At 50.7% G+C, this 126,035-nt stretch overlaps 4 protein-coding genes across 4 annotated transcripts; 3 read left to right on the top strand and 1 right to left on the bottom strand.

The window, feature by feature from the left end:
- Window positions 1-5,686: 5,686 nt before the first annotated feature.
- On the top strand, window positions 5,687-17,666 carry ADGRG3 (adhesion G protein-coupled receptor G3). The gene is made up of 11 exons (XM_063112906.1): window positions 5,687-5,772; window positions 7,688-7,826; window positions 9,382-9,528; window positions 10,360-10,494; window positions 11,005-11,044; window positions 11,173-11,273; window positions 11,427-11,539; window positions 13,970-14,250; window positions 14,449-14,542; window positions 15,783-16,057; window positions 17,554-17,666. The coding sequence occupies exons 3-11, from the start codon at window positions 9,397-9,399 to the stop codon at window positions 17,664-17,666; spliced, it is 1,284 nt and encodes a 427-aa protein (XP_062968976.1). The 5' UTR covers window positions 5,687-5,772; window positions 7,688-7,826; window positions 9,382-9,396.
- Window positions 17,667-26,404: 8,738 nt separating this feature from the next.
- Window positions 26,405-59,670, top strand: DRC7 (dynein regulatory complex subunit 7). Its single transcript, XM_063113119.1, has 17 exons — window positions 26,405-26,610; window positions 26,996-27,170; window positions 28,205-28,330; window positions 29,051-29,245; window positions 31,035-31,193; window positions 32,086-32,304; window positions 50,206-50,334; window positions 52,787-52,859; window positions 53,834-53,962; window positions 54,190-54,318; window positions 55,373-55,593; window positions 56,388-56,603; window positions 57,139-57,249; window positions 57,335-57,445; window positions 58,409-58,603; window positions 59,335-59,474; window positions 59,577-59,670. Exons 1-17 carry the CDS (start codon window positions 26,405-26,407, stop codon window positions 59,668-59,670), a joined length of 2,628 nt encoding a protein of 875 aa, XP_062969189.1.
- Window positions 59,671-63,180: 3,510 nt separating this feature from the next.
- KATNB1 (katanin regulatory subunit B1) lies at window positions 63,181-84,536 on the top strand. The gene is made up of 20 exons (XM_063111446.1): window positions 63,181-63,259; window positions 64,378-64,682; window positions 68,823-68,953; window positions 72,082-72,199; window positions 77,883-77,983; window positions 78,332-78,373; window positions 78,975-79,058; window positions 79,272-79,387; window positions 79,864-79,935; window positions 80,110-80,260; window positions 80,370-80,560; window positions 80,696-80,826; window positions 81,246-81,296; window positions 82,318-82,385; window positions 82,525-82,644; window positions 82,746-82,895; window positions 83,225-83,301; window positions 83,378-83,452; window positions 83,662-83,778; window positions 84,105-84,536. Exons 2-20 carry the CDS (start codon window positions 64,643-64,645, stop codon window positions 84,235-84,237), a joined length of 1,968 nt encoding a protein of 655 aa, XP_062967516.1. The 5' UTR covers window positions 63,181-63,259; window positions 64,378-64,642; the 3' UTR covers window positions 84,238-84,536.
- Window positions 84,537-85,756: 1,220 nt separating this feature from the next.
- KIFC3 (kinesin family member C3) lies at window positions 85,757-122,259 on the bottom strand. Its single transcript, XM_063110432.1, has 22 exons — window positions 122,178-122,259; window positions 117,834-118,044; window positions 115,113-115,255; window positions 111,069-111,207; window positions 107,806-108,008; window positions 98,076-98,141; window positions 97,380-97,532; window positions 97,029-97,268; window positions 96,320-96,493; window positions 95,622-95,769; window positions 95,409-95,539; window positions 94,057-94,168; window positions 92,662-92,843; window positions 91,639-91,743; window positions 89,453-89,583; window positions 88,802-88,925; window positions 88,429-88,558; window positions 88,113-88,342; window positions 87,653-87,787; window positions 87,069-87,177; window positions 86,606-86,634; window positions 85,757-86,359 (listed from the first exon to the last, which is right to left on the bottom strand). Exons 2-21 carry the CDS (start codon window positions 118,003-118,005, stop codon window positions 86,630-86,632), a joined length of 2,832 nt encoding a protein of 943 aa, XP_062966502.1. The 5' UTR covers window positions 118,006-118,044; window positions 122,178-122,259; the 3' UTR covers window positions 85,757-86,359; window positions 86,606-86,629.
- Between the last annotated feature and the right edge of the window lie 3,776 nt (window positions 122,260-126,035).

The raw sequence follows: 126,035 nt of genomic DNA, 5'->3' as shown, positions 1-126,035 counted from the left end.
GGCACGGCTTGCACACGGCTTCCTTGGGACCCCAGGGTTGGAGCCTGAGTGGTCAGCCCTACCCCTCCCATCAGGCTGAAGCCCATGTGTGTTTGCTGCCCCCATTTCCTGCCAGGGTCAGTGGTGACCAGCCGGGGATGATAATGATTTCATGGTACTGGTGATTATAAAGTGATAGCGATAGCAATGGTCACACCCACCACCTGAGCAATTCCACATGTATCCTCCCATGGGTTCTTCACAGGCCTCGTGAGCAGCTCAGAGAGGCAGACAACTCATACCAGGTCACCCAGCCAGAAAGTGGCTGGGATGGGCATCAGTCCAGGCCTGACCAACACCCAGAGCCCACACTCCTGTCCCCCACCATCCTGCCTCACTGTCCCTCCTGTTATCTAGCCTGATGGGGGAGACTCAGGTCCTGCAGGGCCAATTCATCCTCTCCTCCCAGGACCCCAGCAGAGGTGGGCTTGAGTCCCACCTTGTTCAAACCATGGGCACCACCACATCCTCGTCCTCATCCCTACAGTCAGGCTTTGTTCCCAGCATATTACAGGTCTCATCAATCCCTGACACAGCCCTAGGAGGCAGCCCCATTGCTGTCTCCACTTTACACAAGAGGAAACAGGCTCAGAGTGGCCCCCAGCTTGCAAGAGGAGGGGTCTGAGTAGATGTGCCTGACTCTAAAGCCTGTGTTCATCACTGATTCCCTTGGGGTCTTCTCCATTGTGGAGGCCTCTATGGCTGCTGGACCCCAGCCCCATGCACCCACCTCAGCAGGGCCCTGGGAGCACTCCTGGGTGGGTTCAGCAGCTCCCTCTGCAGGTGGGCTCAGGAGTGGGGTGAGGCTCGGAGCACTGCCCAGTTCCCCACATTCACCTTTCACAATCCAACTGATGGAGCCATTGAGCAGGAAGCATGAGAAAGAGGCCACAGGAAGCAGTGGGGCGGCAAGGGTGGGGGCAGGCCAGCTCGGCAGAGCCTGGGATCAGACGGCCAGACAGCTGCAGGGCTCCAGCTGGCGTGGGCAAGGCTGACCGAGGATGGTGACACCCTGGGTCCTGGGGACCCTGTTCGTCCTGCTCCTGGGCTCAGGTGAGCACTTGGCTCCTCACCCCCTCCTGCCAAGCCTGGGAGACCCTGCTGTGCAGAGGAGACAGGGATGGGGGCGCGGTGGAGCCATGGACAGGGACAGGGACGGGAGGGCGTGAGGAGTCAGGTATCTGGAACATGTCCTCCAAGGACCCCAGCCTGACCACCTTAGCACTTCCTTTAGCCTTGCCCCTCTGGGTCAGTCCTGTTGTCCTGACAAACCTTGCTCAGCACTGGGTCTCGGATAGCCTTAGTCTCCCCACTATGCCCTGGAGATGGGGTAAGATGGAGAGTGCTCTCTGGCCATGGCTCCCTGGACAAGCTATTTTCCAGCCGGCCTCTGAGCTCCTCGGGAAGGGGGTCAGAACCCTGAGGAAGCTGAGGCCAGACAGGGCTTGCATCCTGTTCATCTGGCCCTCCCCTGTACACACCACCCTACACTGCTCCCTGTCCCTGTCCTGACAATGGCCCCATGGTCCTCAGTGACCTGAGCTGGGACCCACACTCCTCCCATGCCTTCACATCCGGGTCTCACATGCAAACATGTGGTGGTTCTCCAGAGGCAGTTGAAGGACCCAGGCCTTGCCCTTGCTGTCCTCTCTCCCAGGAAAGCTGCCCTCACCCCTTGCCCACCTGGCTACTCTATTGACGTTCCCTGGCTGCTCCCTCAGGCAGAGGAGTGTGCTCGCTTCTGAGAGCTCCCATCTCAGCGCCCTGCGTGTCTATCTCCCTGTGTGTCTGTTCAGCATGTGGCCGTGTGACTTTGGCCACATGGATCAGCCTCTTTGAGCTTCAACGAATCCTCTTCTCTTCAAATGCTGGGAGATTGAGTGAAGTGCAAAGTTCAGTCCCAGGCACAATGACGGGTGGAAAAGGTCGGTGTTGTCTTCCTAGTGGCCTGGGGAGGCCCTGGTCCAGAGCAGGCTGTCAGGCAGCACTGCATGGAGTAATTAATTAACTTAGTAACTGGTGGTGGCTGTTATCAGGTCTCAGTGGCATCATAAGGACTCTGGTCCCTTCCTGAAAGCTGCAATTTTCTGGTTGGGTCTTCCAGGCTCCTCCAAGGGCCATCCATGGCATTTACCCTATGCTGATGTGGGTACTCTGGGCTGGGCAATGCATCATCCATGTGAGTTGATGTGAGGAGCTTTGGGAGATGTATCTGGAAGTTAGACTCCTCCCTCTGCAGATATTATGGGTTAGTCACGCATTTGCCCATCCACACATTCATTCCTTCATTCAAGAAGCATGGATGGTGTCCTCTGCTCTGTGCCAGGCCCTGTGCTCCCTGGTTCCATGTGGTCCCTGCCCTCAAGGGGCTCATGGTTTAGCAGGGTGACAGGGTATTCAAAGGAGTCCCAGGACTGTGGGGGCCTCGATGTGGGCACTGGGCTAGCGACAGGCAGATGCAGACTCTTATGGGCAGTGGAGGTGCTTCAATAAAGAGACACTTTGCAAAGGTGTGGGCAGGGTGAGGGGAACAAGAGGGTGGTTGCTGGCAAGACTGACACCTGAGGGCAGCTCTCAGCAGCACGTATTCCTGAAGGGGAAGGGAGGGAGCGGTCACCAGGTCTCTTGGAGAACAGCCTGTGTCTGCAGAAGGGTGGAGCAGTCCACTGGCGGTGGATAAGGAGGGAGGAGCTGAAGGGGCAATGGGGGGCAGGGTGGGGGACAAATATCCACCCTACCCTTCTCCTGCCCTCTGACCTCCAGCTAATCCCCCATTTGCTGAACCCAAATTGAGGCTAGCCTCTGGGGCAGAGCAGGGTGGACAACTGCAGGGCCAGTCTGGTGCAATGGGGGGAGGGGGCACCGTCTCACACACAGGCCGAATTCAGCTTCTCCTTGTTTAGGCTAAATGCTTCCAACATCTTCAAAAAATAATTATGAGGGCCGGCCCATGGCTCACTTGGAAGAGTGTGGTGCTGATAACACCAAGGCCACGGGTTCGGATCCCATATAGGGATGGCCGGTTGGCTCACTTGGGCAAAGTCAAGGGTTAAGATCCCCTTACCAGTCACCTTAAAAAAAAAAAATTATGAAAAAGATATTTAACAATCTTCTCTGTGCTGGGGGCTTGCTGAGGGCTTCACCTACATGACTGCACTGAAATTCACAGCACCTTGGAGGGAGGCTCTGTTATTACCCACCAGTGTGCCACCTGCACCCACGCCTAGCACCCACTCGCAACCCCTCAGGCAGACTGTGGGCCTGGGACAACAGAAAAGGGCACCTCCCCTCGAGATGACAATCCCCTCCTCTCCTCTCTCTCCTCTCTTTTCCCTCTTTCTCTCTCTCTCTTCCTCTTCCTCTCCTCCTCCCCTTTATTTAAAGCACAAACATGGATCATATTATATACATACTCATCTATCACTTGACCTTTGCCATGAATTGATGTATCATCAATATCTTTACAAACTAACAGAAATTTAAAGTTCCTTTACAAACTAAGTAAAACAGCATTGCGTTTAGCCTGTTAGCTCAGTTGGTGAGAGCCCGCTGTTACAACACCAAGGTCTAAGGGTTCAGATCCCAGTACAGGCAAGTCTCCAAAAAACAAAACAAAAAAGCCCATTGTCACAAAAGATCCAATTATTATAAAATCCACTCTAAAATGTTATTTTTTTTACCCTATGTCTACTCTAACTTTGTTCTGCCATTATCTTTATCGTGACTTTTATTTTTTGTCTTAATGATTAAAAATGAACTGGTTTGTTTTAAATGGTAAAAATAATACTGTGCATGACTTTTTTAAAAAAATCAAACACCAGAGAAGAGTATGAAAAACGGAAAGCAAATGTCCCCCTGCCCTCTTCACCCCCCAGCACTACCCATCTCAGAGGTAGCTCCCAGATCGTGGTGTACCAATCTGAAAAGTAAAGATACACAGTAAGTCAAGACCCCTTTCCCACCCCCAAATGGAGAAAGGGTACAAAAAGCAGTTCACAGAAAAAGATGTGTAAGCAGCCAGCAAATACACAGATGCTCAAACTCCTGCTTAAATTAAAATGAGATTCGACTTGACTTCTGAGACTGGTGAAAATGTGAATGTTTAGTAAAATCTAGGATTAGAAGCAAGTGGGTAGTCACTCTTGCCCATTTTTTGGTGGGGATGCCTTTTTTTTTTTTTTTGGAGGGAAATTCAATAATACCTAGCAATCTAGCAATTTATAAAAGCACATACATTTTTGACCCAGAAATTGCAGTGATAGGAATATTTTCTATGAATTTTCAACACATGCTAACAAAAATGAAAACTCAAGAATTCTTACGGCAGCATTGTTCATGATAGGAAAAAAAACCAGAAAACCAAAAACTTAAATGTCCTCCAAGAGGGAACTAGTCGAAAGTGTCGCAACACCCATATAATGGGATAGTATGCAACTACGTAAAGAATGAGGTGGATCAGCTCTATAAAGAATGACATGGAAAGCTCTTCAAGATATATAACTAAGCGATCCCATTCATGTAAATTTTAAAATGATCTACATATAAATACTTGCACATGTCTAGAAAATTTCTGGAAGCCTGTGTAATAAACTGGGAAATGCGGTGAACTCTGGAGGGTGGCCTGGAACCTGCAGGAGGAGGGACTTTTACTTTTCATTCTATGTCCTTGTGTATGGTTTAAATTTCTAAACTCTATACAAGTATTACTTTTGTTGAGAGACAGATAAATATGTAAACATAGGCACACATCCAACATGAATACGTAAATATATAGTCAGTCTTAGAATGAAATTCTCATCTTCTGAAATAAATGATAATGACTTTTTCAACACCTACAATGAGCTATGTCATTCACATATATTTTCCCTAATCCTCCCCGAAAACTTTCGAGGAAGGTCTTATTAGCCCCATAACTTGCCTGAGGACACACAGCTGGTAAGCGACCCAAAGCTTCCACTCCATGCTCTATATTAGGTGAAAGGAAACTGAACTAGAAGTCACAAAAGCTCATCTCTGGCTCTGGAGCACCCTGCAACAAGCTGGTGACCTTGCTCAAGTCATCCTGCCCCAGGGGCCTTAGTTGGCTCTATGCTCTTCTTACCCCAGGAGGTACATGCGAGGATTGTAATGTGTATGAAGGAGAATGAGGCAAACCAAGGCAGATACATCCAAGGGTTATAGCATGAGGCCACAGTTGCAAGGGCTTTGGAAGATCTGGTATAAAACAGCGGTGAAAAGCCACGCAGACTCCCTAGAGGAGGAGGTAAAGGAGTAATAGCATTAACTTATAAAACCTTTTATTGAGCACTAACATATGAAACCTTTCGTCTACAGAGTCATGTGCCAAACCCTTTGTACACGCTTTTCCCAAAGCATCCTACCAGCCCTGTGAGATGGAGAGTAGATCTCATTTCATCTTGGAAACCAAGACCCAGGGAGGGTATGAGTCCAGATCAAGTGCGCAGCTTGTGCAGATGGACGGAGCTGGGATTGCAGCCCACCACACTCTGGAGCTTGAGCTCCTTCCCTGCACCGCCCTTCCCTATCCAGCCCATTCACACTCTGCGTCGCTCCCTTAGGTGATGAAATGACCACTGAAGGGCCAAGAAATGTCTGTCAGGAACACATCGATGCAAACCAGTATGACAGCTTCAACTTGAACGACAAGGCTAAGTGCTTCACAAAGTGTAGACAAGGGGGAAGTTTCTCCTGCAATGTGGGAGGCTTGCAGAGGTGAGGGGGCTCTCTGGGCTGGGGTGGTAAACTGGGACTCCTGAGAGGGTGCTATTAGGAAGGAATGGGTCCATCTGCCCCCTTGGTCCTCCAAATGCTGCTCCTATCTCACCCTTCCACCTTGTTGTTTGACACCCACATTCCTCTAAACCCAGACACCCCCCGACAGTCAGGGGCCCTAATGCTCTAGGGGATGCAGAGATAAATCAGTCCCTGTCCCTTCCCTTGGGAGTTGTGGAGGGACAGACACAGACCCAAATGATGATGACTCCAGAGTGTGATTATATAGAAGTGCGGACAAGGCACCAGGTTAGCTCAGAGATGGGAAGTCTGCCAGTGCTTCACAGAGGCAACCCATGAAAGGGTTTTGAAGGGTACATAGGAGTTTTCCAGTTGAACCCGGGAAATGGTGGGGGATATATATAGGCAGAAGAGCTTCAGAGTACTGGGGGAGAACTGCAATGCTTTCAATTGTGAGAGACTAAAGTGCTGGGAGATGGAGGAGACAGTGGGAGATGGGATGGGTGAGGGATAGGACTGGAAATATTAGCAGAGACTAAGGTGTGAAGGGTCGTGTAAGCTATACCAATGGGGGGGCAGGACAATGAAATATTTTAAGCACAGGAAGAGTGTAGTCAACTTTGCATTTGAGAAAGATTCCTCAGGCTTCAGGGAAGGCTACAGCGGTGGTGATACAGGAAGAGATGTGACAAGGTGACAACTGCAATAGTCTGGGCAAGAGTGAGGGCTGAACCACCACCACCAATTGGCACTGTGCACCTGGAGAATAGAGAGGGATGAGGGAGATCGATGATGTCGAGTCAAAAAGACCAAGAGACTGTTTAGATGGAGGGGGGCGGGAGGAGGGGTTTAGAGTACAACATCTTCAAGAGCCATCTCCAAAAACATCTCTGCCTCTCTCCCCTCCTCTCACTTGTAATCAAAGTTGCTGGTTGACAACTTTGGATCAGTAACTCTTCTGGGATACTAAGAAAAGCACCTGGCTTATAGTTGGTACTTGATAAATATTCGTTGAAAGAATGAATGAAAGCCCTGTGTTCTCAGGCTTGGCGTTAGGACAGCAATCTGATGGAATTACGGTATTTCAGTGAAATAATGAATGTGCTCGCATCCCAACCTGCAGCTGTCCCAGTAGCTTCTTAGCACCCAAAAGCTGTTCAGGAGCTCCTCTTTGTGCTGTCTAGGCATATACCCCAAAGAATTTTAAACACGTCTTCAAACAAAAGCTTTTACACTAATATTCCTAGCAGAACTATTTACAATAGTCAAAAGTGCAAAAGACCCAAATATCCATCAGTGGATGAATGCATAACTGAACTGTGGTCTATCCACACAATGGAATGGTATTCATCCACAAAAAGGAATGAAATACTGACACTTGCTACAGCAGACGAGCCTGGAAAACATAATGTTAAGTGAAAGAAGCTGGACACAAAAGCACAAGTATCGTATGATCCCGTTTGTGTGAAATATCCAAAATAGGCAAATACACAGACCTAGAAAGCAGATTAGTGATTGCCAGGGGCTGGGAAAAGAGGCAAGGGAATGATTTTTTAAAGGGTATGTGGTTTCCTTTCAGGATGATAAAAATGTTCTGAAGCTAGATAGTGGTGATGGTTGCACAGCATCATGAATGTCACTGAATTGCACACGTTAAAATGGTTAAAATGGTAAATTTTATGTTATATGTATTTTACCACACACAAAAAAAGACAAGCATAAAACACTCAGAGGAACTTCTAGCCGGAATCCCTCAGGATCAGCTTGGATTGCCCCCAAGACTCCCTTCTTCCTCTCTCAGTGATCCCACGGTCTTTACTTTGATATTCTGGGTCAGCTCTGTCATCCCCAGAGCCTCAAGATCCTCCCCTCCCCTCATCCTCGGCCCTTGCAGATTCTGGCTAAACTACGAAAACTACCTGGTGGAGAACAGTTTGACAGAGAGAGTGAATACGTGTTTTGTGAAGGCTTTGGTCCAGAACATCAGTACAGACACCTCGGAAGACCTGCACTTCTCTCTGGAACCCTCTCAGGTGAAGAGCTCCCCTGTCACTATGGGCTGGTTCTGACCCTATTTTCCTCAGGCATATATTTCACAGTTCTGAAACATATATGCCTAGTGCCCATCAAAGCTTATCCCTTCTTTGTCCCATTTGGTAGTGCTCTGCCAACTTGTGAGTGGGTGCTGGTGAGTTAATTGGATAAGGGGTCCTGGCAACAGATTGCCCAGATGCTGGGATGAGACGTCTGGAAGATCACTGAATTGAGAGTCAGGAGACCTGGGTTCTTGTCCTGGACTTTCCACCACTTCACTAGATGTCTTCCTGGAAATCCCTTTCCCTCTCTGGGCCTTGCGGTCCTCATCTGAAAGATGAATTCTAAGACTCCTTCAAGCCTAAAATTCCCATGAGCTCTCCCGTCAGTGAATACATTTGAAGCCAGGTAAAGGGAACACTGGCAGCAAAGGGGCTAAACAGGCAGACTCCCTGGTGGACATTGGTCTAGGTTCAAATCCCAGCTCTGCCCCTACCAGCCATTGTGGTTGTGGGCAAGGTATTCTGAGCCTGAGTTTCCCCATCTGTAAAATACTGAAGGTGCTGCACACTCTCAAGATTATCAGGAAGAGCAGATGCAATGCCCAGGGAATGGTTGGTACAGTGAGGGCCAGTCTCCAGCCTCCCTCAGGGAATGGAGCTGATGGTGGAAGTTCAGTAAGGCTGGTTCTCATCAAGGTGCTTCTAGGTTTGTCTGGGAGACAGATAGCACTTTCTCAATCCTTTCTAATGTCACCCAGAGGTGAGCCCTCTGCGTGGGATACACACTGGCCCAGAAATCCCCCACATGTCTTTTTGACAAGGATCTAGGAAGAGGAAGGTCGGGACCTTCAGCTCTGACTCCTAGCCTGCCTTGTCCCAGTGCACATGGGAGGCTTCTGAGGTGGGCACCAGCCCCAGCGGAACAGTGAGGTTGGAGAAGGAGCTAAACATGCTTTGTAATTACTGCTGAAGTTTATTTTTATATTAGGATCATTCTTAGTTTTAAAATCTTGGTGGTGGTGGCTGCTGGGGCAGGGAGGATTTCATGTGCAGTATGAATTGGTGCATCCTCCATCTCTGACCTTGTTGTCTCCCTTCCGAACTTCCTTCCTGGTGTCTTTTTTCTTTCCATTTATTGCCGAGTCAGAAGCCAGACACCATCACCACCAAGCCCTATATGAACACAGGCGCTGTTAGGACCTGGGCCCAATGCACACTGTAGCCGGCCCTCCCACACTTGCAAACTGAGCTGGCCCAGGTGTCAGTGTGTCTTCAAAGCCACTTTCAACCCGACAGATGGCCAAGCAGCCACATTCTTAGCTATGCTCTCCCTATTGGGGAAGCTGAGGCTCCATGAGAGCCATAACTTGTCCAGGGGCCCACAGCCTGCAAGGAGCTGAGCATGGACTGTGCCCCATCTGTCCTGCCTCTCAGTACCGACAGTCCTCAGGTTCTGCCCCTCCAACCATCGTGCCTCAGGTTCCCCTCCCAACCTGGGGAGTGGCAGGACAGCTGGCTGGTAAGATGGGAGCTGCTGGGTCTGTGGTTGCAGATTCCAAGGCAGGTGATGAAGGGTGAGGACAAGCCACCTGACAGAGTCCGACTTCCCAAGAGCTTTTTTGGATCCCTGCCAGGCAACAGGTCTGTGGTCCGGTTGGCCATAACTGTTCTGGACATCGGTATGGGGAATCTCTTCAAGGTAAGGAGAGGCCTGCTGGGGACTCAGGGGAGCTCTAAGGTTGAATGCTAGTTCACCAGGGACCCCTGCCCCAGCTTGTCCTCACTGGAGACCGCTGAGTGAGCCAATGCGATGGAGGCAGCGGTGAGCCTCTTGACAGTGTTTCTACTACATCCCATGGTCTTCCCAGACCCTGTCTCTAGTCTGTGGACTGCAGACTCTTGCTGCTCATGCACAATCAGATGTCTGCCATATCACACACCAGTGCCCTTTAGCTTGTACAAGTGTCCCAAGTGTGTTCATGTACCCTTTTGTATCCTTGTGCATGTGCAAACATGCGTGTCCTTTTCTATTCCTATGCGCATGCAATCATGTATGCTCAGGTGTGATCATGTCCACATGAGCAATTGTACCCTTGCCCTTGCAAAAGTGTGTACCAGGTATGTGCACCCAGAGGTGTGTGCCCATTCCTGTGCAGACGTGTACCCCTGAGTGCTGGTGTGGTCCCCCACCCATAGCAATCACTGCCTTCTATTTCTTGGCCCTGTGTCCCTCTAGTTAAGAGGGTACAGGAGTTCTGGAGGCCAGCAGTACAGTCAATCAGATGCATGGCTTTGCGGCCAATTGACCTGGAGTGTAGGGCCTGGCCTGGCCCAGCCCAAGCAGAGGATTACAGGGAGAGCAGGATGAAATTTGCCCATGACACCTTATCCCCCTAAGCCCCCTGGCCCTCTGGTCTCGCCCTCGCCCTCCACACAAGCGCTGTGGGTCCTTGAGGCTCCCAGGAACCCCAGCCAGAGTTGGTTTGGTACAGCCCCTTCTACTGCCTGGCCTCCCTATCTCCTCTCACAGGGTCCCCGCCTCCGCCTGGAGGATGGCAGCAGCGTGCTGAACAATCGCCTCGTGGGCTTGAGTTTGGGCCAAACGCATGTCACCGGGCTGCCTGAGCCTTTAGAGCTCACCTTCTCCCACCAGCATCAGCCCCCTGTGAGTCCCCCACCTGGGTCTGGAGTCACTGCAGGGCAGACAGGCGGGTGGGCACACATGGGCATATAGGCTCTGAGCAGACCTGCATGGGACCTGCACCCCCTACCCTGCCACACCCACTCAGGAGGGGCCATCAATGCCATGCACACAACTGTGCCCAGACCCCCTCCTGCTGACATGCTCACAGAGGTGCACATAAGGACCTGGCAAACCCACCTGCATGCACGCAGCATTCCACACTTGCCCACATAGTGCTCCCCTAAAGGCACACGCAGACACGAAAACCCTCCCATCCACTGCCTCACACCATATCCACCTATGCCCCTTGCACGCTGGGCCTGGGTGCAGTTAACTGTCATGTGTGACTTACAGGCATGAACCTTGCTTTCTACCTAATGCACTAATGCACACATATGCTGAGACCCTCGGGGACATGCAGTCCTTGTCCCCTTCCCTGCCCTCTCCCAATCTTCCAACTTCTTCTCCCTGACTCCCATTTTCTGGTTTCAGAACATGACCCTCACCTGCGTATTCTGGGATGTGACGAAAGGTAGGGCCTGGAGAACCTTCTCTGGGGTAAGCTAGGTGGGGAGGGGAGAGCTCCTTTAGGGGGCTGGGCCTCTCCCCTGCAGTCCCCTCCTCTATTCCCTCCCTCTGTTCCCTTTGCCTCCTCTCTAGGACCAACAGGCGACTGGGCTTCTGAGGGCTGTTCCACTGAGCTCAGAGCCAACGGGACTGTCTGCCGTTGTGACCACCTGACCTTCTTTGCCCTGCTGCTGGTAATAGCCCACTCCACCCTGATCCTAGCAGTCCTGGAGTTTTCCAGCTCCTGCCCTGGGAAGGGGGCTGCCTGGTGGGGCCAGGGCCTTTGGAGTGCATGGGCCTGGCTTCTAACTGATGTGGCCCTGGTTGGGGGTGGGGGTCACCCACAGAGGCCCACCTTGGACTGGGCCACCGTGCAGGCCCTCACGCGCATCTCTCAGGCGGGCTGCAGTGTCTCCATGATCTTCCTGGCCTTCACCATCATTCTCTACATTGTCCTGAGGTGAGTGACCCCACCTACTCCCCCATCTCCCTCCTGCCCTCAGTGGAGGCAGCAGGGCAGGATAAAGCACCCTGGTCATGCAGCCTTACACTGATATTCTCGCCACACCTTAGTCTCCTCATCTACAACATGAGGCTGAAGGTTGAAATGTGTCAGGGCCATTTCAGCTGCAAATGGCAGAAACTCAACTACTTTAACATAGTAGGGAATGTGCGGTTCATGAAGTTAAAAAACCCAAGGTGCATGGACTTCAGGCAGGGCTAGATCCAGGGGCTCAAGAGAGGTCCCAGGACTTGGTCTGCCTTGGCTCTCAGTGCTTCGCTCTCTGCCTTTTGTTGGTCATGTCAGGCAGCTCCATGCGTGGGGCCCGGGGAGCCCCAGGCTTCTGTCACAGCATCTTAGCTGCTCAGGCAGAAATAAAGGAGGTCTCTTCTTTCTGAATATTCTAAACTAAGTCCCAGAATTGAGGTCTTTTTTAAATAAATATTTTATTTAGAAATAATTATGGACTAACAAGAAGTTGCAAAAATAGCACAGAGAGTCCCGTGGTCCCTTCCCCCAGTTTCCCCCCAGTGGTGACATCCTTTATAACTGTGGTACAGTATCCAAACCAGGCAGTGGACAGTGTTAAAGTACTGTGGACTAGAATACAGACCTTGTTCAGTTTTCACCATTTTTTACATACATTCGTGTGTGTGTGTGTGTGTGTGTGTGTGTGTGTGTGTGTGTGTGTGTGCAAGACTGATATAATTTGCAAAGCCCAGTCTAAAATGAAATATGTTGCCCCTTGATCAAAAATTATTACAAATTTCAAGATGGCTAGAGCAGAGCATTAAACCAAGCATGGGGCCCTCTGAGCACAGGGCCCTGCAGAGGTCACACGCCCATGAGACTGCCCCCATGTGCATGTGTGTATTGGTCTATGAAATTTCATCCCATGTATACACACCACAGTTGAGTTTTCCTGGTCTAGCTTGGATCCTGTGCCCATGCGATGCCCATGCCATGGAGTGGGTCACTGTGGTCCAGGGATGGAACACACTGGCCAGGTCAAGCCATGTGTCTGCTCTTAGATTTGCGCTCCCAAAGGATCAAACACCACCCCTCTCTCCCAAACGTCATGGTTAAGAGTGGGAAAGAGTGTTCTCAGGCTCTCCAGAAGAAGGAGAGTGGGTACAGGACAGCCAGAAATAGCAGAGAGTGCTGTAGCCTCCCTGGTGAGCCTGGTCCCCCAGCCTCCTGGAGGTGCCTCACCCAAGCTTCAAGCTCACCCAGGACTGACATGCAGCAGCCTTTTGGTCTCCTGACTCCAAGTCCAGGGCGCTCCCAATACCTTTCTCCATTTGCCTCTGGGCCTCCATCACCATTTGGCCCTGGGCTGTAGGCCCCCAGCCCTAGCCGCTCCATCACAGACCAACCCATGAGTGTAAGTGGTGCCACCCCATACCCTCCAAGCATTGGTTTAGGACACTGCCCCCATCCCCAACAAGCTGAGCATGACTTGCCAGCTGGCAGCATTGCTGGATCCCATGAGCTGGGCTTGGAGCACCAGGAGAAATTACCACCAGCTACCAAGGTTGGGGCCTGGCATCTCAGGTGAGGTGGACATTATCCCTTACACCCCCTCCGTGCAGCTGAGGGATGGGAGCCCTTCTGGATCTGATTTGCTAAAAATTCAGAGTGGGGTGTCTGTAGAGAGGGAGATGTGCCCTGGGGAGAAGCACTGGGCAGGGAGTCTAGAGCCCAGGGTTGGAGCCCCTGCTCTGCTCCGTGACTTTGTGCGAGTCCCTGTCCCTCTCTGAGCCTCTCTTCCTACTAGATCCTAGGCCTCACGCATCCATCCACCTGTCCATCCACTCACTCAATGAGTCCAAGGCCCCTCCTGCCCACTGTGCTAGGCCCCCAAGTTCACAGCGTGGGGAGAGATGTGATAAAGGGGAGGGTTGAGAGTTACACTTGCTGTAGGGAATCTTCTAAATCAGCCTGGGATAAGGGGCTTTCAGAGACAGCCTCCCAGAAGGAAATGTCCAGGGGAGTTTTGAAGGCAGAGTAAGAGTCAGGCAGGCAAAGAAGGTGGGAGGCGCCGAGGAGCAGGGAAAGGCATTGAGAACAGAAGGAAGCGCATGGGCAAAGTCTGGGAGGGGTGAGAAAGCAGATGCATCAGGCAGTTGCAAGTTACACAGATGGACTAAAGCATCAAGTCAAGGGCAAGGCTGGCAGGCCTAGAACCCCATCAGGGCCCGTGGGCCATGAGAGGGCTCCTGGATGTACCTCTGAGGGTGCTCTCACCCTGGCTGCTGGCAGAGGTGGAAGGTGGACGATCAGGCAGGAGCTGGCGGTAGGGGTGGAGAGCCATGGGCATTTGGGTGGATCCCAGATGGTGGATGGACAGGCCTGGATGCCCTGTGGGTCTCTCATTTCATGCCCCAGGCTCTACTGGCACAGGTTCAAGTCAGAAGATGCCCCCAAGATCCATGTGGCCCTGAGCATTAGCCTGTTCCTCCTGAATTTAACCTTCTTAGTCAATGTGGGGAGTGGCTCGAAGGGGTCCGATGCTGCCTGCCAGACCCGCGGTGCCATCTTCCACTACTTCCTGCTCTGTACTTTTACTTGGATGGGGCTGGAGGCCTTCCATCTCTACCTGCTCGCCATCAAGGTCTTCAACACCTACTTCGGGCACTACTACCTGAAGCTGAGCCTGGTGGGCTGGGGTAGGTGCTGCCTGGATGGGCAAGGGATGGTTGGCCCTAAGGGGCAGAGAGGGAAATCGCCTTGGGCAGAGAGATAAGGGGTTCCCCCTCTCAGATGAGCCCAGGGCCCTAGGGATGGGCAGCTAGGGGTGGGGGGAACTGGAGGAGGACATGTCCCAAGAGCCCTGGTGATGCAGTACCTCTTCCCCGCATGCCCAGGCCTGCCTGCCCTAATAGTCATCGGCACTGGGAGTGCCAACAGCTATGGCCGATACACCATCAGCGACAAGGAGAACCGCACCTCGCTGGAGCTGTGAGTGGCTGCTGTGGGGAGCAGGGGGCATGTCAAGTTGCTGGCTTCACATATCAAGTCTGGAGAAAGGCATGGAGAGGAGGAAATCCCAGGCAGAGAGATCAAGTATGTCAAGGCTGGAAGGATTCTCAGATCTAGATAGCTCATGGCACAGAGGGGTGTAAACTGAGGCCTGGAGAGAAGAAGTAAAGTGAGAGAGGAAGCCCAAGAAGGGAGACAGAGGACTGGAGCAAGAGGCAGGATGCTTTACTCTAGCCTGAGCCAACACTAGCCCATATGGCACCTTTGGGCAAAATGGAAAAAGTTACCCCCTCCCTGTGCCAGGTGCTCAGCCTGGTGAGTGGAGGGTGTGCTAGACTTCAGTCCCCATCTGTCCCCTCAGCCAGGTGCCTTTGTGCAGAGCTGCCCAGCCATTTGCAGCAGCCCTAGGTCAAGTCCAGGCTCTGCTCCTGACTGCTGTGTGGGTCACATTAGACAAGGCCCTCCTCTCCCAGGACCTCAGTCTCCTCACCTGTACAATGGGAGAGCTGATCCGCATGCTCTTTTAGGCCTTTTGCCCCTGCAGTGCGGGGAGCAGATGAGCTGAGCTGAGCCTCCAGACTCCCACCCAGTCAGTGATCTCCCAGGGCGCCCGCCCCTGGGCCTGTGGCTCTGTGCCTTGAGGGGCTGATGGGGCCTTGGACCTGTCCCCAGGGTCTCAAAAGCAGGGGCCACAGCAGCTGGTAGGTAACAAGTACACGTGGTGGGCCGGGTGGGGACTGCAGAGTCACATGCCCATTACTGGCTGCTGATTACTGTCCTTCTGGAGGGCATCCACAGAGCTGTCAGGTGTACATGGGTATTTCAAAACATTCATGAAAAAAGAGAATTAAAAGATAATACAGCTCTTTATATGAACTTTTGAAGTACTCTGGTATGGTTTTACAAGAGAAGCAGAAATCTGGAAGATGATTCCAAACCTCCTAATTTTAAGGGGTGGTCACTAACTCAGATTTTTTACAACAGAATGTGGGGCAAACAAAATACATCTTTGTGGTTAATGTGGTCTTCTTGCCACTGGTTTAAAGAGACCCCAGACTGGAGCCTGGGGACGGCCCCTCACCCAGCAGGCGAGCAGGTGGCTGATGGGTGGAAATGCAGAGAGGCAGCTTCTCGATCAGAAAAGGTTAGCCAGGGAGACTGGCTGGGGCTTGCCGGCCAGGGTTACCTGTCAGTCCGGGTGACCATCCACCTCCTCCAGATGCTGGTTCCATGAGAAAACTGCCCTCTATGTCACCGTCCATGGCTATTTCCTCATCACCTTCCTCGTCAGCGCTGTGGTCCTGGCCCTGGTAGCCTGGAAGATCTTCACTCTGTCGAGTGCCACTGCGGGCAAGGAGCAGAGGCAGCCCTGGAAGGGGGTCCTCACCGTGCTGGGCCTCTCGAGCCTCCTGGGCATGACGTGGGGACTGGCCATCCTCACGCCCCTGGGCCTGTCCACCATCTATGTCTTCGCATTTTTCAACTCCCTTCAAGGTGAGGCTCCTGGGCTGGGGTGGAGACGGGCTGCCTTTTTTGCACTAGGAGGTGATGGGAGGGGAGAGAGAGGATGGTTTGCAAGAGACAGTATTCTACTCAGGCTAGCTCAGATCAAAGGTACTGATTTTAAATATCCAGGGCTCTCTCAAGGATCCAGGTAGAAGGCTGGCTAACGTCATGGGAGCTGGCACCGGGATCAGGAAAAACCACCTAAACCAAAGCAGATGCTTTCTCCATCTTTTTCTCTGGAGCTGTGTAGTCTCTCATCCAGTCTTTGTAGAAACTCCTTCATTCTCTCTCTGCTCGCCCATCACTACCCATGGCCCAAATTGGCCACCAACATGGCCACCTCAACCTTACATGACCTTCCAGATCAGGTGTCCATCTCCGGTCCAGTCAACTGTGCCCGGGAGGGCAGGGTCATGTGATTTGACATCCACATGATATTGAGCGAGTCTTTAAGGATTATGGAGGTAGGAAGGAAGTGATTGCTATGTCTGCCACCCGTCCCCACAGAATCCTTTCTCTGAGACCCCAGCAGAGGGGAAGGAGCCCAGGGTGTGGGTCACAATTTCCTTCCCACACCTGCTCTCATTGCTCCTCATCCCCCCCATTCACACACACCCCTCAAAGAGGCATTGGGGGAAACAGCCAAGAAGGGAGTGACAAGACTCATTCTGTTCAGAGGAGTCACTAGGAACCCAGGTGTCCTAGATGCAGCAGGTGCAAGCCCACAAGACCAGGCTGGCTCCAGTGCCCCATGAGACTGTGGCATCACAGTAGGGTCCAGGCAGACCTGGGTTCAAGTCCCAGCCCCACCCACCACTCCAGCAAACCACTCAGCTACTCTGATCCTCACTCGTCTCTGAACTGAAGACAGTCCCAGTCCTTATGTCACCAGATTTCACAATGAATAACTGTGACAATGCATGTGTGGGACCCAGCAGGTCCTCAATATGTGGAAACTATATTAATAATAATAGAAATTATTACTGTTAGGCCATCGGAGACTGTCCCCAGGTAAAGAATTATGAGTTCACATCTGGAAAATCCCAGGGGATGGAGAGAGATGATCCTTGAAACTGCAGATTGTGTCGTTATTCTTTCAGAGGTGACCTTAATATTTAAGATGCATGCTTCACTCTGCTGAGTCAAGTTTCCACTGAGTCTGAGCTATTCGGTATTTCTGCCTTCCTCCCAAACACAACAGAGCCTTCGGGACACTTTAACTGCCCACTGAACCCTTCCCAATACTTTTCATTGTAGTGTAGTCTTAGTTATACATTTCCTTTAAACACACACAAAGTTTTTTTTCAAAGTCAACTTCTGTACTTACTACTCTTTAGGAGTAGGTTTCATTTTTGCCTGATTTTTTCCTAAGTCCTTGAGCATCTACCATGGAGCTCGTTCTCCTCTTGGCAGCCACCCGTCCTGGCTGCCTGCTCCCCACCAGCCCCGCCCCAGGCTCACCGAGGTCCCCTCCTCACTGACAGGTGTCTTCATCTTCTGCTGGATCGCCATCCTCTACCTCCCAAATCAGGGCACCACGTCCTCCTCTTCTGGCACTGCCCGACTGGACCTGACCCACTCCATGTCGCATGAATAGGAAGCCACAGCCCTGCACACTGAACTAAGCTCTGATGTGCTGTGTGACCTCTGGGCCTCAGTTTCCATCTCTGTTGACTGTGGCTGGGGAGGAAGGAGATGGGGACCACGTTGGACCACGTGGCCTCAAAGGTCCCATCCAGACATGTCTATGGGTCCCAGAGTCCACAAACCCAGGATTGCAGGAGTCTCAAGTTCTTGTAATCCTGAGACCCACCCCCCACCAGCAAAGAGCAATGCTTTCACCCCCACACCCTGCCTTCATCGCCCAGCAGCGTTTCTTTGCTATCACCCGCTGCTGGATACAGCAAGTGCCTGAGCCCAAAGAGGGAGTCTGTTGCTGGCACAGCCGTGTGAAGGAGCCCCCAGCCTCTTCCCCTCCTCCCCCTGCTCGCTGCCCTCCCACAACTTCACCCTCTAGCTGCCTATACCCATGAGGGGCATTCTAAAGGTCACCCTCTCTCCAGGCATTGGGGGTTTGTTTTCGGGTGGGGGGTGATTCCCGCACCCAGCCTGCCCCTGGTCTCTGCCCATCCACCAGGGCCCATCCTCATGGAAGAAACCCCACCATTCAGGGGGCAGCCAGCCCTCCATTGTCCGGGGACACTGGATTTCAGAGAATACCATTTATGGGGTGTTACCTGGAGCAACCCCCCCACTCCCCACTCTGACTGCTGCATGGGTGGCCTGACCTCTGATCTGCTGTCATTATCATGGGGGTGGAAGACAAACAGTTCAGTGCTCTGCACACCTGCTCCTGGTCATTCAGTGTGTGGGCCCGAGGCGAGGGTGGGGAAGGGGGCTCACTGAGCAGAGGAGGGGCATTTCCACCCCCAGAATCTGAGCTCCTGTAGAGCGGGACCTTGACAGGTACTGCCTGTTTCAGCCTAGCCTGAGCACAGAGCCTGGCATAGGTTAAGCCCTGAATAAATATGTGTTGGCAGAATAAATGGATGTATGAGTTTGGCCTGGCAGGACCCTGAACCAAGGGAGTGTCTCAGGCCAGCTCCAGGATGGAGATATCACTTTCAGTAGCTGGGCCTCCATTTTGCAACCATGTGCAGGTTTCCTCAGTAGGAAACAAAAAGAAGCAGAGATACTAGAGACAGAGGTAAAGAGAGAGAGAGAGAGAGAGACTTCACAGACAGGCAGACACAAAGAGAGAGAACAGAGACAGAGGGACAGATATGGAGAGACAGCAGCCCCCTGGCCTGCCCCAACCAGGAGAGCGGTGAGCATTGGCATCAATCCGCTCCCCAGACCCCACCCCACAAGTTCACAACCCTACTCTGGCCTTAACTTACCAACCACCAGGGCAGATCTCACGCTCTCTATCCAACCCCCAACCCTTGCCAGTGTGATTTGTGGACTGACAACACTTTCTCCAGCTGAGACGTTATTACTGTTGTTAAACCCTCTCCCACAGCCCCCAGAGCTGCAGGCTGCCAGCTGCCCCCTCCCTCCTCAACATGCCCCCGCCCCAGCACACGGATGGGAGACAGGAAGGCGAGCCCTGGCTTTACGCAAGTCGCTGTGTTCCTGGAAGGGAAATCCTGGGGTGTGGACATTGCATCAGTTGAGCCACATGGTCAGTTTTGGGGGACGCTTGTGCCTTTTGGGGTTTATCTTCACAGACATCTGTTTCTCACTCTGAAGGTCTTGTCTCCCTTACCCCAAAGCCTCAGAGTTAGTAACCAGGGTAACCGTAGTAACAAGTCCTCCACTGTCTGACAGGCCTGGGTGTAAATCCCCAGCTCTGCTACTTAGGAGCTGTGTGACCCTGGTGACATCGCCTTTCTGAGACACAGTTTCCCCCTCCGTAAAATGAGGATTATAAAGTCCTTGCCTTGTCCTGTGATCATTAAGGGAGGTGACAAAAATAAAGCACCTGGCACTAACCCAGCAGGAGTTAGTTGGCTCCTTGAGCCCCCGTTGGCTTAAATAAAAACTAGCCATGGGTGTTGGGACGAGGAAATGGGGGTTTAGAGAGACCAAGCCACCTGTCCAGCCAACGCCACTCCTTGAGCTGGGCTGAAGGTATGGCTGGGCCTCCCTGGAGGGGAGTTGACTGACTCCTCCTCCCAGAGCATTCCCTGGGTTCAAGAATTATCACCTCGTCTCTGACCCCTGAGTGTCAAAAGAAACCCTGGGCTGTAGCTTACTCAGACATGCTCCATGCAATGTGAGACAAACAAAACCACCAGCCCCTGATGGCTGAGTTTCCTGATGCAGACGGAGAGGGCAGATGGGAGGTGTGGCTGACATTGGGGGTGTGCTCCTTTTCCTGCTGGCCGTCCACCCCAGGGCCAGGCAGGGGCTCAGGGGCTGGGGTCCCTCATTGCCTGAGATCACCCCAAAATAGCTTTGAGTGCCAAGCTGAGCACCCATGCTGAGGCCAACAGGTGCTGTGGCAAAAATACATCCCAAATCTCAGAGCAGATGAATGAGGTTCCTCTGTCATTAAGCGGTAACAGTAGCAATCTAGCAGGTGGGACATCACCATGGTTAGGAGTACAGACTCTGAGGTCAGCCTGCCTGCTTCAAATGTGGCCTTGGCAACTTGACTGGGCAAATTCCATGCCTACTGAGCCTGTAAAGCAGAAATAGCAGTAGCAGCCCCACAGGATAGATGAAGTAAATAATTAAATGAGATACTCTCTGTGAGGGCTGCCCAGTGCCTGCTCCGGTATGAATGTGACTAAGTCAGAGCTTTGCCCTGACCATCACCTATCAGTGGTCATCCGTGTGCTACAGGAAGGGTCCCTCCCACCACGACTCCCTGCTTGTGTCTCTGTTCCACTCAAATGTCTTCATTCCTAGTATTGCTTCATCATAATATAACAAATATACAGGAAACAAAGAGACTTATTTGCTCCATGCTCTCAGATAGACAACAGTAAAAGGTGTGAAATCCTTCACAAATTAATCTATTAATTCACTGCAATTCCAATAAAGATTCCAATTGATTTTGGTTTTTAGATTCTCCAAAAACTTACTATAAATTTATATGGAAGCATATAGACATGTAGCTAAGTCTACCTTAATGAAAGAAGGCATAGAAGGAAGACTTGATCTCCACATATAAAGGCCAAAGTGGTAAACCCAACATGAGATCTGTGCAGGGATAGGAAAGAAGGCCAGTGGAACAGAACAGAGAGCTCAACAGCAGACCCATGTACACGTGGGGACTTGATACATGACAAGGACAGCACCCCCGAGAAGGAACAATGGTGATGTTGGAAAATTGACTCATTATGTGGACAAAACATAAAACAAGATACCTACTAATCCTTCATAAAGACGTGGGCTCCAGGTGGATTAACAGGGCTAAGCAGGAAGGCAAAACTATAAAGTTAAGATATTAAAATATTTTTGTGACCCAGGGGCAAGGAAGGACTCCTCAAACAAAAATTCACAAGCACAAAATATTAGACCCAAAACTGATCTGTTTAATTACATCAAAATTGAGGCCTCCTGTGTCATGAAGGATGACAGAGACAATGTCAACAGATGTGTGACAGAAGGGGGGAAGGTATTTGCAAAAAACAGGGATTAACATCTGAAAGTCCTGCAAACCAAACCAAGGACACTTCCCCAGCAGAGAAAACTGGGCAGAGGTTTTAAACAGTTTCAGAAAACACCTATAACTAACATGTTAACCCATGAAGATACATTTCAAATCATTAGTAATCAGAAAGATGCACATTAAAATGACAATGAAATCTCACTGAATCCCTACTACACTGGCGAACATTAGAAAGCTAGATAGTACCAACTTGCAGAGATGCAGGTGCTAGGATCGCTCATGCGTTGCAGGAGGCAGGGAGAGTCTAGACTGGGTTGGCTGCCTGGAGAAGAACGTGGTGGTGCTGCTGCTCAGCTGGCAACCCTACTCCTGGTTATTGGTCCCAAAGAAATATTCTTAGAGGTCTGGAAGGGACATAGCTGATGGCATGGATAGCATTGTGTATGGTGAAAGGGAGTTGGTGGCAAATCTGGGTGTTCTGGTCCAGCCAAACCCATGGCTGGAGTTGCTCCAAAAGCGGCAGCAGGGGCTTTCCCTCAAGGAACTACCCTAAACTGCCCGAAGATGGGGCTGGTTGAAATTCCAAAGAAAGAAGCACTAAATGCCAGGGCGATCAGTCCACAGCATTTATCAGGGGAACATACACACAGGAGCTGCAGTGTCCTGGTGATGGACGGTGAGAAAGGAGACGTTTTACCCAGGTATGTCTGTAATGAGGGGGTCCGGTTATAGCGGTTATATCCAGGTTTAAGGAATTTGGCTCAGGGCTGGGGCTAGTTTCTACATGTTTAGCAAGATATTTGATCTTTCCGTGTTTTGGGCAACAACCTAAACAACTTTATTAAGTGCTTGGGAATGTTCAAGGCCCTCTTTTGGGTTCAAACCTGCAGAGAAAAACATGCACCTGGCTGGATCACAGACCTGGCTGGTCAAGTTACTCTCTGTTTCTCAGACAAGACAAAGAAAGACAGCGAGGGAAACTGGGGGACCCTACACTGGGTGTCCATCTCTGGGAGAGTGAAGAGGTAATTAGTATGGATCCACACAGCAATGTGGATGGATCTTAAAAACACAGCTCTTAGTGAAAATATAGGAGACAGAAGGAGATATTAACATAACATCATTTACATACATTAAAAATACCAGCATGCAAAACAATATTCCCTTTGGAAAAAAAATATATATACATCAGAATGGTTGCCTATGGGGGTAGGGAATGGGACTGGGTATAGGGAGAAAAGGGAATAAATAAATATGTAAAAGCAATGAGATATGCATGGGGAAAAAAAGAAAAACAAAGCCTGTCTTCCACTCCACCAGCCTAACACATCACCTGTTTTCCTTTATCTTCTTCCCTACCTGCCCTCATCCCATGCAAATTCTGCACAGAGGTAATCACAGGACTCACACCAAGACCAACGTTCACATGCTGTCTCATGCTGGTAGGTTAGCTCAGTTGGTTAGAGTGCGGTGTTGGGAACTCCAAGGTCAAGGGTTAGGATCCCTTCACTGGCCAGCTGCAAAAAACAAAACAGAAAACAAAAACACACATGCTGTCTAATGAACTTTCTCCAGACTAATTTATCCTTCACACTTTATTTTTCATGGCTGCATTATATTCCAAAGTCATTCTTTATTATTGAGAATTGAGGCAATTCCTAGGTTTCCACCAATAAAACCAACAATAAACAGCAGCAATCACGTCAGCACACTGACAGTGCTTCTCTGGAATCACTCCTGGGCCCCCAGCCCCATCCTACACAGCGCCACATTATGACTTTCCTGGGCCCCTTTCTCCAAAAACAAAATAGTAAAAATTATATTTTAAGACTGTACTGGTACAAAGACAAATATAATCCAGGTGGATTCATAATTATATATTCATTATTATTCTACTTATTTTTTTTTTCTGAATTTAAAAGAAATTAAAATTAAACATTTTCATGGGCCACTAACCTAGTGAATAAGATTTCCCTGTCCTGCAAGGTTATAAATCAGAGGACCAAACTGGACTAGAACCCAGAACACAGTCAGGCAGCCTGGCTCTGTCCACCATGGTGGCAGTCACCCCAGGACCCATCTGTCTTGGTAAAGGCCACATTCACTGTGCAGTGCGCAGAGGCAGTGGTGTGCTGGTAAATGTTTAACAACTGGCTTGCTGGGAGAAAAAGCTCTGGTCTGTAGCATTTGCCAATTTCCATGGTGCAAATAACCTCATGGCCAATTTTAAGCTATCACTCTGACATCACTGAACGGAAGTTGGGAAGAGCTGTAAAAGTAGCTCATCATTACATAGCATTTCCATGGTACAGATGCAATAAATACAAATCACCTCAAAAACATAGATGATAATGAAATATAGTAAACTAATTAGGAAGTGATGAGTTTTAAATATTTATTACTTTTGTTTTAATATAATTATTTACTTGTAAACTTATATAATTTAATTTTTAGTAATGGCTGTGTTTGACAACTGGCTCACAGAAATTCCTAAAAACTGAACAATCAGCTCTCGCAAGCTCATGTACCACTGTACCAGCACACCATGGGCAGAGGAACCTGGATGATCACAGAAGACTGCATTTCCCAGAAGCCTCCTCTCCAGGGACCTGCCCTCAGCTTCTGAAAGCTGTTACCACGGAGACGGACTAACAGACAGTGCAGGCTGTCCTCGGAGGGGTGAGAAGGGAGCAGGGACTGGGGGAGGCTGGACCCTGCCTGGCAGTGGGAGGAGGAGGAGGATGGGGTAAAGGGGCTTCTTCTGTCTGGGGGCCTCCAGCACTGATCTTTCTGGGGAAGTTTTTGGGTGTGTGTGTGTTTGTGTCTGTATTGGAGAGGAGGAGGTTGCTGCCGGGCAGAGGGATGCAGGCAAGGACCTGTGGGGTGGTGGCGTGGTCCAGAGAATTTTGAGGCAGGATGCCCTCCCCAAACTGGGCTGAAGCTGAAAAGGCAGGCTGGTGTAGAAAATAAAGTGTTGTGGTTCTCGCCAGCTCTGCCTCTGAAGGCTCCATGACCCTGGGCTCAGGGCCCATCTCAGTGCCTGCCCCAGTGGTAACTATCGCTGCATGCTGACCACTTGGCCTTCTCTCCATCCCATTTCTTTCCTTGCTCACCACTCCCCTACCCCCTACCATCCCTTCCAGGACGTCCCCATCTCATTAGGCCCTGAAATGCATGGGTTTCAGAGCCAGAAATATATGGGTTCAAATCCCACATTGCCACTTACTAGCTGTGACCTTAGTGCACTTAACCTCTCTAGGCCTCAATCTTCTCATCTGCAGAGTGGGTATCATAAGAGTGTCTGCCTCATAGGGGCATTAGAGGATAAATGAGATTATCTTTGTATAACCCTTAGCCCAGGGCCTCACACACAGAAGGTGTTCAGTGAACTGAAAGTGCCGTGTAATGGTTATTACTGCCCTCCCTGGGCTCATCTCTCTCTGGGCCCAAGAGGCAGACAAATGGATCTGGCGACTGAGCCATGCTTCCTGGCTGGCAGACACAGAGGGACATTCACCCTCAGGGAACTGGGGTCCTGAACAGGCCTGCTGGACACAAGGCTCAGCTGTGATTTTGACCCACCCGGGACTCAAACAGGCCGACCTCCAGCAACAGGAGCGTTCAGCCCCTTTGGGAGCACCAATTGTCAAAATTGGAAAGAAAACATCTGTTCCTTCTTTCATATTGCATAAGGGGAAACTGAGGGCCCAGGGAGAGCTGTTGGCAGAGGTCTTCTCCCTAATCTGGCTCGGTTCTGGCAGGTGGACAGTGACTTACTTCCCCAAGAGGCTAAGGTGGTTCAGGAAGGGATGTGGAGCAGAGAGGTGGGGCCTGGTCCCTTTTGCCTTCTTGATCCTGGCTTCTCCCCAGGAGGTGATGACGAATCTGGGGAGACCCTGCTCTTTTCTCCCCATTCCTCACTGCTCCCACCACCACCACTACCACGTCTGTGGGTTAGGTCATTCTCCTCTCTGGACCTTTGCCTTGTTTTCTGTAATGAAAATAGATAATAGAGGTGGGAACTGGAAAGACCTGAGCTGGGAGGTGGGAGACTGGTGTGTGAGCTGGGATGGCACTGGGTGGCGTGTGACAGGGACCCAAGCAGAAGCTATTTCCTCACTCCAGGCCTCTGCTGTGCCACTGGAACTTCAGCTCACTGTCTCTCTGCTCTGCCATCCTCAGCAGGCAGCTTTGGGCCTCATGTGCAGTCACTGCACAGTCTTGCGTCAGCTGCTCCACCTCCTGCTTTGTCCCTGTTCAGGCAGGAAGAGGAGAGAAAGGCAAAGGGCCACCCAGCCACTCTGCTCACATGTCATTGGCCAGAACTGGGTCACATCAGAGGGCCACCTCTAGCTGAAAGAGAGTCTGAGAAGCTGAACATTTCAAGCCAGGCACACCATGGCCCCAACAAAACTGGGGTTCTGCCATATGGAAGGGGGGACTGTATTGTTGGTCAGGTGTCTAGCAGTCCACCTCAGCGAGGCTTTGCCTAGGACACACAGCACATATATGGTGTCTTGGCGTGAATCTCAGAGTGAGAGCTGTCCTCTGGGCTGACACAGGGCTTAGCCAGGAGAGTGCAGGCTGTGTCACCCCTTGACTCCCTCCCCCAGCCCCTAGTCCAGGCGCCTTGGTGGCAGCCCTGTCCTAACACTCTCTCTACCTCAGTTTCCAGTTTGGCAAGATCAGATATCCTTCACCTGCCACCTTCACTTTTTGGGGCCACATTCTTAATCACTTTACTGTTATGAATGACTTTCTTTAAACCAATTCACTTATTGGAGTTAATAAATATATTTAAATAGGAAACTTTATAATACTACAATGATCCGTACAGAGTTAGCATTCTTTGCCATAAGGAAAAGGTAACTGTCAAAATAAAAATACTAAAAGCAAAGCATGTTAGTAAGTTTGGACTCCCTGCTCCTGCCCTGATGATGGTTCCCAACCTGAGTCCTGCTTTGTCTTATTCTACAGGGAGATTTGCACGTGTTACAAAGGTGCTGCGGATGTGCTAGCACCACACAGAGACTTTCTCCTGGATTGAAAGGAAGTTTAATCAAAGGAGGAATCACTGCCTCCTTATGTAATCTAAACTACCCAAACCATCTCCCAGGCCTCCCCGGGACGCCTGGGTGGTCTTGGCGGCTCCTTCCTGGTCTGACAGTCCCCGCAGAGACGCTCCCTCTCTAGGCAGCCAGAGACGTGCCAGAATGGAGGTCCTGAAGGAGAAAGTAGAGGAGGAGGAGGCGGCCGAGCGGGAGGAGGCGGCTGAGCGGGCTGAGCGAGGGGACAGAACTGAGAAAGTTATGAGGCCACCCGAGGTGCGGAGGGAGGAAACCATCCTGACGCAGGAGATGCTCCGAGACCTGGAGAAGAAGCTGTCAGAGATTGAGATCCCCATCTCAGAAGAGCTCCCGTGAGTGTGTCAGGGTGTGGTCTTCCAACTGGGGCTGGGCACGGGAAGAACCAGGCAGAATGGTGATGCCTGGGCTGAGAGGGGGGACAAAGACACGGAGGGAGGTGGTTAAGAGTGAGGGCTCTGCTTTCAGACTGCCTGATCTGAATGTCCCCGCTCTGCTCCTCACTAGCTGTGTGGCGTGGGGAAGTCACTCAACCTCTCTGTGCCTCAGTCCCCTTATCTATTTAAAAGTGCCGATGTTAATCACGGTAGTGGCCTCCTAGGTAGTTGTGAGGATTAAATGAGGACGGGGTAACACCAATGGCAGCTCAGGTGGGTCGAGGGTTCCCTGTGTGCCAGGAAGAGCCTCACTCTGACTAATGCCATCGCTGCTACTGTGCAGGATCTTTACCAACGACACCATTGACATCTCCAAGCTGCCCCTTTCCTACAAAACCAACACACTCAAGGAGGAACACCTGCTGCAGGTGGCAGACAACTTCTCCCGCCACTACAGCCACCTGTGCCCGGACCGTGTGCCCCTCTTCTTGCACCCCCTGAATGAGTGTGAAGTGCCCGTAAGGCTGGGATGTGGAGGGCAGGGCTGGGGGCAAAGAGCAGAGGGCAGAGGGAGGCAGGGCCAAATCCCAGACCTCTCGTGGGTCAGAGCTTCTAGTCCAGGGGCAGCATATACTCAAATGCCAGCAGGCCCCAGTGGGCTCAGTGTGAACCCCCTGGTGTGCTGAGTGGTCTGGAAACTCCACGCCCTTCCTAACAAGGCAGCTGCTGACTGCTACAGGGGGAATACAGGCCTGGGGTTACCAGATCAAGAGAAGAGGAGAATCAGGATTTGTATGGGAATTTCTGATTTTTAAATGCAGGCAGCTAACACAAATGTTAAAAATCACCATGTAGGCCAAATAAAACAGGTCTGTGGGTCCCTATCAGCCTGTGGGCTATTTTGCAAACTTTAAATGAATCCCATGCCATTCCGAGGCCAAGAGAGGCTTAGGGACGTGCCCTGGGTTACAGAGCTAGAGGAAGTAGCCAGGGCTCAGGTCCTGGAGACTGTCCTGGTCCACTTTCTTATTTCTCTGCCCTTTCCTGGACAGAGCCAGCCTCTGGGGCTAGAGACTGCACTGGCTGTCGGCCACTCCCAGCCCAGAACCTCTGTAGGCCCCGGGGAAGGCATTACACCTGGGAGGAGACCAGAAAGCCTGAGAAACAGGAAATCTAATCTTGTTCAGCCCTGACTTGCTGGGTCATCTCAGGCAGATGCCTAGGTCTCTCTGGGCCTTAGCGGGGCCTGGGGGTTGGAAGAAGGAATCCCTCATGGCCCTTGCAGCGCAAATCCAGAATAAGCTTGTGCTGTCCCAGGGCCGGTGATATGATGGGTCCTTGGTAGTCATTGCCACTGCCCCATCGATTGCTGCCATACACCAGACCTGGGCACTGCCTTCCTGGCAGGGGGTTCTGCCACCCAGTGCCTGGCCTCCTGCATTTGCTCAGGGCTCTAGGTCTCCCTGTGGATTTAAGGAAGGACCCACCAGGCATCAGATATCAAAGACCCCTACCACATATGGCCCTGCTGGTGTGATCTCTCCTCTTGCAGAAGTTTGTGAGCACAACCATCCGACCCACACTGATGCCCTACCCTGACCTTTATAACTGGGACAGCTGTGCCCAGTTTGTCTCTGACTTCCTCACCATGGTGCCCCTGCCTGATCCCCTCAAGCCGGTAAGTGCCACTCACGGGCTGTATCCTTAGGCCCAGTAGGTCTAAGACAGGAAACCACGCAGGTCTGGAAAGAGGAGGTTCAGCCAGGCTCAGGCCACAGCCCCTCTGACACCCCTTAAGGGGAAACCAGCCCAGAAAGAGACAGCCATTTTCTCAAAGGCACACAGCAAGCCTGGTCTCCTGGCCCCCACCTCTTTGTGTCCTTTGTCTCTGCCTTCAGAGCCCCCCTTCCATGAGTCCAGGAGGGGTGGGAAGGAGAAAGGGGAGGGTCCAGCTGCCCATGGCCCTCAGCCCCATCTTCGAGCTTCTGACCAGCTCTGTCAGCTTTTCATTGAGAATGGAGAGAGGGAGGAAGAAAGGGACAGGTAAAGGGAAGAGAAGGAAAGAATGGAGGATAGAAGGAGAGGGGAGTGTTGGAGTAAAACAATAAAATTACTAATCAGAGGGCATTAGACCAGAAGCTTCCACAGTCTGTAAGTCCTTCCCTATCAGGAATCCCATTAGCCCCTTAAAATTACAGGCAAATGCAGATTGCATGTGGTCTGGTTTTCATCCCATTCTTAGCAGCCTCCCTAACCTGGCAAGAGTAGGAACACTATTAGGGTCCAGCACGTACATTGGACCCAGTCCCCAGCCCCTGACAGGTGGGCCATGGCTGGTGGGGCAGAGAGGTCAGGACAGTGGGGCACCCTGCAATGCTAACTGACCTGCTGTGGCCAGCCCCGGTACCTGTACTCCTCGACCACGGTGCTCAAGTACCAGAAGGGGAACTGCTTCGACTACAGCACACTGCTCTGCTCCATGCTCATTGGCTCTGGCTACGATGCCTACTGCGTCATCGGCTATGGCTCGCAGGACCTGTGCCACATGGACCTGACGCGGGAGGTGTGCCCACTCACCTTGAAGCCCAAGGAGGTACGGCTGGGCTCATGCTGCCCATGGCATCCCAAAGGATGTGGGTTCCCAGTGCTGTCATGCTGTCCTTAAAGATGTGTGTCCCTGTCCCTTCTCCCCCTGCCCTGGCCACACAGATGCAGGTCCATCACTAACTAAGCAGCCCTTCAGCTGCCCTGGAGTTCGTATTTCAAACTGGTGATTTCTCTGTTCTCGGTGTCTTAATAAGTCCCTCTCGGCTTACTGTTAAGTCAGTTTCAGCTACCATGCTCTCCACTAGGTGAAGTTTACGAACGCCATGTGGCTTGCGTCTTAGGTCAAACTATTCCAAATTTATCCTATACATTTGATAAAAATCCATCTAGCTGTTTTCAAATAAGGAAATAACAGAAAAGTGGATAGATATTTGGTTCTCAGTTCCACAACCCCCCCCCACCCCAGGTAAAAATACTCCTTGTTAATAGCAAAAAGAAAACAAACAAACAAACAAACAAAAAAACCCCTCACCCTCCAGTGGGTGGTGGTTGTGTTTTTGTATGTTTGTTGAGAGCTTCATAATGACCAGAGCCTGCTGTGAACATAAGAAATGTTTTTAAATTTTAATTGTTGGCATCACACAAGCATCTCTTTCCATTTGGAAAATAGCCATGTTACAGACAAAAAATGCTTTTCATGAACTGGATGAATTCCAGGACTCTGTGATCAGGGTCAAGCCCCCATGGGTGTCTGCAGCTCGGGGATGGGGGTCTAGGGGCCTGGGGCATCCAGCATGAAGCATCTGCACCTGTGTTACACCTGAGCAAGCACCTGTGTTACACCTGAGCAAGCACCTGGGGATCCCAGGGTGAGCGCTCTGGTGGAGGGAGGGCAAGAAGGAGGGAAGGCACCAGGAGAGCCCGGCTCTCTCAGACCCACATCCCCAGGAGAAGATGGGGAAAAAGTTCCTTTATGGCTTTGGCTTCAAAGGCCTCTTGAGCTCAGCCAAAATTAATTAATTAAAATTATATCAATAACTCACAGATATAGCTAACTCTCCAGTTTATAAACCACTTTCATATCCATTGACTTAGTTGCTTCTCAGATTAGCCCTGTTGGTAGATATTATCACTCTTAGTTTCCAGATGAGTATGTTGAGATGAAACAGGAAGGTAAAGTAGAATGGCCCAAGTCACATAGCTGGTAAATGGGGTCCCAGGGACTGAAGCCCGGGTCTGTCTGACTCTACACCCTGGAGACTCACTACGTCACCCTCATAAATGTCACCAGCCCACTTCTGCAGCCTCGGACATACTTTTTCTTGGGAATAGTTCTCACCGGCTAGCACACATTTATAAACACACACACACACGTGCACGTGCACACACACAGACTTTCTTCTCTTTCCTGGTGCAGCAAACTCTTTCTCTGAAACCCTCCAGTGACAAGATCTGAAAAGTCCAACTCCCTACTTTCTGGATCAGATCCAGGTCACAGCTAGGATCGGCAGTGGGGAACGAAGAGGAGAGAATCACGTCTCCTGAGCTCCTGCCCCATAGATACCTCACATGGGCATTTTCCTGTCTTTACTTCTCAGAATGGGCCTAGGGAGAAAGTTCCTATTATTCTCAATCCATTTTATAGATGAGCCTGAGATCCAGAGACGTGAGAGGACTTCCCACGGTTACAGAGCTGGAGCTGGGGCTCCCTCTGCATTTAGGACCAGAAAGCTGCAGGCTCAGAGTAGCTGTGACCCCCCTGGTCCACTGGCTGGGTGGGTCTCAGCTTCTAGTGGTTCAGGACCACTGACACTTCTTCTCTTGCTGGGTGGTAGAGTGTCAAGAAGGAGGAGAAGGCGCCACCTAAGAAGTACGCCATCAAACCCCCCAGGGACCTGACCAGCAGGTTTGAGCAGGAGCAGGAGATCAAGAGGCAGGAGAAGATCAAAGCCGAGGAGGAGAAGCGGCTGCGGGAGGAGGAGGAGCGTCTCCTGGTGGGTACGCCATCCTGGGCCCTCAGTCCCCCAGCTCAGCTATGGAGAACGGACTGCTAGGGATAGGAAAACGGGCACAGATAACGGAAGGGATGTGCTTATGGACCCCCAGACCCTCCCACAACCATCCTCTGCCTTCTTGTGGCCATGTGGGAATCTCCCACTGGCAGTCAGCAAGCTTCTGTGGAGAGATTACTAACGTCAGAGAGCTTTCCTGCCTGGAGCAGCCCATTCTATGCTGGCCAACTCCCATCCACCCTCTCCCCCATTCTCCCATTCATCCATCCTGCCATTCGTCCTCCCTCCGTCTTCCCATTCATCCATCCTGCCATTCATCCTCCCTTCTATCCTCCCCTCCATCATTCCATGCATCCTCCCATCCATCCATCCTCCCATCTTTCTTTCTAATATCCACACTCATATTCTCCCTCCTGTCCTCTTTCCTCCCTCCCTTCTCTCTGTTCCTTCCATAGAATATTTACTGAGCTTCTCTAGTCCAGGCCCTGGGGATACAATAATGAACATGACACAGTCACGGTTCTCCCAGTGGGAGGCAGATAAAGAAGCCAGACAGTGTCCAATTACCTTTCTTTGGATGAAATTTCACCCTGAATCATAACATATAAAGTCAGTAAATTCCAGATATGTAGAGCCCCAAAGAGCCCATTGTGTACCACAGATCTAGTCAGACCCTCCAATCCTACTGATTCAAAAACAGGCTCAGTGGTGAGGTGATGAATGCTGAGATGGGAGGTCACGCAGCCAGCCGTCAGTGCTGACTGTACCAGGACTCAGCTCTTCCACGGCTTCCCCAGTCCCAAGGAGATGTCTGGGCTCCCAATGCCCCCATTCCCACCCATGTGGCTTGTGGTCACCCACATTTCCTTTGCAGGAGGCGGAGAAGGCAAAGCCCGATGCCCTGCTCGGCCTGCGAGTGCACTCCTGGGTCCTGGTGCTGTCGGGGAAGCGTGAGGTGCCTGAGAGCTTCTTCATTGACCCACTCACCGCACGCAGCTACAGCACTCAGGACGACCACTTCCTGGGCATTGAGAGCCTCTGGAACCACAAGAACTACTGGGTCAACATGCAGGACTGCTGGAACTGCTGCAAGGTGCCTAGTGGGGGCCTGGGTGGCTATGGTACTCACAGCTGGGGGGAATACTGGGAAGTGATGGTGACCAGACCTTGGGAGAGCTGGCAACAAGCCATGAGGGCTTTGGACTTTCCTCATAGTTGTATCCCCACAGCCAACTCCCTTGCCCACAAATAACCATTCTGATATGTTATTGTCTCTCTTTTGACTTGTGTATCCTTTTAAAATGTGGATTGTTAGTTTGCATGAATGAATTTTTAAAACTTTGTATTGAGGTGTAATGTACTTGCAGAAAAGTGCACCCGTGCTAAGTACATAGCTCAACGAATTTCCATAATCGAACACACCCGTTTCCTGCACCCAGATCAAGAAATAGAACACTGACACACACACACACACGCACACACACACACACACACAAATACAAGAGTGTACAGAGGATGGCACAATCCTAAGTGTACATCTCATTCAATTATCACATACTGAACACACCTACATAACCAGAACCAGCATCCCAGAATCCTCCTCATGTCCCCTCCTGGTTACTAACCCATCCATCTTCCTAGGGTTAAACACTATCCTGACTTCTAACACCCATTAGTTTCATCTGTTTCAGGACTATATATCAATTGAATCATACAATATATACCCTTTTATGCTTGGATTCTTTCAGTCATTGTTATGCTTGTGAGATTCATCCTTGTTTTGTATGTAGCTGTGGTTTGTTCATTTCCTTTGTTTATTAATTTTCCATTATTTGAATACACCAGAACATATTTATCTATTCTACAGCTGCACGTTTAGATTGTTTCCAGTTTGGGACTATTTTGAATAGTGCTACCGTGAACATCTTTATACATATATTTCAGTGAACACACATACTCCTTTCTGTTGGGTAAAAACTTAGGAACTACTGGGTCACAGGATAGGCATAGGTTCAGTTTTGGTAGATAATTCCTGTTTTCCAAAATGATTGCACCAATTTACACTGCCACCAGCAGGGTTTGAGAGTTCCGGGAGCTCTATCCACATCCTGGCCAGTACTGGATATTTTCTGTCTTTTTCATTTTAGCTATTCTAGTGGGTACATAAGGGGATTGCATTATGGTTTCACCTTAAAATGCAATTGCTTTTTACAGACTGTGTTCATATCTAGCAAGTTTTAGCCTTGCTTATTAATTCTTTGGGATTTTCTACATACAGTCATACTGCTGAATGATGACAGTTTTGTTTCCTCCTTTTAATCCTGATACTTTTTGGTTTTTTTCTCTTGCTTTATTTCTCCAGTTAGTACATCATTCAGTATAATGTCAAATCAAGATAGGTGTCCTGGGCATCCTGTCTCATTCCTGATTCACAAGTAAAGCCTTCATATCATAACATTTCACTATTTGTGTGATGCTCATGTTTACTGTAGATTTTTTTGTAGCTGTCCTTTATCCAGCTAAAGAAATTTCTTTTTCTTTTTAGTTTGCCAGCAGTTTTTCTAATCAAATAAAATTTTTTTAATCAAATGCTTTTTTGCATATTTTAAAATAATCATATGACTTTTCCCTCTATTCTATTAAGTGGGTGAATTAGACTGGTTGGGATTTTGTTTCCCTTTTTAAAATTGAGACACAGGGTTGGCCGGTTAGTTCAGTTGGTTAGAGCATAGGGTTGATAACACCATGGTCCAGGATTTGATGCCTCTACAAGCCAGCCAAAACTAAAATAAAATAAAATAAAATAGAGATGCAATTCACATGCCATAAAACCCACCATTTTAAAATGCAGAAGTAAGGCAGAGACCACACACCCTGCGGTGCCGCTGCCACGCTATCCAGTAAGTAGGCCTCACCGCCGCCACCCATCTCCATCCCCAGCCTGGCCCAGTGTGCATGGAGCAGGGAGAGTCCAGCAGGGGAGGCGGAAGCTCTGCAGAGACCACATGCTCTGTGGTGCTGCCGCATGACCCAGCAGCCTGGCCCAGTGCGTGCAGAGCAGGGAGAAGTCCAGCAGGGGAGGCAGAAGCTCCACAGAGACCACACGCCCTGCGGTGCCACCACCGCACGATCCAGCAGGTAGGCCTCACTGCCACCACGCATCTCCATCCCCAGCCCAGCCCAGTGCGCATGGAGCAGGGAGACGTCCAGCAGGGGAGGTGGAAGCTCAGCACAGACCACACACCCTGCGGTGCCGCCGCATGACCCAGCAGCCTGGCCGAGTGCATGCTGACCAGAGCGGTGGCTCCCTGGAGAGGCCCAAGACCCGAGGCAACCACACACACAAGGCACTAGTGGCCAACTGAGCAGACACTGAGGCAGCCATACCAAATTGGCAACCCCAGCAACATCCTAGCCAGACAGTAGTGTCAAACCTGTGGACTGTGAAACCCCCTTCCACAATGACTAAACATCAAAGATACCAGAAATATGAAAAATCAAGAAAGTACACCACCAAAGGGTAATAACTCTCAAGCTCTAGATTCTATAGAACAAGAAGCCCTTGAAACGTCTGACAAGGAATTTCGAGTGATAATTCTGAGGAAACTGAATGAGATACAAGAAAACTCAGCTAGACAACATGATGAAATGAGGAAAAGTATACAGAACCTGAAAGAAGAAATGTACAAGGAAGTCAATGCCCTGAAAAAGAATGTAGCAGAGCTTGCTGAACTGAAGAACTCATTCAATGAAATAAAAGCACAACAGAGAGTTTAACCAGCAGGCTTGCATAAGTAGAAGAGAGAACTTCTGACCTTGAAGATGGGCTGTTTGAAATAACACAGGCAGACAAAAAAAAAAAAAAGAGAAAGAAAAGAAAAGAAAAAAGAATTAAAGGCATTGAAGAATATCTGAGAGAGATATCAGACAACCTTAAGCACTCAAATATCCGGGTCATGGGTATTCCAGAAGGGGAGGAAAAAGGAGATTGCATTGAAAATATATTCAACAAAATAGTGGTAGAAAACTTCCCAGGTATAGGAAAAGTCACAGATCTTCAGATTCAGGAAGCTCAAAGATCCCCAAACATATTCAACCCAAAAAGGTCTTCTCCAAGACATGTTATAGTCAAATTGGCAAAACTCAAAGACAAAGAGAGAATCTTAAAAGCTGCAAGATAGAAGCGTCAAATCACCTATAAGGGAGCCCCAATCAGACTAACATCAGACTTTTCATCACAAACCCTAAAATCCAGAAAGGAATGGGATGATATATTCAAAATACTAAAAGACAGAGATTGACAGCCAAGAATACTCTACCCTGCAAGGTTATCCTTCCGAAATGAAGGGCAAATAGTATATTCCTCAGACAAACAAAAACTGTGGGAGTTCACTACCACACAACCACTCTTGCAAGAAATTCTCAAGGGAGTACTGAGTTTGGTCCCTGAAAAATAACTACCACTGCCATAAAAACCCAAGAAAAATCAAAACCCACTAGTATAATAAAAATGGCATTCATGAAGAGAAAACAAACAAACAAAAAGGCTATCTACAACCCAGGAAACCAACAAATACAGAAAACAAACAATAAATCAGAAAGAAAGGAACAAAAGACACCTAAGACATCCAAACAATATCAATAAAATGCTAGGATTAAATCAACAGTTTTCAATAACAACTCTTAATGTAAAAGGCTTAAATTCCCCAATCAAAAGACACAGACTGGCTGACTGGATTAAAAAGGAGGACCTAACTATATGCTGCCTTCTAGAGACCCACCTCACCCATAAATACTCACATACACTAAGAGTGAAAGGATGGGAAAAGATTTACCATGCAAACAGAAAAGAAAAACGAGCTGGAGTAGCTATTCTTATATCTGATAAAATAGACTTTAAACTAAAAACCATAAAAAGAGATAATGAGGACCAACACATAATGATAAAAGGATTGATCCATCAAGAAGACATAACAGTCATAAATATATATGCAACCAATGTCAGAGCAGCCAGATTTATAAAACAAACTCTATTAGACCTAAAGAAGGAAATAGACACTAATACCATAATAGCAAGGGGAACTGAACACCCCACTGTCAATATTAGACAGATCATCTAGGCAAAGAATCAGTAGAGAAAAACAAGATCTAAACAACACTCTAGACCAATTGGACTTGGCATATATCTACAGAACATTCCATCCAACAACCTCAGAATATTCATTCTACTCATCAGCACATAGATCATTCTCCAGGACAGATCACATATTAGGTCACAAATCAAGTCTCAACAAATTCAAAAAAATTGGAATTATCCCATGTATTTTCTCAGACCACAATGGATTAAAATTAGAAATCAATAACAAGTGAAATTCTGGAAACTTGACAAACACATGGAAATTAAACAGCATTCTACTTAATGACATATGGGTCCAAGATGAAATCAAACAGGAAATCAAAAAATTTATTGAAACTAATGAAAATACCAAAACCTGTGGGATACTGCAAAAGCAGTACTAAGGGGGAAATTTATCACATTAAATACTTACTTCAGAAGAATGGAAAGATGGCAAGTGAACAACCTAACACTTCACCTTAAAGAACTAGAAAAACAAGAACAATCCAAACCCAAAGTTAGCAGATGGAAAGAAATCACTAAGATCAGAGTAGAACTTAATGAAATTGAAACCCAAAAAGCAATACAAAAGATCAACAAATCAAAAAGTTGGTTTTTTGAAAAGATAAATAAAATTGACAAACTATTAGCATGCCTAACTAAACAAAGAAGAGAGAAGATCCAAATAACACAAATTAGAAATGAAAAAGGTGATATTACAACTGATACATCTGAAATACAAGGAACCATTTGAGACTACTATAAACAACTATATGCCAACAAATATGAAAATCTGGAGGAAATGGATAAATTTATGGACACACACAAGCTCCCAAAACTGAGCCAAGAAGACGTAGAAAATCTGAACAGACCAATAACAATAAAGGAGATTGAAGCTGTTATCAGAAGGCTCCCAACAAAGAAAAGCCCAGGACCAGATGGATTCACAGCAGAATTTTACCAAACATTCAAAGAGGAATTGACACCGATTCTTTACATACTATTCCAAAAGATTGAAACAGAGGCAAATCTCTCATACTCATTCTATGAAGCAAACATCATCCTGATACCAAAACCAGGTAAAGATACAACTAAAAAAGAAAACTACAGGCTGATATCCTTATGAATATAGCATCAAAAATCCTCAATAAAATACTAGCTAACAGAATACAGCAACACATATGTAAAATTATTCACCACGATCAAGTGGGATTCATCCCAGGGATGCAAGGTTGGTTCAATATATGCAAATCAATAAATGTGATACACAATATTAATAGAATCAAATACAAGGACCATATGATCATCTCTACAGATGTTGAAAAAGCATTTGATAAAATTCAACATTCATTCATGACAAAGACCCTCTATAAGTTAGGTATAGATGGAAATTATCTCAACATAATTAAAGACATATATGATAAACCCACTGCCATATCATACTGAATGGGGAAAAGATGAAAGCTTTTCCTTTAAGAACAGGAACTAGACAAGGATGCCCACTCTCACCACTCCTATTCAACATAGTGTTGGAAGTACTAGCCAGAGCAATCAGAGAAGAGGAGGAAATAAAGGGCATCCAGATTGGAAAAGATGAAGTCACACTGTCCCTGTTTGCAGATGACATGATCCTATATATCAAACAGCCTAAAGCCTCTACAAAAAAACTCTTGGAGTTGATAAATGATTTCAGCAAAGTAGCAGGATACAAAATCAACACACAAAAATCAGTAGCATTTCTATTCTCCAATAGTGAACATGCAGAAAGAGAAATCAAGAAAGCCTGCCCATTTACAATAGCCACCAAAAAAATAAAATACTTAGGAATTGACTTAACCCAGGATGTGAAAAATCTCTGAAATGAGAAATACAAACCACTGCTGAGAGAAATTAGAGAGGATACAAGAAGATGGAAAGATATCCCATGCTCTTGGATTGGAAGAATCAACATTGTGAAAATGTCCATACTACCCAAAGTGATATACAAATTCAATGCAATCCCCATCAAAATTCCAAAGACATTTTTCTCAGAAATAGAAAGAACTATCCAGACATTTATATGGAATAATAAAAGACCATGCATAGCCAAGCAATGCTGAGCAAAAAAAAAAAAAATAAAGCTGGAGGCATAACACCACCTGACTTTAAACTATACTACAAAGCTATAATAACCAAAACAGTATGGTACTGGCATAAAAACAGACACACTGATCAATGGAATAGAATAGAGAATCCAGAAATCAATCCACACACCTACAGCCATCTGATCTTTGACAAAGGCACCAAGTCTATACACTGGGGAAGAGACTGCCTCTTCAGCAAATGGTGCTGGGAGAACTGGATATCAATATGCAGGAGAATGAAACTAGACCCATACCTTTCACCATATACTAAAGTCAACTCAAAATGGATTAAAGAATTAAATATACACCCTGAAACAATAAAACTTCTTAAAGAAAACATAGGAGAAATACTTCAGGAAATAGGACTGGACACAGACTTCATGAATATGACTCCAAAAGCACTCGCAAAGAAAAATAAACAAATGGGATTATATCAAACTAAAAAGCTTCTGCACAGCAAAAGAAACAATTAACAGAGTTAAAAGACAACCAAAGGAGTGGGAGAAAATAATTGCAAAATACACATCTGACAAAGGATTAATATCCAGAATATACAAGGAACTCAAACAACTTTACAAGAAAAAAACAAGCAACTCAATTAAAACATGGGCAAAAGAGCTAAATAGGCATTTCTCAAAGGAAGATATACGAATGGCCAACAGACATATGAAAAAATGCTCAACATCACTCAGTATTCTGGAAATGCAAATCAAAACCACACTGAGATACCATCTCACCCCAGTTAGGATGGCTAATATCCAAAAGACTCTGAACGATAAATGCTGGCAAGGTTGCGGAGAAAAAGGAACTCTCATACATTGTTGGTGGGACTGCAAAATGGTGCAGCCTCTATGGAAAATGGTATGGAGGTTCCTCAAACAATTGGAGATAGATCTACCATATGACCCAGCTATCCCACTGCTGGGAATATACCCAGAGGAATGGAAATCATCAAGTCGAAAGTATACCTGTTCCCCAATGTTCATCGCAGCACTCTTTACAATAGCCAAGAGTTGGAACCAGCCCAAATGTCCATCATCAGATGAGTGGATACAGAAAATGTGGTATATCTACACAATGGAATACTACTCAGGTATAAAAACGAATGAAATACTGCCATTTGCAACGACATGGATGGACCTAGAGAGAATTATATGAAGTGAAACAAATCAGGCACAGAAAGAGAAATATCACATGTTCTCACTTATTTGTGGGAGCTAAAAATAAATAAATAAAATAAATACACAAAAAAAATGGGGGGGGAGGGAAGAAGACACAACAATTACAATTCCTTGAAATTGATACGACAAGCCAACAGATACGAGGTTGTTGAGAGGGAGGGGGGAGAGGGTGGAGGGAGGGAGGTTTCGGTAATGGGCCACAATAATCAACCACACTGTATATTGACAAAATAAAATAAAATAATGCAGAAGTAAGTGCTTTTCAGTATATTCACAAGATTGTGAAACCATCACCACTAATTCCAGAACATTTTCATCACCCCAGAAAAAAGCCCTGTAGTCATTAGCAGTCACTCTCCATTCTCTCCTCCCCATCCCCTGTCAACTACTAATCACAAAGTCTATAGTATCTTTTTGTCGGGCTCCTCTCACTCACCATAATTATTTTGAGATTCATTTATGTCGTTGTATGTATACATAGCAAATTCCTTTTTATTGCTGAGCAGTGTTCCAATGAATGGATATAACACTATTTGTTTATTCATTCATCTGCTGATGGACATTTGGGCTCTTTTCATCTCTTGTCTATTATAAACAAAACTGCTGTAGACATTCATGTACAGGTATTTTAGAACCACGTGCTTTCTTTTCTCTTGGGTAAAGATCTGGGAGTAAAATGGCTGGATCATATGATAGGCTTAACTTTTTTAAAAAACTGCCAAACTGTTCCCAAAGTGTTTGTACCATTTTACATTCCCACCAGAGTGTATGAGAGTTCCAATTCTTTCATTTTTTTGCCAACACTTGGTAGACAGTCTTTGTAATCCAGTCAATCTAATAGACATGGAGTGGTATCTCATTGTGGTTTTAATTTACATTTTCCTGATGACTAAATGATGTTGAACATCTTGTGTATATTTTTCATCTGTATATCTTCAGTGAAGTGTCTGTTCAAACTTATTGCCCATTTTAAAATCATGTTGTTTGCTTTCTAATGATTGAGTTTTGACTGTTCTTTGTATATTCTGGATTATAAAGATTACAAATTCTTTATAAAAAAATATGATTTGAAGAAATTTTCTCCCAGTCTGTGGCCTGTCTTTTCATTCCTTTAACAGTGTTTTTTGAAGAGCAGTTGGTTCTTTTATGAGTTGTGCTTTTAGTGTTGTATCTAAGAAATCTTTGTATAACCCAAAGTCACAAAAATATTTTTCAAAAAGTTTTAACAGTTTTAGGTTTTACATTTTGATCTATGATCTATTTTGAATTAATTTTTCTGTGTGGTGCAAGGTAAAAATTGAAGATTTCACTTTTTTTTTTTTTTAACCATCCAATTGTTACAGCACCATTTGTTGAAAAGACTATCCTTTAAAAAAAAAAATTTTTTTTTAAAAAGATGACTGGTAAGGGGATCTTAACCCTTGACTTGGCGTTATCAGCACCACGCTCTCCCAAGTGAGCCATGGTCTTCCCCTTCCCCCCTTTTTTTCTTTTAATTGCCTTTGCAACTTTGTCGAAAATCACTTATCCACATATACTCTAGTCTCTTTCTAGATTCTCTATTCTGATCCATCAAATGATGTCTATCTTTATTTCAATACTACACTTTCTTGATTGAAACTTTATAGTAGCACTTGATATCAGGTAGTATGAGTCCTCCAATCTTGTTCTTTGGCTATTCTAGTTCCATGTGAATTTTAGAATCAGTTTGTCCATTACTACAGAAAACTTCTGGGATTTTGATTTGGGTTACATTGAGCCCCTGTAGATCAATTAAGAGAGAACTGTTTTCTTAACAATATCGAGTCTTTCACCCACAAACGTGGTACTCTCTTCAATATTTGTCATCTTTAATCTCTCTCAGTAGCGTTTTGTAAAGGTGTTGCACATCTTTTGTCAGATCTACCTCTAAGTATTTCACTTTTTTCGATGCTATGGTATTTTTAAAAATTTCAACTTCTGGCTGTTACTTGCTAGCATATAGAAATACAGTTAATTTTTACATATTGATCTTGTATCCTGCCACCTTCCTAAACTCACTTATTTGTTCTAATAGCCTTTGTATAGAACATTGAAGAAAAGGAAAAATTTTTATATAATTATTTTTCTGTGAATAAAAAGTTTTACTTGTTTTCCAATCTGGATGCCTTTTTCCCCCTTGCCTTATTACACTGGCTAGAACTTCAAGTATAATGTTAAATAGAAAGTGAAATCCTTGTATTATTCTTGATCTTAAAGAGAATATTTAGTCTTGTACCATGAAGTGTGTTGTTAGCCACAGATTATTTTGTTGTTGTTGATTCCCTTGACCAAGTAGAGGACGTTTTCTTCTATTCCTAATTTGCTGAGAGTTTTTTGAGTAATGGATGTTGGATTTTTGTCAAATGCTTTTTCTGAGTCTATTGAAAATATTGTATGATTTTTCTTTTATAGTCTGTCAATATGGTAAATTACTCTGATTTCAAATGTTAGACCAACCATACATTCCTGGGATAAACCTCACTTTATTATGATGTTTTAATCTTTTATATATTGTTAGTTTTGATTTGATAAAATTTTGTTTAGAATTTTTGCATATTTGTTCAAGAAGGATATTGGTTCATAGTTTTCTTATGATAGTTTTGTTAGGTTTTGACATCAGTAATTCTGGCCTCATGGAATCCTTTCCTTCTTTCTTTCTTTTGGCAGGGGGTAGTATTTCCTTTTCTTCAGTTTTCTGGATGAGTTTCTGGAGAATTGGTATTTTTTTCTTTCTTAAGTGTTTGCTAGAATTGACAAGTGAGGCCATCTGGGCCTAGAATTTTCTTGATGGCAGGGTTTTAAACTACAAGTTCAATTTCTTCAGTAGATATAGGGCTATTGAGGTCATTTCTTCTTGAGCAAGCTTTGGTAGTTTGTGTCTTTCAAGAAATTTGCCTATTTCACTTAAATTTTCAAATTTATTGCCATGACAATGTTCATAAGGCTCCTTATTTTCCTTCAGTATTTTAGAATCTCATTCTTCATATTGGTGATTTTTGTGTTCTCTCTTTCTCCTGATCAGTCTGGCTAGAGGTTTATCAATTTTGGGGGTCTTGTCAGTAAACTAGCTTTTGATTTTGTTGATTTTCACTATTGTTTTTGTTTTCAATTTCACTAATTTCCACTCTGATCTTTATTATTTTCTATCTTATGCTTACTTTGAGTTTCATTCACTCTTAATTTTCTAGTTTCTTAAGGTGGAAGCTGAAGTAATTCATCCGAAATTGTTTTTTTTTTTTTTCTTTTTTCCTAATATCTTTGTTTTCTCCTAAAGTACTGCTTTAGTGGCATCCCACACATTTTACTATGCTGTTTTTTCATTTTCTTTCAATTCAAAATGCTTTCTTAAAAAACAAAAACAAACTGCTTTCTAATCTCCCTTTGAATTTCTCCTTTGATCCATGGGTCATTAAAAAATGTGTTATTTAACTTATAGATATTTAGAAATTTTCCAGAGATCTTTCTATTGCTGATTTCTAATTTAATTTTGTAGTGCTTAAAGAACATATGCTGTATAATTTCTACTAGTTTAGACTTGTTATGGTTTGTTTTATGGCCCAGAATATGGTCTATCTTGGTGAATCTTCTGTGTGCACTAGACTAGAATACATATTCTGCTGTCATGGTGTGGAATGTCCTATAAATGTCAATTAACACAAGTCAATTGATAGTATGATATAGTCTTCTATATCTTTGTTGATTTTCTATCTACTTTTCTTTCAATTATTGATGTTATTGAAATCTTGGATTACAATTTTGAATTTTTCTATTTCTTCTTTCAGTTCTATGAGTATTTACTTCATATATTTTGAAGCTCTGTCATTGGGTGAATAAAATGTTTAAGATTTTTATGTCTTAATGAATTGATCCCTTTATCATGAAACGACTGTCTTTATCCCTTGTAATATTTTTTGTTCTGATATCTATTTTGTTTGATATTAATATAGCAACTTTTGCTTCTTTTTATTTGTGTTAGTATGGGTTATCCCTCTTTATTTTTCTTTTAATCTATTTGTGTCTTTTAATTTTTTTTAAACTATTTTATTGGGTGTGTGTGTGTGTGTGTGTGTGTGTGTGTGTGTGTGTGTGTGTCTTTTTAAAATTTAAATGCATTTCTTGTAGGCAATGTATAGTTGGGTCTTGTTTTTTATCCAATCTGAGAATCTCTGGTCTTATTTGGGGTGTCTAGACCACTTACACTCAGTGGGATTTTTGATAAGTTTAGTTTATGTCTATCATCTTGCTATCTGCTTCCTCAGTTTTGGAGATTTTACCATTATTATAAACAATGCTTTTACTATTTTTTTTTCTTTTTCTTCTGGGACTTCTGTGTAAGACCTTTTTACTACATTTGCTATGTTTCTTATGCCCTTTTCTTTTCTCTTTCTCTTTTCCTGGATATTTTCTCCTGAACTATCTTCTAGGTCACTGACTCTTTCTCAGTTGTGTCTAATTTGCTGCATAATCCATCAATTGAGACCTTTCTTTCTTTTCTTTTTTCTTTCTTTTTTTTTCACAAAAATTCTGGAATTTCCATTTGGTTCATATATATATACACATACACTTACACACAAACACACATACCCACATATATTTCCACTTGGTTCATATATATATATATATATATATATGAACCATATATATATATATGAACCATATATATATATATATGAACTAAATGGAAATTCCATATATATATATTTTATATAAACTATATAATATATATATAGTTTTGAGTTCTATGCCGAAGTCTTAACCTGATTTTTATTTCCTTGAGTACGACGTATAACTATTCAATTCTTCATTTTTGATAACTCCATTATCTGGTTCCTCTGTGGATCTATTTCTATTGTCTGTTGTCTCTAGCTTTGTGGCCATATGGTCTTGTCTCCTCATGTTGCTGGTTAGTGTATGTGTATGTTACTAAACATCACATATGAAAATTTTAGAGATAATTGAAGGCCTAGATGGTGTTATCTTCCTCCAGAGAGGATTGGGTCTGATTCTGGTAGGAAGCTAGGGGTTCTAGCAATCCTGGATCACTTTTTTTTTTTTTTTTTTTAAAGATGACGGGTAAGGGGATCTTAGCCCTTGACTTGGTGTAGTCAGCACCATGCTCTCCCAAGTGAGCTAACCGGCCATCCCTATATAGGGATCCGAACCCGTGGCCTTGGTGTTATCAGCACTGCACTCTCTCGAGTGAGCCACGAGCTGGCCCAATCCTGGGTCACTTTAAACAAAACAGAGATGGAGATGATTCTAAGCTGGGCTTCGGTTCCTGTAAAGTCCTATGGTATTGCTCTTCAGAGTCCCAATACAAAGTCTGGGGGATTTACCAAACTTTTTCCCCTTGAGGACTCTGATTTCCAATATTGCCCCCCCCCCCCACCCAGTACTGTGAATCAGTTAAAATCTCTTCTTAGCCTCTCAACCTTACCCTGGGGGAAAAGCAATCCCAACGCTGGCCTGCTGGCCTCCATCTCAAGGTTTCCTTCCTCTCTAGAAACTTGGCTTTTTTTGTGTGGCTGGCTAGTATGAGGATCCAAACCCTTGACCTTGGTTTTATAACACCTTGCTCTAACCAACTGGGTAACCCGCCAGTACTGAATCTTGGCTTCTTAATTCTTTACTGCCTTTTTACTGCCTTGTAAGTTTCTTAAAGCCTTCAAACAGATTTTTTGGGTGGGGTTGTCAGTGGGGAACAGGTTAAAAAACTGTCGTATTTCATTATTATCCAATACCTTTGAAAAGGTAACTGTAATAAGTCATCACATGAAAAATAGGCTGGGGCAGCCGCCTGCTAGCCCTGGCATGAGAAATGTACATATTTACATGGGGCTCCTAGAAAAGAGAGACCTAGGACCCACTGAGTCGGTGTGGCTGGAGACTGAGGGCAGAGAAGGGGGTGCAAGGAGCTCCATCGCCGGATTCACACAGGCAAGAGACAGCTGTGCTGAAGGCACTCAGTGACATGTACAATTTACAGAGACCCCCTGCAGGGCCTTCCACCCAGGCCTGGGGCTGCTCCCGACCAGGACAGGGGTGGTGGGTGAACCCCAGAGGGAGAAGCGGATACCAGCACGCCAGTGCCCAGGATGAGGCGCCAGGGGGTCAGCCTCTTGGTTAGCAGCAGGGGCCGCTGGGGAGGTCTTGGGATGGCTCCCTGAGGGCTGTTCTGTACGGCCGAACTCTGAGTATTTCGGTGGGGAGTGGACAAGGCTCCCTACTCTGCAGCAGGACACAGCCTGCAGGACCACTCAGAGGGACCCCCACCCACCCAGATACAGATGACCCAAGGGGTGGGGGCATACCTGGTTCTTCCCAGTACTTGTGTGTCTGCCACATGCTAGAAGCACATGACACGCGTAGCCCCGTGCTGCTCCCATGAATGGGGCTCCTGAATACAAGGTCTTCGCGTGGTCTGACACATATCCTCAGATTATTTAAAAAACATTTTTCTCAGCTCTTCTTGTTAAGGGCAGAAAGACTGGCCCAAACTATCTAGTTCACCTTTACCTGAAGTGCAACTCCCTCTTTCTTACCTTTTCTGTTTTGTTTTGTTTTTTTTTTTAAAAAAGATGACCGGTAAGGGGATCTCAACCCTTGGCTTGGTGTTGTCAGCACCACGCTCAGCCAGTGAGCAAACTGGCCATCCCTATATGGGATCCGAACCCGTGGCCTTGGTGTTAACAGCACCGCACTCTACCGAGTGAGCCATGGGCCGGCCTTTTCTTACCTTTTCTGTTTTCCACTCAGCATTATGTTTTTGAGTTCTAATCTATTGCTTCTAACTGCCTACGGTACTGCCTGGTTTATCACACTTACATATTCTTGTCCCCAGTGACAGACATTCCCTCATGGACCTGCGTGAGAATTTCTTTGATGTGTCTACCTGGGATTAGAATTGCTGGGTCCTGGGGTTTTATTATACATGACTTAACTAAAACCTATAATGTGATTCTCTGAAATGGCTGCACTAGTTTAGACTCCCACCAACAGTGGATGTAGATCCTATAGTCCCTCATGCTCCACCATTTGATATCATCCATATTTCTATTTCTAGCGGTTGAATAGGAATAAAGGGATACCTGTATTCCTTCGCATTTCTCAGTTGACCAAAGAGTTTTAGTATCTCTTATGTGCTTTTGAACCTTTTGGGTTTCCTCTTCTAATAAAATGTTTACGTCTATACTTTGCCCATGTTTTTTTCTACTGGAATTGCTGTTTTTCTTTCTTCTTGATTTGCAGGAGCTCCTTATATGAGTATACTCTAGATATTAATCACATGTCACTGACAGACATTGCAAATCTCTTCTTCCATTCTGCCTTTGTCTGTTAATGTTGTCCATGGTCTTCTTTATTGAATGTAAGTCTTTAATTCTGATATAATTAAATTCATTGTATTTTTGTCTTGTCTAGTAGATTCTTCTCTGCCTTTAAGATATCACAAAGATATTCTCTTACATTCTATAATTATTCCTTTCATAATCAGGTTTTCAATCTTGGAATTTATCTTTGTATGAGGTAAAGATCTAGCTTTATTTTCCTCCATATAATGAGTCAGTTTTCCGAGAACCATCTATTAAGCAAACTGTGGTTTCCTCATTAGTTTGTGAAATCACCTTCATTGTCTGTCACATTTCCATTGCACAGAGGGCAGAATGTGAGCTCTCTATTCTGCTCCATTGGTCTATTTGTGAGTCTTGTGCCATCATCAGATAGTTTTTATGATTATGGCTTTATGAGATGCCTTAATTTCTAGTAGAGTTATTCCCTATCTCTTTACTTTTCTTATGGACTGATTTAGCTATTTATGGACCTTTAAATTTTAGTAGAAGATTATCAGGTTCCTTAAAAAGATTCAACTTAAATTTTATTTTGGATCACGTCAAATTTATGTATCAGTGTGGAACCACTCATATCTTAACTCTTCCTACATATTAAGTCATTTCATCCAAATGCATGATTTGTGTATTTTTGGTTAATTCATAGATAGTTTATAGAGATTGTTGTTATTGTGATTGGCATCTTATTTTTCATTATAATTTCTAGTCAGTTATTGCTAATATAGATATATTCATTGATTTTTTTATTGATCTTGTATACAGCAAATTTAACTTTCTTATTCTTATCAATAGCTTGTCCATTGATGTTGATGGCTTTTGTAAGTAGATGGTCGTATCATCTGCAAGTAACAATCATTTTCTCATTTGCCTTCTGAGATTCTGATTTCTTCAGGAGAGGACAGATCCCCTCTGAGCACAGCATCCCCCAAGAAAACGGGAACAAGGTGGTCTGAGGTGGGGCACAGACCTGGTGTTTTCATTTCAACAGGCATGGGCCTATTTGAATGAGTGTTAGAATATGACTTAACTAGCACATAATAATAATGCTTAAGAGGAGGAAATATTTAAATGTGAGGTAGTATAAAGGAAATGTCAAGGATACAGCAGCAATCCAGAGAGTGGTATATAAATAAACATCCAATGCTGTCATTTCACATATGGAAAATGGCGATTTAGAGAGGGGAAATGGCTTGCCCACAGTTCTCCATGGAGCACCTGCTACATGCTGGGGCTGAGGATGCACAGGACAGGCAAGGTCTCCGTCAGGAGTGCACTTTCAGTCTAGTGGAGAAGGAAAATACAAGCTGACTGGACTTGAACTCAGGCCTCCAGGCTCCAAGTCCTCTGTTCTTGTGTTGCTGACCATTTTCTAAAAGGTAGATTCTGTGCGCTTTTGCTCCCTATTCCAAAGTGACCCTGTCCAAGGGACTGCCGTCACCCCCTGTGGGAGACAGGCAGAACTGACCCGCGATCCCTGCACATGTGCTGTGTCTGTGTAGAAGTCAGAAGTTCCAAAACAGAGAATGTTCTGCCTTCTGCAAAGGAAACACCACCACCTCCCACCTCCCTTAGGCACTGATTCGGAAGTCTCTCACCCCTCATCGGCCTCACAGGTTGTGGAAAATAACATTCAGTAGCTGGCTGTTCAATAAATGCTGGCTATAGTTGCTCTCATGTTTACAGATGAGGCCCAGAGAAGTTAAATAACTTCTCCCACTACACACAGATGGGGCAGAGCTGAGACTGCCCTCCCCCACCATGGTGGTCAGTGCCCTCTGAAGGATAATGGCCCTCCAGAGGCTGCTACAGTCCTCCTTCAGCCCCTCTTATAGCCTGGAGGTCTTCATCCCATCCTTTAGTCCTTTACCCCCTCACCCAGCATGCCCTGTACCAATGCCAGGCAAAGGCAATTGTTGATAGAGGTAACAAAAGTCACGAGGTGAAGGTGGAAGTGAGGCCAGAGGGACAGTACTGCATCACCAAGCGAGGGCATGAAGGATGAGATCATGAAAGTGACATGGCTGTCACTTGCACTGCCAAATGAGCATTAGAGCAGCTGCTTTGTTCCTTCTATGAACACTGAAATGGCATCAGGGGGCAGGAAGGATGGTGAAGCACCCACGCAGATACCTCCTGGTGCAAACACACCATGGACACATGGGATGTGGTATTGTCCATTCAGCTATGCTTTTTCTATAGAAATAGAACTTAAAGCAGCAAAGCATAATACCTAACTATGGCCTACTACTTACAAAAGGTGACAGAATTTAGGACAAATTTGAAAGAAATCCAAACTTCTGTACAATTGGGCTCCTCTGCACTAAGCTTTGACTGTCCCCAGGCACTACTGCATCTACAAGCTGTTCCCTCCCTCCCTCTCTTCTGTCATATACCCCCCTTCTCTATCACCCATGCCCCAGCTAGGGAAGTGTCTACTCAGGAGCCCTTCCAGGACTCAGACACAGCGGTGAGCATTAGGATTAGGGCCGGCTCCAGGACAGCCCAGTGTTAAAACCCCTTGCGGGCGGGCAGCTGTTCTTCAGCCTTTGATCTCTTTCTGGAGCACACGTCATGGTGAAGGGGCATGTCATGCCAGGGAGGTGGACTGGAATGTGGGGTGCTCCCCACTTGCTGGGAATTATCTGGCAGAAGAGCCACTTTTACTGAGGAGACCTAGGCCTCAGGTGGGCTGGGTGAAAGAAGGCGGAAGACCCACATCACAGAGGAGAAATTCCTACCCGCCCTTACGTACAACTTCAACGTGTGCCTGCCTAGTTCCCTTCTCCCTGGCATCGGTAAAAAAAACACATGAGGAGGCTGTTTTTCAAAACTGCCATCTCCTAGAAATTACCAGATCCCCCTCCCATAAAATCTCTCTGGTCTGCATTGGCTCTAAACACTGCCTGGGATGAACCCTTAGCCAGTGCAGAATGGCCTCCGCATCTTGGAGAGTTTCCAAGTCGTTCACAGAGGCCAACACGGGACTCCTTCATAGGGAGACAATGGTGGGAAGGGAGTTCCAGGCCTCCTCGGGGCCTCAGTTTCCCTGTTGAAATGAGGCGGGTGCACATGGACTCTCAGAGGCTGTTGCCTGGAGCTGACATCCTGCCCTTCTGAGACTCAAGCCCAGGTCCCTGCTCTTCTCTCAGAGCAGGTGGAATGTGCTGGCTGTGGGGTGCACTCAGTTGATGTCCTCTCCCCCATCAGGACTTGATCTTTGACCTGGGAGACCCTGTGAGGTGGGAGTACATGCTCTTGGGGACTGATAAGCCTCACCTCTCCTTGACTGAGGAAGATGACACTGGGATGAACAATGATGACGATGTAGAAAACCTGGTGAGTCTCAACGGCACGCGGGGTGTGGAGCCGGGCAGTGTGTGAGGAAGACTTTGCACTCTGCCTTGCTTTGGGCAGCCTGGCAAATGTTCCCGCCAACATGTATGTGTCCGGGAGTGGGGAGGTCCAGGTAGACCAATTATGGATTCCTCAAAGCAGAAGAGCCTGGACAATGCCCTCATTTACAAATGGGCAGGCTGGGGCCCAGACAAGTCCAGTGACCTGGCCAGGAACTACCTCCCCTGTGCACACATCCCCTCCCCCCATGAGGGGGAAGGGATGGGACTTGAATTCAGGTCTCCTGCGCCGCACACAGTCTACCCTGTTCAAGAGTTGCCCTCCCCCTTTAGTAAGTATGCTCCTTGGAGTGGAGCCATAAGCCTCTCTCCATAAGGCCCTGGGAGCCTCATGGCTGGCCCCTCCTCAGTTCCATCCCGAGTAGCCACCATGATGCCCCATGCACTGCCAGGCCTTTCTTGTCTATCCCATCTGCTCTTCTGAAGGTCTTTGGTCTGCACTTCCTCCAAGTCATCAGCCTCCCTTCTCTGATCTCCCAGCCAGGGGCCTTCCAGGCAGGTCTGCATGAGGCCCTGTGTGTGGAGGTCAGAGGCCTTACTTACTGGCTCTGTGACCTTGGGCAAACTTACCAACCTTTGTGAGCTTCAGTTTCCTCACCTTCATATAAAATGGGAGAGGGGGTCAGAGTTGTATTCATACTAACAGTAATAGATGTGTGAGTCTGAGAGGGCTGCCATAACAAAGTGCCACAGACTGGGGGGCTTAAACAACAGAAACATTTTCTTACAGTTCTGGTGGCTAGAAGTCTGAGATCAAGGTGTCAGCAGGGTTGGTTTCTTCTGAGACCTCTCTCCTTGGCTTGCAGATGGTTGTCATCTCCTGTGTCCTCACGTGGTCTTCCCTCTTTATGAATCTGTGTCCTAATTTCCCCTTCTTATAAAGACCAGTCATATTGGATTAGCGCCACCCTAAGACCTCATTGTAACTTAATTACCTCTTTAAAGACCCCTTTTCCAAATACAGTCACATTCTGAGGTACTGGGACTTAGGACTTCAACACATGAATTTTGGGGGGACACAACTCAGCCCACAACAATAGGTGGCTCTCACATGGCCCTTACTAAGTACCAGACTCTGCTGTAGGTATTTAACCTGAATTAACTTATTTCAGTCTCCACAACCACTGGTGAGGTGGGTACTAGTATTACCATCCATGATTATCATCATTCCATTTTACAGATGGGAAGACTTACACACAGAGGGTTTAAGTAACTTACCCAAAGTGACACAGCCAGTAAGTGACAGAGATGGAATTCGAACCTAAACAGTCTGGCTCCAAAGTCTGGGTTCTCAATGGCAACTCTGTTCAACCTCCTGGGGCTGCTTTGAAAAGGAAACCAGGCCATTGGTGTGATGTGCTTGGCATGGCACTGCAGACATGCCTGGAAATGGTATCGCCTGTTCCCAGCACCCTCATCTCTGGAGACTGGGAACAGGCACCCCCTGCTAGGCCTGAAGCATAGACCAGCAGGCACCCCGGGAGTCCAGCCCTGGAACAGCATTCCTAGGGCCTTGTCTGGTTGGTTGTCAACCAGCTCCAGTCACAGTCTTGGACCGGGAACCCCTGTTACCACAAAGATTGACAGATGGTGTTTCCAAGAGTCAGAGTGCAGCCGTGGGCCCCCAAGGATAAACAGAGCCTCCAGCCACAGCCCACCCACCTGGCCATCTTGAGATTTTTGACAATGCTCACTGCAGACTGCTCACCCATTTTGTCCCCTGCAAGAAGTCACAATCAGACAAGCAGGTGTTCAAGGGCTGAGCAATGCTTGTTGGAGAAAAATTTTAAAATGAGAAAAGTCTTATCTGAGTTTCTATGGTTACCTAATTTGAGGAACATTTGTCTGGACTGGGCCTTATTTTACAAATGGGGAAACTAAGGATCAGAAAGAAAATAATAATAATAACAATAATAATAATAATAATATCAGCCAGGCAAGGTCCCAAGTACTTTATATACATTATATCATTTAATCCTCCCAAGAAGTCCAGTTTGTAGTTAAGGAAATTGAAGCAGAGAGCAGCTAAAGGATATGCCAGGATCCCTGAGATGGTGTTGGATAGAGGGTGAGGCTTGGGTCTACCTGGTTCCAGAAGTCCTCTTAACGTAGGGCAGGTGGCTGGCTGAGGGAAGGCGGGGTGTGAAGGGCAGGGGAGTTGCTATCCTAAGCCAGGCAGGTGCAAGGAACGACTCCCTGCTGAGCACCAGCTCCTCTTGTTCCCTACCTTGGGTCATGCTCATGACCTCTGGCTCCCCTGGAGAAGCTGATGGACCACCTTGGGTTGGCTCTGGGGGAGTGAGGCAGAGGCTGTGCCAATAACTTCTGCTCCAAGGGCCTGACCAGCACCCCCTGCCACCCTTCTCTCCCAGCAGGACAAAGAGGATGAGGATAAGAGCTTTGACATGCCGCCCTCATGGGTGGAGCAGATCGAGATCTCCCCAGAAGGTATTTGCTATTCGGGTGCTCACTCGCTCTCTCCAGAGCCAGTTCCTGGGCCTCTGGGGAGGTCTGCAGCAACAGCTAGGCAGGGGTCACACAGAGGCTGCCCGGCCCCTCACATCCACCCTTCCCACCCCGCTGCACCCACCTCCCTCCTTCCTTCCTGCTGCACACACTCAGCTCTGTGGCCCAAGGGCCTGACACCAGTCGGCACACAGGAGGGGGCTCGGTGAACATGTGATGGATGACAGAGTGTGGAAGGCACATCAGGACCAAGACCTGGGACACAGCCCTTTCTGTTCCCTCACACTCCCCTGTCCCGGCCGGAGGAGGCCGTGGGCAGCACTCAGATGACACAGAGGGTATCAGGCCCGGGGAAGGACAGGCAGAGAAGGCAGGAGGGTGGAGACCCTCATGCCCCCTGTCAACATCTGCTGGCTGCTGAGGTACCCATCTGGGAACACCCAGACGTAGGGGGAGGGTATAGGCAATTCTAACAGCGTGCAAAGTGCTAGAGAGGGTGCTAATCAGGGAAGGAGCATCCTAGCCCAGCACTGAGGCTAGGGACTGGGGGTGGTTGGGCAGAAAGGGGTTCCAGAAGTGAGGGTCACTTGAGCTAAGCTTTGAAGGATCAGAAGGAATCGGCCCAGCAAGGGCAGGAGGGGATGGGGTTTCTGGCAGAGAAACCTGCCCAGGCAAAGGCCTGGCAGTGACAGATTGTGGGTGGTGGGGGCGCAGATCCTCTGATTGGGCTCAAATCATGTTCTTGGACAGGTCTGTGCTTCTGCTTGGCCTGAGAACTCCTCCAGGGCTGGAGCTGGCCCTGGTGACTACTCTTTGCCTCCTTGGAGCAGGCTCAGGGCCTGGAGGAGTTTAGCAGACAGTGAAATGGGCAGCAGAGAGATGAGTGACCAGGCAGGGTTGACCTTCCCTTCCCGCAGTCTGGGAAGGAGAGATCCCAGCCCACTCTGTGTCCACAGCATTCGAGACCCGCTGCCCAAATGGGAAGAAGGTGATCCAGTACAAGAAGGCAAAGCTGGAAAAGTGGGCCCCGTACCTCAACAGCAATGGCCTCGTGAGCTGCCTCACCACCTATGAGGACTTTGAGTGTAAGGGGGACAGCTCCGGCTGTGGGGGCCAGACTGGGCCAAGGGTGGAGATGGTCTAGCTATGGGGAGCAGAAGAGCTGGGTCCCCCAACATGCTGTGCAACCTTGGACACATCACTTCTACTCTCTGAGTGTGAGCATGGGCATTGCTGGCCTCTGTGCAGGGAACAGAGGGTTGGAGGCTGGGGAAGTGGCCTGGCTGCAGCAAGCATCCATCGACCCCCACAGGCACCAAGATTTCGGAGATAAAAGAGTGGTACCAGAACCGGGAGGACATGCTGGAGCTGAGGCACATAAACAAGAGCACAGGCCTAAATATCGACTACTTCAAGCCAGGCCACCCTCAAGCTCTGCGTGGTGCGTGGACCCCATTACTGGGCCAGCCAGGAGCCTGGGGTGGGGGACTTGCTCACTCCTTAGAACAGCCTCCATAGCGGGTGGCATGTGGTGGGAGGAACCAGCATCTGGGTACTGACAGCGTTCTTGGGTGGCAAGCAACAGAAATCGCTTCTGTCTCCCTAAGCAAATCAGATATGTGGGAGGTCAGGGGAAGCCCAGAAAATCTAAGAAAATGTGACAAACGTTCTTCTGGGAATGTCAAAGCCAGGGCCACGTGCCCATTCTGTGGGTGGGATCAGGTTGGAATCTCATCAAGAGGGCACACAGTGGGGACCTCATTTAAAGGGAGTTAGGATGCCGAGCAATAAAGCCAACTAACGTCCCCCACAAGGGCAATGCAGAGGGCAAAGAGTATGGCCGTGAGCCCATGAGGTTGGGAAGGGAGTAAAGATCCGGTCTTAGGAGAGAATCAACAACCCTAACCAAGAATTCACAAAAGAAAAGCATAGTGCCAACATGCATTTGAAAAAATGATCAACCTCATTTGGTATTTGCAATTTAAAAAAAAAGAAAAGAAACTTAACCAATAAAGGACCATTTTAGAACCTTCGTGTTGGCAAAGATGAAAAAAAAATGGTCCTACTGAGTGTTAACTAAAGCGGGAAGCAACAGACAGTCGCTGCCTACCACTGTTGGTAGGACAGCAAATTGGCATAAGTTTTCTGGAGGGCAGTTGGGCAAAATAAATCAATAACAGCCTTAAAATGTGTACACTTTTTGGTCCAGAAATTCTACTGCTGAGAATTTGTTCTTAGCAAGTAACAGGCAAGAACAAAAAATGCATGATGTAGATGTTCATCACAGTGTTGTTTATAATAACAAAAAGTTGAACACAACCTGAACACTCACCAATAGGGCACTGGTTACATAAATAATGCTCATTCATAATGTGGGTCTGCCTGCTCCCTGGGCCTGGGGCTGGATTATCAAGCCAGTAGCCACAGCTCCTGGCTGGCCCAGTAATGGGGTCCAGCCCTCTCCCCTGGCCCCTGCCTCCCATCTCCCACCCCAGTGCACTCATACAAGTCCATGCAACCTGAGATGGACCGCGTCATGGAGTTTTACGAAACGGCCCGTGTGGATGGCCTGCTAAAGCGGGAGGAGACGCCAAAGACAATGACGGAGTACTATCAAGGACGTTCAGACTTCCTCTCCTACCGCCATGTCACCTTTGGGCCCAGGGTCAAGAACCTGCCTCTGAACAGTGCAGAGTCAAACCCACGGCCCATGGAGGTAAGAGCTCACTGGGCCTGGGAATGAGTTGCCTGCCTCTCTGGCAGCTGATGTCATCTCTGGACAGGGAGACCTCTGGCTCTGGAGTGGCATCAAGGCCTAAGACATTTCTAGGGCACTGACTATGAGCCAAGTCCAGACTGTGTTCTCAACCACCAGGCCAAGGAGATGTGATTTCCTTACTGTTATGATAAACACACACCCATGACTAAATATTTGGAAAATATGGAAAGATGCAAAGAGAAAAGCAAAAATATCTCAGAATGGCATTACTCAGATATTACCTTGGATTCATAGGTTTGGTTTTGAGGGTCTTTTCTAACTTAATTGAGAACCTTTTGTGTCCTGGTGGGGGGTAAAATCCCTGTATCACCCACTTAACATTAAATTGTGCGTTTTTTCCCCTCCATGTCATTTATGAATTATTTGGCAACCTGAGCTTAATTGCTGCATACCGAAGAAGCTCTTTCTAGCAGTAAGGGGTGTCTAGTGATGTAGCCGGCTGCCTGGAGAGGTGGTGAGCTCCCCATCTCTTGAGGTGTGCAAGCAGAGTCTTGTTGAGGGAGCTAGAGAGGGGTCCAGCACCACTCGGGGCTGGCTGGAGTGGCCTGGCCCTGAGCACTCATAAGGGCCACGAAACCCATTATTTGTCTAGGAGGGGCTGCTCCAATGAACCTCCAAACGACCCCAGACTCCGGTGTCCTGATGTCCTTTGCTCCCACACCGGGGTGTGCACAGAAACCCCCTTCCCCCTTCCCCTTTCCTCTCATCCTATGTATGTTCTGGCCTCACAGAAAATCACAGAGCGATTCTCCCGCAACCTCACCAAGCCGGCGGATGAGGACGTGGCAGAGCGTGTGTTTCTGATCGCCGAGGAGCGCATCCAGCTGCGCTACCACTGCCGCGACGACCACATCACAGCCAACAAGCGCGAGTTCCTGCGGCGCACCGAGGTGGACAGCAAGGGCAACAAGATCATCATGACACCCGACATGTGTATCAGCTTCGAGGTGGCCTGAGGGCCGTGGTGGGCGGGCCAGGGCAGGGCAGGGAGAAGGAATTGGGTTCTGCTGTCCCATTCCAGCAACTCGGGAAAACCAGGATGGACACTCGAATCCCAGCTAGGAAATTCTTCTTTGCCCTTGGGAAAATCAAAAGTTCCCGTCTTTGCAGCTCCTCTGAAAATCTTCCTTTTTCCACCAAAAAAAAAAAGAACCCAGTAGGCCAAAACTACTCCTCATGGCCCCCATCCCCACCCCTAGTCATAGTAGCCCCCACATCTCAGGGAACGCTGCTGGTGGGTACCTCTGGGAGTCTGGCCTTCCTAGTCAAATCCTCACTGTCCTGGAACATTCCTCAGCCCCTCTGAATTTTCAGTCCCCCTTCTATTAGTACTTATATCTCTATAAGTGAGGAAGCTGAGGCGCAGTGAGGTTGAGCAACTTGCTTGAAGTCACAGAGCTAGAAAGTGGCAGGAGTAGATTTGAGCCCAGGTGGATGGCCCCACGACCCTGACTCTCCATGTCACTGTGGTGGTTGTCCCAGGTGGAGCCCATGGAGCACACCAAGAAGCTTCTCTACCAGTATGAAGCCATGATGCACCTGAAGAGGGAAGAGAAGCTGTCCAGACATCAGGCCTGGGAGTCGGAGCTGGAGGTAGAGTCCCACGGGGGAGTGGGCAGGTGGGAGGTGGCAGGGCTGGGGGTGTCTTAAGCATGGCCCCCATCACTTCCCAATTCAGGTGCTGGAGATCCTGAAGCTCCGAGAGGAGGAGGAGGAGGCGCACACGCTGACCATCTCCATCTATGACACCAAGCGCAACAAGAAGAGCAAGGAGTACCGGGAGGCCATGGTAAGCCTCGCTCCCTTGCCCAGGCCCTGGCTTTGCCTGGACCCCGTCTCCAGGTGGTGAGGACCATTAGGGGTTCTGCTGGGAAACCCTTCATAGCGAATGAAGTTATTGATACCCGTGGTCACCCTTGCTGCTGAGCTGACCATGTCCATGGTTCACCCCAAAGATCTGCACACAGGATCCAGGCCAGGTCTCCCCGCACCCCCAGGTCTGTGGCCAAGCCAAGGCCGGTAGTGTTTGGGGGAAGATATAAAGTGGTGTGCCCACCTCCACCAAGGGCTCTCTGATGTTGCAGCCTGGGCTGGTAGTGCCAGTGAGCCAACTCTGGCCAAAGGCCCAAGCTCTCAGCACAGGGTGTTCAGATTACACCCTAGGGTTGCAAGGCCCACCTTGGTTTTCAAGGCCAGCTTCTGAATCCCCTTCACCAACCAATTGGAGATTTCTAGAAATAGTTTGGGGTTGGCTAGGCAGGGACAGGGCATCTGATGACTGTTCTCGGATCCTTAGGGGAGGGCATAGGCCCCCATATCTCCAACTTCACTGGTCCCTGTTTACCAATGTAGGACTCAAGGTCCCAGGGTGAAAGAAAAGTGAAGGGCGTTACTGGCAGTTTTGAATTTTATGTCATTACTAACCATTACCATTTACTGAATAAGCATCTACTATGGCTTGTCAGGCATCAGGCTGTGTGCTTCACAAACATGATCTGTTCTGAATCCTCAGAGAAGGAAACTAAGGCTCAGGCAGACACACAGGAATTCATGCAAGAAACAAGAGTTGGCGTTACCAACAAACAAGAGACCAGCACACAGGCCCTTCTAAGGCCTGTCCCAGAGGTGCCAAGTACTGGGACCCAGATTTGAGGCCTAGTTTTGTGCTGTCACATTACCGATGCAGAGCTGGTCAGGTCTCTGAAGCCCCTGCTGATCCAGCTGACTGCTCTCCCCTCCCCAACCTCCCTAGGAGCGCGTGATGCACGAGGAGCACCTGCGGCAGGTGGAGACCCAGCTGGACTACCTGGCCCCCTTCCTGGCGCAGCTCCCACCAGGAGAGAAGCTGACGCGCTGGCAGGCTGCGCGCATCAAAGACGAGTGCCTCAGCGACTTCAAGCAGCGGCTCATTGACAAGGCCAACCTCATCCAGGCCCGCTTCGAGAAGGTGCCGCCAGGGCCCTGGCAGGGAAGGGGGCCCTGGCATCCTCATCCAGAAAATGGTCCCAGGACTATCTGCCCACCACCTCACAGACTTGTGAGGGGCTGATGAAGGGATGAGTATGGCAGTACTTGGGGTTTTCAAACACTGGGTTGTTCTTCCTCACTCTTGTTTATTAGACAGATGGGTGGTTTGGTGGGTGGATGGATGGATAGATGGGCAGGTAAGCAGATGGAGGGATGGGTCGGTGGATGGAGGGATGGGTGGAAGGTTAAGCAGAAGGGTGGAGGGATGGATGGATAGATAGCACATTACAACAACTCCTAGCCCTTGACCCATTTCTGTTGGTCAGGCACACACCATGTAGTTTAGTTCCCATGCATTATCTCTGTCTTCACAAACAGTTCCACAAGGAGGATGGGGAAGGTGGGATACAATGACCCTCATTTTGCAGACAAAAAATTGGAGGCTCTGAAAATATCAGTAACTTGTCCAGAGCAACATGGCTGTCTGTCTCGACCCCTGCCCTGAACTTATGGGCATGACATTCCTTTAAACATGACCTCAGTGGCTCCCACCCAAGACATTTTGTGCCCCCCACCTCTGCTCCTCTGGCTTGTGTGGGTGGGGGCACTGGGGCCAACCCTCATGGGGCTGTCTGGTGACCAGTGGGATTAAAGTCTGGGTGAAGGTCAGCCCTCATCGATCTTCTTGCTCTGTCCTCCCTATGCCCACAGGAGACCCAGGAGCTGCAGAAGAAGCAGCAGTGGTACCAGGAGAACCAGGTGACCTTGACACCTGAGGATGAAGACTTATACCTGAGTTACTGCTCTCAGGCCATGTTCCGCATCCGCATCCTGGAGCAGCGGCTCAGTCGGTGAGGGGGTTGGGGAGCTCAAGAGGACCCACTGGGCGGCTGAACACCAGCTTTGTAATCCCTCACCTGCCACCCTTGCCTCATTCTTTCCTGTGACTTCAGACACAAGGAGCTGGCCCCACTGAAGTACTTGGCTTTGGAGGAAAAGCTCAACAAGGACCCACGCCTGGTGGAGTTCCTGAAAGTTTTTGTTTGACACCCCTCCTGGGGCCTCAGCAGAAGCTGTCAGAGAAGGGAAACTTCCCCCCACAGCCTGCTTCCTACACCCAGCAAATGCCTGTCTACTCAGATGCCTGGCCTCACTACCACGCCACCTACCCTGCAGCCCTGTCTGTTCCTGTTACTTGCAATTTTCCTGTATATAAATACTTTTAATTTGTCATTTGTACCTCATGCTTTACAAGCTCCAGCACCAGCCTTTTTCTCCTTCCCTTCTCTATCTATAGTCTGGGACCAGTCTTCATAGCACCTCTGTAGACAGTCCCACAGCCACCTGCTAACAAGTGGTTAGATCTCTAAATGGCTAGGATGGCCCAGCTCACAAAGTGGGAATGTCAACGTGCACGCTCCACAACTTGGGGGCTTGACATTATTAGAGTGCAAGGGACTGAGTCCCAGCTCCTCTTCTTACCAGATGCCATTTACCCATCTGTGAAATGAGGATGGCATTGTTGTATTAAATGAGTTAAAACTTATAAAGCACAGAAAACTGGGAGTGGCACATACAAATGTTAGCTTAAAAAATGGCCAATAAACACATGAAAGTGTCATCAAATTCCTTAGTCATCAGGGAAATGAAATGCCACCACACACTCACCAGTACAGATAAAATGAATGTGTTGGTGAGGATCAGAAGCAACTAGAACTCTAAAATAGCTTCCCTAGTGGAAGTGTAAATCTATACAACCACTTTGAAAAACTGTTTGGCAGTATCTACTAAAACTAAACTATGATCCAACAATTCTTACTCCTAGGTTCCACTCCATCCATCCACCCAATGAACAAGAATACTCAGCAGAAATGGAGATAGTTATCCACCAAAATGCATGCACTAAAATTTTTATAGCAGCACTACTGATAATAGCAACAAACTGGAAACTACCCAAATGCCCATGAAGAGTGGAATGGATACCTGAATTGTGATCTTGAGATATTTTTGGTTGTCATAACTGGTTAGGAAGAATGCTACTGGCATCTAGTGGGCAGAGGCCAGGAATGCTGCCAAACATCCTACAATGCACAGGACAGCCTCCTACAACAAATAATTATCTAGCCCAAAATGTCAATACTGAGGATGCTATAGAGCAATAAAAATGAATGAACTACAATGACATGGAATGACGTGGTTGAATTTCTCAAGTATGATGTTGTCAAAAGATTCCAGATACATATTGTACGTACGTATTGTATGATGCTATTTATATGAAGAACAAAAACAGGCAAAATTAATTGATAGTATTAGAAGTCAGGATAGTAGTCATTCATGGAGTGTGAGGGTTAGTGAATAGAAGAGAGCAGCAGGGAGGTTCCGGTTGCTGGTAATGTTCTGCTGCTTGACCCAGCTATGTTCAGTTAGTGAAAGTTCATTGACTTTATACTCTTACAGTATGTGCCCTTCGGGATATATGTACTATTCCTCAGTAAGAAGTGTTTTTAAATACTTGTCATGAATCTAATCAAGCCTTTAGAACTAAATTCCATTTGACAAGAAATCTGGGGGAAGAGGAAAAAGGTAAATAACACTAGAAGAAAACAGACACATTCGTCATGTGGGACACATTCGTCTGTGAGGTAAATGGCCTGATCTCTTCAAAAGATCAATGTCATAAAAATAAATAAATAAAAAGTTAAGGGATGAAAATAGAATAAACTTAAAGGAGCCAAGTGTGCTCTTAGGAAAAAAAGAAAGAAAAAGAAAGTGTCCCCTAGTTAGAAAAAAGAGGGATTAACCACTTGGCTCAGTTGGTTACATCACAGGCTTATAACACCAAGGGTTCTGATCCCGGCCAGCCGCAAAGAAAAAAAAAGAGAGAGAGAGAGAAAAAAAAAGCCAAACACAAAAACAGTTGTCACCTAGGTTACTAAAGATATCTTTGGGATGACTGGGGACATTGGAATACGAACTGATGGTAGAGAATTATTAGGTTTTCTTATGGGTGGTGTTACATTGGTTACACAGAATAAGTATATGTTCATTTTTAAATGTACATGTTCGGCATTTATTTTTTAAATGTATATGTTCAGCATTTAATGTCAGGAGTGAAAAGTCCTATCTACAATTTCCAAATGGTTCACAAAAAAATACATAACACAAAACAAATAGGGCAAAATTTAAAGAGTGTTAAAATCTAGGTAGTACCATTATATACTTTCAAGTTTTCTCAATGAAGTTTTTCGTAATAAAAACTTGAGGGGAAGTAGAGGCTGGTCAGTTTTGACCCGATGTCATTCTGTTAATCTAGTCCTTTTTTAAGGATGCCCAACCGCCTCACTAGGTCTGCTTTCCAAAGTACCACTACCACATCCTGCTGCTGGCAGAGGAGGTGCAGAACACTCTCCGGGGTGGGGGATCCCCCAAAGCTCTGGCTTTAAGAAGCAAAGTTGGAATCCTGGGGCCGTTACTTGTGTGTGTGTGTGTGATTTTTTACAAGCACCTTAACCCGGGCCTCGGTTTCCTCATCTGTAAATGGGAACAGGAATTCCCACCCATTGGGGTTGTGATGAGCATTACCTAAGACCAAGCAGCCCGGCCCCGTAGCGAGAGACAAACGGGGAGGTTCGATGGTCCTTGGGCACTGGACCACCCTCTCGAAAGAGAAGGCGTGGCCCGGGGCCGAGTCCCTCCTAAGAGGTCCCCAAGCTGGGGGGTCTCGGGGGGTGGGGGTGGGGCGACTCACGGCGGGTTATGGCCCTTTCCTGAGCCCATCCCGCCCACGGTGTTACAAATAATGCCGGCCTTTCCCGAATTCTCAGTCTGTGGTCCCGTTAAGAGAGCAGCCACTGGCCTAGTCATCCACTCGCAGAGGCCCGGCTGTGGGGGCGGCAGCCCTGGGCTCCACGCCCGACTCGGCTCGGAACGAGGACCTGCTTTCCTCCTAGGCCTCCCGTGGGGGACTCAAGCTGGCGTCCAGGGCAAAGAAGAAGGGCAGTCTTCAGCCCACGGCTGCACACCCGTAGGGACCGGAAGGAGAAGAAACTACGGCAAAATGCCGACTAAGGCCTCGTTCGGCTTCGCCCGACTCCAAGATGGAAGGCCCGCGGCTTCACTCTGCTCCCGAAGTCCCCTTCCCATTGGCTATCTGGGAATTGTATTTTCCAATAATGCGGACGCTAATTGGCAGATCTAGGACGGTTGCTAAAGCGATTGGCGCAGCCGCCATTGGAGGGCGTCTCTCAGATTTTTTCAAACTCCAAGCGAAGAAAAGAGGGGGCAAAGGGAAAGTTTGATGCGGAGGCGGGACCAAGGAAATGGCAGCCCGCATTGGTTCAGTAGAGGCCGAGGGGAGGCTTTTAAACGCTCCTACTTCGTGATTAGTCCAATTCAGGAAAAGAGGGCGAGCACTTAAGAAAAGCGGCAGAAGCGCCTGCTTCCATTGGTCAATACCGAAGGGAGGCGGAGCGCCCACGGCAGCTGATTGGTGCGGGAGGTGAGGTGGGCGGGGCTCTGGGCCGGAGGTTTTGTTGTGAGGGTCGGTTGTCAAGCAGCGGCCAATCAGGGCAAGGGATGGAGGCAAGTGGGGGTCGCTCCTGGAGCAGAGCCTCGGCCTCCGGAGCCGCTGCTGCAGGTAGAGTGGACGAGGTGGAGAGGACGCGGGGGGGACGATGGGCCCTGAATTGGGCCGAGCCAGGCGGGGTCGGCTGGGCTGCGGGAGAGGACTCCGGACGGGGGGAATCTAGAGCCCGTGCCCCGAAAGGCGAGAGGGGTGGGAGGCCAGGCGAGGCCGAGGGACCAGCCCCAGCCTCTGGACGAGCGGTGCGGGCGAGGACTCCGGAGGGGGAAAACCAGGGAGGCCGGAAGCAGAGCTGGGGGTCTGCAAGAGGATGGGTAATAAATAGCGACAGGAGAAGCAGGAGAATGAATGAATGGAGAACATCGATAGCAGAGGGGAGAAGCGAGCGAGCCGGGTCTGGCCAGACAGGGGTCAAGTAAGGAAACTCAGGAGACAGGAGGTGTATGAAGGGGAGACTCGGGGAGGCAGGGAGAAGGAGGAGAGTGAACGGAATACTAGAGAGGCAGAACTTAGGGACCCAGGAGAAAGGGGACGGAGGGGGAGGGTTCATGCGAGAGAGGTGAAGTGGCTGTGGGAAGGAGCAGGAGGCTCCATGAGGTGGCCTTTTAGAGTTGAGTAGTCATACCCACTCACGCCCAGACTGGAGGCCTAGTTCCCAGCTCTGTCCTTGGGAATTGCAGGGGGCAGAAGTGATTCCCTTGCCAGGACTGGGGAGTTGGACCCTCAGGGTCCTTTTTGAGATTCTCCCCAGAGAGGACCTCACTGGCTGTCTCTGGGGTGCCTCTCATAGACCCCCTAGCATAGCCTCTGACTCCACCCCTCATCCCTTACGTCAGGCAAAAGCAGTGATTCCCAGAAATCTATGTGAACTGCAGACACGTGGTCTTCCCCGCCCAGCTGCAGTTGCTGCACTTTAGGCAGTAAGCATCCTGGAGCACAGCCGCCTCCCATTCTCCCAGCCTCTGGGAGGGAGGATCTTCTTTTTCCCTGTGATCTAAGTCATCCTGCCTGAGTTGCCTCCTCTCAGATTCTCAAACCCAATTTGCAGTACAGCTCCTGGCTCTGATGGCTTTGGTGGGTGTTGGTCTTTATCAAGTGGCCTTAGTGATCCAGGGAGCTGCAGCTCTTACCAAGTGTTTCCTAACAAGTCATCACCTCTCTTTGTATTCCAGCCCAGTGTTGAGCTGAGATGGCCCAAGCATGACATTCCATGATCCAGGATCCTGACAGATGTGCACAGGCTGCTACTGTTGCTGGTGTGGATGATTTAAAACCACGAGGCAGACTGGGGCCAGGAGACGAGACATTCCCTCTGCCTGGATGTGTAGGAACTCTCTGCCAACTTGATTGGTGGATCTGGGGGGGATTCACCCCCACCGCATGTGGAAAGCACTGTTCATTTTGTGAGTGGGGCTTCAGGTGCCAGCCAGCTGAAGAATGGCCACCCCTGTGGTCACTAAGACAGCCTGGAAGTTGCGTGAGTGGCTTTTGTTTTTCTTTATTACCCCATTTATTCTGTTAGCTGCTTGTTGCTGGGTGGTCTGAACCCACAGCTTTGTCTCCTGTTCTTGGCACAGAGGGAGACTCCCAGGCCTTGGAGTAAGATAGACCAAGATGTAAATCATGACTCTGTCTGGGTGACATTGGGCAGGTCACTTAACTTCTCTGAGGCTCAGTCTTCTCATCTGTACAATGAGAAAATCACACCTACATTCTATATTGCTATGAGATTTAAGTGAGGTAATGAATATAACAAAGCACTTAGAGCAGGATTTCCAGTTAGGCTGAAAGGCAGAATAGGGTGAGAAATCTTGAGAAGTGTTCTTGGCATTTTCAGATATCTCACAAGTCAGACTTCCCCAGTCAGATGAAAGCATCTTGGGACGGGAGTAGGTGGTGGTGGAGGTGGAGGTGAAGGGGTGTGAGGGGCAGGCAGAGGGATGCTGACAGGGCCGTGGAATGTAACTGAGCATGAATACCACCAATCCCCACCATTACTCTATACTAGTGGTTCTAAACTCTTTGATCTTAAGGCCCTTTTATACTCTGCAAAATTACTGAAGACCCCAAAGTTATTTTGTTTATAGGAGTTATATCTGTCAATATTTGCCACCTTAGAAATTAATAATGACATTTTAAAACATGGAAACATATGACCAAGTATGCCACTGGTGATGATGTCATCACACATCATGTATCTTCTGGAAAACTTCATTGAATGCTTGTGTGCAAATGAGAGTGCAAAAGGCAAATACCATCTTGGTATTATTATAAAACTAGCTTTGTGTTATTATAAAACTTATTATTATTATAAAACCAGTTTTGTCATTTGGACCCCCTGAAAGGATCTTGAGGATCTGAAGGGTCCCCAGATCATATTTTGAGAACCGCTCTACCCACTGGCACCTCAATGGGCCCTACCCCACCTATAACTACTGGTTGGCATAGATTTGGTGTGCTCTACCTGATCACCCTTTGCTGTGAGCTGTCCCTGGGCTGTTTTCAGGACCTGGTGTGAGGCTCTGCCACTTTTTAACCGTGAGACCCTGGGCAAAGCTCTTTGCTGGGCCTCAGTTTCCTCATTTGTAAAGTGAGAGGTTTGGGCCATTTTCAGATTGTTCTCCAAAGTCCTAGAGTTCTGGGAGAACCCTGTTATGGTTCCCTAAGGAGGGTACACTGGACAGAGTGGCTTTGTATTTATTGGGATTATGTATCCATTTCTTCAACAGCTGGTCTTTCCTGAACATAGCCCAGGCACTGGGAGCGAGTAGGCAAGGTCTCTGTACAATGGGAGATCAGAGCCTGGGGAGAGCAATAGGCAGAATAACCACATCTTTCCATCTCTCCTTCTCTACTTCCAAGCTGGTACATGTGCTTTGAATCAAATTAACTGAGTGATGGGGTAGGGAGTGGGGTAGGGAATGCACGATAGCAAGTGCAAAGGCCCCGAGGCAGGAAGCTCAGTGTATTGGAAGGACTCAAAAGGAGGTCATGGGCTGTAGCACAGCAGTGGGGGGAATGTGGTGCCTCATGAGGCTAGTGAGTTCTGCAGGGACAAGTCTCATGTATCCATGAGACCCCAGCCCTTCTGAGAGTTTGGCTTTATCTTAAAGGCAAAGTTCAGGCCATCAAAGTGTTCAAGTAGGAGGTAATTTGATCAGGCATATTGGACATCTGCTGATGATTTTGTGTGCACAGTTGTTTTGATGAGTATAAACTGAAGAGTCCAAGGCCACATGACCTCGGGCTCCTTGTCACTCTAGGGTCTGGTGAGGATCAGAATGCAGTTGGCCAACAATAGGGGTCATTGAAGCCTAGTTCATTGCATTTTCCATTTGGGATTTAAGTCCTCAGCACCTCTGGCCAGAATGCAAAGGGTTCCCCAGCTTTGGCTGAGATGTGAGACCTAGGTTGTGCCACCAGAGCTTGAAAAACTGGTGTGGGCTTATGCCACAGGACAGAAGAGCAGCTGTCAACTGACCTGCCAGTAGATATGGCAAGGCGTTTTGTTTGTGTGCATTAAAATCGGGTACCCAGGCCTGGGCCATTGGTGCTTGCTGTCCTTCAAGCCAGCATAAAGGGGGACCTCTCTGGCCAGTACCCTGTGACTTCTTTACTGGTATCTGTGGTGTGCCCCTCTCCCACCCTGTCCCTCCATGGGCTCTGATCAGTTTCTGGTCAGGCTGCTTAGAGGGGAGCAGTCTCCCCTCCAAATCCTTCTCACCCCACAGCCTGTGGTTCTTCCAATTCAATGCCCTGTCACGCTGGAGCATAAAAGCATCTCTCATTCCCCACAGGCACCTGAGAAATATATTATGAATGAATGGCTGTCTCTAAGGGTGGTCCTGAGGCCCAGTGAGGTGGGAACTTGCCCTGGAAGGGGTGAGAACCAGGGTAGACAGACCGAGGGCTCCAGGTAGGTCACGGGTGGGGGCAGTGCATTCAGGGAGTATCTTCAGAGAAAGGGAGTGGGCTGAAGGCTTGGGAACAGAGTGCTCAGGGAGAACATGGGTTTCCCTCTTTCTAGGTTGGGCAAAGCTCTTGCACAGACAAGTGTCTGTAGCCAGAGCCCCCAGGCTACCACAGTGTCCAGAGGACAGAAGGCTGTATGGTTGAGATGAGGACTAGAGGGGAGCCCAGCTCCCCTGGATCCAAATGGCAGAGTCCCAACACCCTGGCTGATGTTTGGGCCTGCAGGGAACTATTGTCCTTGCTGGTGCTGGGTACTGTCTGTGCCGTTGTGTGTAGCTGAGCCCTGAGCTGGGCTGTCATCTGTGAAGTCATCCCCGGGACCTGGTCCCCCGGAGTATTTTTGGTAGCCCCTCTGAGCCAGGCTGCCTGGCAAGCAGCTTTCCTGGGCTGAATTACCCAACCTCCTTATGGCCTGAAGCCTGCACCAGAGAGACACCCAGGCAGAGTGGAGTCTGGAGCAGGGTGCAGGACAGGCCCTGTGTAAATAGCTGCAGCTCCCTTTTCCTTGGCATCACCCAAGCCAGCCTCCCAGTGGCATCAGGGTGTTGGCCCATTGGGGTTTTCCCTCAGCCTGTGTGGGGAGACCTGTCTTCTCTTCCTTGTTCCTAGGAGGAACTCACTCAGGGATGCAGCTTGGGGGCCTGGGCTGCCTCTCAGTTCCTCGCCCAGGCTTTGTTCCCTCTAGAGCACTGACGAGGCCCCTCTGAGATTTGTGTCTGCTGCCCACTTGGCCTTATCTTTCCCTGTCTGGTCAGGTATCACCTCCCCCAGTCTGCTGCCCCACCCTCATGAAGCCCATCCTCCTGTGCCCACCTGGGACCCCCATGCCTACTCTCTCATGGCCACTGGTGCTTAGGCTGGCTAACAACCATGGGACACTTGCTCCCTACTCAGCAGCTAATGGCATGTTCTCAGTGAGTCCTGAGCAGCCCAGTGAGGCTGGCACTATTACTATGCCCACTTACCTACAAGGAACCCGGCTCTCGGAGAGGATGAGCGACTTGTCTAATGCCACATGGTAGCGGATAACAGAGTCCAGACCAGAACCTGATTCACAATTCTGAATCTGGGCTGAAACCCTGTGCGAGCTCACCTGGGACAGCTTGTCTAGAGTTGACTTAAGTCGTTCCTAAAGTGTGTTCCCCAAAGCAGGGTTTGTACAAGTGGCAGCTGTGAGGCACTTGAGTAGTGCATGGTCACTGTTGTTTATTTTAATAATGTTTTTGTCTTTCTTTTTTTTTTTTATCATAGAAACAGTATCAAGAGCATATCAAACTTGTAATTTCGTGGATGTTATTGCTTAAAACAAAGCTAACTAAAAATAGCAAATCAATTCTAAATATTGCGTATAGTTAGTATTACCAGTTGATGTGCAGAAAAAGGAAAAATCTGATCTGAGGCCTAAGGGTGGGAATGATTGAAGTTGAGAAATAGGAATTTGTCTTGGGCCCATGCCCTGCCCTGTCTGTTGGTCCCATGGCTCACGGGGCGGGGGGAGGTGTCCATGCACCAAAGGGGAGCTGTAGGAGGCAGAGCTGTCCACTGGGCTTTAGGTTCCAGAGCTGGTGGCTAAGCAAGGCCACCTCTCCTCCACGTGGCACTGTCACACGCCCTTGACTGTCTCTCTCTCTCCTTTCCTGTGTAGAGGAGATTGTCGCCCATGCCAGCAATGTGTCCTCACTGGTGCTGGGCAAAGCCTCTGGGCGGCTGCTGGCTACAGGTGGGGATGACTGCCGCGTCAACCTATGGTCCATCAACAAGCCCAACTGCATCATGGTAAGCCTTGGCCAGCCCGCAGATCAGGGGCAAGGGCCTTGGGAGGGGGCCATAGGCAGGGCAGGGTTGGGGGCTGGGGAGCAGGCAGATTTGGGGCTTTATTAAGCCCAGACACCCTATCCTCTGGGGACTCAGGGTGGGCTTGGGTTGGGGGGACACAGAACGTTCTCAGTGCTTCCCCCAGCTCTCATTAAGGCCCAAGACAACCCAGGATGCTGGGCCAGTGGCCAGCCCTCAGGAATGGGGGAGTCACCTGGCTGTGGACAGAGCTCCAAGGAGTCTGCGTGAGAAGGTTAAAATAAGCACCCAGGCTTGTGGTTGAGCCGAAAGGCTTATATCCCTTCCCTGCCCACCTGCCCGCCTGCCCGCTACATGTGGGTGTTTATTTTGATTCATTTCCAACCTCATTCCACAAAAAGGATTTCAGGGGACCTGGTTGGAGCTTGTTAGGAAGCTAGTTCTTTAATAGCGTTTTCCCCCTGGTTACACAACCATATTCAACGCTGGAAACTGCTTTCTAAAACAGGAAAGCATAAAGGAGGAAAAAACACAAAAATTAATTACATATAGTTCTACCCAAAGACCACTACAGTTGGTGTTTTGGTCTGTGTCCTTCTAGATGCTGAGATAGCTATATACACGTGTGCACGCATATGTGTGCATGTGTGTATATGCATGTACATGTGCATACATGCAAAGGGAACAAAGCACGGGCAGGGAACCGAGAGGTGGCTGAGGCCTCCAAGCCAGTCTCTGTAGGATTTTTAAAATAGCAGTGTTGTGAGGATTTTCCTATGTCAACAATATTCTTTAGCAACATAATTTCTAATGGCTTCATGGTATTCCATCATGGGGAAGAGCTGTTATTAGTTTAGCCCTGCCCTGTCATCAACATGGAGGTTGTTTCCAGTTTTTGGCTCTGCTAGACCACACTGTGGTGAACATCCTTCCCTACGTACATCTTTCAGCAGATCTGTGATCGTGGCATTAAATCCAAGGGTGTGTACCTTTTTGAAAGCTTTCAAAACATATTGCCAAATTACCCTCCAGAAATCAATTTACATTTTCTCCAGCAACCTAGGAACATGCCCTTTTCCCCACATCCTTGCCAACACAGCGAGTTCTTTTGACTCCCAGCCAAATGAAGATAAAGAAAAAGAAAATGGTGGGAAGTAATATTTATTAGTAGAAACTTAATCACTTCAGTGTTTTTGTGAGATCCAGAGAGAGAACTGAGATCTACCCAAACCACAATCAGGGTGCCAGTGTTCAGGAAGAACAGAATTGAGATGTTTTGTTTTGTTTTGTTTTACTTTGTTTTTAGGGTTGAAATATTTTCTTCCCCCTGAAATGCCAAAATAACATATACAAGTTGAAAAAGAATCAATAATGACTGACCAGAAATAGGACTTGAGGGGCTGGCCTGTTAGATCAGTTGGTTAGCATGTGGTGCTGATAACACCAAGTTCCAGGATTCTGTCCCTGTACTGGCCAGCCACCAAAAGAAAAAAAAATAGGACATGAAATGACCCCATACTCTTGCCCCCCAAAGAAGCATGGATAACAGTCTGGGGTGTGGGCTTCAGCCTAATCTTTGGACACCAGGTGCAGCCTTCAGGCCCCTCAATTGGCCTAATCCTGTGTCTCTCTCCTCTCGCTCAAGACAGACCAGCCACCCAGGCCTTCAGTGCCTCCAGCCTGCCAAGTTCTTTCTCACCTTGGGGTTTATGCACATGCTACTCCCTCTGCAGGTGGTACACTTTTATTTATTTTTAGTATGTGATGCACTCACATGGTTTTAACATACAGAAGATACAGGGCAATCAGTGAAAACTCTTCCTCCCTCCCCTGACTCCCACATCCTTCCCTGGAGGCGGCCACAGCTCCCAATTCCTTCTGTATCCTTCCAGAATTATTTTATATATATGTGAGCAAATATTCATGTCTATTCCCCTCCCCTCCTTTTTTATACAAACAGTATCATACACTGTCTTCCATCATTTTTCACCTAAAAGTATGGAGATTAGTCTTTATCATATTTAAAGGGTCATTCATTTCTGTGGCTGACTAGTCTCCCATTGCATGTGTGACCACGGATGACTACAGCTTAGCTGACTAGTTTCCTATGATGGTATTGATACTGTTTCCAACCTCTTGTTAAGATTTACGGCTGTGAATAACCTTGGGCATGTGTTGTTACGTATGTATCTGAGTGCGCATATGATAAGTTCTTAGAGGTGGAATTGCTTGTTTGAAGGGAATGTGCATTTCTAATGTGGGTAGATTTTGCCCAGTTGCCCTTGTGGAGTTTGTACCCACTGACACTTCTACCAGTGATGTTTGGGAGTCAGACAAGCTGCTTATAACTATCTGGACTTTGATGGTTCTGCTGAGGAGCAGTCTTCCCCTCCCCTCCCTTCTCCAACCCCCATGGGGAATATTGTCTCAGCAAATACTGATGGAGTTGCCACTGTGCCTTGGGGTGGCCAGCACTGGACGGGGAGTGACAGACACCACGGACTTCAGGTTTCAGCCTCTTCTCCAGAAAGCTGGAGATGCCAGTACCTCCCACCCACAGAGTGGCCAGGGCCTGGTCTCAGCTCTGCCCAGCTCCACCTGCTCAAGAGTTGGTAGAGAATCCCTTGCCCTCCGGCAGAGTCACTCCCAGGCCCTCTGGGTTCCACAGGCCACTGCCTGGGAGCATGGTGGGGTCCTCCTCCAGGGCTTCCCTTGCCAAGGGGCTTGTGCCAGGCAGAGTGGAGATAGGAGCAGAGCCTAGGCGGGGGTGGTTTGGATTAGAGCTAAAGGGATGGTGTCTCCTTATCTTGGTCCTTCCTCTCCTCCAGGGGGCCCAGGGCCATCTCTGCAGGTGACACCCATGTCGGAGCACAGCAGGAGGTGGTTGGAGGGTGACTGGGGTTTGGCCACTTCAGCCCTGGGCACTGAGGCTGAGAGAAGGGTCAGCTCAGAAGTGGGCTGCGGGAGAGCCCTGCGAGGCCCCTGCACAGACACCTCCTCGCCTTAGCCACTTCCCGCTGAAGCCTTTCCCGGGAACCCAGAATTTGTGGCAGCAGCTGGGGGTCTGTCCATCCGTGCAGTGCACTGAAGCTGCTGCCCTCTCTCCACAGAGCCTGACGGGTCACACGTCACCCGTGGAGAGCGTCCGCCTCAACACCCCCGAGGAGCTCATTGTGGCCGGCTCCCAGTCGGGTTCCATCCGCGTCTGGGACCTGGAAGCTGCCAAAAGTAGGCCTTCCCGCTTGCCTTCCCGCACTTGCAGCCCGCGTGCCACTTCAGGCTCTGTGGTCGTGCCGCCTCCGGGAAGCCTGCCCTGACTGGGTTGGATGCTTCACTCCTGGAGCGCTGACTGACGGTGTGGCGCCCAGCCTGCCCCATTAGCCGGCTGCCCCCAAGGGCTGGCACCGACGAGGCGCCTGGGAAATAGCTTACCAAAGAACCGTGTGGATGGGCAGATGCGCGGGTGGGGGCGGGGTGTGGATCCAGAACCTGGAAGGACACCACATCCCACCAGGGGCCCCACAGGACACGGGAATGAGTACGGTAGCTGTGGGGGAAGAGATGTGAAGAGCTGGGGGCGTGTGCCCCGGCTTAGAAGGGACATGGGCCTGGGGTGGCCAGATCTTCTATTTGCTTGTGTTTTGTTTGTTTTATTTCAGTCTTCATCTTGATAGAAGTTCTACATAGTTTAAAACTCAAATACTGGTAGTTCTGCAGTTAATCACAATGAAAAGAGGAAGCCCTTGCCCCACTCCTTCCCGTTGGCCAAAAGCCTCTATTTTCTGCATTTGTACCTCTTGTTCTGCTGAGTACCTCCACTTTTCTAAACAACGTGGTTAGGCTGCCATTTCTTTCTCTTCTGTTTTTAAAAAAGTTATACCTTCGATGTTGCCTTCCTGCTATGGAAGATGAGAATTTAGCTCTCATAGCCACCCCCTACCCCGTCACTTACATTTCTCCTCCCAATCTCCCAACATCACCATTTAAATGGTCAGTGTTTATACCTCAAGGACCACATAAATGTTATTCACTACTGCGTCTATTTCCTTTCTTTTTATAACTTGGTTTCCCTGAGGTTGATCATTGTTCATTTTTTTAAATCTGTATGTTTTCTATGTCATGTTACTAATTCATCCTCAAATTATCTGCCAGAAGAGTTAAACCTCCTCCTGTTTTCCTCAAACCCATCCCATAATCCAGGCATCTCTTCTCAGAGCCTCTGTCTCCCAGCTCCTAGTGGCCTGGGAGCATCCACGCCTGCAGCCCAGCTGTCATCCCAGGCCTCCTTGTCTCCCCAGCAGGGAATTCTCTCTGTCTCGCTGCTGTTCCGGGACCCACATCACCGTCTTTTGTGGTTTTCTTTCTCTTTTCGATGGAGCACATTTTTCCATAGCTTCCTGAGAAAGGGTGCCTGGCTGGGGCAGTTTTAGAGACTTTTTTAAAAAAATAAGTTTGAATATAGAATTCTAGGTTGGAAATAATTTGCTGTTAGAATTTTGAAGATGCAGCTTTCAAAACTCCAAGTTGTCGTTTACGTTCCAGGTTGCCATTGGGAAGCCAGTGCCATTCCCATGAGGATCCTTCACATGGCGACAGCTTCTTCCCCACCCTCTTCAAGCTTGTAGGACATTTATCCCAGTGTTCTGACATTTCATAGTGGCAAGCCTTGGTGTGGGTTTGTTTTCATCTCTGTGCTATTTCCTCACTGGTTTCTTTCAGCCTGGAAATTTGTGCCCTCAGTTCCAGGCCAAGTGGAGAGTGTCACCTTCTCTGAAAGTGGGGCTACCCCTCAGGCTCATCAGGGGTTGCCAGATGGCAGTACAGAACAGTGTTGCCAGCTTGATGGACTTTTCAGGAGAAGCTGGAAATCTGGAAATTGATATGGAATCCACCTATTTTCAAATGTTCACAGCTAATTCAACATTTTTTGCAGAACATCATGCAGGCTAGCACTGTGAGATCCAGATAAAACCCATTTGCTTGCTGCTTTTTAGCAGCCTCTGATCTGGATCTTCTGGCATGCCAGACAGGAGGCCACCTACCTGAAGCCTGGGAGGGAATATAGCAGCATGGATTTTGCCGAGGCTGCTTTTTGCAGAAGAGAGCCCCTCTTGCCTGGCTGACACTTAAAAGTTCTTCTGGGCCTCTCCTCTGGTACATGCTCTACATCTGCTGCAGGACAGTGGCCACTGGCGTGCCCAGTTGTGAGGTTCACTTTGCTCAGTAACAGTGGTCTTTTTGTGCAGGTGGTCCTCAAGAAAGATGGCAGTCCTGGGCCTCTTGAGCAGTGCTTGCCTATGGGTGATGATCTGTTTAAGAACAATGGAGCACTAGGATCTCTTTAATTACCAACAGGGCCACATGCTTAGTGTCTCAGCACATGATCCTGCTGCCTGGCCACACCAGGACCCAGGGCATGCTGTGCTTGGGCATTGCTGGACTCGAGCAGGCCGGGGAGGAGCAAGCCTGGGATGGCCAGGCTCCAACTAAGAAGGCAGAAGGGCTCAGGCAGAAGGCAGTCAGCTCCCTTGGAAGCTCCACCTGGATCTGAATCCTAGTGGACAGCCACCAGTCAGTCACAGTTCTCTGAAAAGCAAGGGAAAAAAGAGAGAAGCCCAGGGAGCCGTACCCCCTGCCCCAGCCTTTCTCAGCCATAATTATTTCACTCATAAGGGGAATGTGAGGAAGTCCTTCAAGTGGCCGAGGAACGAACACTGAAGCACTCTGGATTCCTGGGTGCTGGACTCCCAGGGCTGGCTACTCCACAAGGAGGTTGTTGCACACACACAGCCCAGACCCCACACCCAGAGAACCTGGTTCAGTAGTGGCGGGGGGGGGGGGGGGCAAAATCTGTTTTTCAACAAGCTTCCAGGAGATTCTGAGGCAGAGCCAAGTTGACAGGGCCCCCTTATTTGACAGATGGGCAAACTGAGGCCCAGAAAGGGCACTGAGCTTGGTAAAGATTCCATAACTGCCGGTGGCAGAACTTGGGACTCCTATCCAATGCTGTCTGTTCTGTCGTTTGCTGTCTCGCAGTTGGGGGTTCCCAGATGGAAGAGAAACTTACCCTCAGCAGGTAGGGCTAGGACCCCAGGCTCACCTCCACCCCTGCCCACCAGAGCATGAGTGACAGTGACAGAGAGGCAAGTTGAGGCTCCAGGTACAGAAAGTTCTAAAAGAGCTGCCTGACTATCACATCGGTTGCCTTGAAAGGCTGCCCACCGCTGGAGGATGCAGGTGGAGATTGAGCAGCTGCTTAGTTGGGAGGGCTTAGTGGTTTTCACGTGGGGCAGAGAGACCCCGGAGGCCCCTCCACTCTGCAGTTTGGGCATCAGGAGGCCTTCCAATAGCCCTCCTGGGACAGGAGAGCAAGGGCAGAAGTCAAGCCAGAAGAATGTGGTCCTGCCTGCTTTCCAGGGCGCAGCCAGAGGGCAAGGGTGGCTCAGCCCAGCGGATCCCACAGGAAGGCGCCTGTGCTTCATGAAGCTGGCCCACGCAGGGGCGGGACCCCGCCTTGTCCTCTCGGGTGGAGCAGGATCTTGGAAGCCTTTCTGTGGGAGCAGGCTTGGAGCAGGCGTGGACTGGGGCAGGAGCCAGCATAAGGCTGCCTCCTCCCGGCCCCAGACTGGGCAGCAGGTGTCTTCAGCCTCCTTGGCCAGCAAGGCAACGTTGAGCCCCAGCAGCACACAACAGCTACAGAGAGCCAGGAGGGACAGCTGCTCAGGTGTTGGTGTAGTTTAATTAGATATTCATTCAACAAGCATGGCAGGTGCTTTGTCAGACTCATGAAAAGTGTGAAAGTGGCTTAGTCCCAGCTCCAGGGCCCACTGCAGAGGCGACACTTAGTAGAATGGATGGATGCAGTGGACGGGTGGACAAGGAATGGACTTTGTCCTCAAGGCGGATAACAATAGCAGTTTACTTTGATCCTGCTAGTACTTACCCTGTGCATGGCTCTGTCCTAAGAGCCTTAGCACACATTCAGTCTGTTGGCCCAGGTGAAGCATGCAGTCAAAGATGCTGCTTAAGAGGCAGATGCCTGGGGCCAGCCCGGTGGCTCACTCAGGAGAGTGTGGCGCTGGTAGCACTGAGGTCGCGGGTTCGGATCCTATATGGGGATGGCCGGTGCGCTCACTGGCTGAGCGTGGTGCGGACAACACCGAGCCAAGGGTTGCGATTCCCTTACTGGTCAGAAAAAGAAAAAAAAAAAAAAAAAAAACAGATGCCGGGTCTGCATCCTGGCTCTGCACCCTGCTGTTCAGCCTTAGGCAGCCTGCTTCACCCTCTGCACCTTGGGCCCTCGCCCATATCCTGGCATGGTTGGGGTGCAGGGGGACTCGGTAACCTAATGCACAGAGATCACTCAGCCCATTGTACGCTGGAAGTGCTCAACAGACGTCCTGGGGATAAGGGAGGTGCCCGGCTGGCCATCACAATAGGTAGTGGGTTGTCACTGGGGCCAGAAGAAGAGCAAGGACATGTGCTCTGAGGCCTGAGGAGGAGGAGAGAAAGTCTAGCTTGGGAGATGGGCGGTGGGGGAGGGGATGAAGGCAGGCCTGCAGGAAGAAATCAGAATGGGAATAATTGTAACTGGCATTTATTGAGCACTTACCATGTGTCAGGCCCATACTAAGCACTTATGTCCATTGTCTTACTCAGTTCTGACTGAGTAACCCATCATGAGGCTCAGAGAGGGTGATTGCCCAGGGTCACACAGCAGATGAGGAACAAAGCCAGGACTGATTTGTCTGGCTCCAGAGGCCACATCCTGATAGTGAGGGAGGGAGAAGATCATACAGTAGAGTTCATTTATTTAATTCATCCAGTGCTTTGATCTTGACTCTCTTGTCCCTAAAGCATTATGTCTGGAGTCCTGAATACCTCCTCCAACAGAGACCTCATGACCTCCCAAGGCACCCTATTTCACCTTGGCTCAAACCTAAGGATGGCTGGACTGCCACATCCCTTGGCCGCAGCACTCATGGGCTGATTGATTTCAGACAACAGAATTATATATCGAAAAGCAAGATACATGAGCCGAGTTTGAGTGGTACCAGAGGATACCATGAGACAGTAACACAAGGTTTGCCTCCAGGCTAGAGTGAGCCTGTCCATGGAGCTGCCAGCAAAATGTTAAAGGATGGGAGATGAAGTTCCTAGGGCAGGAGTCAGTAATCAGTCCTCGCCCCTGAGGATTCTCTGACCCTAGCTATGTCCTCCCCGTTTGCTCTGTTCTTACAGCTCCTCAACTTGTCCCCATGGCTGCCCTCAAGCCTGGACAGGAGTCACTGCAAAGGCCCAGTGTGAGCCCCGGGGCCACCTCCAGACCTGCCCTCCACTTGCTTTCCTTGTGGTCTTTGCCCACCACACCCATCTACCTAAATACAGTGCCCCTCATCCTCTGCCCACTAATATCCGCTCAAATACCACCTCCTCCATAAAGCCTTCCTGGATTTCTCTTTCCATCTAAGCAGCTTCTCCCTCAGCTCGAACCTCTCCTCATCTTTCTCTGCACTGTTTAGGGTGGGGTCGGGTACCCTGCAGACTGTCATCCCCATGTTCATGGGGCCTGAACTGAGTGCATGATTACACAGCTCTGCTGCCTCTGGGGCTTCGCTCATGTGAGAACACACTGGGATGAGCCCAGAGGCGTAATCTGTGGGGAGCGTGTGCTATGTTTTCTGAGGACTTGAATAACAACAGAAGTGGCTGTCATCTCTCAAGAGAAAAATAGGAAAATTAGTTGTTAGGGTGGGGGGATTCTGGTTGATTTCCCCCCTACTTTAAAAATCTATGTTCTCTTTCCATGCAGCTGATACTAAAGCACACAGGCAAATGAGCATCCACCGCTTCCTCTGCATGCCTTCACGCTTGACTCTCACGCCATCACCTCTGCTCTCTTCCTTGTTAGTTCTTCGGACACTCATGGGACACAAAGCCAACATCTGCAGCCTGGACTTCCATCCCTACGGCGAGTTTGTAGCCTCCGGTTCCCAGGACACGAACATCAAGGTGAGACGCTGCTCTGCACTGTGCGTCTCCTGCTGGGCCCGCAGTGGGTGCTGGCTGAGGTCCGAGCTGCCTGAGGGAGTGGGCTTCCGGTACGTCTGGGGGTATCTTCCGTCTCTGCGCAGCACCCATACCCTCCTAGGGAACAGGGATGTGTAGGCATTTGCCAGACGTTTCTCCTTAGAATGGCCAACTTTAGAGAGCAGTTCTAGACCTCTGTTGTTGTGGGGGATAATGACCTGGGTAATTTCCCCTCTCTGCTCAGGGCCACACACTGCCCTCTGGCCCAGACTCTGGGACTTGATCATGATATCTCCTGACTCTGCCCCTTCACTTCTCTGTCCCCCACAGCTCTGGGACATCAGGAGGAAAGGCTGTGTCTTCCGGTACAGGGTAAGAATGGCACCCTCTTTTGGTGACTCCACAAGTACCGTACAGGCGTTGAGCATGGTGTGGTGCCCAGACCCTGGCAGAGGGTGGCAGGGACTGCTGTCCAACATGGGAAGAACATGAAACATGGATCTGAAGCAGAGCAAGAGAGCCACAGGTGGGCCACCTGGACCCCTGGCTCTCCATGAATCCCTCAGAGCCCTGTTTATCAAGTTGTGCTCCGAGCTCTGGTTTTGCAGGCAGGTAACTGGTGTCATTAGGTGGAATGGGTTCTATTCATATGAGTTTGGAAGCACTGTTTAACAAAGAATTATTTTTTAGATGTTTTCAGAGCCTTTACATTAAGAGGATGTTTAACTCTTCAAAAGGGGTCATAAAATACATTGTTTCCCAAACAATGTGACTACACAATCTCGATTTCCTGGAGCATCCTGCTGGCCTGGGAGTCCATGGCCACATGTGGAAAGTGTCTCTCTATGACATCTCCCAGATGTGGCTCTCTGGGAAGGCACTGTGTGTCAGAGCAGGGATGGAGTGAGGAGAGGGGAGAGGTCTATTGGGCCCAGACCCCTGGATGAGTTGGTGCTCTGTCCTCCCTCCTCAGGGGCACAGCCAGGCCGTGCGGTGTCTCCGGTTCAGCCCCGATGGGAAGTGGTTAGCATCAGCTGCAGATGACCACATGGTGAAGGTAGCTCCCAGCCTTACCTGGGAGGGGCTGGGGACCACGGTCTGCTGGTCACACTCAGGCTGAGTCCTCACCTTCCTCCTGATGGGCTCACATGTCCCAAGCTTATCTAGAGTGGGAGGTGGTTTCTGAATAAAGAGCTTGGGCTGGATTAGAGGGAGAGTGGGTGGCCACGGTACCCAGCCTGGGCCTGACCTCTCCCTGCCCTGCCCCCAGCTCTGGGATCTGACTGCTGGCAAGATGATGTCTGAGTTCCCTGGTCACACAGGCCCTGTCAACGTGGTGGAGTTTCACCCCAATGAGTACCTCCTGGCCTCTGGCAGCTCTGACAGGTGGGGAGGAGGAGCAGGCATACTGCCCCTCGCCATCTCTGTCCTGTGTGTGTGCCTCTATTCCCAGTCTCTCTCTCTGTCCTGGAATATCATATGCCTAATGATCCTATGTAGACTGAATTGACTTCAGCCAAGCCAGGATTGGACCCTGGTTTCATCTCTCCCCCGGCCCCAGCGTGCTGGGCCTGGGCCTTCCTCCATGTTGGGATCCAAGGCCCCTCGTGGGACCCACAGTGCAGGGAGGCCAATGGCTGTTGGGGCCAGCACTGGGGGTAGGGCCATCAGGCTCAGCCTGAGATCATGTTCACCTTCCCTCCTGCTGAGGCAGGGCTAGCCCCTGCCCCAGACATTGCTCCTAGTGGCCCTGACCCTATGGGGAAAATTTTCTGGATAGTAGCTGACTTCCCAAGACGTGCCTGTGTGGAAGCCAGGACTGGGGGGACTGGCTTCCCAGCACAATGTGGCTGCCTTTACAGGACAATCCGTTTCTGGGACCTGGAGAAATTCCAGGTGGTGAGCTGCATCGAAGGGGAGCCGGGGCCTGTCAGGTATGCAGGCAACTGGGAGGGTAGGCCCAGCCCCTCCTCCCAGGCAGCCAGGTGTGGGTGTGGGTGGACCTTCCCCTTCTTCTGTTCCCTTCCTGTCCTGGGCTCCCTGGGTTTCTTGGGGTGGAGGCCACGCTGGGCACCCCAGGACCTAAGACCAACTCTTGCCTGGCCCAGGAGCGTCCTCTTCAACCCCGATGGCTGCTGCCTGTACAGCGGCTGCCAGGACTCACTGCGTGTCTATGGCTGGGAGCCTGAGCGCTGCTTTGATGTGGTCCTCGTCAACTGGGGCAAGGTGGCTGACCTGGCCATCTGTAATGACCAGCTGGTGAGAGAGCCATGGCATCTACCCACCTCCACCTCAGGCCCCCCACTCCACCCCACCCTGCTGGGATATTGTCCCCCAGGCCCAGCCCCAGCTCTGCTGCTTCCTGCAGATAGGTGTGGCCTTCTCCCAGAGCAACGTCTCCTCTTATGTGGTGGACCTGACGCGGGTCACCAGGACAGGCACAGTGGCCCAAGACCCTGTGCAGGACAGCCGACCTCTGGTGCAGCAGCTTCCCAACCCCAGCGCCCCCCTCCGGCGCATCTACGAGCGGCCCAGCACAACCTGCAGCAAGCCTCAGAGGTGGGGTACTGGGGGGCCCTCAGAGGGAACAGGGTACACAAGACACAGGTCTATCACAGGGGAGGCTTGGGGGGGCCCAGCCCTAGCCCTCACCAGGGACCCCAACTTCCTTCCGGTTGTGCCCTGTGGCCCCAGGGTGAAGCAGAACTCAGAGAGCGAGCGCCGCAGCCCCAGCAGCGAGGATGACCGGGACGAGCGGGAGTCTCAGGCAGAGATCCAGAATGCCGAGGACTACAACGAGATCTTCCAGCCTAAGAATAGCATCAGTGAGCCAGTTCAGCCCAGTGTCCCCTGTGAAGTGGAGGCAGAGGGTCCCCTCTGGGCTCCATGTCCCTTTAGCTGCATTCCTAACCCACACTGGGCCCCAGGCTCTCTGTCCTCATGTCCTCCAGGCCTTGCTGGGCTGTGTTCCTACGGGACTGAGAATAGGAACCTGCGCACTCCCCAGCAGAGGCCTGGCAAGCTGCTCAGCATCCTGGCTCCTGCCCAGGGAAAAGGGAGGGCCCACAGGAGCGGGTGGGTGGGGTGGGGGCAGGGCTGAGGGTTCACGGAGCCGAGAACAGGGCATGGGTCTACAGCCCTGGGCCTGGGAACCACCTTCCATCTGGCAGCCCAGCCAGGGAGGCTCACAGACAAGATCCCTGGGCTGGCCAAGGTGAGGCCTCAGCCCCCTTTGCCTCTGCAGGTCGGACACCTCCCCGAAGAAGTGAGCCCTTCCCAGCACCCCCAGAGGATGGTGAGTCGAGGCTAAGGCTGGCCTCCAGGGACTCTGACTCTCCTAGTCCTCTCTCCCTGTGAGCTACCTCTCCTAGACCATCCCCCCAGGCCTCCCCTCTCCTGGCATGACCTCCAGCCTTTTTCCCTCTGCATCTTTTTCCTCTCCCTGCCTAAAAGCACCTACTGTGTGCAGGACCCCGTGCAAGGCCCTGGTGAGTGAGTGTGAGCAAGGTAGAAGGCTCTCCTCTCAGGGGCCCACACCGTAGTGTGTGCATGGTAGACAGCAGACACACAGCCACACAGATGGGTCTGCCAGAGGGACGCATGCTGGGGAGGACAGAGAGAGAAGCCGTGGGGTTGGGGGTCACTGCAGATGGGGCAGTCAGAGGCTCAGAGGAGGCCTGAGGGCCAGGTGAGGAGAGGGAGGGGGAAAAACCTTGTGGGGAAGGGAGCCGAGAGGAGGGGCTGGGTCTGGGGGCTGGGAGCAGGAGTGGGAGCAGGAGTAGGAGCAGGAGCTGGGGCGAGCCCCAGCAGAGGCCCTAGCTGGGGACTTGGGATTTAAGAAGGAAGAACATGATGTGCTTCATGATGGAGATGGGGCGGGGCTGGGGCACCCTTGTCCAGTTGAGCATCCCTCCCCTCTACCTGGCTTCCCCTCAAGGGACCGTCTTCTGACTCCCCTTTCAAGCCTGCTTCCTACCAGCCTCTCCCTCCTCTACTTCCAGCTGCTACCCCCAGCCCCTCTCCAGTCCTTGTGAAGTGACAGGATTGGCAGACACTGGGCTCCCTGGGTCCCACCCACAAACAGACCTAAGGTGGAGAGGGACAGACCCAGCCCCTGCACTCAGGGCCTCTCTGAGCCCCCCCACCCTGCTGACATCTCCTCCCGCCGGCTCCCAGCTTCCTCCTGGGTTGCCCTGCTGGCTCCTGATCCATCCTCCCAATTACAGATGCCGCTCAGAGTCCCACCCTGAGCCCCCTGCCCTCTTCCCTCCAGTCCCTTCTGGCCTAACCCAGTGACCTTTTCCTTTTGCTTTCAGACACGGCCACAGCAAAAGAGGCAGCAAAGCCCGGCCCAGCCATGGACGTGCAGTTCCCGTTGCCAAATGTGTGTCTGGGTGGAGAGGGCATGGTGTGGGGCTTGGAGGGGGGGCTGGAGTCCTGACCCAGGGTTGGGAGCCTCCTGAGTCCGGAGGCAGAGAGGGAGGCCTCCAGCTGGCCACCTGCTGAGCTTCTGACCCCTTCAGCTCGAGGCCCCACCCCGGCCACCGGCTGTCACTTCCACGCCTGCACTGAAGGCTGAGCCTGCCATCATCCCTGCCACCCGGAATGAGCCTATCGGGCTGAAGGCCTCTGACTTCCTGCCTGTGAGTAGGACCTGGCTGGAGGGAGGAGTGGAAGCCCGTGGGGCGGGGGCAGAGCTTTGCTGCCTGCTCCCGTGCCAGCGTCTGGGCACCTGTGCACGCAGGCTGTGAAGATGCCCCAGCAGGCAGAGCTGGCGGATGAAGACGCCATGTCGCAGATCCGCAAAGGCCATGACACCATGTGCGTGGTGCTCACCAGCCGGCACAAGAACCTGGACACCGTGCGGGCCGTGTGGACCACAGGCGACATCAAGGCAAGCATCTGCCCCTGCCCCAGGCTTGGCCTTGCTCCCCACAGCTTCCGTCTGCCCCCCGATCTTAGGGCTGAGCTCAGAAGGTGCCACAGAGAGTCAGGGGCAAGCTGGGCAGCCCCTGTCCTCGTGCCTTGATCGCCTATTTTCATTCCTTCCATCACCATCATTGTAGGCTGCTTTTTGTTGAGTACGTATCTGTGGGCCTGGCCTGGGCTCATCATTTTAGGTGCCATCTTGTTAACACCCCCCTACAAGCCCCATCATTGCAGCACACTCCCTTCATGGGGGCCCCGCTGTTCCCAACCCCTGACAGTGCTCTGTTTGCACAGACATCGGTGGACTCTGCTGTGGCCATCAATGACCTGTCAGTGGTGGTGGATCTCCTGAACATCGTCAACCAGAAAGCGTAAGTGGCTGCAGTGGGGGAATGGGCAGCGGGGGCAGGGCCAGGCTGACAGCACCACGTCCCGGCCTCTCCCCAGCTCTTTGTGGAAGTTGGACCTGTGCACCACCATCCTGCCACAGATTGAGAAGCTTCTGCAGAGCAAGTATGAGAGGTAGGTGTGGGGAAGTCATGCCTGCCTCACAGCAGGGGGAGGGAGAGGCAAACAACTCCTCCAGGGACCACAGGAAAGACCCCAGGGCCCGGGTGCCTCTGTGAGGTGGCTGTGAAGTGTGTGTCTGTGTACCTTGCTCTCTGTTTATTTTTCTGTCTGTGGCCCTGGCCCCTCCGTCTGTGACTCCATCCATCCGTCTGCCCCTGAAGCTATGTCCAGACAGGCTGCACCTCCCTGAAGCTGATCCTGCAGCGGTTTCTCCCTCTGATCACTGACATCCTGGCGGCCCCGCCCTCCGTGGGTGTGGACATCAGCCGGGAGGAGAGGTGAGGGGCCAGGCAGTATGTGGCAGGGGTGCCACAGCAGGCCAGGAGACAGGCCTGGGGGCTGGGCCCTGCCGAAACAGATTATAGAGAAGGACATTTTGTCTGGGGCAGTGGCTTGGTATAGGTGGGCATAACTGGAGCCTGGGTTCCTTCCTGGCCTGGCTGTGCCTCCATCCCTGGCATGGCTTGGGTGGGTACCATGCTCTGGGCCTCAGCTGTCCTCTGGGAGGAGGGGCTGGAGTGGCCAGGCCAGCAAAGGCCCCAGGGTCAGGTGGGGGTCATGGTGGCCATGCTGGCTGGCCTCAGGCGCTACCCTCTGCCCACAGGCTACACAAGTGCCGGCTCTGCTACAAGCAGCTCAAGAGCATCAGTGGCCTCGTCAAGAGCAAGTCAGGCCTGAGTGGCCGCCACGGCAGTGCCTTCCGCGAGCTGCACCTGCTCATGGCCAGTTTGGACTGAGGAACCCAGTGGGTGGGGGCACCCAGCAGCCTGCGGGACCTGGCCTCGGCCCCCACTCCTGTTTCCCGTATGCCCAAGGGCACATGAGCCTCTGCCAAGCCCCTGCTGCTGCCCCTGTGGCCATCCTGGAGGAGGCGGCACTGGCCCACTGGCCACCTCCATAGCCCTGAACTCAGACAACCTTCTCTCCAGCAACAGCTACACAGCTTTGCCCAACTCTTGCTTCTTGGGGCAGCAAGTGGAGCCCTGGGGCTGCTGCTGTAATTTATAAGGTGAATTTTATTAAATTTGTAACTATTCCCTGGTTTCCTTGTGGGAGCATTATTCTCTGGCCATGAGGCTCTCCCAGGCCCAGGACTGCCTGCCCTGTCCCCTTAGAGGACCACTCCCCCTCCTACCCTGGGAGCTGAGCTCCTTGCCGTGTGACCAGCAGGGGGCAGCAGAGTGACAGACCTTCCAGGAAAGGGCCAGTTCAGACTTAATCTGGGGAAGGCAGGGGAGGCAGCAACCCAACCTCCCCTTCGCCTTCCCCTAGCTGGGAGAAACAGGTGAGGGGTGGCCCATCCCCCCATCTCAGCCACACTCCCAGCTGTCCTGTGGACCCTCCAAGCTGACAATGCCCAGACCCAACAGCTGTACACTGCAGGGTGCAAGGAGCCCAGCCTTGCAGGTTGGCCACCAGACTGCCCCAGCACCCAGCACCCTCTCCCATCCTCCAAGACCCCCCCAGAGACAGGACTGGAAGGGCAGCTACCCCATCTTCTGACAAGAGTTCTGAATAGTTCGCACTGCTGCTGGAGCCCCCAGTACTGACTGGCCAGAACAAGTTCTCCTGACCCCATGGTCACTCCTAAAGGAAGGCCCCACCCTGCTCCCAAGGCAGCAGCTGTCAGGTGCAGCCCAAGTCAGGGAGGGAAGACCCCACTGAGCCCCTGCACAGGTTCCCCCAAGGCTGGGACCAGGTGTAGGCCAGCACAACCCCCATGTTGGGACGGCGAGAAGGGGGCCTATGCTGGTGGTTGGGGTCCTATAGGCACTGGGAGGGGACTAGTGCTCATTTTCAGCTAGTTCACTTAGGAGGGGAGAGGCCAGGGCAGAGGGTCATCAGTGGAACCCGGCAGCAGGACTGGAACCCAAGCCGTGGTTTTGGTGAGCCTCTGATGGGCCTTAGTTCCCATCTATAACATGGAGGTGAGGCCACTGTTGGATGGGTCAGTTACCGTGGGCACAAAGTAGGCACCTCATAAGGGTAACGATGACCACAAAAAGAAAAAGCACTGTCTCCCTGGCTCCCCCAGTTCAGGACGTGTGTTCCTGACTGACTCAGGACAGGTCCTGGAGGGCTGCGGGGTGACCCGCCAGCAGTGTGGAGCCAGCAGAACGTGCTCCTGCCCTTCCCTGGAGGATCACAGCGAGAGGGGCTCACAAGACAAACTCTTTCAGACCACGCTTGTGTAAAAAAGCTTTTATTTTAATAAGTAAAAATGGCTAAGCTTCCAAAAGTTCTTAAATAGGATACAGAGAGAAGAAAACTTGAAGAGGCCAGTGGGCAAGGAGAGCACCTGGTGCCAGGCAGACAGGGGGCAACAGACTCCCCTGCCCGTGGCCTCCTCTGCCAGCCATAAATACAGCCCAGCCAAGGCCAGGAAGGGCCGTGCTCCACGCACACCAGGGAACACTATGTACACGCCCAGCTACGGGGGCCCCTCCTTGGAGGAAAGTGGCAGATAGGGCAGACCCTCAGTGCCCACCAACCACCCTAGTTCTCATGGTTCCTGTGTCTTCCTGGAGGTTCCTCAGCCCGCCCACAGAGGAGGGGGCTGCCCTGCCCTGCACAAACACTCCTGCCCTCCCCACGAGGGCCCAGCTCTTTGATAGCCCAGGCCTGCCCTTCCAGCCCACGCTATCTGCACCCAGAGAGCCACAGCCAGGAGACACTGTTTCCTTCTGAACATGTTTCTCCTCTCTGAGGAGAGACAGGGCAGAAGAGGAGCCTCCACTCTTGCCTCCGCCTCCTGGGGTCCCAGTGCTGCAGCAGGAGCAGGCCAGCAAGTCCTCGGGACCCAGCTCCAGGCCCGGCACGGTGGGCCCGTCCTTCACACAGGCACCGGCCTAGACTTCCCTGCAGGTGGGGGAGGGGGGCTCATCAGCACTGGGATTGTCAGTTTCTCATCCATTCACCCTGGCCAGCAGCCAATGGCAGAAGCTGCCAAGAGTGGGAGGGAGCCCAGAAGAAGCACAGAGACAAGCAGGCAGCAGCAGGACAAACCCAGCGCTGAGCAGCTGAACTCCCCAGCACAGCCCTGCACCCCAAGGTGGGCAGGTGGGTGGCAGGCAGATAGCCCTGGGCCGCTGGCCCCACACTCACCTAGAGACTCTGCAGCCCCAGCCGTCAGGCTGAAATCAAAGTGACAGGCATCTCACTGGTGGGCTGGCCTCAGGCCAGGACCCCACAGGACCCTGCTGCCCCTGCCCCTTTGGACTTAAGGACTAGCCGGTCCCTTCTGTGAGTGGGGCCAAGCAGGTGGCTGGAGCCCAGCCAGCCCACCCTTGGAGAATCATCTGCCCCAGCAAGGAGGTTGGAGGGCTGGGCTCCTCCTTACACTACCCTCTCCAGGGGCCTTAGATTTCCCATCTGTAAAATGGACACAGCACTGTCTGTGCTGAGTACTTCCTAGGGGCACAGGAGGTTGTGAAACAGGTTCTGGAGAAGTTATATATACTTTTTAAAAGGAAGAGAAGAAAAAGCCCATCCAAGTAAGGGCAGCCTGATTGCTCTGATTGTCCCATGGTGAAGACCCCCACCCCAGGCCCACTCCCTACAGGCTCACCTGAGGGCTGCAGCTTCCTCCGGATGGAGCCAGGGCGGCTACTGGTCCCAGAGCTGGGGGCTGAATGGGCACGTGCTGTGGGCTGTGGCGTCTGGCAAGCTGGTTCCCACTGTGAGCAGGGAAGGGAAGGTGGTTGGGGGCTGTGGCTGCCCTGGCTCCCCCACCCATGCTTCCCTCCATTCCCGTTCCCTAGCCGCCTGAAACTCAGTGTCCTCATCTGCAAAATGGGCATGATGATACCCCCGCATCATGGAGTTATTGCAAGAATTAGAGAAAATATGTGTAAAAAAGTTACTGCTGAGCACCTGCTGGGTGCAAGGCCTGCAAACCACACTCAACCAGCTGACCACCTCCTGCCCCAACCACCACCACACACACACACAGGTACAGCAGAGGACAAGAAATAATAATTGGACTAAAGAGTCTACTGGGTTTGGGTTCAAGTTCTGGCTCTGGGTCCCTCAGGTAGCTTCTCCTTCCCCAATACTCCAGGCTGTCCCTGCTCCCAGCCCTCCCTCCTACCCATGACCCAGTAGTCTCTAACCCAGTACCAGTTTAGGACAGGCCTGTGGCCATCCCTGTACCTCTAGATGCTCCTGGCTTGACCAGGACCCAAGCTCTGCCCGGCGTGACCCAGGACCCAGCTCCACAGAGCGCACCCTCTCAGCAAACTTGAGGGAATAGAGCGTCTCACTGGTGTTCTTCTCCACGGGGGACACCTAGGGGACATAAAAGCTCACTTCACACCCGAGCCTCCACAGAACTGGAAGGGGCAGCATGGTCACCAGAGGGAGCTCACAGCCAGGGGACTCTAGGTTTCCTGGAGAATAGAGAAGCCAGAGGGTAATCAAAGTAGCAGAAATGGCACAGTCACAGGTATAGAGGAGGGGCTTGTGAGGTCTACAGGGAGCATGTGGCCAGGTCTGGGTAGGGGATCAGGGGGGCACATGTCACTGACTATGGAGCTGCTGAGACAAGGGTCCCTTGCCAGCAACGCCTGGGGTTCCTGGATCTCCGTGCTACCTCACCACCTAGGACCCTCACCTGTACCACCATGAGGGTCTTGCTGTCACCACTAAGTGAGTCCTGCAGTAGGTAGGTGAGCTTGGAGTTGCGGAAGGGCACATGGCCCTGGCGGGAACGCAGAGCAGCAATGACATCCCCCAAGGCCGACAGTGACTTGTTGATGTGCTGCGCCTCCCGCAGGCGGTTGCCCTCGGCCCCCGACTTGCCCACGCGCTCTGAGCCAGCCAGGTCCACCAGGTTCAGCTTCCCTGCAGGGAGGGCACCAGGCAGATCAAGGCTGCCCCAGCAGGTACCCCAAGGGTCTTCAGGCCAGGCGCCTGTCACCTTCACTCACCCGTGGTGCGGAGGCCCGTGCTGCCATCCACGCCGCGCACCGTCACAATGAGCAGGGCGTGCGAGCGGGAGCTGTGCTCGTTCAGGTTGGTGAACTCCGTCGTGCGGTTGGTGTGGCCGAACTCAAACACCTGGGGGTGAGCGGGTGGGCAAGGTTTAGAGTGAGGTCTTCGGGAATCATCCTGTCCCTCTGAGCACTCTCTGTTTTAGATGAGGAAACTGAGGCCCAGAGAGGCGTGGGGACTTGCCTGAGGTTGCACACTCAGGACATGGCAGGAGCTGCATTCGCACCCGGTCTGACCCGCTCCAGAGCAGCTCTGCTTGGGGTCGGGGGTCCCCCAGCAGCCCCAGCCCCTGCCCCTGTGGCCCCACACCTTGTTGATGTCATCCACACTCCGCACTTGGAACTCGGTCAGCCCCGGCACGTAGAGCTGCCCACTGCCGTCTGGGCACAGCCGGATCTCCAGCTTCTCCTGAGGCTCTTTCCCCAGCAGGTCCCTGGAGGGGCAGATGGGACAGTCACTCCCTCCTCCCACTTCTGGCCTCGCTTGCCCTGCACCCGGCCCCCAGCCTGGAATGTTCCCTCAATCCATCACACCTTTAAGAAGCCTTCTCCGATCTTTGGGCTAAGCTTGTCTCTCCTCCAGCTCCTCTCCTGCACTCAGCTAAAGAGGTGGAGGCCTGAGTGTCCCCCAGAAGTCCTGTGGGTGGTGCTGCGCCTGCCTCTGCCCAATGCACTGGGCCCCCATGGGCCAGCCCCACCGCCCACTCTCACTTACCACAACCTGGTACAGCCCACAGGGAGGGGAAAAGGTTCCAGCGTCTGGGCCTCCCAGGCAGGCTCAGAGAGCCCCTCCTTCCCTTAGGACCACTCAACCCCCTGGGACTACCCAACTCCCCTGGGCTGAGTCAGGACTTATAGTCGGTCCCTAGACTCCCTTGAAATAACCCCACTTCCCATCCCTCAAGGCTCCAGCACTGCCCCTGAGGCCTGAGGCCTGGTCTCCATGCCCCAGGCCTCCCACCTGAGGGCCTCGTTGTAGATCTCTGCTGCGCTGACAGTGATGGTGTACTCCCAGTCGGATGCCTTCTCCTGCACCTCAGAGAACAGCAGCTGCAGGGCCCGCTGGTTGATGCCAGGGTTCTCAGGGGTCCCCTGGGGGTGGAAAGAGAGGCCGCAGTGTGCCAGACCTCTCCCCTCACATGGTGTCTGTCACCCCCAACCCCCATGGCTACTCCTCACAGGCGAGCCACCCTGCCTGGAGCTCCCACCTGCATGCTGGCCATAATGCCTTCCACCAGCTACAAGCAACTTACCTCCCTGGGCCTCAGTTTCCCCACCTTTACAATGGCATCACCTGCCAAGACTGCCCTGAGACTTAAAGAGGCCTAGGAGAAGGGCCTGACATAGGCGCCAGATGCCCACCTGGCCCTGCTGGGCCACCTGAGAGTGGGCACTGGAGATGAATTATTTCCCTGCCACTGCCCAGAGGGGGACTCAATGTCAGGGAGGCCATCAGCAGGGCTCTGTGGGTGGTAGAGGCTAGGCATATGCAGAGCAGGAAAGTGCCCCGGCGCCAGATGGGCTGGCAGGCCTTTCTAGAAGGAAATCTGGAGTCCCCATCTGGACCCTTGTGGAGGACCTCAGAAGTCTGGCCCTGGCTTCCCTCTGATGGCTTCTCCCACCACCCTCCACTCCTGCCACAGGGGCCTGCTTGCTAGGGCTCAAGTGCAGCCGGCATGCTCCTAGCTCTTGGTCTCAGCCCTACAGTTCCCTCTGCCTGGAGTGCGCTCCCCAGACAGCTATGGCTGGCTCTGTCACCTCCCCCGGGGGTCTGCTCCAATGCCGCCTCCTTAGGGAGGCTTCCCCCGGTGGCCCCACGCCCCTGCGTCTCCTTCACTGTCAGTTCCTCATCCCTGGATTTATCTTTCTCCCCGGCACCTGACAGGGCGCATACGGACTAATTTTGTCTTCACTGCTGTCTCCCCCACTGCCAGGTTGGCTCCATGGGGGCAGACTCTTTCAGCCACAGCTGTGCCCAGTGCCTGGCACAGTGCCCAACACACCTCAGGCCACAGCAGACAGGCTTGGAGGACACATGCTCCTGGTGGTCCTGGTGGTCACCTCAACTCTAAGCAACCCCAGGACAGGGCTGAGACCCCAGTCCCTTCATCCTCCCCACCTTGCCTGGCCTGCCCCCCACTAACCAGTCTCGCCAATCCCAGAATTGAGGGAACGGCAGTGTCCAGACTGGGAGAGAAGGCTGGCCGGTTAACGATCAGTTGTTTAGAGAGCCATGTTATAACACTAAGGTCAAGGGTTCAGATCCCCATACTGGGCAGCCGCCAAAATAATAATAGTAATAATAATAAAATTTTAAAAACAGATTGGGGGAGAGAGGGCCACCATGGCAGGCTCCCCAGAAGGTGCCTAATGGCCTGACCAGCAGGGCCTGTCCAGCTCTCTCATTCCCCTTGCCCAGATACCTCGACACCGGCCCTCCTCCCCTACCTGGGGAATCCCCCTCAAGAGCCAGGAAATACTGACAAACCCAGGGCACCCCCATGGACCAGTTTTCCATTTCTCTCTATCTGCAGCTGAGATCCTACCTCAGCTCTGTGCCTCCTTCCCGGCCCATGCCACCTGCTCCTGCTCCCCACCACAGCCCACGGAGGGGGCTGGGCATAGCAGGGGGATGAAGCTCTGCCCTGGCCCTAGGAGCCACAGGTAAGAGCTGGGCTCCCCACGACAGCCTTCCTGTGGCTGGGCTCTCCTGCTGCCTCGGGATCTCCTTGAGGGCTGAGACCCCACTTCATTCATCTGGGTATCCCCCTGGTCAGCATGAGGCAGCCATAAGCAGAGAAAGCTCAGTGAATGCATGTGGGTGAAATGAAAGCCCGATCCTGAGAGACGACAGTGGGGCCTGCCCTGGACTCTGACCCCAGGCTGAGATCCCTCTGATGACAGTGTGCTGCCCCTCCCCCAGTCCTGCTGGGACCATGGAAAGTGCTCTTGGGCAAAGTGCCCCCTCTTCAGGCCTGGTGCCTCGGGACTAATACAGGCAAACACAGCCTCTGCTCCTGGGGTGGTTGTGAGGATCACATGAGGCAAAATATGCACTGCAGAAAACCCTGAGACCAGTGAGGGGAGCCCCAGCAGCAGCAAGGGAATGGTCTTCACCCTCTGAACCCCTGCCCCATGGGCACTCACCTCCATGGTGTATGTCTTGCCAGCACCCGTTTGGCCATAGGCGAAGATGCAGACGTTGAAGCCATCGATGCAGGAGGTGATCAGCGCCTGCACCTCCTGGAACACCTGGGAGGGACATGGGATGGAGGGTGGGGAGCTTCCACAGCCACTGGGACCAGGGCCCCAACCAGTTCCAAATCCAGCCACCTCTCCTGACCACACTCTCCTTCAGCAATAATACAGCACATGTTACTGTGGTCAACTGGCTTGCTGACGGGATTCATGTCTAACAAGGCATTCTCGTTGGACATCCATGGGCAACCTGGCTGCCCAGACTGAAGGGAGGACAGGACAGTGAGTATTGCCTGCCAACTCCAGCATAGGGCCCTAGGAGCCCTCCTGCCCTCAAGGGGTGCTTGGCAAAGGAAGGCAGAGGCCGGCATGTGCCTGGCACCTCCTCTGGCTTGGGCCTGCCTGCCAGTGGACAGAGGATAGGGATAAGGGTGATGCCAGATATGGGAACAAAGGGGCCAGGCAAGACAGCCCTGGAAGGTTGGTCCTGGGCAGAGATGGCTGGCCCTGGGCAGGATGCTGAGACCACATGTTTCTCACACACTGAGGCTCAGCCCTGGGGGCCAGGGTGGTGGGGGTATCTGTAGGAAGACCCATGGGGCTGATACAGTAGGGTGCTCCTGGCTGGAGAGGCCTGCCTGGAGGCCAGCCAGGGCCAAGTAGATGTGCAGGGCTGTGAGGGTAGGTGGGGCCATGTGGGCAAACGAGGGTGGGAGGGTAGGAGGAGCCATGTGGGTGGGCAGGGCCATGTGGGTGGGCAGGGCCACAGCCAAGCTGCTGCTGGGATGGGCTGTGCCTGGATCTCTCCTTCCTAGCTGAGGCTTCCCTCCTAGCAACTCCCACGCTCTCTTGGTCCCATGCTTCTCAATCCTGTCCCTGCACTCTTACACTTCTTTCTGTCTAATGCCATCTCCCTCTCTCCATTCCTCTCCCTTTCCCTGCCGATGCCCTCCCTGATACAGCCACACTCACATCCTGCTGTGAGGCCTGTGGGGAGAAGACCTTGTCCAGCTCGAAGGATACTGGTTTGCCCTTGTGCAGCAGGTGGATGATGGAGTCATCATCGGAATCAAAGGTCACAGCATTGGTTGCCTCAGGTCCTTCCCCATCCTCTTTGGTGACTGGCCGGACCCGAGCGATTACCCGGATGTTCCCTGGATTGATTAGGGATAGAGACATGGGCCCAAGCCACGACAAGACCAAACTGCCTCCACTGGTGTCCTGAGCAGCCCAGAAGTCCCTTGCCTTTTAAGCAGATTCCCCCAGGGCAAGCTGTTATCAGTCATTCACACTATAGTATGAATTCACTTAGTACATTTTCTTCCTGAGCAGACCAGTTGAGGGTGGGAGCTTTGCCTTGGGGATGGGGAGGAAAGGTCAGTTGTGGAGCTCGGGCACTGCATCCAGTCTGGGTGAGACACCAATATGGACTTTCTCTTTATCCCATCTGTACATTGAGAGGCTTGTTCTATCATTGTACAACAGCACTGTGAATGCCAGGACAGGGCTTGGGAATCAGATGGGTAAAAAGGACCAGAGAGCAGGTGGACAACTGGCAGCACATCTAATGAGCACAATGAGGCAGCCACAGGGGTGTTTGGTGGCATGAGCTGATCATGCCACCCCCTTATTTCTAGCCTTTCAGTGGGATCCCAATGCTCCTGGAATGAAGAGAAAACACCCCCTACAGCCAGCATAGCCCCACCTTCCCTCCTGCTTCACCTGTCCACTCCAGCTCACTGTCCAGGTCTCAGCTCTAGCTTTGCCTGCTCTCGGAAGGCTACCACACCCTTGTCTGTCCCATACCTGGGGACTCTCAGGGCCTGCCCAGCCCTGGTAATGGGGCAATGTGAGGGTTCTCTAGGTGATTAGCAGTCACTGTCCCTTCTCCCAGCTAAAGTGAACACTGTGAAGGCAGGGACAGTGTCTGTAAGACCACAGCCATATCCTCAGTGTCTGGAATAGCACCTGGCACAGAGTAGGTGCTCACTAGACTTCTGTACAGTGGATGCTGGTGTCTCAACCTCGACCGGGCCCTAGGTCAGAACAAATGGCATTCCAGCCACCCACCACCCAGTGCTTCAATACCACACCCTTCAGCCACCAAGGGCCTAGGGAGCAACTTGTCATGAGAATTGATGTGGGGGTTTCAGAGCTAGATACATCCAAGTTCAAATCCAAGGTAGAACATTTGCTAGCCACATGATTTTGAGCAAGTTCCCTGACTTCTCTGTGCTTCTGTTTCCATATCTACAAAGAGAGGATTGTAATAGCTCTTTAATGACAGGTCTCAGCACCAAAGATGACTGCCAAGCCAGGTCAAGAACCTCTATACTAGCACCCATCCTCAGCCTGCATGACAGTCACCTTTCAGCCGCACGAGCTCGTTGTGGCACTTCTTGCGCAGCTGCAGCTCCCGGCGGTACTTGCGCAGCAGCTCCTGGTTGCTGCTGTTGACCTCCTCGATGGCCTGGCCGATCTGGTGGGGGATGCGCATGCTGTCAGGGCCCAGCTCCTTCAGCCCGACAGGGTGCTCACCGTCTCCCAACCTGGGCTGGGTACTTGACATAAGCTGTCACATGTCAGATTTTTCAATAACCCCTCTGGACAGTTACCATTTCCATTTTACAGCTGAAGAAACTGAACCCCAGAGAGGCTATGCCAGTAGTTCAAGGTTACCCTGCAAACAGTCAGGACTCAGCCTTCACTCCCCAGCACTAGTGCTCGACAACAACATGATTCGGATGGACTCAGATTTCAGCTCTACCCCTGAGTAGCTGAGTAGGCGCTGAGGTAATTGGCTCAATGTCTTTGAGCCTCAATTTTCTCATCTGCAAAATGGGGATAACACCATCATACTCATGAATCTGTTAGATGGTAGGTAAAGATCTCCAAGTTCTATTTGATAGGGAGTAAAAAAGCAAGAGGCAAAACTACACATACAGAATGTTCCCCTTTCTTGGATAAAAGTGTATATACTCACACATATACACCAGGAGGCTTAATCGTGCTCAGAACACCCTGGGCAGAAATGCTGGGAGACACACCACCTTAGGGGAGTGGGGCAGGGTGGCCAAGAGGCCTTCCTTTTCATGTATGCTTTTCTGCAGGATTTGAATTTTCACCATGTCCATGTATTATTGACATAATTTTTTTAAAGGAGAACTATTTTCTATCCCAAAATATATTAGTCTGTGCAGAACTGTCATACAAATTCAAAGAACCAATGACTATAAAAGGTTCAGCATGTGGGAGGTATTTAAGAGACGCTGGCTATTCTTATACTGTACAAGTACAGCTTTAAAAAATTAAATTAAATCTAACATATATAAGGATATATGTATGGGATATACGTTTGATTTAAAGAATCATGGTAAGGGCCGGCCCGTGGCTCACTTGGGAGAGCATGGTGCTGACAACACCAAGTCAAGGGTTAAGATCCCCTTACCGGTCATCTTTAAAAAAAAAGAATCATAGTAAGACAAATATCCAAATACCTGCACCCAACCAGTCTATTATTAAACAGGGCCTGTGAGGGCAGCAGTGAGGGCAGCAGTGGGGGCAGGGGAGGGTAGCTGTTGTCTGGGGGTCTTGTCTGAGTTTTGGAAGAGAGCCCCTGGGTGGATGCTGTGTCTGCCCAAGGGCTCCAGGGCCTGTCTTCAGCCCCAGCCCCAGCCCCACCCCACAACCTGCACTCCCCCCCCAGCCCACCCACTCACCTCAGCCTTGACGCTCCTGAGGGCCTCCTGCAGTAGGAGGGGGAAGCCACGCACCTGCCGCTTGAGCCCATTGTAGTCGTTGGTGAGGGTCCGCAGCGCTGGCTGCAGCGTTAACAGGTTGGTCCGGACACCTGTGGAGACAAGAGGGGTGTGAGGTGGGTGGGTGTGAGGGGCTGTGGCATGGGGCGGCCAGGGCCTAGCCAGTTGACTCACCTGCCAGGTTCTCGTGCACGGCCTTCATCTCCACCTGGGCTCTGGCAAAGGCCTCCTCAATGGCCCGGTTCTTGTCCTCCTCCAATGACTGCATCTCCTCCAGCATCTGCCCGTGTGCCCGCTCCAGCTCTGACTCATACATGGCAATCTGGTGGCCAGGCCAGGAGAAGGCTCAGGGCCATGGGACATGGGAGGGGGAAGGCAGGTACTAGGAAGGAAGCCCCGCCCCTCACCCCGCACACACGTGAACACACGAACACACACACGGAGTAGAGGTGGAATGGGCTTCGCTTTCTCTCCCCACAGGGCTGTGAGCTCTGTGCAGCTACTACCTCTCTACATTAGCCCCAGCACCAACTCGGTCCTGGTACCTACAGGTATACAAGCCACATGCCCCCCGGGTGAGCATTTGTGGGATCATAACAAGAGGAGCAGCAGTGCCTACTGAGCACTGTGTGCTGGGCCTAGGTGAAGAGCCTCTGTGATCATGTCCCTGAGTGCCCACTGCGAAGTGGGTTCTGTGGCCAGATCATGTCACAGATGAGAAAACAGAGAGACAAAACTTGTCCTTGGTCATATGGCCAGCGGGAGAGAAGTGAGTGGGCCCCAGGTCTGTCGGATCCAAATGCTTAACCGCTGCACTGTCTGAAGGCCTGCCTCTGGCTTCCGCCTGGCGTGCACCCCAATGGCCTGCGTACCTGTGCCCGGAGCTGTGCAGTCAGCTGATGCGAGCTCTGCAGCTGCTGCTCCATCTCCTTCAGCACCTGCCTCTGCATGGCTACCTGCTCCTGCAGGTGCTGGTTCCGGGCCTGGCACTCACTGAGGGCCTGCTTGGTCTTAGACGACTCCACCTCCACTGTCTTGATGATATACTACAAAGTAAGGGAGGGATGGGCACATGGAGGGGCGTGACCTCACCAGGGCCCTAAGACACAGCTGGCCATGGGAGCGGACCCTCAAGAACATCCCACTAAGAGCCTCCAGAAAAAACTAGAGGAGCCTTGAGGTCCTAGCACTCCAGAATGCTGCAGGGCGTCCTGGAATCTTCTCATCTTAATGAGAGCCTACTGTGAGCCTGGCTGTGGCCCAGCATGGGCACAGAACCGACAAGAAGGGAAAAGACAAGGGCAGAATCTAGGGGCTACATCACATCTGTGCCAGGCATGCAGTGGGTGCCTCAGCATTGATCACTGCATCCCTTCTCTGTGCTGGCCCTGGACAGCAGGAAGGGAAAGGGCAAGACCGAGCGTGGAACTGGAATGATATTTCAACCACTAACCCCTATTTATGCACCAAGACAAGCCTCCGTTCCATGCCAGTCTTGCCCTGGGTGCCAGAGGCCAAGGGCCGAGGCACAGGTCAGGCTCGCCCAGGGTGCTGCCCGCAGCCGCCTGGCCTGTCGCTCACCTTGACGGGCGGTGACTGGGCCCGCAGGCTGGCAATGGTCTCGTGACTGTCACGCAGGCGCCGGCTGAGCCGCTCCTCCTCCTGTGCCTTCTCAGCCAGGCAATCTTTGAGCCGCAGCTCCACCTCAGCCAGCCGGTCAGTCTTCTGCTGCACCTCCAGGTTCAGCTCTGACAGCATGCCTTTGTTCTCTACCACCTCCAGCTGCAGCTGTGACAGCCTGTCGCGGAGCTGGGCACTCTCCTGCAGATGGTTGGGAGGCACAAGGATGAGTGGGAGGCAGAAAGACAGGCAGGGGTCACTGTTAGGAACAGGGGTCACTGTTGGGAGCCAAGCCCTCCAGGCCCGGCTCACCTGGCTGTGCTTGCAGCCTGGGCAGGGGGTGGCCGGCTTTGCCTGCAGCTCCTGCAGCTCCTGCAGCTCAGCCTCGCAACGCCGCATCTCCTGCCTCAGTCGCTCATTCTCCACCATCAGCAGGTCCCGGTGCTTCTCCAAGTCAGTGCCCCCCTGCGGAGAGCCAGGGACAAGGGGGCGCATATGGCAAGGGGAGGTGGGGAGTGAAAGGAAGAGGGGCAGGCAGAGATAGTGCAGGGCATGGGAGAGAAGAGGAGAGGTGAGGGGAAAGATGGAGAGAGGGAGGAAAAGAAAAGGAAAGGTGAGCAAGGGAGAGAGAAGAGAAAAGGAGAGAAATGGAGAGCAAGACAGAGGAGAGCAGGACAGCGAGAGGGGTGTAAAGCAGGACCTGCCTTCTCCCCATCCCTCATTCTATTTTCCTGAGTGTGAAAGTAACAAGAAAAAGCCGTTTTTATACACAGAGTTCACACTCCTGTTTTATGTCAGCAATGAATGAACCTCCCCCCAGGAGTCACATGGCCTCTGCGGGTACGAGCGGGTGGTGATGAGTACTCTGGCGCGTTTGTGAGACAGAGCGGTGATCTGCTTGGCCAGGATACAGCCCCTGCTTGGCTGGGACATGAGGGCTCAGGGACATCTGCACAGGGCCAGGCCGGCCCCCCGCCCCCACCAAAGGATGTCACTGTCGAGCCTCACCAGCTCCGATCGAAGTCGGCTCACTTCCTGGGCCTGGCTAATGAGTTTCTCCTTCAGATTTTCCACCTGCCGGCACAAAGCCAGGGACACGATGAGCCTTGGTCCACACCTCCAGCCCATGCCCAGGCCTCTTGCTGGGCACCAGGGAAGCCCACATGGCTTGTCAAGGCCCCCGGACCCTATGGCCTTATGCCTGCCTGTGTTCAAGCATCAGGCCATGCCTGGGCCTCCAGGTGAGAGGAACCCAGACCGGTGCTGACAGCTTTCAGCCCCTCTCCCACTGCAGGACCAGCTGGCCAGGCTCTTCAGGAAGTCTGGAGAACAAGTACAACCAAGGTAACCTCTGGTACCCACTCTGGGCCCACTCTGGAGCTGCTCACCAGGAGACTCAGACAGCCAACCCTCAGGACCCCTCCCTGGAACAGGCCCTTTCCGAGGCCCTGTACCTACCTCTGTATATATAATATTATGTTCTCTTTCTTTAAAAAAGCCCCCAAATTATATAAACTCCAAACCCTACAAACCCAACATCTGTCCTTGCCCAGCTCCCAGAATTTTCCACTTTGAGTGGTTTCTGGCAAGTTGGCCTGTGGACAAGTCTGCCAGTGGCCAGGGAATGGACCGGGCCAGGCCAGGGCTGGACCACAATAGTCAGGCTCTGCTCTGCTGAACGGGGCAGGGAAGAAGTGGGTCATAGGATCCCCCACATCTCTGAGACAAAGGCCAGTGAAGCCAGCATTGTTCGCTTATGGTGGGGGAGGGGTATTCTGAGACACAAGACCCAGCCGAGGGGCCAGGAAGCCCAAGCAGGCTGCCCAAGGCCTCCTGGTAGGCAAGCAGGTGACCCAAAGTCTGGGCCTGAGTAGGTCACCTCTGCTACCACCTCCACCAGCATGGTCCTTCCTGGCAACACACTGGGCCATGAACCAGGCAGGGAGACAAAGCAGTGCCCCTTCTCTGCCCACTACCAATACTTCCTTTCCATTCCTAATGGCCTGATGTAAGGAGGGCTCATTTCTTTTGGTCCTAGAGGAGGGAGTTAGGGATAGTTCACACAGGGCAACCTCTCACTCCTTAGTCATGAAATTGGGAATAACCTCAATACCCTCCATTTGGGGACAGTTAGGTAAATGATGGTGTGTGTGTGTGTGTGTGTGTGTGTGTGTGTGTGTGTGTGACTATTATGTAGCCACTACAATTATGTTTATCAAGAGTTTTAAATGACATGGGGAAAGGCTGATCAGTATAGTAAGTCAAAGAAAAATCTGGAGAAAAAATTGCGTGTACAATATAAAAAAGTGGAGGTCTCTGGGCTGTGGAATTATAGTAGACAAATTCTTTATGTTTTTCAGTAATTTTTAAGCCTTGAAGAATATGTACTCCTCTTGCACCCTCAACAGTGGGTCTACTTCCTTTTGAAAAGGCCAGGGACCCCATCCCACTTCCCTCCCCAAACAGGCTGCTCCCCTCGGCACAGGGCTCAGGGCTTGGTGTGCTCTGACCTTCACTATCTCCAATGCTGCTGGTGGACACTCGACCCCAATATGGTGAGAGGGGATTTCCAGTGTTTGCTGGGGGTTGGGACGCCCACCTGCCACCTGCCTACAGCCCAGGCTCCTGCTTCCTTCTTGCATCACAATGGGATCCTGGGTGCTACCGGGCTCTGTCTGGAATCTCCGAGGGGCTCCCAGAAGGAGGTGGCTGTAATAGGGCAGGCTGGGGGTGTGGGGAAGGGGCAAGTTAAGGAAGGGGCTGTAAAAGACCCATTTGGTCTTTAATGTCAGACATTAAGTCATCTCTGGGCTTGTCACAGACAGCAGGTGGCAGAGCAGGGGGAGACAGTGAGACGCAACAGACGGACACTGCAGGGTGCCCGGGCCAAGGTGGCTGACAGTTGGTCAGGTACAAATTGCTAAACACTCCCTGGCTAGTGGTGATGGGGACCCAGAAGGCCAGCTCTATCTGAGGCCAGGAAAGAACAACTTGCTGCCCAGGAGAGGACCCTTGCCCTCCACCACGAGGGGTCTGCTTCAGGAGGGCTTGGGGGAAGACACCAGTTTTCTCCTGGACTTGAGGGCAGAGGAGGCAGGTTTCTCAAAGTTCCAGAAAACAGGCAAGAAGTCAGAGACAAATGGAGCCACCTGGAGAAACCAGACAGGAGATGGGGCTTGGAGCAGTGAGAGCCGAGAGTGACCATGACCAGAGAGCGGGGCCTTTGGCGAGGGAGACCCGGAAGACCCTTCACACACTCACCACAGCTCTGAGCCAGCAACGGCTGTCTGGGTCTATAAGCCTCAGAGGGAGGGCCACAAGCTCCAGCATGGGACCAGCACACAGTAGGTGCTCAATAAATGATTGAAATAACAGCAGAGGGGCAGCATGCACAATCCTGAGCCAAAGAGACAGGACAAAGGAGAAAGCAGGCTCCAGCCAGGCCCAGAGATGACCCCAGCGTAGCAAGGATGTCAACCCAGAATTGAGGAGGGGACCAGGCTGGCTCATGTCACACTCCTCCCTGCCCACACTCCGCATCCGCCAGAGGAACTGAGTCATGGGCCTGGTGCAGGGGGCCTCAGCCCTGTCCTGCACAAGGGGAGACGAGCTGGGGCCCCTTTGCTGACGTGACACAAACCCTCATTTATACAACGTGGGCGGGAGTGGGCTCAGCAGAGGGTGGGGCTGGCCTGCAAGGTCTGTGTTTTCTCAGCTGTCTGCTCCTGAGAGGCCTCTTATCAAGGCAGACAACCTGCTGGTTACCTCCCGGCTTCCTACCAAGCCTGGTCAACGTGACCATCAGCTGTCTTCTAAGGAAAAGAGGGCTCTCCCAAAGGCAAGGCCAAAGCTGCTGTGTGGGGCAGGCGCAAGGGCCTGGGACTCACAGGGCCTCAAGGAAAGCCCAGCAGCCAGCAGGGTGGCCCCAGGGAGCACCCCCTTTGGAGTCCCCCTCCCCATTCTGCCCTCAGCACATCTTCCTCCCAGGCAGCCTGATCCTGGCTATACGACCACCACCAACCTGGTCTGTCTGGCCCTGTCCACACTGCCCTGCCTCCACTACCAAGTCTTCACATCCAGGTCCTTGTGCAACTGAGGGGCAGTAATAGCCACTGAGAACACGGATTCTCAAGCCAGACATCACCTTGCCCAGTGGGCAACCTTGGACAAGTCTCTCAACTTCTCTGTGCTTCTTGATTTCCACATCTGTATAATGAGGCTACTTCATCAAAGTTGTCTTGGAGATTAAATGAGATGATACATGTGAACTGCTTAGAACAGGACCTAGCACATGACTGGAATGAAAGGTCTGGGAAGGCAGGGACGTTTGTCTGTTTTGGTCAGCGCTGTACTCCCAGTGCTTAGAACAGTGCTTGGCACATAGTAGGTGCTCGGTAAATACACATAGGAAGAATGTTGAATGCGAGAGGGCCTGGGCAGAGCAGGTTCTGTGGGGGAGGTGGGTAAGCAGAATGTGAGGTGGGGGGTGGGGCTGGGGTGCACTGTAGGACACTCACTTCCACCAAAGGCGGGGGCTGCCACTCAACCCCAGGCAGTGGGTGCCATGTGGGAACGTTGGTCCAGATGTGCCACATCTTCCAATATTTTGACAAAAAGGAAGTCCAGATTTTTACGTGAACTTCACTAAAATTTATTTATTTATTTATTTATTTATTTATTTATTTATTTAATTTTTAAAAAAATTTTTATTATTATTTTTTTTTTTTTTGGTCTTTTTCGTGACCGGCACTCAACCAGTGAGTGCACGGTCCATTCCTATATAGGATCCGAACCCGCGGCGGAAGAGTCGCCGCGCTCCCAGCGCCGCACTCTCCCTAGTGCGCCACGGGCTCGGCCCATTATTTATTTAATTTTTTAAAGATGACCAGTAAGGGATCGTAACCCTTGACTTGGTGTTGTCAGCACCACGCTCAGCCAGTGAGCGAACCGGCCATCCGTATATGGGATCCGAACCCGGGGCCTTGGTGTTATCAGCACCGCACTCTCCCGAGTGAGCCACGGGCCGGCCCAACTTCACTAAAATTTAAATGTTGGCAACTAATTTGATTTTAAAAGCAGGCCAATTAGAATTAATAAAAAAAATTCAGCAAAGTTGCAGGATACAAAATTAAAACAAAAACTCGGTTGTGTTTCTACAGCTAACCATGAGCAATCTTAAAAGGAAATTAAGAAAACAATTTCAGGGCCGGCCCATGGCTCACTTGGGAGAGTGTGGTGCTGATAACACCAAGGCCATAGGTTCTGATCCCATATGGGGATGGCCGGTTCGCTTACTGGGTGAGCGTGGTGCTGACAACACCAAGTCAAGGGTTAAGATTCCCTTACTGGTCATCTTTAAAAAACAAACAAACAAACAAACAAAAAATTTCATTTATAATAACACCAAAAAGAATAAAATACTTAGGAATAAACTTAATCAAGGAGGTCAAAGACTTATACACTGAAAATTACAAAATACTGCTAAAAGAAATTAAAGATGAAATCAATAAATAGACATCTGCGTTCATGGACTGGAAGACTTATATTGTTAAAATGTTAATACTACCCAAAGCAATCTATAGATTCAATGCTATCTCTGTCAAAATTCCAATGACATTTTCTAAGAATTAGAAAAATCCATCCTAAAATTCATATGGAATCTCAAGGGACACCAAACAGCCAAACAATCTTGAAAAAGAAGGACAGAGTTGGAGGTCTCACACTTCTGTATTTCAAAACTCACTACAAAGCTGCATTAACCAAAGCAGTGTGGTACTGGCATAAAAATAAAGACCAATGGAATAGGAAGCCCCAAAATAAGCTCTTGAATATATGGTCAAATGATTTTTGACAAGGTGCCAAGACCATTCAATGGGTAAAGAACCGTCTTTTGATAAATGGTACTGAGAAAACTGGATATCCATATGCAAAAGAATGAAGTTGGAACTGACCTTACACCATATACAAATATTAACTCAAAGTGGATCAAAGACCTAAACACAAGCAGTAAAACTATAAAACTCTTAGAAGAAAATATAGGAAAAAACTTCATGAGATTGAATCTGGAAATGATTTTTTGGATATGACACCAAAAGCACAGGCAACACAAGAAAAAATAGATAAATTGGACCTCATCAAAATTTAAAACTTTTGTACACCAACAGAACGAAAAGCAATCCATGGAATGGGAGAGAAATATCTGCAAATCATACATCTGATGAGGAGTTATTATTCAAAATATATGAAGAATTCCTATAACTCAACAACAAAAAAAACCCCTCGATTATTAAAAAATGAGCATTGAATAGAAATTTCTCCAAAGAAGATGTACAAATGGCCAATAAGCACATGAAAAGATGCTCAATATCACTAATCTTTAGAGAAATGCAAATCAAAACACAATGAGACACCACTTCACACCCATTAGGATGGCTATTACAAGAATAAAAATAAATTAACAAGTGTTGGTACAAATACGGAGAAACTGGAACCCTTGTGCACTGCTAGTGGGAATGTAAAATGTTATAGGCCACCATGGAAAACAGTATGGAGGCTCCTTGAAAAATGAAAAATAGAATTCCATATGACCCAGCAATTCCACTTTTGGGTATACATCCAAAAGAATTGAAAGCGAACACTGGAAGAGATACTGTATTTGTACAGTACCCTACGTTCATAGCGGCATTACTGACGGTACACAAAGGGTGGAAGTAGCCCATCAACAGATGAATAAACACAATGTGGGATATCCGTACGATGGAATATTCAGCCTCAAAAAAGAAGGAAATTCTGACACATGCCACAACATGGAGGAACCCTGAGGACATTATGCTGGGTAAAATAAGCCAGTCGCAAGAAGACACATGAGGAATTGAGAGTGGTCAGACTCACAGAGACAGAAAGTAGAACGGTGGTTGTGGGTGGGTGTAGGGATGGGGAGGGGAATGGGCAGTTACTGTTCAATGGGAGCAAAGTTTCAGTTTGGGAAAATGAAGAGCTCTGGAGCTGGCTGATGATGGTGCTTGCACATCATTGTGAATGTACTCATTGCCACTGAACTTCACACTTGAACATGGTTAAGTGGTCAATTTTATATTACACGTATTTTACCAAAAATTTTGAAAAATGGTTAGGAAAAGAAAAAAGCAGGCCAAACAAGACACATGTGAGGGCAATGTGGAGTTTTCTAGTCTGTGGCCTCTGAGGTCAATTTTTTAAGGTTGCTTCTTGAGGTACAGAGGGGCAGTGAGGGGTGGGGCATAGTTTGGGCAGCATGTAGCACTGGTGGGAACCTCAGGATCCTTGAGACCATAGCTCTAGGGACACCCACAAGAGGACAGGGGAGCTCAACGCCTCCAGGATGTGGCCTTGAAACTACTGTTGCCAACGTCAGGGAACGTCATCTGGATCAGCCACAGCCTCCCTCCGTAGCCGGACCAAGACCAGCAGTCTCTGTGGCCTGCGTCAGCTGGGTGCCCAAGGACTGAATACCTTTGTACACCAAGTGCTCCTGAGTATAAATAAAACACCTCCATCTGAAAGCAATGAAGAGGCCCCAGGCCCCACACTCCTGAGTTCCAATGGTGAAAACAGCAGCCCCTTTTACTGAGTCAGCTTTGCCAGTGGGTCAGGGGGTACCATAAGATCATCACTTTGAATCCCCCACTCCCATGAGGTAGATACTATTATTATCCCCATTTTACAGGAAGAAAAACTGAGGTTCCAAGAGGTTAAGCCTCGGTTAAACAACTTATTGGAGGTCACATGACCACTAAGTGGTGGACCTAGGACTGGAACTTGGGTCTGACTGACACTTGCAAAGCCCTCGCTCTTAACCACTAGGCTACATGGCCCTTCAGGAACAGCATCATGGGAGAAAGCAGCCCCAGTCAAAAGGTGAGTCGGCAAGCTTGGGAACAAGACACCACAAAAATGAGGCAGAATGTACCCCATGGTGAGCTTTTCTTAAAGAAGCAAAGTTCAGAACACTAGGAAAGTCAAACTCTGTGTCAAACCACAGTGAGGTTTGACAGGAGACCAGAGCACACAGGAGTGACGCCTCACAAGGCACTGAGCTTTACAGTTTACCACCCATTTTTCTGTCCACGCTCACAACTGATACACCCAATAACTACAAAGCAACATCTATTAGCCCCAGTTTAGAGATTGGGAAGTGAAGGCTCAGAGAGGAAGAGGCATCCTACAGCTGCACAAATGGCGAGAGGCACAGCCAGGCCTAGAGTCCTGCTCCCAGATTCCAGACCCCAAACTCTCCCAGCAGTGATGGTGGTGGCAGCAGCAACATCAATAACTCACTGGAGATCATCTGTTATTACATCCATTTTACAGATGAGAAAACAGAGGTGCAGAGTGGTAATTAACTAGCCCAGGGTCACACTGCTAAAGAGTAGTGCCAGAGAGTCAGTGTTTGAAGCTGGCTCCAGGCCCATGTGGTTGGCCACTTCTCTATAGGGTCAGACCCTCCAGAGAGCAGCTGAGACCTAGAGCTTCAGTGCTTCCCCTGAGAAATTTCCAGAAAAGAGCTGGCAGTCAGAAAGTTCAGGACCAAAGTTGAACAAAGACCAGGAACCATTCTGAGTTCCCAAGTCATCCAGGAGTGGGTGGGTTGGAGGATTCTCCTAACAGGGTCTGGAGAGCTGGGGCTCAAAGACACGGAAAAGGATAGGAGGTTTCACCTTCAACTTCCCTTTTTAAATAGTAAATAGATTTTGTTAACGAAAGCAAAAAATGTTTTTAAAAACGTTTAGGGTCACAAAAGGCCACACATTATTATTTATATGAAATGTAAAAAGAAAAGGCAAATCCATAAAAACAGAAAGCAGATTAATGTTCGCCCAGGGGCGTGGTGAGGGGAAACGGGGAGTGACTATTCATACCGGTTGAGTAGCCCTTATCTGAAATACTTGAGACCAGAAGTAATACTTTGGATTTTGGATTTTTCAGATTTTGAAATATTTGCATATACTTACCAGTTCAATATCCCTAATCCCAAAATCCTTAATCCAAAATGCTCCAATGAACATTTCCTCTGAGCATCACATCAGCGCTCAAAAAGTTTTGGATTCTGGAGCATTTGGGGGTGATGAAAATGTTTTGAAATCAGATAGTGGTGATGGGTGCATCACCATCTCAATACACTTACAACCATTGAATTGTACACCTAAAGGAGTGACTTTTATGGTATTTGAATTATATTTCAACAAAGCTCTTAAAAAAAATTTTTTTTGTTTGAAAAGTAAATGCCTGGACAGCCAGAACTGGGGAAGACCAGGGAAGGCAGAGCTGCTCTGAGCTCTTCCCTTAGGCCAGACCTGTGTCCTGCAGGGTGGGCCCTGCACCCCCCACAGCCCCACGAGCCATGCTCCTCCTACTGTCACGGTCCCTGTGCACTGGCTGTTCCCTCAGCTCAGAACACACTTCCCTCTACTCTGCACCAGACCTTAGCTCCAGTGCTGCCTTCTCAGCGAGGCTGTCCCTGACCTCCACAATGGGGTCAAAGCCCACTCGGACAGGCCCTCACGGCATGTGTATACCCCTCCTGCAGAGCCCTGGTTACTCTTCCTACTTTACCCAGGTTCATGAGACAATGTCCATCTTCCCCCAGACTACAGCCTCCACAGGGGCAGGGGCTTGCCCATCCACCTGGGTGTCCCCAGTGCCCAGCTCAGTGGCCAGTACAAAAGAAGCATACACACACATTGGAGGAGGGCAGACGGGCACCCAGCAGGCAGGAAGACTCCAGATCCCACCTTGAGGAGCCCCCAGTTAGTGGGTCAGACAGGCCCAGAGACAGTAAAGCCATGAGCAAGTGTGTAAGAGGGAGACAGAGAGCACGAGGGTCACCCCAAGGAGGCCCACCCAACTCAGCAAGGGCCAGGTGGGCAGCACAGACAGTTCTTGAGAAGAGGACACACCTGTAAGCTGGAAGAAATGCTGCGTGCATCTAAAAAGAGTGTGTGAATCATCTGCTGCCCTAGAACTGAGAACGAGTCGTGAGGTTCAGACACAGCCACAGAGACAGATGCTGAGGATGGGAGTGGGGCAAGAGGCCTGGGGGCCACATGGAGATAGGGAAGGAGAAGACAGCGAAGCAGCCATGCATGCAGAATGCATGCATGACCGCCCAGTGGTCAGCCCCATGGGGCGTGCAGCTCATGGGCTGAGAGTTCCCAAATGGCCTCCTGGCCAGCTGACAAAGGAGACACTCTCACCAGCATAAACCTTCGGCTCTCCCTGTCCTCCAGAGGTGTGAGATCCCTCCTCCCACATGCACTACACCAGCCTCTGCCTTTCATGAGAAACCAAGTTCTTGCTTCCTGGCAGTCTCCTGTATGACTGTCTGCACTGAGTTTTGTCCACTCAGGCTGCCCAGCCCAGGGCACCATGGAAGATGGGGTAGACTCAGCATGGGGCTCAGAACAGAAGCACCCTGCACCGTCCTGCTCCACTCAAGGCTGTGTCACTTCTTGAAGGGGTAGGTCCTGGCCCCTGGTAACCATAAGGATATGGGGCAAAAGCATGACCGGGATGGAAGGCCCAGGCTTCTGATTCTTGCCACCTCACCCTCTGGCGTATTCCTGAGCCAGAAGAGGAGATCCTATCTGTCTCCTCTTACTATGCCAGTGGCCTGGTGGGGTGTCCAGATGCCCCAGGTGATGTCCTCTGATCTTCTCCACAGTGGGCAGGGGCCTCTGCCCATCCCAGCCTCCCCAGGTACCTGGTTCTGCAGCTGGGTGGATGTGCCTTGCTGGTTACCGTCGCAGAGAGCCAGCCTCTCCCGTAGGGCCACCAGCTCCTCCTGTAGCTGGGCTTTCTCCTCCTGAAGCTGGGACATAGCCTCCACCATCCTATGTACCATGGGGGCCGCACCTGGCGACCCCGACAGGCTGGAGCACCTGCTGCTGCCAAAGAGCCGCCTACCTACGAGCAGAACAGGGGCCGATCAGCAGGACAGCAGAGGTCACACCCTGGTGGTGGAGAAGAGGGGCCCAAAATGGCAGGTTGGGCCACCAAGGATGGGGAAAGGAGGGGGTGTGAGCAGAGCGAGTGGGGGAGGCAGGCAAGGGCTGGGGCAGCAGCAGCAGCACAGGTCAGCCGGGGGCCTCCAGGGCCTGTCTCAGAGGAAGCCCCTTCAGCAGGCAGCTTCAGGGGGACAGAATTGCCTGGATCAGGACTTAGGAAAGCAACTCATGCTGAATACTCCTCTAGAAGCATGTGTTCTAGATCTGATGGGCCAGCCCCTCTCCATGGCCAGACTGCTGAGAAAGACAAAGGCTTTTAATCCCAGAAAACACTATTCTTGTGGAAACATGATTTCTTTAAATCTCCCCAGCCTGCCCCTGCAAGAGAGAGGGAGCATGTGTGAGAGACAGACAGACCAGGACACAGAGACAGACCAGCATGTGGGGCAGGGACACAGCCAGGCCTACGCTCATTTACTCACGGGGATCAGCACAGGGACCACACAGGGACAAGAAAGTGATAAATACCAAGCTGGGTGGGGCCTCAGCCTCAGTCTTCCTCCTCCCATGGCCTTCACTGTCCTGTCACCAGGAGCAAGAGAGAGACAGACAGATGGACAAAGGACAAAGACACAGGATCAAGGCCTGTGACTCTCAGTGGGGCCTGGAATGCTTGCCACAGCTTAATTCAAGGGAACCAAGAATGGCCAGTGTTTCTGCAGTAGAGGAGCTGGCAAAGAGTTCAGGGGAGAGAGAGGGGGATGGAGGGGAGAGGGCAGGACGATTTGCCTCCTCCCCTCAGGCAGCCCACACATGGGCCTGCAAAGTGTCCAAGAGCAAAGAGTAAAGCGGGGATGTGCTGGCTAGGGAGCCCTCCCCACCCTGCTCAGAGCCCCAGGGCTTCTGGGCTTTCCCACACTAGGTCCCGAGATTCCTAGCCCTGTACAGGCTGGAGGGGTGGGGGACTCCCAGATTCTGTGAACAAGCCAGCTGCAACTGAGCTCACACACCCCGAAGCAGCCTGGACTGGGAGGCAGCAAGTGTGTTTATTGACTGCTCAGCAGAGAAGTCCAGTGGACCAGGCTGGAAGTGGGAGTGGGGAGGGAATGGCTTGCAGGCTGGGCAGGAATATCTCCGCACTGCCCAGGGGGAGGGGGATCAGGGAGAGGCCCAGCTCCCACTCCAAAGACAGCAGGAAGAGCAAATGCAGCCTGGCTTTTCCCTCCTTCCATTGAGACCCTGCGGAGTGCTGGAGCAGTGGCAGTCCCTGGCTGGACAGTGACTCTGGCTATGTGGCCCGCATGTGACACAGCACGCAGGTCACACGGAGCTGGCCAAGCTCCTGCGATCTGTTCTAGAGAGAGTGAGAGGAGAAGATGCTTCCAGACCTGCACACGGGGCTGCCATAGGCGGCATGTGACCAGTGCAGCCCTCAGCCCTTTGCAGACTGCAGTGGTGTGGCAGGGAACACACTGGACTGCGGGGGGTGTGGCCAGAGCTGGTCCTGCCACTTCAGAGACGTGGGAGGGGCCCTGCAGGGTCTTCCTATGTGAAATGGGAACACAGGGCCTTGCCCAAAGGGCAACCCGGAACCTGTGGGGGATGTACAGGTGTGAGTGGCTGTTACATAACAGGACATGGGACCGAAATGAGACGTGAGAGAGCCCTTCTCATCCAGGACACTGCTCACATCGCGGGAGGCTCTGGAACACCCTTGGTACCCCTCCCAGTGGGGTTCATCCTGCCCTCAGCACTGTGTCACGTGCAGGTGCAGAGGGGCTGGAAGGGAGCCCAGAGAGCACACAGGGCAGGGGGAGAAAAGCTCTGGAAGAAGCCAAGGGAGGTCTGAGGAAGAGGAAGGGAGGAAGTGGAGGGAGCAAAGGGGCACTCAGCACGGGGGCAGAATGGGGCCCTTGTGCTGAGCAGGCTGGCTGCACACCTCTCGGTGGGTCCGTTTTCAAGAGTGTGTGCCTCCAAGGGCCTTCCCCTAGGGCACGGCCCCCCTCAGGGCCTCAGGGCTGGAGCCTGCTTGCCTCGCCCTAGGCCACTGACCAGAGTCGGTCCCCACTCTTCACTGGAACTGGCCTTTCTCTTCTCAGCACCTCTGCTGCCCGATGAAGAAAGCCCACCCACCTGGCTGGACAATGCCCCCTTGCCAAAGCCCATCTGCCATATCTCAGCCAGACCAAACACCTGCTGCTAAACATGAGTGTCTAAGGCCCAGACAGGAGAAGGCTGCTCTGGTACAACCTCGGAGAGGGAGCGCTTCCTCCAACCACAGGCACCGGAAGACCCATGAATCAACCTTCTGGCGACCAGAGCAGGAAAGCAGCAGGAGGACCAGTTCCTTTTCCCTCCACACACTTTGGCCTTCTCTGTGGGCTCCTTGAGGATGATCTTTCACAATTATCACTGGGCTCAGGCTTACTGCCAGGGAATCCCAGCATGGATTTGTGAGACTACAAGGGGAGCCTGTAGAACCTTCCAGAACCAGCCAGCTTCTGGGTGCCATGGCAGACCTTGCCAGAGCAGAGCAGAACCACTGGCTCCTTTTTCTCAGCCTCTAGGCAGTAGAATCAAAGTCCTGTCCTAGGAGCCTCCAGACCCCCATGAGCCCAGGACTCAGGGCAGGGAGCCAGGCCTCTCACTGTAGGCGGTGGCGTCTGGGAGGCTGCCACCCTCACCCTGCTTTGGACAGGAGCTGGGAAAAGACAAAAAGCAGGGGAATTCAACCCCAGCCCACGCTGGCCAAGGCCGCTTATCACAGGGTGGGGCCCTGGTGGCTTTGGGAAGAGGGTGTTGAGGGAGAGGGAGGTTAAATGTGCATCACTGTTCCTGAATCCAGGAGAGGTGGGCTGTGGTTTCGGAGTTCTGAGTTCGTGTCAGGCAGCCAGAGTCTGGCTGGGCCACCTCCAGCTGGGAAGGATGGGGCATGCGGACAGCTCAAACTCCACAAGAGCCTCCCCTGCTGCGCTAGCTTAGCCAGGGTGTTCTGGGTCGCTGGGCAGACCTCCTTTACCTGTTTTCTCTACATTCATGGTGCCACCAGCTTCCTGGGCCTCCCGGTCCCGCCTGGGGACCAGCGCCTGCCTCTTCAGGAGCTTCTCTTCTTTCGTCCCCTGACTCTTGCTCTCGCACCCCTTGTCCTGTAGGGCCTGCTGCCAAGACACAACCAGAATCCTCGCATGAAGGGGAGTGTGCTGGGGAGGGACCCCTCAAGCCTGTGGATGGTGAACTTCTGGAGCTGACCCAGCGGATCCAGTACCTCACTGTGGGTGGGGACAATGTGGCCTAGGATGTGGAAGAAAACATGCCCAGATCCCAAAGCAAGACAGAAAGCGCGTGCTCTTCGCCTCCTACAGCAGCTGGCCCTCTGCACCAGCAAAGAAGGCTCGTGGGCACTTAAAGTCCTCAGGTGAAGCTCAGGCCATCTCTGTGGGCTCCATGGGATGTGAGTCACCAGCACAGCAACCTGCTCGCTGCAGGTCCACAAGCCCCACCATTCACAGGTAACTGTCCAGCTCCACTACACGCATATCAATCTCAGGACAACTTCCCCATAATGTCAGCTGCTACCCTCCCCAGGGATCATGGCTCCCTCACCTCCAGATTGCACCCCCAGGACTGCCAAGGAGGCTGCACATAAATCCACCTGAGCAAGGGAAGGCCACAGCCCTGCCTCCTACATTCCCCCCACCCTCCATGGCTCCCAGGGACCATGGGACTGCATCTTCTGGTCAAAGAGGAACACAGGCAAAGAGGCTGAGATAGAGCAGACCACTGGATAGGCAGGAGGAGAGAGAGGGGTGGGACAGAAAGAGATGTTCCACCCAGAGACAATCACCTGCAGCTCACACAGAAACACACCCAGGGCTGGCAGCAGACCCACGTGTAAAGTACAATCCCATTTGAAGATAATGTAAATAAAAAAGACATAGGAAGAAATCTAGAGAAATCTATACACAGTGGTTCTCTCTGGGAGGGTGATGATGGTTAAGAGTAGAAACAAGCTTCATTTAAACTTTGGAGGAATAAAAAGAAAATTCACAAGAAAGAATGTGGGAAGAGGGGAAAGGTTCATGTTGAACCTTTTTGGCGTTTGAATTTTTAACCTTATAAACATCTACAGTGCTCTGTTTTGTTTTTTAATGTTAACGGAGATTATGTGGGAAGAGAGATTGCGGATGAATTTTTGTGTGTCTCTGTGCCCTTTATATTCAAAACAAAAAGATACATGTTCTGTTTTTTTAAAAACGTTCATTGCGGAGCCAGCAAGTCCTGGGCGTAAAGCCTGGCTCTGCCTCTCATTAGCTGTGCGACTGTGGGCAAGTCACCTACCTTCTCTGAAGCTGCATTTGCCTCATTCTTAAAATAGAAACAATAACAACAGCATCCACCTTGAGAGCCCATGTGAAGAGTAACTGAGATAATGTAAGCAAAGTACTCAGAAAGCGTCTGTCGCATAGTGAGAGCTCAGTGTAAGGTAACCGTTACCATCGTATTATTTCTGCAATCTTCACGTTTTCACCTTGATAATCAAAGAGCCAATAAAGAGCATTAAAAAGAAGAGGAAAGCTCATTAGTCCGCCATCCACTCCCTCCCTCTCTCGACCCCATGTTCTACTCGAGAAGGAAGGGTGCTGAACACACCTCTTGTGTTTAGGAAAATCCCTGCCGACTTTATTTTGTCCCTACCCTTCGACCAACTGCCACACTATCGTGAGCAGGCTTATTAGCAGTGGCGGCAGTGGCAGCAGCTGGAAGTTTCCATTTGCCGACCAGAGCAAAGGTTACACTATTTCTGGCCAAGCCACAGAAAGGACAGACAGGCCCCCAAGGGGTTGGGAGTCTCTGCAGCGCCTCCATGGGGGAGCAGCCCAGGTTTTAACTGCTGACTGACAGGCTGGGGGGTCACTAAGCCTACAAGGTCGCCTCACTGTGCTTGGGACCCACTTTGGCCCCACATCCATGACCCTGAAGCACCTCTAAACATAACAGAACTTTGCAGGGGCCAGAAGAAGGAGAATATGGCAGGCAGTTGCTGGCAGCAGCATCTCAGAGATCCTCAGCAGATCTGCTGACCCTGGGACTCAGCTGCAACCACAACCCAACACCCCATCATCAAAACTCAAGAGCAGAGACACCACCCAACTCGAAGAGGCCAGTTTCTGACCGCTGCCTCCCGATTTAACTACCAATAGTTCAAGTCAGAGCAAAGGACTGGTTCTCTGGTTTCTTTAACTGTTCTCTCACCAGACCTGCTTTTTTCACAGACCGTACAGATAAAGGAAGAACAGTTCAGTTCAGTTTTCAGATGAACCACATGAGAAGGACAGAGAAACACAAGATTGTCCCTGAAGCAACATCAACCACTGGGCCCATGTTCAGATCAGGGCTGGGACCACACACCACCTGGGCACAGGACTTTCGTCTGCATAAGGGAGGATATGCTCAAAGGGCATGTGTCTGTCATACTCCATCCTGCCCTCTATTTGTGCGTGGTCCTTCAAGGCTCTGTGCAAATGTGGCTTCCAGACAGGGCAGGATCTATGGGTGAGAGGAGAGTGTGAGGGAATAGGGGATGGGTCCTCCCACGCACGGCCTTTCTTGGAGCAGACCTTGGCAACACTCCATGTACCTCTCGTCCTCCATCCTCTGCCACTGTGTTTACAGCCCTTGCCTGGTGTGCATTCATACATTTGTGATCATTTGGTTACTCTCAAGAGTCTCTGCTAAACTATCACATCTATTTCTCTTCTTCACAATATCCCTGCACCTAGCACAGCACTGGCACATAGTAGGCACTTCTTAAATATCTGTTGAATGAATGCATGCCCTGAAAACACTCAAAGCTATAGCTGCACAAATGCACAGAGCTCACTGCAATCAGAAACAATACAGAGGGTCAGTTATGTAATTTATGTTAAACCCTGAAGTAGAATATTATGCAGCAGTTTAAAAGAATGAGGTAGTTTTCTATATGTCGACATGCATGAAGAGATAACCAAGACTTGCTATTGAGGAGAAGAGCTAATCACAGAATAATATGTAAAAATAAATAATAAAAATCATATAGGCTGGCCAGTTAGCTCAGTTGGTTAGAGCCCAGTGTTAAAATATTGAGGTCAGGCGTTTGGATCCACTTACCAGCCAGCTGCCAAAAAAAAAAAAAAAAAAAAAAATCATATATGTATAATTAAGTAGTTATATTGGAAAGATAAATGGATAAACTCTAAAAACTTAATACTGGATTTCTCAAAGGTAGAGGATTATAAGAGGCATTCAGCTTCTGGGTATTGTATCTCTGCCCTGTATGAATTCTTTACACCATGTGCTATAAAGTCAGTTGTGTGTAGTGGTTCAGATCCCAGTTCACTGTGTGACCAGCAGCAAGTTACTCAACTTCTCTGAGTCTCCATGTCCTCACCTGTAAAACTCAGATACAACAGTAACTGTGTCTTGAGACTATTTATGAGGATTACGAGGACTGATATGAGATATAAAATGCCCCGCACAAAGTCAGTGTTCAATAAATCACTGCTATTATTACTGTTATCATTATTTCTACAACCCAATATACACATATATGGAAAGTTAGTCTTTTTAAAGTCACTTGGTAATGACTGTAAGGGAAAAGAACCCCAGTTTTGGCGAAGCACCTGTCTAGGTTTGGATTCCCACTACAACAAGGAAATACAAATACTGCCGCCATAGACTCACTTGTCCAAGTGGGACTAAACAGCTACCTCAAACCTGCCTATTTCCCCAACACCTTCTCCAAGCCCTGTCCATCTCAGCAAAGGCCCCACACTTCCCACTTCAACACCTCAGCCAGGGTGTGGCTGAAAAGCTTCTGTCACCTCCTGGGAGATCTTCCCTGAGATAACTTAATAAAGCACACTACTCTGTCCATGCAGGCTCATGGGCGGATGTACTCCAAGGAGCTTGGCAAAAGGCACGAGGCATGTCTCCAGCTCTCCTTTGGGGCTTCCTTCCCCCAGAGCTGCCCAGACACACTGGGCCTGACTCGACCCCTCACATTTCTGAAGGCCCCAGTGCTTACCTGCACAGTCAGGTAGAGCCTGTGGGGACTCCCGGGACCAGCCCAGTCCAAGCTGAGGGCTCGGCACTGAGCTAGGGCTGGGTGAGCTGCACTTCGGGCACTGGAGTCCTCGTCACCACCGACTGGGGTGTCTTTTCCACGCCCTGTCCCAGGACAGAGAGATAGGTGAGATGCTCAGACCGCTGGCTGAAGACAGCTGGCCACAGACCACTGGCAGGAGCAGTGTCTGAGCTCAGCTTTCATACACTCACCGCTGGCCCAGTGGTGACCAGGAGGGACTCACGCCCTCACACGCCTGTCCTACATAGAGGGAAAGGCCTGGCATGGGCAGGGCTTCCTTACCAAAAGCTGCCCTAAGATTCACTTCCAGATGGCACCCATCTCCCCACAGTGGCTTTTGGGGCTGACACTTGCTCATTGGCACCCTCTACAGAGCAGCAGAAGGAAGCCAAAACCAACGTGCCTGCACACAGCTTCAGAGACACCAGGGACGGGGCTTATTACTCTGGCTGCCTCTAGGTGGCAATTTCTCGCCTGAGAGAAATTAAGACCAAACCCATGCTGGGTAGCCCAGACTCTGCCATCTCCAAAAGCACACTCAGGACCAGGTAAAGCGCAACCCCTTGTGCTCTGACACACTGCCTTCCCCACCGAATGCGGGGAGAGGGCTGACTATGGCATTGGTACTCCATCCACCCTGCCTCCACTCCCACCGCAGCCTGCGGGGCTGGACGGGTGGGGAAGGAGGCTGACTTCACAGGGGCAAACTGCGGAGCCACTACCCTGGGATGTGATAATATCTTGAGTGCCTGACACTGGGCCACGTGCTTTCCAGCCCTTACGGTCCTTCTTGACTCTTGGTTTGCTTGTCAGTAAAATGTGGATAATGAACCAACTTCACAGCCCTTTGGTAAGCATCAAATGGGATGAAACATCTAAAGTGCCCACACAATGCCAGGCACACAGGAAGTGCCCACAGGTACAAGCCATTAGGACCACAATTGCTATTAGCTCCTTACGACCACCCAGGGAGACGGGGAGCATTCTCCCCATCTAGCAAGCCAAGAACCAGAGTCCTAGAAGGGTTAACAATGGGCCCAAGGTCATGTGGAGCCAGTATTCAGATCCCATGTGCTAACCAACCCTCTGCCAGCCTACACCTCTCAGGTGGCAATGAAGGGGGTGGCAGGGGGAAGGGGTGCTCAGAGGGACTCTGGGGCAGCTGAGTTGGCTGAGACTCTACCGAGTGGCAGGCACTATGCTTGCATTTTACATACAGTATTTCATTTGACCTATGTCTTAAATTTTTAAATTTGATCAAAGTCTGGTCATATAATCTTTATAATACTCATTTACTAGGCCTAGATGCACACACACACACACACACACAAAACTGGAAGAAACTATATAAAATGTTCAGTGAGTTTATAGGTGATTTTTTTTTTATTTTTCTGTGGGTTTTGTTTTGTTTTGTTTTTTAGTTTTCCAAGGGAAAGTGTTTTTTATATATTTTTTTGTTAAACCAGAAAAGTAATACTCATTCATTCACATCACATTTATGAACCTTCGGACAATTTTGTGAGGTGGAAACCGTTCTCTGCTCCTTTCAGAAAACTGGGTCTACCTGATCCAAAGCCCAAGCTTTTCCTGGAGGCCCCCAGGGTCACCCCCAGCCTGGCTGTGCTGCTGGGAGGCGGCCAGTCCCAGGGAAGTACAGAAGCAGAGAAACCACAGAAGACATCACTGGCTGCGGCTGATAGCACAAATGTGGTGGGAGAGACAGAATGAACAGAAGTTTGCTATGGGCCTCAGTTTCACTTTCAGTACCTTGAGGGGCTTGTACCTGATGGGCGGGAGGGAGCTTGCTTGTTCCAACAGGCTGGTAAACTAAACTCTTTCCCTGTAGGTCAGGAGCAACAGACAGCAAAGCCCTGAAGGCACCTTGCCTGGGGACTCCCTTTGCCCCCACACTACCAGGGCAACCTGCTCTCACTGAGCTCAGGGAAGGGTCACGGGCAGCTCCCCAGTTGCCACAATCCAGCCACCACCCGAATCAGAGGAGCCACTCACTTCTTCATGTTCGCGGCACCAGGGGACATGACCCAGAAAGGCGAGCTGGCCAGCGACAGCTCCCCAAGGGGACAGCAGGGGCCCAGGCGCTGGACCCCTTCACCACCCACCTGCTGTCGGGGTCTCTACAGAAGCTCCCAGACAGCACCTAAAACTGAGCACATGGCACCCAAACCCCGCCAGGTCACGCTCCCAGGCAGCCTCTGTCCACTCCTCACGCCCGTGCAGGGGCGAGCCCGGGCGGGATCAGGTGTCCGCGCCGCCGCGCAGGGCGCCCGGCAGCCACTTCACCTACCTTGTTTACCAGCCGCGGGCAGAGACCCGAGCGAGCCCAGGAGCTCTCGGCCACGGAGCGGCAGATCACAGAGCTCCGACCTGGCTCGAACGGGGAGGACGCGGTGGTTTCTCCCTGCTCTACAGACCGCGTTAAAGTTTAACCCGCTTCCACGACCTCTCTTTCCAGCAGGGCGCAGGGAAGGAGCGCCCAGCGAGGTTGACGCTCCACGCCCGGCCGGGCTCTCGGGCTGCCGGTTACCCTGTAATTACCTGACAGCTCTGACTGTTTAGGAACCGGCCAGAAACCTCAGTCTCCTCTCTGGTATCTGGAGGAAGGAAGGGAAATAAAGAGGCATTTTAAAAATGCGGACTCACCAGTTCTCAACCTCCCCGGGCCGGTGTGTGGGAAAGGGCGGGCAGCCGGGCTGGCTGGGGCTGGGGCGGGGCGAGCCATCCCCGGCTCGGGCTCCCGGGCCCGGCCCACTCTCCACAGGCCCCGCAGCGAGGGCGTGGCTCCCAGGTTCCACGTCCTGCGAGAGGGGACCATGGCCCGGGGCTCAGCAGCCTCCTCCGGGCACCAGGAAGCCTGCGGAGAGAACAAGGGGAGACGAGCTTGAAGACCGCTGACCGGCAGGCACCCCGGGGCAGAACTGGCTCTCTGGAAGGGTCTGTGAACCACGGGTCACCTGTCACACAGAGCAGCAGCCCCAACTGCTATGTGGGGCTGGGGATCCCAGGGCACTCAAGATGAAGCAGGGCCTGTCACCATTTGGGGTGTTCGTTCCTAAGTAGGGTGGCTAGGAAGTGGGCTGGAAGCATGTTAGGTGTGTCCCCGGCACACTGCGGAGACTCCACACCTGAGCCCTTCCACTCTGAGCCAGGCAGCGTGAAGACTATCAGGTCAGAGCCCCGCACAGAGAAGGCACCACCAGTCAGCAACATCTCGGTAAGTCTAACTAATCCTTTTTCTCCAAGACATCTCATTTTCTAATTGCACCGAGCCACGTGCTTAACCCATCAGCCAAGCAGCTAATGCTCTGATTCACTGAGTGCCCAGAAGGGCCCTGATGTGGCCAGTGATAAATTAGTTTTATATACAGCAAATTCTCCTAAAGTTAGCCCTTTTTGCATATTTGACTAGCCTTTACACGGTGCCTAGAACATGGGAGGCACCATGCTGGGTGTTGAGATGCAAAGATTCACTCATTGTTCATTTAATAATTATTTATCAAGTGCCTACTATGTGCCAGGCACCTCTGTCAGGGGTCCTCTTTGAGCAGGAGAGATGTGGCCTCAAAGCTCCCATAAAGGGACCGGCCCCGTGGCTCACTCGGGAGACTGCGGTGCTGATAACACCAAGGCCCCGGGTTCGGATCCCATATAGGGATGGCCGGTTTGCTCACTGGCTGAGCGTGGTGCTGACAACACCAAGTCAAGGGTTAAGATCCCCTTACCGGTCATCTTTTAAAAAAAAAAAAAAAAAAAAAAAAAAAGCTCCCATAAAAAGAGAGATAAACACTTCAATAACCCCTCACAATCTGAACATGATACAGGGAGACTGGAGGTATGTGCCAGGCACCAGGTGGTATGAAAAATGGAGACCACAGGTCCCTCATGAACTGAACAAATGAACAAAACAGAGGTCAAGCATGCACTGCCCAAGTCTTTTTTGAGCACCTACAGTGTGCAAAGCAGCCTTAAAGGCATCTAAGGTTACAAGCTACAGTCATAGACTCAGATGAACTGTGATCTCGTTTACGAAAGAAGCGAAGTCAGGAGAAGCAATGTGGAGTTTGCTTTTGGTTTTAAGATTGAGTTGGGGGCACTGAGGGACTTCCTAGTGGAGCTACCTGGGCTGTAGACCACTTTCTCCATCCCTCTCTGCACTGGCCACTTCCTGCCAGGCAGAAAAAATAAATATTTTACAGGTATCCAACTCATCCTACCCACCATGGCTCCCTGAGGGCGGGGCTCACTGCATGTTCATCTCTGCAACCCCATAGCACCCAGCCTGGAACAGTGCTTACACCAAGCACTCTTCAGTGGCTTGTTGGATGAATGTCCTGAAATGAACACACACAAAGCTTAGGCTGAAGCCTGGAAAAGAGGTCAGGGCTGGACACTGAGACTTGGAGTTAAAGAGGGCCACCAATGCCCCAGGTGAGGTTGCAGTCACCAAAGGTTGAGCCAGAGGAGAGGCAACATGCAGTGTCCTCAGAAGTGACCAGAGAGCTAGTGCGAAGGAGAGGACAGTCAGTTCCTAGTGTGCCATGCCACAGAGCAGTCAAACTGGAAGAAAGCCCTGGGGGCTCTTTAAGAGAGCAGGTCAGTGGAGCGGGGTAGAGGGCAGATTTGGGAAGTTCAAGGAGTGGGGTAGGGGCTACAGGAAGCAGCCACTTCCTTCTCTTTGGGGAAGTTTGGCTACGATGAGAAGGATAGGATGAATCGAGAGGATGTGGTGTTTAGAACAGGGGAGAGTTGAGTCTGTCGGGTAGACAGAGGAGCAGGAATGACGGAAGAATTGAGAGGCAAAAAAAAGTACAAGTCCAGCACTAGGTGGTCTGAAGATCTGGTATCTGATGTTTGCAGAGCTGAGCCCTGGAAGAATGCTAGGCTCCCGGCGAGGGAGTCGTGGTCTCTTCCTTCTTGACTGAGGAAGACAACCAGGAAGAGGAGGTTCCTAGGAGCAGTCTTATGGGGAAAGGGACAGGAACGCGGGCCAAAGGATGGGACAGAGGCTAATCCAAATATGTGGGAGCTCCACTGAGGAAAATGAGATGGACCAGTGCGGAGCGGAAGAAACCCAGGGGAGCAGCCACACGCCCTCATCTCCAGGCTGTGTGGCACAGAGCTGGGCATGCAACCAGCCCTAACCAGCTGCCCAATGGGCAAAAATGGAAAAAGACGGGTCCACCTGCATGCTCAGCTGCTGGAAAGGTGAGGCAGTGCAGGGCACTGAAGGCTGACTCCGTGGTTGAGAAAGAAGACTTTCAGGGAGGCTAAGTCTAATGGGCAGGGACACAAGGAGACAATGTTTTTGTGGCTATCAGAAAGGGAAGTTGGGGAGGCAGCCAGGGAGATGTCAGGAAGAAAGAGGAAGGGTGTGTGCTAGATTCCAAAGAGGAAAAAGCAGCTGAAGTTAGCAGCTGGAGGGATGTAAAGGTCAAGAGTATCAAGGAATCTCAAATAAGCCCAGGACCAAGAACGAAGCACTCTCTCTCCCTCCTCATTTGCATGGGCATTTGATACCTGACCTGGTGTCCTGGGACCTCTACCAACCTAGGATTCATGGGGTAGGGTGTGTGTGTGGGGGGGAACTGGTTCAGAACCTGGCTCTGCCACTTAGTGATATGTGACCTTGGGAGAATTACTTTGCCTCTCTGTGCTTCACTATCTTCATCTATAAAATTTGGAGAACACCTTACACAGTTGGTATAAAGATTAGATAATGCATGTATAAAGTGTTCAGAACAATGCTAGCATATACAAAGAGCTCAAACATTTTATTTTTCAAAGATTTTGTTCCAGTAGTGGGTGAATGCAGAGGCTGGATGGAGGAGAGGGTATCTGCCTCTCTGGGTCAGGGTGGCAGAGTTGCAGCCCTCCGCCTTGGAGACATTGCAAAGACTGAGGGACAGACTTCACAGCTGCCCAGAGGCTGCACTGGGGAGGGCTTGGTCCTCCTGAGACAGCAGACAGAAGATCAGGGGGGTTGGACAGGGGCTGCACACTGTCACACATCCTGGGTTTTTCAGAACAACCCAGATTTCAAACCCTCTGCTCCCTGGTGCCCATAGGGACAACAGAACTCACCACCTTCTGTCCCTAAAGTCCAGTCATTGCAAATACAGGGCCCCATTCTGAGGGTGCATTCCTAGCAAATGACTCTCCCTGGCCAAGGAGACAGCTACTCTATCAAGCTATCAAGGGCATAGGGAATTCCTCTGGGCAAGGATGGGTGCTCATAAGTCTTAGGCAGAGGAAACGCCAGGAAGGTGAAAGGCCAGGGTGGCCACAACTCCTAACACCTTAAGACAGATGTGGGGGGTGGGGGGTGGCAAATGCTACTAGAAAATTTAAATACAGCTTCCTCCTTAAAATCTTCCAGGACCGGGCCCTTCACTGCCAGAGTTCTCTAACTCGCAATGGGGGTTGAACGTGGCTTCCGAGAGCCCCTCCCTTCCGGGACCCTCCAGCTGTGGCTGTCAATGGCCCAGCGCCTCAACGCCCAGGAAGGCACCGACTAGAACCGTCCTTCTTAACCTCCGGGCTGGCGCACCCCACCCCCGGCCCTGCGGGGGGTGGGGGGGAGCTAACCGCCCAAGAGAAGTGGTGGGAGGGACCGAAACAACAGCCTTCAAGGGAGCCCTGAGGCGGGGGAGATCCCTGCAAGGGGAGGAGGCGGCGCTGATTGACACGCGGCTCCGTGGTAGGGTCTCCGCTCTCCCGTGGCAATAAAATCGGAACGGGATCCCGAGGCTGCTGCGATCCCAGGGAACGTGCTGTCCCCACGCCCAGCTCCCAGCAAGATCCTCGGCTCTGGCTGGACCGGCGCCGGGGAACCGCGCAGGGCTGGGTCTCCTGGGCCCGGCCCTCCCCGCGCCCCCACCGGGTCCCGCCGACAGGAGTGGCCCGGCCCGAACGCGGCGCCCCGAAATGCGGGCTGGGAGGACCCCAAGCACCCAGCCCTCCCCCAGTCCGCTCGGGCCCCCGACTCACCGGCCTGGCGGAGGCAGGATCCCGGCGTCGCCGCAGCGCCCGGGGCTCGGCCCAGCCCGGCTAGCCGGCGGGAGGCAGCTCCACGCCGCCGCCTCCTCCGCCCGCCTCGCTCCGGCCCCGCTCCCACCCCTCCCGCACACTTTCCACAGGAAATGATTAACTCGGGCCGCGGCGCGTTCCCATGGCAACCGGCTCCGACCCAGCGGGGGGCGGCGGCGCGCACCCGCACTCACGCGCACGCGCCGACCGGGGGCGCGCCTCTGCACACTCTCACGCTTGCACTGACACGCGCGGGGCCTCCCACTCGGTCTGTCCCGCCTCCCCGCGCCCCGCACACGCCGGTGCACACGTGTGCGCTCAGCCACTGGTGCACACGCACCGGCACACGTGCTCATGCGTTCCCCAACAGGCTCTCACACGACTACGCAAAACATGCCTGCACACGAGCCCTCACACTCTAGTCAGCACACACGAACACATCCCAGTCCTCACACGCATTCCCACACCAGGCGGTCCCTTCGCACTTTTGCACTCACACTAGTACACACAGCCTCGAACCGAAGTACAAAACTTTCACACCCTCTAGCTAGTAAGCACGCATCCATTTCTTCACAGGCGCTCACACACTAGTACACATTTTCTTCCCATTCCAGCACACACCAGCACGCACACTTGCACACGAGATAGTGCACGTACACACTTTCACGTGCTCATACACTCACGCTGTTGCACAGCGCACACATGCTTTCACTCGCCCCTGCACTAACACATAGGCCAGACTGTCCCCTGCCCCCAACCCAACAAAGGATCATCTTCCAGAGGCTGGATGCTGCTTGGGATTTTTAAAAGTAAAATATTCCTTCAAGCTCCAGTGAAAACACTCCGAGAGTGCAGCAGCTCTTAGCCTAGCCTCAGAAGGCCCTCCTCACAGGGCGCCTGAGAGCCCCAGAAGAGGTCTGGGGGAGGCCAGAAGGCTGGCCAGCCAGGACAGACAGCTAACTGCCCTGGAGGAGCCACTCTGTTCTTTGTCTCCCAAACAGAGGCAGCATTTTATTCCAGAGTCAGCAGCACTATTCCCCCTCCAGGGTGCTGGAGGAGGAGAAAGAAAGTAGCTCAGACGCCAGCCCAGCCTAGGCCAGGCGGATGGTTCCGCAGATAATCCAGGAGGGTGGGCACCCAGCCCCTTCCTGCGCGGCAGAGGAGGAGCCAAGAGGAGCCAGGACAGGACTGGAGGGGGTCCTGCAGCTCCAGGTTGTTTCTATCTCCTGCGGCTGCCGGGTGCTGGGCTGGTGGTCAAGAATCTAGATCAGGGACAGAGCCAAGGGCCTGTGCCTCGTTCTGAATGCCAGACCAGGACAGTCCCCCAGCTGGAAGAGGGCTTGTTTGTGTTTTATTTTCCAACTGAGATTCCTGAGTGAAGGCCCAATAGAAGGTAAATGTCATTCTCCTGGAATCATTCCCTGGGGAGTTAGATTTCCAGCTGAGAACCCGTAGAACCCTCCCAATGGGAGAAAAAGCCTTATTTTGAGAGCTACCTTCTCTGAATCCCCTTGCCTGTCCTCCAGAAGGTGAAATTTCTCTAGATTTCTGACCAAGTGTCTCCCTTTAGTATAGTCCCTATTAGTTGACTGGAGGGTTGGATAGGATGTCTGTCTTTAAAGTCGTGATGTAAAACCAGAGGCCTTGTTTTCTTGGGGGTTGGTACATTAACCACAGGTTCCTTCCAACAAAGCCAAAGCCAGATTTTTAAATTAATAATAACATTTATTTTTCTTTTCCTCTGATTAGAAAAGTAATAGATGGGGCTGGCCCATGGCTCATTCTGGAGAGTGTGGTGCTGATAACACCAAGGCTACAGGTTCGGATCCTATATAGGGATGGCCGGTTCGCTCACTGGCTGAGCGTGGTGCTGACAACACCAAGTCAAGGGTTAAGATCCCCTTACCGGTCATCTTTTTTTTAAAAAAAAAAAAAAAGAAAGAAAAGAAAAGTAATAGATGTTGATTGTAACCATAATCCCACCCACTAGAGATAAATGCTGCCAATACTTTAGTACTGTCTTTTTTTCCTGTGCACATAATAGATTCCATTTATTCAAAGTTAACACTTAGGCACTGCACTAAGCTCTTTATAAACAAGATCCCATTTAACCCAGAACAGCCTATGAGGTAGGCACCATCATATCCGCATTTTTCAGGAGAGGATACTGAAACTCGGAAAGTTCATTCACAAATCCAGTGTGTAATAAAGCTGAACTATGAGCCCAATAGTGTACACACACACACACACACACAGTACTCTCATATGTACATAGGTATGAGTTTATTAACATCAAAGCACCATGAAAGAACAAGAAAATTAAGGTGTTAGGAGGATGTGTTTTCAAAATTCTAGCAAAATTCTGACTTGAAATGTAAAAGCTAACTGTTTCATGACTGTTGGAATTTATTTTAAGAATGCACAATGTCACGAGGAACTACATACCGACTTGAAGGTCATTTCTATCCCAGAAATTTCACTGATGATGTATGTGGTGGCTGCCAACTCTCCCCTGGCCACAGGAAAGGTGGAGGACTTGCCAGAAACCTGGACATTCAACACTGAGGTCCTGAACACATGAGTGAGGAATCTGGTTTGGCCTTTGGTCTTGACCCTTCCTGGCCACCTGCTGGCAGAGGCACAGCTGTGTCAGGAAAGGCCAGACAAAAGGCAGTGGCCACAACACTGCAAATCTATACCCACATCCGCCCCGTCCCCATCGAAGGGCCTGAAACCCCTTACCTCTCAGGCAGCTATCAGAGAAGTAGCCAAGGGCCCAGTTCTTTTCCCCAGAGGGAAACAGAGAGGGGAAATGAAAAGCCAGATTGTGTTTGATCTGATTCTCATAGCAACCCAGAGTAAATTACAGATAAGACCAAGTGACTTTCCAGTTTTAATGATTTAACTTGAGATCTAATCACCTCCAGGCCTTTGCAAATGCTGTTCTCCCTGCCCAGGAGGCCTCTGTCCTTCACCTCACTCGCGCCTGCCTCCACTAACCTCTACCTGAACAATTCCCCCTAGTCCTTCAAGTCCTTCAAGCTGAGAGTCACTTTCCTTGACACTCCCAGAAACCATCCAGCAGCTCACCCTACCCCCTGCATCATCCCCCCCACTGGATTATAATGGCCTTTTCTGTCTACACTATCCGTTCCTTGAGGTCAGGGCCCTTTCCTGACCTGATCACAGGGAGAGCCTCAGCAGAGCCTAGCACTGGACCTGGTATCACACACGTTCATTGAATAAATACACAGGTCATGTCAAATTCAGAACAGAAGAATAGAGCATATGAAACATATCCAAACAGACTTTCTTCACATTAATAACAATTCCTACCAAAAGGAAGTAAGAGAAGGATTCTTAAGCAGTGATTTCAATGTGGTAAGCAAAGAGCACTCTGTAGCTGTGAAAAGTGTATCCTCGTACGATTCTGGGTAACAAATGGTTTCTTGAAGTTAGAGAACAACATTCTGGAGTTAAGAGTCAGGTATTAAGTAATCCTGACTCAATTAGCTGCTTTGAACCCACATCTTCCAACATCCCTGAAACTGTCTGTCATGGTTACTGAAGAAAGAACCAGAGAGGGCCCCAGAGAGAGGAAGGGCAGGGCTCTACACCCAACCCCCAAGCATGAGTTCGAGTCCCAGCTTTGCCCTTCATTGGCTGCAGCAGGACTTGGGCACATCGTCACTCAACCTCTGAGCATATTAGGGGGGCTGGCATGAGGCCCACACCTGCTAGCTCCTCAGTGCACATGAAGGAGTAGTGGTCTTGCCCGGCCCTTGACTGGACTATAAATTTCTCTCACCTTCGTCTGCT

This window comes from Cynocephalus volans, chromosome 10 (genome assembly GCF_027409185.1).
Source record: "Cynocephalus volans isolate mCynVol1 chromosome 10, mCynVol1.pri, whole genome shotgun sequence".
Lineage (NCBI taxonomy): Eukaryota > Metazoa > Chordata > Mammalia > Dermoptera > Cynocephalidae > Cynocephalus > Cynocephalus volans.
Note: the sequence above shows the minus strand (reverse complement) of the source record. Positions and strands in the feature narration are given on the sequence as shown.

Bases quoted from the DNA above. Each gene is read 5' to 3' on its own strand.
- ADGRG3 (XM_063112906.1), top strand. From the start codon at position 9,397: ATGAAGGGTGAGGACAAGCCACCTGACAGAGTCCGACTTCCCAAGAGC. The intron at 11,045-11,172 runs GTAGGGCCTGGA...CCTCCTCTCTAG, and splicing joins ATTCTGGGATGTGACGAAAG to GACCAACAGGCGACTGGGCT. The intron at 11,540-13,969 runs GTGAGTGACCCC...TTCATGCCCCAG, and splicing joins ATTCTCTACATTGTCCTGAG to GCTCTACTGGCACAGGTTCA.
- DRC7 (XM_063113119.1), top strand. From the start codon at position 26,405: ATGGAGGTCCTGAAGGAGAAAGTAGAGGAGGAGGAGGCGGCCGAGCGG. The intron at 54,319-55,372 runs GTGCGTGGACCC...CTCCCACCCCAG, and splicing joins CCACCCTCAAGCTCTGCGTG to TGCACTCATACAAGTCCATG. The intron at 55,594-56,387 runs GTAAGAGCTCAC...CTGGCCTCACAG, and splicing joins CAAACCCACGGCCCATGGAG to AAAATCACAGAGCGATTCTC.
- KATNB1 (XM_063111446.1), top strand. From the start codon at position 64,643: ATGGCCACCCCTGTGGTCACTAAGACAGCCTGGAAGTTGC. The intron at 82,645-82,745 runs GTGAGTAGGACC...CTGTGCACGCAG, and splicing joins AGGCCTCTGACTTCCTGCCT to GCTGTGAAGATGCCCCAGCA. The intron at 83,779-84,104 runs GTGAGGGGCCAG...CTCTGCCCACAG, and splicing joins GACATCAGCCGGGAGGAGAG to GCTACACAAGTGCCGGCTCT.
- KIFC3 (XM_063110432.1), bottom strand. From the start codon at position 118,005: ATGGTCCCCTCTCGCAGGACGTGGAACCTGGGAGCCACGCCCTCGCTG. The intron at 108,009-111,068 runs GTAAAGGAGGTC...TTCTGCTCGTAG, and splicing joins CATGAATGTAGAGAAAACAG to GTAGGCGGCTCTTTGGCAGC. The intron at 88,926-89,452 runs GTGGGAGGCCTG...CTGCCCCTCCAG, and splicing joins ATCTACAACGAGGCCCTCAG to GGACCTGCTGGGGAAAGAGC.